Genomic DNA, 120,627 nt, shown 5'->3' with positions numbered 1-120,627 from the left:
GAACTCAATTTGGGAATTTTACTTCTAGGCAAAGATAATTCAGGGTCACTCCCAAATATAAAGATGAGCAGAATGAACAAATAAGCCTCCTCCTCACCTCCCCCAGCACCCCATCTCCATGCCGCCGCCCCCACTCCCACTTCCCCCAAGTAGCTTCCCAGTTTGTCATCCCGGGAATCTGGAATAAAGTTTGGGAAAGAGGTGTTCCCTTCAAATCCAGGCACGTGCTCAGAACTCCTGAGTCCTGTTAATAAGTCCTCCCTGTAACAGTGACCTCTCCGATACATGCCTGTGCCTGGCCCAGTGCAGCCCTGCCCCCCTGCGCTCCCTCACCTTTCCGAGCTCTCACTGTGGCTCTGAAATGGTTGGAAACTGGCTTCACTGTTTAGGATTCCAGGGACACTCAGGCTGTAGGCTTCTCTCCCTGGAAGGGCCTGCAGTTTAAACCCTTGTCCACCAGGTGGCGCAAAGCCTCTTGTGTTGGTGTTTGGGTCAGGAATCTGCAGAGTGTTCTGAGACAAAAGGCCTGCCTTCTCCTACCAAGATGTATGTAACTCTCCAACTCAGGCATGCTCTGTAAGGAGACATCCAGCCCCCGCTTGAACACTTCCAGTGATGGGGCGCTCACTACCTCTCAGGGCAGAGTTAGTAGCAGGAGGGAGGGTGGAACTGCAGGCACCAGAAAGCTACCTGTTCAAGGATGTCACTTCTCCTTTCCCAGCCAGCCGGACAATGGTGTTTGCAATTCCTAGCTTCCCAGGCTCTTTCCTGGGAATAACTTAACTCCTTTTCTTATCACTTTATCTTTGAGTAGGTCACCAACTCGCTGAGCAGAGGCCCAGATGAGACCTGTGTGGGGCACATGCCTCCCTACCTTCGACCCATACCCTCAGCCGCTGATTAGGAATCAAAAGGACTGAGCTCCCTCAGTTCCCTGGTGACTTTAGTGAAGTCAAGCATCTGAGCCTAAGTTTCCATATCTGTAGAATAAGTAACAGCATTCTCTGCGCTACTGGCCGCATTTTGTGGAGAAACTTCAAATGAAATCATGTATTTACTTAACAACTATTTACTAAGTACCTACGATATACTACCCCATCATGGATCATAGTCTTGTCATGGTGAAGGGGCTTCATAACTCAGTGAAGCTATGAGCCATGCAGTGCAGGGCCACCCAAGACAGATGGGTCACAGTGAAGAGTTCTGACAAAATGTGGTCCACTGGAGAAGGGAGTGGCAAACCACTCCAGTATTCTTGCTGCTGGAACCCCATGAACAGCATGAAAAGGCAAAAAGATATGACACGCCCAGGGGAGATGAGCCCCGCAGGTCGGAGAATGTCCAATATACTACTAGAATGTCCAATATGCTAGAGCGGAGGGCTATTACTACAGATATTATTACAGCTCCAGAAAGAATGAAGCAGTTGGGACAAAGCAGGAGCGACGCCCAGCTGTGGATGTGTCCGGTGGTGAAAGCAAAGTCCGATGCTGGAAAGACAATACTGCGTATGACCCTGGAATGTGAGGTCCATGAATCAAGGTAAATTGGACATGATCAAGCAGGAGATGGCAAGATTGAATATCGACATCCTAGGGATCAGTGAACTAAGTAAAATGAAGTCGCTCAGTCGTGTCCGACTCTTTGCGACCCCGTGGACTGTAGCCCACCAGGCTCCTCTGTCCATGGGATTCTCCAGGCAAGAATATTGGAGTGGGTTGCCATTTCCTTCTCCAGGGGATCTTCCCGACCCAGGGATCGAACCCAGGTCTCCCACATTGCAGGCAGATGCTTTAACCTCTGAGCCACCATGGGTGAGAGTGGGTGAACTTAATTCAGATGACCATTATATCTACCACTGTGGGCAAGTATCCCTTAGGAGAAATGGAGTAGCCCTCAGCGTCAACAGGAGTCTGAAATGCAGTACTTGGGTGCAAGCTCAAAAATGACAGAATGATCCTGGTTCATTTCCAGGCAAACCATTCAACATCACAGTAACCCAAGTCTATGCCCCAGTCATTGATGCTGAAGAAGCTGAAGCTGATTGGTTCTATGAAGACTTACAACACCTTCTAGAACTAACACCAAAAAAAAAAAAAATAAGATGTCCTTTTCATCACAGGGATTAGAATGCAAAAGTAGGAAGTCATGAGATACCTAAAATAACAGGCAAGTTTGTCCTTGGAGTACAAAAGGAAGCAGGGCAAAGGCTAACAGTTTTGTCAAGAGAACATGCTGGTCACAGAAAACACCCTTTTCCAACAACCCAAGAGACGACTCTACATGTGGACATCACCAGATGGTCAGTACCAAAAGCAGACTGATTATATTCTTTGCAGTCAAAGATGGAGACACTCTATACAGTCAGCAAAAACAAGACCTGGAGCTGATCGTGGCTTATATCATGAGCTCTTTATTGCAAAATTCAGGCTTAAATTGAAGAAAGTAGGGAAAACCCCTAGGCCATTCAGGTATGACCTAAATCAAATCCCTTATGATTATACAATGGAAGTGATAAATAGATTCAAGGGACTAGATCTGATAGACAGAGTGCCTGAAGAACTATGGGCGGAGGTTCGAAACATTGTACAGGAGGCAGTGACCAAAATCATCCACAAGAAAAAGAAATGCAAGGAAGCAAAGTGGCTGTCTGAGGAAGAATAGCTGAGAAGAGAAGAATGAAAGGCAAGGGAGAAAGGGAAAGATATACCCAACTGACTACAGAATTCCTGAGAATAGTGAGGAGAGATAAGAAGGCCTTCTTAACTGAGCAATGCGAAGAAATACAGGAAAACAACAGAATGAGAAACACCAAAGATTTCTTCAAGAAAATTGGAGATATCAAGGGAATATTTCAAGTAAGGATGGGCATGAGAAATGGTATGGACCTAATAGAGGCAGAAGAGATTAAGAAGAGGTGGCAAGAATACACAGAAGAACTATACAAAAAAGTTAATGACCTGGATAACCATGATGATGTGGTCACTTACCTAGAGGTGGACGCCCTGGAATGTGAAGTCCAGTGGGCTTTTGGAAGAATTTCTATGAACAAAGCTAGTGGAGGTGACAGAATTCCAGCTGAGCTATTTAAAATCCTAAAAGATTTGCTAAAATTTGTTGTAAGATTTGTAAAGTAAATTTTCTAAATTTGTTGTAAAATCCTAAAAGCTTTGTAAAGATTCGTTGATGTTAAAATTCTGCACTCAATATGTCAGCAAATTTGGAAAATTCAGCAGTGGTTACAGGCCTGAAAGAGGTCAGTTTTCATTCAAATCTCAAAGAAGGGCAATGTCAAAGAATGTTCAAACTACCGTACAATTGTGCTCATTTCACATACTAGCAAGTTTATGCTCAAAATCCTTCAAGCTAGGCTTCAGCAGTACTTGAACCAAGAAATTCCAGATGTACAAGTTGGGTTTCAAAGAAGCAGAGGAACCAGAGATCAAATTGCCAACATTCACTGGATCATGGAGAAAGCAAGGGAGTTCCAGAAAAACATGTATTTCTGTTTCATTAACTATGCTTAAGCCTTTGTCTGTGTGGATCACAACAAACTGTGGAAAATTCTTAAAGACACCTTACCTATCTCCTGAGAAACTGGTATGTGGGTCAAGAAGCAACAGTTAAAACTGGACATGGAACAACTGACTGGTTCAAAACTGGGAAAGGAGTATGAGGAGGCTGTATACTGTCACCCTGCTTATTTAATTTATATGCAGAGTACATCATGTGAAATGCCAGACTAGGTGAATCACAAGCTAGAATCAAATTGCCAAGAGAAATATTAACAACCTCAGATATGAAGACGATACCACTCTAATGGCATAAAGTGAAGAGGAGCTAAAGAATCTCTTGATCAGGGTGAAAGAGGAGAGTGAAAAAGCTGGCTTACAACTCAACATTTAAAAAACTAAGATCATGGCATCCAGTCCCATCACTTCATAGCAAATAGGAAGGGAAAAAATGGAAGCAGTAACAAATTTTATTCTCTTGGGCTTCAAAATCATGGCAGATGGTAACTTATACTTGCTCCTTGGAAGAAAAGCTATGACAAACCTAGACAGCTATTAAAAAGCAGAGATATCACTTTGCTAACAAAAGTGTATATAGTCAAAGCTCTGGCTTTTCCAGTAGTTGTGTATGATGGACCATAAAGAGTTGGATCGTAAAGAAGGCTGAGCGCTGAAAAACTGATGCTTTCTAATTGTGGGGTTGGAGAAGGCTCTTGAGAGCCCCTTGAACTGAAAGGAGATCAAACTAGTCAATCCGAAAGGAAATCAACCCCGAATCTTCATTGGAAGGACTGTTGCTGAAGCTCCAATACTTTGACACCTTGATGCGCAGAGCTGACTTATTAGAACAAACCTTGATGCTGGGAAAGATCAAAGGCAGAAGGAGAAGGGGGCGGCAGAGGATGAGATGGTTGGATGGTATCACCGACTCAGTTCAGTTCAGTTCAGTTCAGTCACTCAGCTGTGTCCGACTCTTTGCGACCCCATGAATCGCAGCATGCCAGGCCTCCCTGTCCATCACTAACTCCCGGAGTTCACTCAGACTCACGTCCATCGAGTCCATGATGCCATCCAGCCATCTCATCCTCCGTCGTCCCCTTCTCCTCCTGCCCCCAATCCCTCCCAGCATCACAGTCTTTCCAATGAGTCAACTCTTCGCATGAAGTGGCCAAAGTACTGGAGTTTCAGCTTCAGCATCATTCCCTCCAAAGAAATCCCAGGGCTGATCTCCCTCAGAATGGACTGGTTGGATCTCCTTGCAGTCCAAGGGACTCTCAAGAGTCTTCTCCAACACCACAGTTCAAAAGCATCAGTTCTTCGGCGCTCAGCCTTCTTCACAGTCCAGCTCTCACATCCATACATGATCACCGACTCAACGGACATGAACTGGAGCAAACTCCAGGAGATAGTAGAGGACAGAGGAGCCTGGTGTGCTGCAGTCCACAGGGACGCAGAGAGTCGGACACAACTTAGCCACTGAACAACAACAATAACGATACCCGCAGCAGCAGCAGCAGGCATCATTTTAGAGACCAAGGAGTACGGTGGCAGCCAAGACAGACAGGCAAGCGGGAAGCACAGCATATGATGTCAGATGGTGATAAGCGATACGAAGGCGAACAGAGTCAGGTGAGAGTTTATAAAACTGGAGCCGCCAAAGGAATGAAACGCTTGCGAACGTAGAAGCACGTCATCATGGCCTGCATCAGCTTTCCCCTGTAGACTACCTGTCCCCCTTCTATCTGACCTGCGGTTCCCACCCAGGAAAGTCATGTCTGAGACAGACAGTGTTGTTAGTCTCTGTTACGTGCAACCAAGTGCGATCCTAATGGATATGAATTATGTAGACAGGAAACCAGGAGACGATCAACATGGCACAGAGCTCTCCTTTTTCTACCTCCCTCCTCTGCCCATGGCGGAGCCGTAAGATAAGATCAAAGAGATCATCAAATCTACTGAACAGACCTCAGCACTCCAGGTTAGGCCCATCTAAGCATGCCAGCTCAAGGAAGTCCTGTGTATTGTCCACAGTGATCTGGTTGGAAAGCCCCAGAGTTCTAAATACAGCCCTTGAAATCCCAGCAAGTCTGATCAGGAAGGGATTTCCCCTCTGTCAGATGATCGTCCACTTTAGCCAGTGACAGGCTCAGGTTCTGAACCCACGGCGTGGGATGAAGGTGTACATATCAGATTCCCGGGAAGTGAGCAGGCACAGGGAGGGAATCGCCAAGAGATTCTGAAGCAACTGACAAGGCACTTTTCTTCCCACCAGCCCTCAGGAGCATCAGAATCTGGCCCAGTTTAGGGATGGGGAAACTGAAATCCAAAATGTGGGGGGGAGCTTGAAGGTCTGGAATCTGGATTTCCTCCAGAACCCCCTCTCCAAGCTTTGGAATACACCATGTCAACTTGATCTCTCCACAGACTCTAAGGTGTTTTGGAATATTTCAAAAGTTATGTTTCCCTGGCTGAACAGTGAATAATTCACCAACCCAGGTCTCAATCGGTATCAGAAAGAGAAAAGGGACTTTGACAAAGCAGAAGATCTGAACTAACAGTGCAAGGCCCTCAAAGAAATAACAGAAACGGAAGCTTGGTGGTTCAACCACATCTGATTTTGAGCAAAATAATACAAATTATTTTATCCGACTCCATAGTGAGGAAGACATGCCCAGATGAAAACCCAGCTCCCCTTCAAAGGAAGCCAGGCCTGATGATTCTGCTCCTATTGTTTTTAGTTAAGGTAGCTACTATATCAGTTACACCCATAGTATATGAACTGAAATCTCAGTGGCTTAGCATGGCAAACATTTTGTTCTCTTTTTGACTATGTTTAGTTTTATTGAGATATAACTGACATACAACACAACAGAAGCTGAAGGTATACAGGATAATGGTCTGACTTACACATATCGTGAAATGATTATCACAATAGGTTCAGTGAATATCTGTCATCTCATATAGATACAAAATTATGAAGAGATAGAAAAAGACTTTTTCCCCTTGTGATGAGACTCAGCATTTACTCTCAACAGTTTCGCATATAACATGCAGCAGTGTTCATCATATTTATCGTGTTGTACATTAACACCCCTGGTACTTATTTATCTTTTAACTGCAAGTTAGCACCTTTTTACTACCGTCTTCCAATGCTTCCCCCACCCCCGACACACTGTGCCTCTGGTAACCAAAAATCTGATCTCTTTGTCTACAGCTTTGCTTGTCTGTTTCTGAAGTACAGCTGACCTACAACTGTATGTTAGCATAACACAGTCATTTGGTATTTCTGTACCTTTTGAAATGAGCATCAAGATAAGCCTATTTACCTTCTGTCACCATACAAAGATACTATGTAATTACTGACTATACTCCATGACTCATTTATTTGTAACTGGAAGTTTGTGCCTCTTAAATCCCCCTCACCTGTTTCTCTCCTCCCCCTAGCTCCCTCCCCCCGGCAGCCGCCTGCTTGTTCTCAGTTATCTGTGACTCTTAGTTTCTGCTTAGTTATGTTTGTTCATTTCTTTTGTTTTTTAGGTTCCACGTAAAAGTGAAATCATACAGTATTTGTCTTTTTCTGTCTGATTTGATCCACTTTTAGCATAATACCCTCTAGGTCCATCCATACTGTCACAAATGGCAAGATTCCATTCTTCTTTATGGCTGAGTAATATTCTGGTGTGTGGGGGGCATCACATCTTCTTTATAATCATCTGATGCTGGGCACTGCAGCTGATTCCTTATCATGGCTATGGTAAATAATGAATATCTTTCGCCATCCCCTTTCAGTCTGTTGTCTTTTAGATCTGAAGTGAATCTACTACAGGCAACATACTTATGAGTATTTTTTTGTTTCCATTCACCCACTCTATATGTCTTTTGATGGAAACATTTAGTCCGTTTACATAAGGTAACTATTACTAGGAACACATTTATTGTCATTTTAAAAACTGTATTGGGTTGTTTTTGTAGTTATTTTTTCTTCCTCTCTTCTTTTGTTCTCTTCCCTTGTGATCTGATGACTATCTTCAGTGTTACGTTTGGATTCCTTTCTCTTTTTTGCGTTGGTATCTATTATAGATTTTTGGTTTTTATAAATCTATAATAAATATATTCATTTATAATAAATAGTTTTTATAAATCTATTTTTGGTTCTATAAATCTATTATAGATTTTCCCATGAGGTTTATATATAACTATATACATAATTTTATGTATACACAGACAGGTTGTTTAGTCACTAAGTCATGTCCGACTCTTTGAGACTCCATGGACTGCAGCACACCAGGCTCCTCTGTCCTACACTATCTCTTGTAGTTTGCTTAAATTCATGTCCACTGAGTCAGTGACGCTATCTAACTATCTCATCATCTGCTACCTCTGGGAGTATCAGACCACCTTACCTGTCTCCTGAGAAACCTGTATGTGTGTCAAGAAGCAGCAGTTAGAACGGGACATGGAGCAACTGACTGGTTCAAAACTGGGAAAGGAGTATGACAAGGCTGTATACTGTCACCCTGCTTATTTAACTTCTATGCAGAGTACATCATGCGAAATGGGCTAGGTGAATCACAAGCTGGAATCAAGATTTTTGGGAGAAATATCAACAACCTCAGATGAAGATGATATACCACTCTAATGACAGAAAGTGAAGAGGAACTAAAGAACCTCTTGATGAGCGTGAAAGAGGAGAATGAAAAAGCTGGCTTGAAATTCAACATTCAAAAAACCAAGATCATGGCATCCAGTCCAACAGCAGACAGAAGTAGGAAAAGTGGAAGCAGTGACAGATTTTATTTTCTTGGGCTCCAAAATCACTGTGGACAGTGACTGCAGCCATGAAATTGAAAGACACTTGCTCCTTGGAAGAAAAGCTATGACAAACCTAGAGAGCATATTAAAAGCAGAGACATCACTTTGCTGACAAAGGTCCATATAGTCAAAGCTATGGTTTTTCCAGTAGTCATGTACAGATGTGAGAGTTGGACCATCAAGAAGGCTGAGTGCCAAAGAACTGATGCTTTTGAATTGTGGTGCTGGAGAAGACTCTTGAGAGTCCCCTGGACTTCAAGGAGATCAAACCAGTCAATCCTAAAGGAAATCAACTCTGAATATTTATTGGAAGGACTGATGCTGAAGTTCCAATACTCTGGCAGTATTGGAGGAGCTGACTCATTGGAAAAGACTTTGGTGCCAGGAAAAATTGAAGGCCAAAGGAGAAGGGGGCGGCAGAAGATACATATACACACAGGCACACAACCCTGAGTGATCCGTGACCTGCCATATACCTTCTAACTTCCTCTTATAGATTGAATTCCCCCAAATTCCTGTACTGAAGCCCTAACCTTCAGTACTTCAGAATATGACTATGTTTGGAGAGAGCGTCTTTAAAGAGGCAATTAGGTCAAAGGCCCTAATTACAGTGGGCCCTAATTCAGTCGGACTGGTGTCTTATAAAAAGTGGAGATTTAGGACAGTCAGAGAGACACCAGGGATACGTACACACACGGAGTAAAAACCATGGTAGGGAACAGTGAGAAGCCAGCTGTCAGGAATCAAGGAGGGAAGCCTCAGAACAAACCAACCCTGCTCACAGCTGCATCTTGGACTTCCAGCCTCCAGAACTGTGATAAACTAAATATCTGTTTAAGCTACCCAGTCTGCGGTACTCTGTTATGGCAGCCCTAGCAAACTAGTACCTGTTCTGTCCTTTAAGGCTTCTCTGTGTTATGGTTCAGTACCTTGATAAATTAACCTGTGATGACGTTTTAATTGAGGTGATGTATGCACTCAGCTGTTCAGTCATGTCCAAGTCTTTGTGATCTCATAGACTGCGGCCCACAAGGCTCCTCTGTCCATAGAATTTTCCAGGCAAGAATACTGGAGTGGGCTGCCATTTCCTACTCCAGGGGACTTTCCCAACCCAGGCAATGAACTCGTGTCTTCTTTGTCTCCTGCACTGGCAGGCAGATTCTTTACCACCTGGGAAGCCCCATGGAGGTGTTGGAGTCCCTCAAATTTCCCTCAATAACGTATCTAAACTTAAACACGAATCTTTAATGCCTAACCCCTAAAAGAGACTGGCAGTGAGGTAATATAGGTATTAGCTCAGCACCCCTCTTGCCATCTCCCTGCTAATAATTGATTTTGCCTCTGGGAGCAGCTCCCCTTCTATTCCATCATAGTCTCTTGATCCTGGCAATGGGGGAGAGCTCTGTGACCTCGGCAGATTCACTGAGAGAAGTTCCCTGACCACAGTGACTGTTTCAGAGATTGCACATGACCCAGGACAAGCCATCAGAGACCTTCCCTAGGATTTTTCTAATTGCGGTGGCAAGGAAGTTATCCTCAAGCTGGTGGTGCCCATGTCCTCTGCCATGAGGGGATGCCAGGGAAGCAGGAAGGTGATGTGGGTGCCAGCACGGACTGGTCTCTCACATCCAATTGGCAGGATTTCTGAGCTGTCCTAATCCCTGTGGGTCTCCCTTCAATTCTTTTACAAACTTAATAGCTTTCTAATAAGTCTCTCATTTAAAATGGTTTGAGCTGGTTCTGTCTTACGTAAATAAGAAGAATAGGACTATATTTTGAGGAGAAGGTGTACTTTCAGTCAAATGATTACTTGGAACCTTCCAAGTTCACACCCAAGCCTGCTACTTTTCTCTTTCCTAGAAGGTAAGGTTTTCAAGCAGAGAAGGGATGTTCTTTGTCTGGGATGAATCAGAGGGCATTATTGCACTGGAGTTCAAAAGATTTAACTGGGTGGCAAGAATATTCCCAGTAAAATCATTGATCCTGCTGTGTACAGAGTCCTCCTCTTTTCTCTTGAAAAGAAAATCAAAGTTGGAGGATCCCCACATCCTAATTTCAAAACTTACCACAAAGCTACAGTAATCAAAACAGTGTGGTCCTAGCATATGGATAGACATGTAGACCAATCAAATAGAATTGAGAGTCCTGGAAAAAAAAAAAAGAATGAAGGGTCCTGAAAGAAACCCACACATTTTCAATAAGGGTGTCAAGAGTATTCAATAGGGAAAGAATAATCTCTTCAGCAAATGATCCTGAGAGAACTGGATATCCACATGCAAAAGAAGGAAGTTGTACCTTTATCTCACATCATATATAAAAGCTAACTCAGAATGTATCAAAGACATAAATTTAAGAGCTAAAACCATAAAAGTCTTAGAAGAAAATTAGGAGTAAATTTTCATAACCATGGATTAAGCAATAGTTTCTTAAATATGACACTAAAAGCATAAGCAACAAAAAATTAGATAAATTAAACTTCATCAAAATTTAAAACTTTGGTGCTTCAAAGGATACTATCAAGAAACTAAAAAGATAACACAAAAATTGAAGAACACATTTCCACACTGTATACCTGACAAGGGACTTATATCCAGGATATATGAAGAATTCTTACAACCCAATAAAAAAAAAAGACAAATAACCCAATTCAAAACTGGGCAAAAGACTTGAATCGATGTTTCTCCAAAGAAGATGTACAAATGGTCAATAGCACATGAAAAGATTCTCAACATCACTAATCGTTAAGAATGTGATCAAACCACAGTGAGATACTATTTCACATGTACTAAAATGGCTGTAATAAAAAAGATGAACGGTAACAAGTGTCAGAGAGGATGCAGAGAAACTGAAATCCTCATATATTGCTGATATGCAGCTGCTATGAAAAACGGTTTGGCATTTTCTTAAGCTAAAGCAGATTTATGATATGCTCCAGGAATATTATTTTTGAGCACATAACCAAGAGAACTGAAAATTTATGGATATGTATATTCATACACAAATATTCACAGTAGCATTATTTGTAAAGCCAAAAAAAAAAAAAAAACAACCCAACCCAAAGAAACAAATAATGGAAGAATGGATAAACAAACATGGCAAATCCATACAATGGAATATTATTTGGCTATAACAGGAAGAAAGTTCTGATACACGCTGTAGCATGGATGAAGGTGGAAAACATTATGCTATGTAAGAGAAGTCAAATACAAAAGGTTTCCTATTGTATGATTCCATTCACTTTAAATGTCCAGCACTGGTAAATCCATAGAAATAGACGGCAGATTGGTGGCTGCCGGGGGCTGGAGGGAAGAGGGAGTGGGGAGTGACGATTAATGGCTATGGGACTTCTTTGAAGAGTGATGAAAATGTTCTGAGGAGCTGAATGTCTTCTTCTCGTGAATATTTGATTCTTATGGAATCAGCTGGTATTTATTTCATTCTTTGCAACTTTTCTGCCATTTTCAAATTTCTTTCGGGGGTGAGGTATCTGATTAAAGTGCTATTAGGAAAGTCATAATAAGCATGATTCACGGCTGCACTGCCCTTTGCCTACCCTTTTCTTCCTTGTATCTCACATGGCCCTGTCAAGTGTAAGTGTAATATTTGTGAGTTTTATCAGTCTGGGTTTAGCTGGAGGAAAACAGAAACTCCATCAGCTAATTTTAGCAGGAAAGGAAGCAGGGATTCACAAAGTCATTGAAAGGGTTGGAGGAGTAAGTTCCAGGTAGGACCTCCAGGAATGTTCCAGAACACCACCACCAGACAGCAACATGCTGGAATCTTGCTGCCACAAAGAACACAGCTTCTCTTTAACCCTGCTTTGTTCTAGCAGCATCTGCATCCACAGAAATTTGCCCTTATCTCACTTGCTCCTTCCAAGTCATGCGCCAGGGCATGTGAACTGTCAGATCTGAACTCAAACCGGAAACTCGAGCTGTTGTCTGGGAAACGTACTCCAGTTTTCCAGCCTATGAGGTAGACGAAGAGACCCTTGGAGGAGGTTGGGATACATGTGAATGGGGTCAATCCATCAGGACAATCAAGACCTTAACATTTAGGGACTTCCCTGGTGGTCTGGGGAGAAGGCAATGGCAACCCACTCCAGTACTCTTGCCTGGAAAATCCCATGGATGGAGGAGCCTGGTAGGCTGCAGTCCATGGGGGCGCGAAGAGTCGGACACGACTGAGCAACTTCACTTTCACTTTTCACTTTCATGCATTGGAGAAGCAAATGGCACCCCACTCCAGTGTTCTTGCCTGGAGAATCCCAGGGACGGGGGAGCCTGGTGGGCTGCCGTCTATGGGGTCGCACAGAGTCGGACACGACTGAAGCGACTTAGCAGCAGCAGCAGCAGCTGGTGGTCCAGTGGTTAAAAATCTGCCACAGGGCACATGGGTTTGATCCCTGGTTGGGGAACTAACATCCCAAAGGTCACAGGGCAACTAAGCCCGGGAACCACAACTACAAAGCTCATGAGCCACGAACTACAGAGAAGTCCACAGGCCGCAATGAGTATCTCCTGTGCTGCGATTAGGACCTGACGCAGCTAAATAAATATTTTTAAAAAGACCTTCACATTTACTAAAATTTAAATAAATTTAACATTTAATACATTAAATTATATTTAACATGGTTCAATACTTATTTGAGCTAAATAACTGATGATCCTTTTTGTATGTGTCTGTGTAAAATTTGTGTTTGTTTTGTGAAATGACTTTTTCCCATCTGTGGAGTCTAGAAATTGACCTCTAAAGCAGGTCCTTGGAATCTGGAGACGTGGTTTCCTTCGAGAACTCCTCATATCTGACTCTGAGTGCTTTGCATGGCTGATACTGAAGTGAATAACTGCTTTCTCTACAGGAAGTGAGACACTCCTGTGCATAATAGATGGGAAGCAAGAGCTTCCTTGGATTCTCTTGAGCATAATGAGCACTTCCTGGAGGAAACAATACAACTTGATAAATTGAATATTTTTTTCAATTAAAGAACCAGCTGCTCATGAATAAACTCAGAAGCCTAGAAGTATTTGAGAAGATGCTTAACTTCATTAATAATTGAATAGTTCAAATGAGAGTGGCTTATGGATTGACAGCAATGAACAGGCTCAGGGGTGTCAGGAGTGGGAAGAAGCAGCCATTCACAAACCACAGCTGGAGGTGTGAAGAAGTGCAAAGTTTTGGAAGAGAATTTGGTAGTCTACCAAAGTTTTAAATGTGTCTTCCTTGTAACCCAGCCATTCTATTTCTAAGGATATATCTTTCAGAAATATTCTCACATAGTACAAACATATATTTAAAGAGAGATTCTCTGAAGCACTGTGATATTGTCACAAAAGCTTAGGAAAAATCCAAGTGACCAGCAATGGGGTTTGGATAAATAAATACAGTGAAATACCAGGCAGCTAATGTAAAGACAAGTAGATTCGTAGGTAGTGACGTGAATGGATATGCGGACACTTCTGCAGGCGCAGGGCTGGGGGTCTTGTTCTTTTGTCAAATGGTGATGCTATCCTGGTCTATGAATATTTGGAACTGGTGAAACCCCGACTCAGAAAACATGGCACAGCAAGGCTTGGGTTGATTTTGTTATATAAGACAGTTTATAAAAACTGTATCAAGGAATTAAACTGAAAGCATGGGATATTTGCCAGTCTTTATGTCTTCCACTAAGTCATGAGAATTTTACTTACCTCTCAGCACCTCAAGTGAGAAAGGAAATGTTCAACTTGGATCTCCTTATTGTCAACCATCTTGGGTTAAAAGTTGAGGGAGTGTTACCTTGGGGAGGCAGGTGGGGACCCAGCTGTGGACAAGCTGATGTAAGCCCACCTCCTGGGAGATGGCCTCCTGGTCTCCTCCCCTCTCCCCTGCCTCCCTAAGTTGAGCTGGGAGTTCCAACTTTTGAAAGTTTCAAGGAGAAAAGTCATCCATAGAAGGCTGAGGAGCCAGTGTGGGTAAAATGCAATTTTCTTCATGTCACCTTGCATGGGAAATACAGGGACACTGCTGAACACCCCTCCAGAGTACTGACTGCTTCTTGGAGTTCTTAACATTTTCATATACTAAGTTTAAAAAAAAATTATCTGGGGTTTAGAAGGCAGAAAGGAGTCTTCTTTTCTCTTTTGCCAAAAACTCCTTTAAGACAGTTTATTTGTCTTTGTGTTTATTGTAGAACCACCACAAGAACATCTTAAAACAAAAAAGCAAGTTGTGGAACAGTATACGATGAACAGTAACAACAACAATAAACCATGGAAAACAGCAGATACTTTTTGCTATTAAAAGTACCCCATTCTGGAGAAGGAAATGGCAACCCTCTCCAGTATTTGTGCCCAGAAAATCTCATGGACAGGGGAGCCTGGTGGGCTACAGTCCATGAGGTTGCAAAAAAGTTGGACACAACTTAGCAACTAAACAACAAAATAATAAAATTGGTTCATTACTTGTAACAAATTAGTATTGCATCATATTAATGTGATACATTAATAGGGGAGACTGAGTGTGAGGTATATGGGAACTCCGTACTATCTTCCCAACTTCTCGGTAAATCTAAAACTTCTAAAAAAATTAAGTCTAGAAAAATTGAAAAAAAAAATCCAGGAAGAATATATTCAAAACAGTGACTGTCTCCCACATGTGGGGGTGTTATGGGGTCCTGGTATTTTAGGTCATACACAGATAAGTATTATTACACAGTGCAACAGCTCTGCTCCCAGCAAAGTTGGCCCAACAGGCTTGCCTCTCAGTATGGCTTTTGTTTTGATAAGACCTTCAAATTCTGTTCTGGATAGCTCCCCGGTGAGTGGAGTGACCTTCCTTATCAACTAAGAGTGCAGTCACCTGCTAATACTAAGGTCCACCTATTCCTTGAAACATAGCTCCTTCTCGGTTGGACCCTAGTACCTGAAATCCCACCATCTGATAACTCTCCCAGGGGAATTTCAGAAGCGTCAGAAGAGGCTGGCTCTCAAGTTTCACCTTGTGGGCAACCTCTGCAGGTGGAAACCTGGTCCTACCCCAGACTTCCATAGAAAGCCAGCGCTAAGAACAAAAGTCACTAAGGACAGAAAAACCTGTGAGTAATGCTTTAGGGATCAACCTTAGGCTCACTTTTTTCGATGTTGGTTTTGCATTTTTTATTTCAAGATGAACTATTTTCTCTTTCATTTCATTTTATTTGCTTATTTTTTAGAGTCCATGAAGGGAATACTTTGAAAGTAACAGGATGGTACTATCATCTGCCTGGCACGCACCCCTTCTACTGGACAGTCAGGCAAATAAAGTCAGTGCTCCTGAGGGCTTCCTCTAGGAGGAGGGGGAATCTCAGTGGGTGCGTGACTCAGAGCAGACAGACAGCTGAGTCGTGAACCTGGACTTGAGTCAGCTGGGTGGGGGTGTCCAGACCTGGAGACCTAGATTGCTGAATGACTGTGTGTGAGAGTCTGTACTAGTTCCCTGTAGCTACCATAACAAATTGCTACAAATCTAGAGGCTTAAAACAATAGAAATTTATTCTTGCACAGATCAGAGGTCCAAAATCAAGTTATCAACAGGGCTGGTTCCCGCTGGAGGTTCTGAGGGAGAACCCATTCCATGTCTTTCTCCTAGATTCCAATGGCAATCTTTGGCATCTCTTGGTTTACAGATGCTTCACGCCAATCTCAGCCTCCATCTTTACACGGCCATCTTCCCTCTGTGTCTCAAACAGCCTTTTGCTTTTCTCTTATAAGGACATCTGTCATTGGGTTTAGGGCCCACTCTCAATCCGGGATAATCTCATCCTGAGGTCCTTAACTACACCCCAGACTTTTCCCGATAAGGTCACATTTCATAGACTCCAGGGGTTTAGACTTGGACATAGCCTTTTGGGGGTCATCACTCAGCCCACTAAAGAAAGGAACACATTGAGGCGGAAGATAGCTGCTGCTCTCATTGCCCTTCAAGCTACTGCCATTATTCACGGCATGTTGCAAAACTCTCTTTGCCTAGTAATTTGCATAACCTCCTATCTGTAAAAGAGGTCCCAGCTCCTAGGGACTAAATTGCATTGTTTCAAACAGTTCAGACCTGGCAGGAAGATGGGTGTAATGAAGCCCATTTGCAGAGGATGCAGGGATGCTGAATGGAAGGAGAAATAGACGGGTATTTGCGGGTGGGTGGCCAGCTCCTGAGGAATAGGGCCTTCTTGAAACCCCTCTCCTCCCTTCTGCTTGTTGTCAGTCCCAGGCCCTTCTGCTGGTGGGGATCTCTCTCCTCAACAACCTCCCAAATGGGAAGATTTGATTTGGGGTTTATTCAGTGGCCAGAAAGCCAGAGCCACTGCTTGGCATTCTTTTGGGAGGGAGGTAGTGACAGAGAGGGCCTGGCCTGCAGCCAGAGTTTCTCTGTGAAACTGAAGCCCTGGGTGATATGTCTGAGGTGCCAAGTGAACAGGAAGGAAGCTTTCTGTGAGACACAGCAACCTGGAAGCTGTCACTGGGGGAGATACTCCAGGAATCCTCCCTTTGAACCCCCATTGATAAAGGGGCAGGCCATTTTCTCACTACTGCTGGTTTTTATGCCAACATTCCTTTATCGAATCATGTATACTACTGAAATGTAAAGAAATCACAAGAGTTTACAGGAAGATTGCCAAGACTAATGTTATTAATTCAACATGAGGCTTAATGTACTGAAACAATTCACCTTCATTATCAGCACAGAAACGTAAATCTTTGAAAAGCTAAATAAAAGTTCTACTTAACTTCAAATCCTGTTCCATGAACATCCTTAACAATCATTTGATATAATTTTAGGTGCTATACGAATAGCAAATAATTTAACAATAACTTTAACAAAACGATTTCATTTAACTAAATTAAAAGTATAAAATTCTGGTCATACTTTTTTTTTTAAGTCAGATGGTAAAAGCTATAAATTATTGAGTTCCCTGCCCCCTAAACATCTGGTGTAACCCTGTATACAATAAAAAAATGTAAGTATAAAATTTTATTGTTAAACTATTAATTGCATAAGGAAAAAATGTAGACCTCACCATAGCAAAGGTGACTACTAGCTTTGGTTACTATTAGATTCAACCACCATTCAGTCACTGAGTTTTCTGAGTACCCACAACAAGCCTGGCACTATTCTAGGCACTGGGAGACAATGAACAACAAAAATTAATAGTTTTTAATCATCATGGGACTTTCATTCTGCTGCGGGAAATGGACAAAAACAAACACAAAATAATAAGAACCATAAGTGTGGTAAATTCTAGTAAGGAGACAAACAAGACTTTGCCACAGATTAGTCCTTGAAAGCTGAACTGTGGCATTCTAAAACCTAAAAATAAAAAATTCATGAAGAGTTACATCAAGATGACATAGACTCTGGACCTTTGCTAACATATTAGAAAACTACAGACACTGCCAGCAGAGAGAGAGATCAATCTTTCACTGTCAAAGCTATGAATGGCATTACTCAGCAATATAGTAGCCTCATAAGATAATTAACCAGTTCCACAGTTAAAAAGTTTGTAAACACAATGTTAAAAAAAAATAAAATTAACAGGTGCTCAAGGAGATAGGACAACCAAATGTAAGGTGGTATCCTAAATGGAGGGACTCCTTGGTGGTCCAGTGGTTAAGACTCCATGCTGCCAGTGCAGGAGGCCCAGGTTCCATCCCTGGTTAGGGAACTATATCCCACATGCCACAACTAGGGACCAGGAATGCCACAACTAAGACCTTGTGCAGCCAAATAAATACATTTTTTAAAAAGAAGAGTAAAAAATATCCTGAACGGAATACTGAAACAGGAAAAAAAAAAAAAAAAAAAGGAAATCTGAATAGGCTACAGACTTTAGTTAATAATGTATCAAGATTGGTTCATTCATTGTAACAACTGTACCATCCTAATGTAAGATGTTAATAACAGGGGAAAGTGGGTGGGACGATCTGCATGATCTTAATTTTTTGTAAATTTAAAACTGTTCTAAACAAAATCAACTATACTTTTAAAAAACATATATAAGATGGCTTCAGGAATTATGGTGGAAGGAAGGGAAGTTAGTAAAAGACTTAAATTAAGAAATGATAAGTCATAAAACTCTGCAATGTGAATTAAAATATAACTCCAAAGGGACTTCCCTGGCAGTCCACTGGCTAAGACTCTGGACTCCCAGTGGAGGGGGCCCCAGTTCGATCCCTGGTCAGGGCACTAGATCCCACAAGCCACAACCACGAGTTCGCAGGCCACAACTAAAGATCCTGCATGTGACAGTGAAGATGGAAGGTCCCTTGTGCAGCAACTAAGACCCAGCAGAGCCAATAAATAGATATTAAAATACAACTCAAGAAATTCAAAGGAAATGCGCAGATACTTATCTCTATTCATTCCAAAATCTTTCTAGGACAGAGATCAATGGATTTTTTCATACAAACTAAATAGCTCTGCATCAAAACACAAGGCAGGCAATAATACCCTTGGAGTACACAAGTATTTTAGATCCCTATTTAATAACGACTAATAGACTATATTTTATGTATGGCACTGTCTTGAAATTGTCATACAATGCCTGGACAAGGATCAACTTCATAGATCTAACTACATTATTTCCTTTAAGAAACAAGTTTACTTGCTCTGTGTTTTCCAAGTCTCCTGTAAATGTATCACACTGTGATAATTTTTTTAAAAAAAAGCAAAATGAAACAAGCTTATATTTACTTCAGGGGAAAAAAGCAGAGGAGACCTAGTAAGGGGGCAGGGAGAAAAGATTATGTATGAAACGAGAAAAATGATTTCCCAGGTCTAACTGGAAGGAACAGCATAAGGCAGTACATACTTAAATCTGAGATAACGAAATGATGAATCTATTCCTTTTGTATTACTCCTAACCCCAAAAGAAATCCTACAAAACAAAGATGCCCCTTATTCTAAAGTCTTCTCTCACAGAAATCTTAAATATATAATTGTAAAATACTCAAGAAGAAATGGAATAATTAACATTTCCCCAGTAATTCTTGTTTGCACCACTCTGAGGAGAATCAGACACTGCTTCGTGCTGAGACAAGAAAAAGGAGAGGAAAGGTGTGAAAAATTCCAAGTAGGCCGAGGAATTACACTGCATCACGACTTCCCCTGTGGTCCAGTGGCTAAGACTGCACACCCAATGCAGCGAAGCTGGTTCAATCCCTGGTCAGGGAACTAGATCCCACATCCCTTGCCACAACTAAGACCCAGCGCAGCCAGGTAAGTAAAATAAAAATAAACATTTTTAAAAATTGCATCTGGCACAGACTGGGAAAAGCATCAACGTTGCCAAAAGAACTGTCAAGGATGCAAGTCAAGAGAAGGAAAGGAGGTTTTCCAACAGGCCACAGCCTAACCCAAGGGGTACAAATCGCCACCGCCCCCACCGCTCCCTCACTCCCCAACCACTCCATCTTCAAGTCGCCTCCAATCCAAATATACATCCTCCATGCTTGGTGGTTTTAGTCGCTAAGTCGTGTCCGACTCTGCATTGCAGGCAGATTCTTTACCGACTGAGCTACAAGGGAAGCCACATCCTCCATAACCCACACCAGCTCCACATCGAGGGGGAAACAACCCCAAGTAGCACCCAGGACCTCCACTTCCCTCCTTCCACAAGATTCGCACGTCTGGGGGCCAAGGCTCTGGGGAAAGCAGAGCCCAGACCGCAGCCTCCCTGAAGGACGACGAGGCCGGATCCGGAGGGGGGCTTCCCGGGTGGGCCTCACGGAGCTGACCAGCCGGGATAAGAGCCAGGAGCTGGCTGGGGTTCGAGCAGGGAGCGGGGGTGAGTGAGCCCACGTGCCCCGAAGGGGCGCTCAGGCGGCGGGGCCGGGCGGGGAGAGGGCCGGGTGGCGGGAGAGGAGCCGGCGGAGCCGGGGACGCGAGGTCGAAACCCGCCCGCGGCCGCGGCGAAGAGGAAGCGGCGGCCGAGAGGGGTGGGTGAACGCGGGCGGCGGCTGGGGGTGGGGCCCGGCGCGCGGAAGCCGCGCCCTCACGGCTCTGCGCCCCCGCGAACGCCGCCCGGAGTCTCCTCAGCGGCGCCCGGAGGCCTCCGCCCGCGGACGGGAGGGGCCGGCGGGGCTGCCGCCGCCTCAGCCCGCGAGGCGTCCGGCGCCGACGCCGCGCCCGCGCGCCGGCGGAGAGGCTCGCGGAAGGGCGGGCGCCGAGCTGCCGCGGCCCCTGCAGGCCCGGCGGCGGGCGAGGCTGAGGGCAGGGCTCCTTCCCAGGCCGGCAGCCCTCGGCGTCGTCCGGCACCGAGCGGGGCCTGCGGCTAGGAAAGGAAGGAGGCAGCGGCTGGAAGCAGCCAGGGGCGTGCTCGGGGTCCCCGGGCTGGAATCGCTGCCTCCTCAGCGTCCGGTCGCGAGACGGCGGTGTGGGCGGCGGGGCCTGAGCGAAGCCTCGGCTGCGGCCGCCAAGTGCGCCCCGCGAAGCGGGCGTCTGGTTATTATTTCTGTTCTTACAAAGTCTTTCATCCAAATTTAGTTATCTACCTTTTTTTTTTAAGTTCTTTTGTTTGCTTTTTTTTTTTTTTAAGTGGAATTATTATACGTAATGCTTTAATGCGTCTGGAAAATATTTTAAATTACAGTATAAAATGTAGACCTAAAACGATCCTCTGATTTCCGGCCAGTTTCTCCAACATCATTTACTACATCATCTATCCCTCTTCTTTTTGGTTTGTGAGCTTGCTTTCTCAATAAATTTGTATGTTATTTTGTATGGCTTCAGAGCTTATTTTTTTCTTGACTGATTTGCCCATTAATTCTTCTGGATGCAGCCTGACTTACTTCTTTGTTTATAATACATTTACTGTCTAGCAGAGAAAACATCCCCTCCTCATCTTAATTATTTTTCTTTTCCAAAAATTTGTAAACTCACTTGCACATTTTCCAGTGATATATAGCTAGGGAAATTTTTGTCAGTTTTAAAATTCTGTGTCAATTTCTTTTGAATTTTAACTGGATAGATGATGGATTATGAATTAACAGAGTTGAAATTTTTTCATGGATGTTTCTAAATTTTCTCACATCTTTTGTGTCATTTATGGATCTCATGCATTTCTTCTTGGGGGTAACTAGAATATTTAAAAATTGCTGTCATGGCTAGGATGTTTTCTGCTATCATATCTTCTAATTGGTTATATAGAAATACAGTAAATAGAAAAATGACTTTTTTGTGAACATTTATTTGGCACAGACTCTTGTGTTATTCTGAGTTTTTAGTAGGTTCCAATTTTCTGGCTGTATAATTATATTTTTACAAGTGATAACAATATTGCCTTCCTATATCTATCTATATCTGTATCATCCATATTTATAAAGGATTTCAATATAAAATGAATGAAAACATGAAATGCAGAATCTCACACATGTGCCCTCAGAATAACAACTTCAGAACAGAGAGACTGGGACTTCCTGGTGGTCCAGTGGTTAAGAATCCACCTTGCTTTGCAGAGGACTCAGGTTTGATCCCTGTTTGGGGAGCTAAGTTCTCACATGCTGTGGAGCAACTAAGCCCACATGGCAACTGCTGAGGCCACACCACAACTAGAGAGTCAATGTGCCCCAAGGAAAGATCCTGTCTGAACTTAAATATTTTTTTTAAAAAAAGAAAAGAGAAATCGATTTCCATTAAATGTCTGATTTACAGGAGACTGAGACATCTTACCAGTGAACATTTGTCAAGAATCTCTCCCCGTTCTCAAGCCAATGAGCTTACTGCTTAGTCTCTGGCTGGACTTCCCCATGTTTGCACTCCTTGCCCATAAATAGACTCCTTCCCAAACCGTCAAATAATTCAGGCTACAGCACGCATTTCCCAAATTGCAATTCCTCTGCTACTCTCAAATCTAAAATTTCTGGTAATTTGAGATTGCCTCAGTTTACCTCCTTATTTAGGTTGACATTGAATGGTGTCAGAAGTGGGATCCAAGGGAGAGCACCTCAGGAGGGATAGTGACTCTCATCAGTGAGCAAGGTACCTGTGCTGAGCCCTTGTGCTCAGTGCTTCTTAGAGTCACTTCTTCTGGCTTGATGAGTCTGCTCTTGGATTTCAAGCTCCCTCCCTTAGGTCAAACTCTCCATATCTATTTAGGATTTGGATAAGGACAGATTGTCCTTCCAGTGAGTGATCTTTTAAATTTCTGAATTAGAATACACTTGGATTTTCCTGAGAGCAAACCAAAAACTAAAATTGGCAGACACAGATTGAACACCTAAATGCTGCCAGAGTGCTCGCCACTTGTATATGAGAGGCAACCATCCTCAAGGCACAAGACCCCTGTGTAAGAATAAAGTGGTCACAAGTGAGAAAATTTCCCAATAGGCCACTTACCACTCACAAGAAAATTCCATGTAACAAGGACACCGGGGCACAGGTTGGACAAAGAGGCAAAGCCTGTCTGCCAGAAAAAAGAAGTATCCCATGAAACGCACACTGTGAACAAAACTCAAGCCCCAGCCCTAAGCATATCCCTTTGGCTGTCTAGGACTTTGTGTGTTTGCTCTTGGAGAAAAACTCCAAAAATGGGATCCTAGTCATCTAAACGCTTTAAGGCTTTAAGGTTGGTTCCTCTTTAGGAACCCTAGCCAGTTTTATGTTTAAAAAATTACAGTGTCTCCACATGTGAATGGACTAATCTTACTGATGACAACCTAGAATTATACTGGCCATTATGAAGACTGTTCCAATTAGACAAGATCATTCAAGAGATGTGCTTGAAGGCAAGCGTTCCCAAATCAAATAGGATAGATACATATTATAGTTGGTATGCAGACGCCTCCAAAAACTTCAAAATTCCAAAATTTCAAAACTTCACTGAAAGACTCATTATGAAAGGCTAATAAAAAATTAAAGATATAAGAAATACCTATAACAAAAGACTATGAGACTGATGTAACGCCTACTGCTGCCCTCTGTCCTCCTTGACTTGGGTACTCATTCTACTAATTCTCATCTGAATTGCCTTTCCACTCTGAAGAGACTGAAAGTGAAAGTGAAGTCGCTCAGTTTTGTCTGACTCTTTGCGACCGCATGGACTGTAGCCCACCAGTCTTCTCCATCCATAGGGTTTTCCAGGCAAGAATACTGGAGTGGGTTGCCATTTCCTTCTCCAGGGGAATCTTCCCCACCCAGGGATCGAACGCAGGTCTCCCGCATTGCAGGCAGATGCTTTACCCTCTGGGCCACCAGGGAAACCCAAGAGACCTACTGTAAACAAAAATCCACTGAATCAGTTATGCACCCTCAAAGTATGGCCCCCACATGTGTCTGTCCCAGATTTGACAGGATTCTGAGGGGTTTTCTGATAAACTGCTACCAATTATTCCCTTAAATAGCCAAGGGGAAACTAAATTTAAGAGTAATGGAGGGAGTTCCCTGGTGGTCCAGTGGTTAAAACTCTGAGCATCCAATTCCAGGGGCATAAGTTCGGTCCCTGGTCGGGGAACTAAGAGCCCGTATGCTATGTGGCATGGCCATGAAAACTAACAAACAAAAGTAATGGAAAACCTTGCCAAATGTTGGTAAAGACCAGAATTACACTATATTTTAAACCCCACTCACTTTGGAGCCTACACACTGGATCCTGGGAAAACTGGCAGAGGCCAAGTGAAGGATCAGAATTCTTTTAGAGTCAACTCTTCTGAATCTGTCTATCGTAAGAAAGAGAAGAAAATAGAATTTCATGTTGTGCCTTCCTTTTGGAATCCAGATCCATTGGTTATTGATTTTTCTCTCCTGAGCTAGCTGTTACCTTTTTGTTTGTTTCATTTTGTGTCCTGAGAACTTGGCTTGGCAATCATCAGGTTGGGGATCCCAAAATATGGCCAGACAGAAATGTCTGTTGCACCCCATTTATGACTAGGTATGGCTAGTACTTTGGCCACCTCATGCGAAGAGTTGACTCACTTGAAAAGACTCTGATGCTGGGAGGGATTGGGGGCAGGAGGAGAAGGGGATGGCAGAGAATGAGATGGCTGGATGGCATCACTGACTCGATGGACGTCAGTCTGAGTGAACTCCGGGAGTTGGTGATGGACAGGGAGGCCTGGCGTGCTGCAGTTCATGGGGTCGCAAAGAGTCGGACACAACTGAGCGACTGAACTGAACTGATGGCTAGAGAGAGATGTGGATTCCACTGCATTTGCAGCTAGAATCCTTTTGCCAGCCCTCAGGAGAACCGTCTTTCATTTATGTGGTTATCTTTGGGGATGGCTCTGGATCCTGGGAAGACGATCCCTTCTGTGCTCTCTTTGGGGATGCCTGTATGTGTTTATGCCGTATATGTCTTTCTCCCCCTGAGGAATCCTGCTTACTGCTGAATGTGTATCTTTTTGCATGTATTCTTACAAAGCTGGCATTGTTGTCTTTCCAGTTTGTATTTTTAATTTACATAATGTTATTTGGTACGTCTCATTCTGTTTTTCCCTCCCCCCGCCCCAGCCCTGGTAAACACTAAATCTCTAGGATATTTCCATATTGCTATTGGTTGTTTCTAATGTGTAAATAATTCTCCAGGGTGTCCATCCACTACCTCTTATCTGTCCTCCAGTTTAGTTCAGTTCAGTTCAGTCGCTCAGTCGTGTCTGACTCTTTGCGACCCCATGAACTACAGCACGCCAGGCCTCCCTGTCCATCACCAATTCCTGGAGCCTACCAAAACTCATGTCCATTGACTCAGTGATGCCATCCAATTATCTCATCCTCTGTTGTCCCCTTCTCCTCCTGCCCTCAATCTTTCCCAGCATCAGGGTCTTTTCAAATGAGTCAGCTCTTCACATCAGGTGGCCAAAGTATTGCAGTTTCAGCTTCAACATCAGTCCTTCCAATGAACACCTAGGACAGATCTCCTTTAGGATGGACTGGTTGGATCTCCTTGCAGTCCAAGGGACTCTCAACAGTCTTCTCCAACACCACAGCTCAAAAGCATCAATTCTTCGGCATTCAGCTTTCTTTATAGTCCAACTCTCACATCCATACATGACTACTGGAAAAACACAGCCTTGACTAGATGGACCTTTGTTGCCTCTGCTTTTTAATATGCTGTCTAGGTTTGTCATAACTTTCCTTCCAAGGAGTAAGCGTCTTTTAATTTCATGGCTGCAGTCACCATCTGCAGTGATTTTGGAGCCCCAAAGATAAAGTCAGCCACTGTTTCCCCATCTATTTGCCATGAAGTGATGGGACTGGATGCCATGATCTTAGTTTTCTGAATGTTGAGCTTTAAGCCAACTTTTTCACTCTCCTCTTTCACTTTCATCAAGAGGCTCTTTAGTTCCTCTTCATTTTCTGCCATTAGGGTAGTGTTGTATGCTTATCTGAGGTTATTGATATTTCTCCCAGCAATCTTGATTCCAGCTTGTGCTTCACCGAGACTGGCATTTCGCATGGTGTACTTTGCATGTAAGTTAAATAAGCAGGGTGACGATATACAGCCTTGACGTAATCCTTTCCCAATTTTGAACCAGTCTGTTGTGTTCCATATCTTGCTCTAACTGTTGCTTCCTGACCTGCATACAGATTTCTCAGGAGGCAGGTCAGGTGGCCTGGTATTCCCATCTCTTTCAGAATTTTCTACAATTTGCTGTGATCCACACAGTCAAAAGCTCTGGCATAGTCAATAAAGCAGAAGTAGATATTTTTCTGGAACTCTCTTGCTTTTTCTATGATCCAACTGATGTTGGCAATTTGATCTCTGGTTCCTCTGCCTTTTCTAAAACCAGCTTGAACATCTGGAAGTTCTCGGTTCACATACTGTTGAAGCTTAGTTGGAGAATTTTGAGCATTACTTTGGTAGCGTGTGAGATGAGTACAATTGTGTGGTGTTTGAACATTCTTTGGCATTGCCTTTGGGATTGGAATGAAAACTGACCTTTTCCAGTCCTGTGGCCACTGCTGAATTTTCCAAATTTGCTAGCATATTGAATGCAGCACTTTCACAGTATCATCTTTTAGGATTTGAAATAGCTCAACTGTAATTCCATCACTTCCGCTAGCTTTGATCATAGCAATGCTTCCTAAGGCCCATTTGACTTTGCATTCCAGGATGTCTGGCTCTAGGTGTGTGATCACACCATCATGGTTATCTGGGTCATTAAGACCTTTTCTGTATAATTCTTCTGTGTATTCTTGCCACCTCTTCTTAATATCTTCCGCTTTTGTTAGGTCCATACCTTTTCTGTCCTTTATTGTGCCTATCTTTGCATGAAATGTTCCTTTGGTATCTCTAATTTTCTTGCAGAAATCTCTGTCTTTTCAATTCTATTGTTTTCCTCTATTTCTTTGCACTGATCCCTGAGGAAGGCTTTCTTATCTCTCCTTGCTATTCTTTGGAACTCTGCGTTCAGATGGACATATCTTTCCCTTTCTCCTTTGCCTTTTGCTTCTCTTCTTTTCTCAGCTATTTGTAAGGCCTCCTCAGACAACCATTCTGCCTTTTTGCATTTCTTTTTCTTGGGGATGGTTTTGATCACCGCCTCCTGTACAGTATTTCAAACTTCCATCCATAGTTTTTCAGGTGCTCTATCTATCATATCTAATCCCTTGAATCTATTTGTCACTTCCACTGTATAATCGTAAGGGATTGATTTAGGTCATACGTGAATGGTCTAGTGGTTTTCCCTACTTTCTTCAATTTGAGTCTAAATTTTGCAATTTTTGGTTCATGATCTGAGCCACAGTCAGCTCCTGGTCTTGTTTTTGATGACTGTATAGAGCTTCTCCATCTTAGGCTGCAAAGAATATAATCCATCTGATTTCATTGTTGACTATCTGGTGACGTCCATGTGTAGTGTAAAGTCATCTCTTGTGCTGCTGGAAGAGGGTGTTTGCTATGATCAGTGTGTTCTCTTGGCAAAACTCTGTTAGCCTTTGCCCTGCTTCATTTCGTGCTCCAAGGCCAAACTTGCCTGTTACTCCAGGTATCTCTTGACTTCCTACTTTTGCATTCCAGTCCCCTATGATGAAAAGGACATCTCTTTTGGGGGTTAGTTCTAGAAGGTCTTGTAGGTCATCATAGACCTGTTCGACTTCAGCTTCTTTGGCATTAGTGGTTGGGGCATAGACTCTTATTACTGTGATACTGAATGGTTTGCCTTGGAAATGAACAGAGATCATTCTGTCATTTTTGAGATTGCATCCAAGTACTGCATTTCGGACTCGTTTGTTGACCATGAGGGCTACTCCATTTCTTCTAAGGGATTCTTGCCCACAGTAGTAGATATAATGGTCATCTGAATTAAATTCACCCATTCCGGTCCATCTTAGTTCACCAATTCCTAAAATGTTGATGTTCACTCTTGCCATCTTCTGTTTGACCACTTCCAATACCTTGATTCAGGGACCTAACATTCCAGGTTCCTATGCAATATTGTTCTTTACAGCATCAGACTTTATTTCCATCATGTCACATCCACAACTGGGCATTGTTTTCACTTTGGCTCCATCTCTTCATTCTTTCTGGAGTTATTTCTATTTCTCCAGTCTTTTCCAGTAGCATTGGGCACCTATGAACCTGGGGAGTTCATCTTTCAGTGTCCTATCTTTTGCCTTTTCATACTGTTCATGGGGTTCTCAAGGCAAGAATACCAAAGTGGTTTGCCATTCCCTTCTCCAGTGGACTGCATTTTGTCAGAACTCTCCACCATGACCCGTCTTTCCTGGGTGGCCCCACACGGCGTGGCTCACGGTTTCATTGAGTGAGACAAGGCTATGATGTATGTGATCAGTTTGTGTAGTTTTCTGTGACTGTGGTTTTCATTCTGTCTGCCCTCTGATGGATAAGGATAAGAGGGTTGTGGAAGCTTCCTGATAGGAGAGACTAACTGTGAGGGGGATCTGAGTCTTGTTCTGATGGGCAGGCCCATGCTCAGTAAATCTTTAATCCAATCTTCTGTTGATGGGCAGGGCTGTGTTCCCTCCCTGTTGTCAGGCCTGAGGCCAAACTGTGGTAGGGGTAATGGACACCTCCTTCAAAAGGACTTATGCCTGCCCGTACTGTTGTATTCAGTGCCCCTGACCCCACAGCAGGCCACTGTCAAACCATGCCTCCGCTGGATACTCCTGGACACTCACAGGCAAGTCTGGCTCACTCTCTTGTGAGGACACTGCTCCTTTCTCGTGGGTCCTGGTGCAAGGTTTTGTTTGTGCCCTCTAAGAGTCTGTTTCCCCAGTCCTGTGGAAGTTCTGTAATCAAATCCCACTGGCCTCCAAAGTCAAATTCTCTGGGATCACCCTCTTATGCCCCACTTTTCCCTGCACCATTATTGCTCTGGGCTTCCCAGGTGGCGCTAGTGGTAAAAAAAAAAAACAAACCCACCTGCCAATGCAGGAGCCACAGGACCACAGATGTGATCCCTGGGTGGGGACGATCCCCTGGAGGAAGAAATGACACCCCACTCCAGTAGTCTTGCCTGGGTAACTTCCTGGACAGATGAGCCTGGCAGGCTACAGCCTATAGGGTTGCAAAGAGTTGGACAAGACTGAAGCAACTTAGCACGCATGTGCCATTGCTCTAAGTGATTCTGCTGCATCCCTGAGAGCAGCTTGGAAAACCCGAAGCACATGACCCTCAGTATTACCAGGGTCAGCAATCTATCATTTGTCACCTGTTTTTGTATGGCCTGAGAGCCTTTGAGAGTGGCTGTTACATTTTTCAGATGGTTGAAAAAAGTGTTTTTAAGAATAGTATTTCACAAGATGCTCAACATCACTCATTATTCAGTTCAGTTCAGTTGCTCAGTCGTGTCCGACTCTTTGTGACCCCATGAATCGCAGCACGCCAGGCCTCCCTGTCCATCACCAACTCCCAGAGTTCACTCAGACTCACGTCCATCAAGTCAGTGATGCCATCCAGTCATCTCATCCTCTGTCATCCCCTTCTCCTCCTGCCTCCAATCCCTCCCAGCGTCAGAGTCTTTTCCAATGAGTCAACTCTTCGCATGAGGTGGACAAAGTACTGGAGTTTCAGCTTTAGCATCATTCCTTCCAAAGAAATCCCAGGGCTGATCTCCTTCAGAATGGACTGGCTGGATCTCCTTGCAGTCCAAGGGACTCTCAAGAGTCTTCTCCAACACCACAGTTCAAAAGCATCAATTCTTCGGCGCTCAGCCTTCTTCACAGTCCAACTCTCACATCCATATATGACCACTGGAAAAACCATAGCCTTGACTAGATGGACCTTAGTTGACAAAGTAATGTCTCTGCTTTTGAATATGCTGTCTAGGTTGGTCATAACTTTTCTTCCAAGGAGTAAGCATCTTTTAATTTCATGGCTGCAGTCACCATCTGCAGTGATTTTGGAGCCCAAAAAAATAAAGTCTGACACTGTTTCCACTGTTTCCCCATCTATTTCCCATGAAGTGATGGGACCAGATGCCATGATCTTCGTTTTCTGAATGTTGAGCTTTAAGCCAAGTTTTTCACTTTCCACTTTCACTTTCATCAAGAGGCTTTTTAGTTCCTCTTCACTTTCTGCCATAAGGGTGGTGTCATCTGCATATCTGAGGTTATTGAGATTTCTCCCGGCAATCTTGATTCCAGCTTGTGCTTCTTCCAGTCCAGCGTTTCTCATGATGTACTCTGCATAGAAGTTAAATAAGCAGGGTGACAATATACAGCCTTGACGTACTCCTTTTCCTATTTGGAACCAGTCTGTTGTTCCATGTCCAGTTCTAACTGTTGCTTCCTGATCTGCATACAGATTTCTCAAGAGGCAGCTCAGGTGGTCTGGTATTCCTATTTCTTTCAGAATTTTCCAGTTTATTGTGATCCACACAGTCAAAGGCTTTGGCATAGTCAATAAAGCAGAAATGGATGTTTTTCTGGAACTCTCTTGCTTTTTCCATGATCCAGCGGATATTGGCTATTTGATCTCTGCTTCCTCTGCCTTTTCTAAAACCACTCATTATTAGAGAAATGCAAATCAAAACCACAATGAGCTATCATCCCACACCAGTTAGAATGGCTGTCATCAAAAGTCTACAAACAATAAATGCTGGAGAGGTTGTGGAGAAAACGGAACCCTCTTACACTGTTGGTGGAAATGCAAACTGGTACAGCCACTATGGAGAACAACGTGGAGATTCCTTGAAAAACTGGGAATAGAACTGTCATATGACCCAGCAATCCCACTACTGGGCATACACACCTAGGAAACCAGAATTGAAAGAGACACGTGTACCCCAGTGTTCATCGCAGCACCATTTACAATAGCTAGGACATGGAAGCAACCTAGATGTCCATCAGTAGATGAATCGATAAGGAAGTTGTGGTACATATATGCAATGGAATGTTACTCAGCTATAAAAAGAAATGCATTTGAGTCCATTCTAATGAGGTGGATGAAACTGGAGCCTATTATACAGAGTGAAGTAAGTCAGAAAGAGAAACATAAATACTGGATATTAACAAATATATATGGAATTTAGAAAGACAGTAATGACAATACTATATGCAGGGCAGCAAAAGAGACACAGATGTAAAGAACAGACTTTTGGACTCTGAGTGAGAAGGTGGGGGGGGGGATGCTTTGAAAGAATAACATTGAAACATGTGTATTACAATATATAAAATACATGACCAGTGCAAGTTCAATGCATGAAGCAAGGCACCCAGAGCCAGTGCTACGGGACAACCCAGAGGGATAGGGTGGGGAGGGAGGTGCATGGCAACCCACTCCAGGACTCTTGCCTGGAGAATTCCATGGACAGAGGGGTTGGCAGGCTACAGTCCATGGGGTCACAGAGAGCCAGACATGAATGAGTGACTAACACTTCCCCAGAATAGTTGGAGTAATCCTCCCACTCATCAGCCTATGAAATTACCCAGCCCATAAAATCTAACCACACCACATTTTGAGGCTGCACTCACCCTCTGTGATGGTCCACACTCCGTGGAGTGTTTCTCTCTGAATAAATCCACTTCCTACCTATCACTTTGTCTCTCACTGAATTCTTTCTGCAATGAGACATCAAGAACCCGAGTTTCATTAGGTCCTAAAGGTAGGTGTGTGATCTCAATTGGAAGACCGTGGGTTTTGGCTGGGTTTGAGTCCTAGCCATTTGGGTTAGAGTCTCAAACTGGGTTTTTGCTGGGTTCAAGCCCTGGCACGTGGGTTCAAGTCCCAGTCTGAGGTTAAAGTGTTTCAGTTCCATCCAAACAGAGGCCTACAAAGTGAGAAGGAATGGGCCATGTGAAGACGAATAAAGGCAGGTGGCAAGAAGAACATTCTGGGCAAAGAGAACAGCATGTCCATGGCCAGAGGGATCAGATCATGCTGTTGGAGGAACAAGATGTTTGCATTGTCATTTGCATGATAGGTTTGTGCGTGCTAAGTTGCTTCAGTCCTGTCTGACTCTTTGCCCGCCAGGCTCCTCTGTCCATGGAACACTCCAGGCAAGAATACTGGACTGGGTAGTCATTCCCTTCTCCAGGGGGGGCAGTCTTCCCAACCCAGGGATCAAACCTGGGTCTCCTGCATTACAGGCAGATTCTATACCACCAAGGAAGGCGTGATAGGTTTATTTGTAGTTACACCAATTTAGTTTTCACATGAATAACTGACTTAGTGATATTAGCAAGGAAGAGAGAAGGTCTTATCATTGATTGATTCACTTGTTCATTTATTTGGTCATTCAACAATTGATTGAGCACCTTTGTAGTGCTGGGGCTTCCAAGATGGTGCTAGTGGGAAAGAACCCACCTGCCAGGGCAGGTAGCCGTAAGAGACATGGGTTCAGTCCCTGTATGGGGAAGATCCCCTGGAGGAGAACATGGCAACCCACTCCATTATTCTTGCCTAGAGCATCCCATGGACAGAGGAGCCTGTCAGGCTGCAGTCCATAGGTTCCCACAGAGTTGGACACAACTGAAGCGACTTAGCTTGCACTCACGTAGTGCTGAGGATACAGAGAAAGACCTGAGGAGGACTCCACCCTAAAGATGCTCACAGTCTAGTGTGGAGAGCAGACAAAAAGGTAATTTCCACAGGTGTGAGGAGTGCCCATACTGCCATGTCAGGGAGGGCTCACTCCATTTCCAACCCCTCCTCTCTGGCCACCTCGTCTTTCTTCCAACTTCCCATGCAGCTGAAAGTGAAGGTGAAAGTCACTCAGTCAGGTCCGACTCTTTGCGCCCCCATGGACTGTATAGTCCATGGAATTTTCCAGGTCAGAATACTGGAGTGGGTAGCTGTTCCCTTCTCCAGGGGATCTTCCCAAGCCACGGCTTGAACCCAGGTCTCCTGCATTGCAGGTGGATTCTTTGCCATCTGAGCCACCGGGGAAGCCCGTGCAGCTAGGCGTGGGCAGAAAACTAGTTTTGGCCAATGAGACATAAAAGAGATCTGCTGAGAAGCGTCTGGGAAAACGCTTCAGATTAAAGGTGAAGCCACAAAGGACATGATAACTTTGCCCCTCTGGTCTGCCTTTGAATGGGATTGTGACGCTGGTGCAGTGGGGTCATGAGGTGATAAGCACCAGCACAGACCTGATCCCTATTGGTATCACGAAGTTGCTGCACCAAACCCAGAACTATAGCTACCTTCAGGGACTCCTGATTGGGTTAGATAATTACATATCATTATTGTGGAAGCCAGAGGTTCTCAGCTGAGGGTAGTGACATTCAGTGGCCCTTTGGCAATGTCTGGACATTTTTGGTTTTCACAACCAAAAGGAGTTACTTCTGGCAGCATCTAGTGAGTAGAGGCCAGGGATGCGGCTAAACATTTCACAATACACAGGACAGTCCACACAACAAATAATCATCTAAAATGCCAACAGAGTCAAGGTGAGAAATGCTGCCTTAAGCCACTGTTGACCAAGAGCTTTCTTCTTTGATACAGAGAGTTCAAGTGCCTGCCAGAGTCACAGAAGGGTGAGTTAAGAGCAGAGCAACGTCTACCTTAGTTCACAGGAAAGAGGAGTGCAGGCTTATTCCAGCTGGCTTCATTTATACTGTTTGGCTTGGAGCAAGTTCCATGAGAGAGCTGAGGACTTGAGTCCCTCAGGTGAGGCCCCACTGTGGGCTTCTCTAGATCTAACATTGCCTGTGCCCACGTGCCTGCATGTGCCCTGAGCTAAGTGCACACGTGAATTGCCTCCTCGAAGTTTCCCGGTGATTCTGAAAGGTCAGTATCACTTATTCCTGATGAAATAAATATTCATATTCTAAGGCAAGTCAAGGAAAATTTAAACACAAATAATTTTCTCTGCCCTTTGGCCACCTCTCTCCCCTCTACTGTACATTGTGCATCAACCAGGCCTCCCCATTGGCAGAAATACCTGTGAAACAGGAGGGCAGGGGCAGGGCACAACCTTTAAACGAATGACATAGCCAGAAAACAGAATGTAACTGACTAGAACCAAGTACGCCCAAGATGGTGGACACGTGGGCTTCCACTAGGTCTTGAGCCTCAGTATACTCTCATTGTAACACATCAGCGAGCTAAGTAACACACCCACAGGCACCACGACAGTTCCAAAAAGTGAAAAGTGAAGTCTCTCAGTCATGTCCAACTCTTCACGAACCCACGGACACCAGGCTCCTCCGTCCATGGGATTTTCTAGGCAAGAGTACTGGAGTGGGTTGCCATTTCCTTCTCCAGAGAACTTCCCGACCTAGGGATCAAACCCAGGTCTCCCACATTGTAGACAGACGCTTTCCGTCTGAGCCACCACTTGATCTTAGCCAAAAGGCCAAGATCCAAGGATGACCATAAAGGTCAAAAAGTGGGCAGTGGCCCAACTTCTGGAAATTCTCACCCCTTCCCCCATATAGTTGGAATATTCCTCCCACTCATTAGCCTGTGAAATTACCCACCCCTATAACAACTGACAACCCCATACTCTGGTGCCACTCCCGCCTTCCGGCATGGTCCACACTCTGTGGAGTGTTTTTCTGTCTAAACAAATCCGCTTTTACCTATCACTCTGTCTCATTGATGGAGAAGGCAATGGCACCCCACTCAAGTACTCTTGCCTGGAGAATCCCATGGACGGAGGTGCCTGGTGGGCTACAGTCCATGGGGTCGCTGAGGGTCAGACACGACTGAGCGACTTCACTTTCACTTTTCACTTTCATGCACTGGAGAAGGAAATGGCAACCCACTCCAGTGTTCTTGCCTGGAGAATCCCAGGGACGAGGGAGCCTGGTGGGAGTCGGACACGACTGAAGTGACTTAGCAGCAGCTGTCTCACTGAATTCCTTCTGCCGTGAGACATTGAGAACACGAGTTTCATTAAGTCCTGACACCAAGTGTGTGATCTCAGTGAAAAGACCATAGGTTCAAGTCCCAGTCTGAGTTACATGCTTTCACCTGCTCAGCCATAAAGAGCAACATTCTCCTAACACCAAGACAACTCCTTAAAAGATAACCTTCCTTTTTGATCTTATAAGGGGCCACCCTGACCCAAGACCTACCACTTGTTTTGTGTCACCCATCAATAATGCGTTATTAATGTACACCTGTGTTGGCTCAGATGGTAAAGAATCTGCCTACAATGTAGGAGACCTGGGTTCAATCCCTGAGTCAGGAAGATATCCTGGAGAAGGGAATAACTACCCACTCCAGTATTCTTGACTGGAGAATTCCATGGACAGAGGAGCTGGTGGGCTCCTGACTGGTGGGCTGTGGGGTCACAAAAGAGTCAGACATGACTGAGCAACTAACACTTACACTTTTCTGTCTCAAAAACTTACATAACTGTGCTTTGACCTGTAATGGGTGGAACAGTCCCCAGAGCTTTGCAAGAAGCTGTTCCCGGGTTATAATCCTCAGTTTGGTTTGAATAACATTTTCCATTTCTTTCTTAGAGTGACTGATTATTTTTTTTGTTTAAATTCCCATTGTACAGCTGTGAAAATTGAGGTTCGGAAGAACAATGGAGTGCCACGGTTAATGACATGTTCTGGAGACAGACTGATTTTAATCTGCCATTTAGCACTGTCCCTTAAGCATTTTATCATTTTGAGCATTCACTGTCCATATCTGCAAAATAACACTATATACTTTATAAACATTGTTATGGAGTAAAAATAAATAATCCATGTAAAAGCTCTTATTACAAGGCCTGACAGATGGTGAACATTTCACAGATGGCTGTTGTTCTTACTAGTCTCAATATGCCCTCTGGGGCCGAAAAGCTGGGCTGTAGAGCAAAGATCAAAGCCAGGTCATCATCATGACCACCTGAGTCAGCTACTTGCTGTGGAGACCTAGAAACAGATGAGGGAGAGGAGATTCTGGGAGCCACTGAGGGGAAAGAAAAAGTAACTGAGACAGGGAAGTGTAAATGGAGATTGAGATTTCACTGAGCACTTCAGGTGCAAGACCTAAATTCAGTCATTTTGCACAGGAACCCAAAGAATTGATATATGGTTATATATATATTTATATATATTAATATATATGTATCTGCATATATATATATATGCAGATATTTTGCAGATATTTCACAGCTGTACAGTATTGGCCGTGCTGAGCAGCTTGCAGGATCTTAGTCCCCTGACCATGGATCGAACCCAGGCCAGGGTGCCACAACAGGCAGCCAAGTCCAAATCGCTGGACCGCCAGGAAATCCCCCAAAAGATTAAGACCTTCTGACTGCAGGACTTTGGTCCTTGGTCCTTACCTGGCTTGAGAAAGAGTGAGGTCACAGTCTCTCAGGGACCTCTCATCGAGGAGAAAGAAGAAGACATCCCTCCAGGAAACTCCAGGGCTAGACTTTGCCCTGGTTGATTCCAGGCAGAGGGTGTGGCTCTGGGAAGGAGGGTATATTCATGTACTTGCTCTTTGCTCTTGGGAATCACCAAAGGTACATGCACAATATTTCCATAACGCAAATTCTCTTGCCAGGTTGGGGGCAGATTTGTGGGAACTGAGTTTCCAAACATAGACAGGTGTGAGTGTCTCTTGTGAAAATTCTTCTTCTTTTAAATACGTTGCTTAGAGCTGCCCTCCCAATAGTTCCTGAGACTGGAGCCCTCAGTCCTATCCGTCTCTCTTAGCATGTAATACCTGCATTTTCACTCAAGACGAAGTTTATCTTCTGTGTCTCCGTGTTGCACTCCCAGGCCACACAAGAGGGTAAATAGACTTTCTAAATAAACAAATATTCAGACTCTCAGAGGGCAAAAATAGCCACGTTGTGAATATATTACCATTTATTTATTTACTCATCTCATTGTTCTGGGGCATCTGAGTACTTTCAAGTTTTTGAGTCTTTGGCTATAACAAATAGTACTGATGAAGGAAATGGTAACCCACTCCAGTATTCTTGCCTGGAGAATCCCATGGACAGAGGAGCCTGGCAGGCTACCATCCAGAGGGTCACACAGAGTTGTGCATGACTGAAGCAACATAGCACACACACAGGGTAGGTTCAGCTCTCAGTTTAGTTATCATGGCTCATCTGGTCATTTAAATGGTCCAAGGGACTACTCGATAACAATTGATGAGACCCTTTATGTCCAGGTCCTAGGGAGAGCTTAATCTTAGCTGGGGAAGGAAGGACTTATGGAAGAGGTGGATCTTCAGCTGCGCTTTGTAAGCCTTGTTTATACCAGGAAAAGAATGAAAATTCCAGTGGAGAACCTAGTGGATTAAAGGTTTAAAGTTAGATACTAACATATATGTGTTCAATAGATAATATAGAAATAGTCACCCGAGCTGGTAGTCGAGGTTGGAAAAAAGTGACTTGTGAGGTTGCATAGACGGTGTGAATCTTAGCAACTCCGCTGTGTTGCGTTATAGACATTAACAAGGCTTTTTTAAGAAGTGATGACTTAGCTGTCATAGTTTGGTGTTTCTGTGCAGAGTGTTAGTTTAGTAGCAGTTTCAGACATCCTTTTGCCCATATTCATCAGTTAACTGTTGACTGTTATGTCCTTCCAGGAACTTTGGGTTTTGTCCATAGTGAACAGAGAGCTAGGGGCTCCTCTGGTGGCTCAGTGGTAAAAAAGTTCACCTGCAGTGCAGGAGACACAGGAAATGCAGGTTGGATCCCTGGGTCGGGAAGATCCCCTGGAGGAGGGCATGGCAACCCGCGCCAGTACTCTTGCCTGGAAAATCCCACGGACAGAGGAGCCTGGCGGGTTACAGTCCATAGGGCTGAAAAGAGTCGGACACGGCTGAAGCAACTGGACATGCACGCATGCGCGAACAGAGTTGAGGTTCATAGTAAGACTATCACACAGTGCATCCAGGAGTTATGAAACAGTTGATGAACCGAGTGCTAACTCCGTTGTGGGTCAAGGATCCTATCAGACCAGGGGAGGGCTCAGTGAGGACCAAGTTTGCATAGCCCTAACCTGAACGGCAAGTGGACCGTATATTGCTACAGCTGAGAGAACAGAGGTGCGGAGATGGAAGTGACCCTGGTGTGGTCACAGGCGGGTAAGAGTAGAAGATACACATAGAAAGGAAAAAGGAGAGAGAAACGTTCGGTTACTGAGTCCGGGTCACAGCAGCCTTGACAGCCAGGACCGAGTACAGGACAATATTAGTGACCCTGAGAACTGAACCAAAGACCGAAAGGCAGCACATATTTTCCCGTACATTTTGCTCTTTTATCACGGCTTTCTTAAATGGGCATCAAAAGACTTTTTTTTTTTTTAAATTTTTGACTGATTTTCTATAACTGTTGGGGTAGCTTTGTGATTTTATGAGGGGATCTGGTTCGGAAACTGACAAAATGAATAATTCCTTCTTGTGTCCTATTTCATTTTATTTGGTGTAATAAGTTAGTTTCATAAGACTGTTAATATCAGCTTATATTTAGATATATAATATAGATAGCCTGAAAGTATAGAAAAGGTATTTTTCATTTAGTTCATCACAAACTAACTGTACTTAGGGATACTTTGGTTTTGGATAGTTAAGCTACTTGTCTCGTCACTGTTGCCATAAGCTTAACCTAAGATGTTAAGTGCCATGAACCCCTTAGCAGTTAGTTGAGATCTCAGGCTGAGTTCTCAGAATACTGATTCAAAATGTCTAGTATAAGTAGGATTACAAAGGGAGCCAACTGTATAAAAATAGCTACAACAATATAGTTGTTAGTCACGTCCGGCTCTTTGCAACCCCACGGACCAGGCTTGTCACTCCATGGAACTCTCTAGGCAAGAAAACTAGAGTGGGTAGCCGTTCCTTTCTCCAGGAGATCTTCCCAACTGGGGTCTCCTGCATTACAGGCAGATTCGTTACTGTCTGAGCCACCAGGGAAGACACAATATTTAACAAGTTGAATGATATATTTACTTCTTTATCATATGATGAATGAGATAGAGGCAGTTTACAAGCCATCAAAATGAACGTAAGCAAGATACTGAGAGCCTAACATTCATAAAACAACATGAAAAGACATGATTTCTGTTAGTGATTAAATCACAGAAGTGTGGTTAAGTGTGGTTTGTTGCCTACAATAATAATTGAAGGACAAGCTAAATTTCATGACAATAAAGATAATTTTACCTGCCCCAGGTACAAAGGTCTGGGTTTAGGAACCTTTAATTTAGGGTAATTTGAAATGCTCAATGATACTGCTTTTCTCATTTTCTCCTTATTGCTTTCTCTTTAATCCTTAAAAATACAGTGAACAGTTCACATAAAACATGTTCATACTATTTTGGGTTGTGATGCTTGAGCAATATCCTTTATTTTAATAAATAGCTATGCAATTATCTATATTTACCTAAGTATGCTTTAGGAAATTATTAGTAGGTTTCATTATATTGCAAACATATGTAACAGAGTCCACAGTTAAGATTAAATTGGTAATCAGGTGTATTAATCTGGTTAATTATTGATGTTCTTTATTTAGGGTCCAATTAATTTAAAAATAATCTAATAATACAATTTTTACTAAATTGTATACTGAGATAGCAACCCACTCTAGTATTCTTGCCTGAAAAATTCCACAGACAGGGGAGCCTGGCGGGCTGCAGCCCACGGGGTTGTAAAGAGTAGGACACGACTGAGCAGGCACACACAGGTACTAAAACTCAAACTTGTTAAGCACGGATTTTTAACAAAGAAACAGTGCCCTGAAAATCCTGGTCAGATGGGAGAAGAAATTGACATACTTTTTAAAGTGCTGTAGTAATTTAAATGTCCTTCTTATGAGACCAAGTGTGCACCTGGTTCTAATATATGGGTGTTTAAAATTCTTGGCTTTCTTTTCAGTTTATAAATGAGAGGAAGATGTATTTGGTCAGTGTCATATGTACAGTCACTGTTACAATGCTGACTTTGGCTAGCAGTTAGGTCAGTTGAAACTTACATTTATTGTTACTTGATTTTGCTGAAATTTTAGAAGATTATCTTTCTCAAAACATATTCATTTGCTTGATGGAAGGATATATTTTGTTTTTTTTTCTCACCTTATTTAGAAATCATTAATTTTGGAATCAGATTCTTCATCTGCTAAAGAAGTGTGAATTTTTTCTTTTTTAAAAATTTGGCAGCATAGTTTGTATGTACTTGTTAAACCAAAAATCATTGTAATTATTTATTGACTTTTGCAGCCTTTTGAGCTTTCCTGGTGGCTCAGCAGTAAAGAATCCACCTGCCAATTCAGGAGACATGGATTCCATCTCTGGGTTGGGAGGATCTCCTGAAGAAGGACATGGCAACCCACTTCGGTATTCTTGTCTGGGAAATCGCATAGACAGAGGAGCCTCGCGGGCTACAGTCCATAGGTTCTTAAAGAGTCGGACACGACTGAGCAACTAAAAACAGCCAACAAAGGGCAGGTACGTGCACTGTACCCCACATCGCCCTCTGCCCCGTGCTTAAAAAACAAAAATTGTGATAAAATAGACAGAACATAAAATTGACCATAGTAACTATTTTTAAGTCTGTAGCTCAGTGGCATTAAACACATTCACATTGTTGTACAACCATCTGCATCATCAACCTCTAGAACTTTTTCATCTTCCCAACTTGATACTTTGTACCCCTGAAACACTAACTCCCCATTCTCCCCATTCTCTTCCACCTGCTTTTATAATTTTTTTTTTCTTGTTTGTGTCTCTTCCCAGCTGCATGTACACTCCGTGGACTGTAGCCCACCAGGCTCCTCTGTCCATGGGATTCTCCAGGCAAGAATACTGGAGTGGGTTGCCATGCCCTTCTCCAAGGGGATCTTCCCGACCCAGGGATCAAACCCAGGTCTCCTGCATCACAGGCAGATTCTTTACCATCTGAGCCACCAGAGAAGCCTGCAAGAGGGCCCGGAGGGGGTGCTGTCTTCAGAATAAAGACGAGTATGTATGATGCACCCAGGACCTGGAAAACATGCTTATCAAAAAGCTTTGTTAAATAAAAACATGGGATATAATTTAACCCTTGTTTGAAATCTGGGCTGGTTCTTGGACTAATAAATTCTCTAAATTCAGTGTTGAGCCAGTAGCCAGGCAAAGTTGGGTCTAAAACCTCTTTGCTGATGGAGTAGATAAAGCATTAACTCTGCTCCACTAATAAAATATTGACTCTTTGTTAAGTACTTACCAGGGACTAGGTACTCAATACACAGAAAGGACTTAGAAAAGTACCTGTTGTTGTTGTTCAATCACCCAGTCATGTCCAACTCTTTGAGACCCCATGGACTACAGCTCAATATATTTTCTTTTTTCTTTATGAGAAGTATCACATTTGGCTCTGCAATCATCCTCTAAGGTGGTTATTCAGTTCTGAGTGAGAAATAAATTCAGAGATGTTGTGTCCCCTGCCAGAGGTCACAGAGCTGGCAGATGGTTCCAGGTCTGGGTGATTCCAAAGCTCAGTGCATTCAGCATTTACTCCGCAACGCTTCCCCATGTCAATTAACCAAAACAGGATTTCTGACACATTTTCCTTTCGTTTGAATAAAACTAGTTTTTCTTTTCTGAGTACAAGCATGTATAAGTTCTTTTTTAAAAAAAAATTCAAGCATGGGAATTCCCTGGGAGTCCAGCGGTGAGGACTTGTTGCTTTCACCATGGAGGCCTGGGTTCAATCCCTGGTTGGGGAACTAAGATCCCACAAGCCACAAGGCATGGCCAAGGCATAAAATAATTTAAAAATAAAATACAAATTTTAAAAATTAAAACATTCAGGCACTACAGAGAATGAAACTGTTAATTAAGACTTCTTAGAATGTTCTGTCAAGACTCACAGTGACCCTACCAAGGGTAGCAGGATTTGGAAAGCACGTTCCTCATCAACTCCTCCTTCCATGTTTTGTCTCCAAGTCAGGGATTTTATGTTACATTCAGTGACCTTTCTTTCTTTATCATCCCCTCCTCGGTGGCCTCTGGAGAGAGCCGAGGAGGGCGTGCAGATGCTGAATCTATCTCCTTCTGTCTCCCCATTTGTATTTCCCATAAGAAATTCTTGTTTTCCATTCTATGCACTGGCCTTCCTCCAGCCAGGCCTAAGTTTGTTTTTCTGAGCATTGGTTTCATCCTGGGTGTAATAAGGAAGTTGTCGAGCGAAACTGTGTTTTTCCGGAGTAGCTGCGGTAAGCCTGCTATCTCTGGGGGAGCAGGAAGCAGCCCTTGGGATAGGATGGGCAGGTGGCGGGAGCGGGGGCCCGGATTGGCTGTCCATGAGCTCACCCCTGGCCAGCATGATATATATGGTTCTGACCAAAGCATCTTCTGAGACAGCCTGGAAACCGGCAGCATCTTCTCCCTGGGAGAGCTGGGACTACTACACCTCACTGGATACACCTTTCAGCAGACAGGGAGTGGTGCCCAGACGTTGTGGGAAGTACCTGATGCAGAGACCCTTGATTGGGATCTCCCGATCAAAAGTGTTCTGGGACAGGAGCGACTTCCATGCTCTGAAGCTGATTGAATGATACTCTCCTTAGACGACTGGAGTAGTAGGTGGGTATCTTGGGGTCTGGAAAGGAGGGTAAACCCCGAGTCCAGTCCCAGCACTGCTTCTAGCTTGCTGATCTCTTCATCTCTAGAAAAGTACAAAGTTCAATGACATGATTTCAGCCAGGTGTCATGCAAGGAGCTGGGAACTCACCTGGATTTAGAAGCTCTGAACTCAAGTCTCAGCCCTGCTGCTTACTAGCTTAGCAGTCCTGAGCAGGGAACTTCACTTCCCTGGGCCTCAGTTTCTTCATCTGTAGGATGGGGGCAGCATTACATACCTCTCCTGCTCATTTCCCTGTTGGATGTTGTGGAGGTCAAGTGATAGCTTGATGTGAAGGTACGTAGTAAAGAGAAACTTTGCATAAATGGAGGTGTCATTACCGATGGCTGGACTAAGGTTTTATCACTTTAGTTTCTTGGAAGCTAGTCCAAGGCAGGGAGATCTTATGAAAAGGGTTCTGGGGGCCTGCTGCTCCAACAGAGGTTTTAGGGGCGATTATAACATTGCGTGGCCTTTGGTCTGTGGTCGTGGATAGAGGACAAGATGGGGTGAGAATGGGATGGGGGTACCTGCGCAAACTCTAGTGCTGGATGGAGGGGTGCTGTGGTCGTTTTTGAGTTCTCCTGCTCTGTGTTGATGACCCTACTGCCCACACAATCTGCCTCACTGCTGTCTAGGGGTCTGAAGGTCCACTGTTAGGGAGTTCATTGTTTTCGGTTTCAAAAGATCCTTAAAAGATGCAAATCCCAACCTTTTGGAAAATAGGTACCAGGTGATGTGTGTTTGATGGTGACAATCAGATTGGGCAGATGGTCCAAGTCTAGCTCTTGACACTGAGCTGCAGGTCGGCTCTGGCAGAGCTGACCCAACTTTCCAGCCCCAGGCTCAGATGCCTCTTTAATCCAAAGTGAAGTGAAGGCACTCAGTCGTGTCTGACTCTTTGCAACCCCATAGACTGCAGCCTGCCAGGCTCCTCTGTCCATGGGATTTTCTAGGCAATAGTACTGGAGTGGATTGCCATTTCCTTCTCCGGGGGATCTTCCCAACCCAGGGCTCGAACCCGGGTCTCCCGCATTGTAGACAGAGGCTTTACCATCTGAGCACCAGGGAAGTCGAAGCTTCATGCAAAACCCCACTGGGCTCTGCTGTGGTCAGGCCGTGGCTGCAGCCCTTCATCCCTGCCCAGCCTCACATTTTAAGGTGGACAAGGACCAGCTGGAGAGTTCTCAGGGATGGATATCCAGGCAGGAGAGGGTTCCAGAAGCAATGAGATATGAGAACACATCTAGAGACCTGGGCCGTCGGGTGATGGGCTAGCTGGAGGGACTCGGGGTGAGGCAGCCTCTCCTCAGGGCGTGAGGGCCTGCCACTAGCCAGGTCAGCTCTGAGGAGTGTGCATGTGCCAAGTCCCTTCAGTTGCATCCAACTTTTTGTGACTCTATGGACTGTGTAGCCCACCAGGATCCTTGGTCCATGGGATTCTCCAGGCAAGAATACTGGAGTGGGTTGCCATGCCCTCCTCTAGGGGATCTTCCTGACCCAGGAATCGAACCTGCATCTCTTATGTCTCCTGCAGTGACGGGCGGGGGGTGGGGGGGTGGTTCTTTACCGCTAGCACCACCTGAGGAACCCCCTGTTTAAGGAGGACTGTCCTTAATTCCCGCGGGCTGACAGTGGGACTATCTGCTTTGAACGGTGCTGAGCCCCCATTGCAGGAAGTGCTCCAACAGGGGGTACGAGTGTATGAAGGCATCCTACACTCCTCAGGTCTCTCCCAATTCTAGGACCCTCCTAGGGACCCCACGAAGGAGAAGGAATACCTGAATTGTTCCCACTTAACACTTGGGAGGCGGGTGTGAGAGCAGGACGGGTCCAGTGTTGAGGGAAGAGATGACCACCTTGTCCCCCACTTCAGTCCTCCCAGAGGGTGTGGGCTCTGGGTGTGGACCAGTCATCTTGAGAGCCCAAATGGAAGACTTTGACCTCAAACAGGCACTGACCTTTGGCGTTCGGAGTGGCCATGGGCTCACTTGTGCTGATGAGAAGGAAACATGAGCTGAGAGTCAGCCCTTGATTCTCCTACTCACTGACTGGCTTCCAGCCAAGAGTCTGTGAGCCCCACCCTGTGTCTACAATCTTTGCCTCTGGGACAGAAATGTTAATACCTGGGCGCACGTGAGTGTGTGACTCCAGGCATACAAGTCACAGCAGGCACGTGTGTGGACGTGGTTATCAGTGTCAGCATGAAATAGCAGATTTGGTTACCCCTAGTGTGTGTGTGTGTATGAGTGTGTTTATGGGAGGCCACTGAGTGCTGGAAAAAGAATTTAAAATCCAGAGAAGTGGATTCAAACCCCATCTCCCCCTGCTTCTGGACTGTGAGACTGTGGGGAAATCTCTTAATTGTCAGAGCCTCAACCTTCCACTGCCAGCCTGGCTCATTGCCAGGCTGGGGCCAAGTTGAATTGAGAGCTTGTGGATGGAGGATGTGCTGGGTGCCCTGTGGCTGGTAAGCTGATTGTGTTTGCATATTTGTTCCAGAAACACTGAGAGCCTCCCAGGCAGTGTGGACACAACAGAAACCAGACAGGCTCGGGCCCTTTTTCTGGAACTTGGATCGAGACAGGGAGGGCAGAGGGCAGACGGATACCCGGGGAATGAGGCCCTGTATTTATACTTGGGGGCCCGGGAGGGAAACTTTAGGGTGTTATGAGTTCTCGTAGGTTGAGGGTACGAGAGCATGTGTTGGGGTCACACGAGTGTCTTAGCCTGTCTGGGCTGCCGTCACAAACTCTCGTAGACTGGGTGGCTTAGAGGCAGCAGGGATTTGTTTCTCACGGTTCTGGAGGCTGAAGTCCAAGACTCAGGCGCCCACAGGTTCGGTGTCTGGTGAGGGCTTCCTGGTTCCGAGACCGGGTCTCTCTGTGTGCTCACACGGTGAGGGAGCACTCTGGGGTCTCTTGTATAAGGGCATTAGTCTTTTTCATTCGGGCTCTGCTCAAATGACTTAATTACCCCAGAGGTCCCCACTTGTACTACCGTCCCACTGGGGATTACGTTTCAACATATGAATCTGAGCGGGACGCAAACCTCGTCTATAGCAATGAGAGTCTGTGGATATGACCCTGGGTCCACACTACGCTCCCTCGGAGTGGCCGGCTGTTCGTTGTATCTATTGTTTGCAGTCCAGGAGTGGAGAAGGGGAGCAGCTAAACTCCCTCTAGGAAGCGGTGATAGAGCTGCTGCCGAGGAGCTTGGCAGGTGCGTGAATTAGAGAATGATGTGTAGCTGAGGTCAGCGTGTAATTGAGAAAATAACCCCAAACGCCAGCACGCTTGTGAACAGTTGGCCAGTTTCCCAATTGGCCAAGGTCCGCTCTGGGCACTTTCTCTGGTGTTTCGCTGCTGTTGTTTTTAAATACGTCATCGGTGCATGTCAGAAGTCCTGCGATCGGCAGATCATTGGGATGTTATGGGTATTTCTGAGCAGACTAAGACTTTGCTCTGAAATCCACTTTCTGTCAAGGCAATCAACAAGTTTACGAGAGCAGCTGGGTTTTCGCGCAGCCAAGGTCTGCGGCTGTCTCAGGGTTACCATCTGGAGGCAAGACCAGGACGGGGTAGAATTCCCCGATCGGCAGGCAGAACTTAGATAATGTCCCAGGCAAAGCAGGGATACAGGACAACAAAAAAAAAAGAAAAAAAGAGGAAGGAAAAAGAAAGATTTGCTTTGATGAATTCTGGATAGGCAGAATTTTATAATTAGAAAGTCTGGAAAGATTTAATTTCAGCACACACAGAATCTGTGTGTGTGTGTATGTGTGGTGTGGGTAGTGTGTGTGTGTGTGTGTGTGTGTGTGTGTGTGTGTCGAGGGGGTGGTTAATATTAAAACACAATCTTCTCAGGCAGGGCTCTGAGACTTTAAAAGTCTGAGGATACATCTGCCCCACAGATCTTCCAGGTGCCTCCTTGGAGGAGCGTAGGCTTTTTTTTAAAAAATGTTTATTTCTTTATCTGGCTACACCCTGGAGTTTCTCCTCCCTGGGGAACACTCTTGGAATGCCAAGGTCATGCTCTCCGCCCCCTCCCCCGCCCCCCACCTTGCCCTACCCCTGGGGCTTCTGCAGCTGCTCCTCCTCTCCGCCTCCCTCCCCTTCCTCTGGGATCGGGGGCGCTGTTGTTTCAGGAAAGCAGGGGCCAAATCTAGGCAGTTTTCTTGAAAAAACTGCACGAAGGAAAACCACTGTCAAGTGGAATTGTCTTGATGCTCTGATTAGAAGTAGCAGAGTGTCCTTTGAATGCGGTAGGAGGACACTGCCACCATCAGCAATGGGGGAAACCGTTTCCATAGCAATGACAGGTTTTTTCCCTAATAACAGCGTCTCTTTTCTCTTTCGTTGGAGGAAGATGTCAGGCCCTCTGTGTGGGGAACCCCCTCGAGCCAAGTTAGTGCAGGAAGCAAAGGGGCTGGTTTGATGGTTCTGTTACTGAGCAGCTTCTCTGCCAACCTCATCCAATTTGCCCAATCACAGGCACATACAGCGCAAGCAGAGAGCACCCTGACATCATTCAGTGAATATCTCTTTTTTTCCCCTCCTTTTTCTTTTTGGCCAGAAGCATGTGGGATCTCAGCTTCCCCACTAGGGATGAAACCCAGATGTAGCCTCGGCAGTGAAAGCGAATCCTAATCCCTGGACTGCCAGGGAAGTCCCTCAAGGAATATTTCTGGCTCAGCTAACTTTGATCTTAACATCAAATAGAACTTTGACCTCAACTTATCTTCTCTTTAAACCATGTGCTGCTAAAGAGAGAGAGTAGGGACTTCCCTGGCGGTCCAGTGGTTAAGACTCCGCCTTTCCAGTCCTGGGGGTGGAAGGTTCGATCCCTGGTAGAAGAACTAAGATCTCGCATGCCACAGGGTACAGGCAAAAAAAAAAACACTAACAATAAAGTTTAAAATAACTAACTAAATAGTGAGAGTAGCTATCAGGGGAACAGAGCATCATTGCCCTCACTGCGTGCACCCTACCCCCCGCCCACATGAGCGCTCCAGCCGCATTTCATTCCCTGGCACCGAGCAACCTTCCTGGCACATAGCGGGTGCCTGTTAAAGCTTTGCCGAAAGAAATTAATGAGAAGAAAGCAAAATATTTTCTTCTATGATTTCTCTTCTTATCCCACTTAATGCCACATCTTGGAGGCATAACTGTAAGGCAGCTTCTGAGGCTTTCAAGAACATTAGACAACTTTCAGATAAAATAACATTGCTAAAAGTTTTCATGTAACTCTATTGCTTCTTTAAGGAACCTTGAGCAACAAATAAATCCATACAAACTGCCTGTTTCCTCACCTCATTTCCTCCAAGACTCCAAGCATGTGGATGCCTTGCCGGGTGGAACCCACTGGCTTCTGGCCATCCTCCCTACCCTTCCTCCTGAAACTCATGTTTGAAGGAAGAAAGGCATCCTTAACTGTTAACTCTCACCTTCAAATCTCTCTGTATTTCCCTGCGCCTTTTCTTCCCTCTCTTTATGTATCTTCCTCACATTCACAAGGATCCCTGCACATCTGAAATAGCAATTACAGCTTCTCATTTTTGTCTCTAAGCTGGACATAGTAACAGAATCCATTTTAAAGTAATGAATCAGTTGGTAAACACAGAAGATATAATGTAGATACATTAATACTTAATACACTAATAATAGTAAATGCATGATGAAGCTGTATTGCAAATTAGAGTAGGCAACCCATAAATCTAAATTCCATAGGAATCTCTGGGAACTCAGGACTGAGATTCCAAACCATATTTCCTTTTTCTCTTAACTTTCACCAAAGGGCAAAGGGTTTCTGAACAACTTCAGAAAAATTGGAAAGCCTCAGGAGTTTCAGATTAAAGACACACAAATCAAGTGTACTGCCCACACCCCAGCCTGGTTAAAATGCTGCCCAGAAAGAGGAGGTTGTTTTTTCTTTTCCATGAGTAGTTGCTTCATTTTGGAAGGAGAACGGAAGGGTCCCGGCTGCTTTAAGATGGAACGGGTCCGAATTCATTTATTGTATGTTAACTACACACTCTTAGGTATTGTTCAGTTTACTAAACGCTCATTATACATTTATTCCTTTGTTTAATAAGTACTTACTGTGTGCCAGTGATGTGCGGCATCTTCGTAGATACTCAGGAAACAAGACCCAGCAAAACAGACAAGGGGAGAGGCAGAGAGGCTCAGGCAACAAACCGCTAAACATGCGAAGAAATCTTGCCAATAGGAGGGCCCCTTTGGGTAGGTAGAGCTTTTCTGGTAGCTCAGACAGTAACAAATCTGTCTGCAATGAAGGAGACCCGGGTTTGATCCCTGGGTTGGGAAGATCCTCTGGAGAAGAGAATGGCATTTCAATATTCTTGCCTGGGAAATCCCATGGACAGAAGAGCCTGGTGGGCTACGGTCCATGGAGTTATGAAGAGTTGGACACAACTGAGTGACTGAACACACACACACACACACACACACACACACCAGTGGTTAGGACATGGCACTTTCAATGCTGAGGGCATAGGTTCAATCCCTGGTCAGGGAACTAAGATCACCAAACTCAGTTTCGGTGGACTACAATCCATGTGTTGGCAGGGTGGTCCTCCTGGAGGTTCTAGGGGTCCAGCTGTGAGATCTGGGGCATGACCTCCTGTGGATCGGTTTCCTCCTCTGGGACATGGGACAAGGATACCCATCCCTCCCAGGGATGCCGAGGAATTTAAACAAGACAATGGCTTTGAGAGCTGATAGTACTCACATGATGGGTAGGTTGGATGGGCACATGGGTCAGCACCAGTAGCCCACCTCACAACCTCCAAGGCCTCTTCTAAGGGAGCTGTCTGTTTCAGTTGTAGTGCAATGGAGCCTCCAAGGGGCCCGAGGAAGCCTCTGTCGTGGAGGAGAGCCAAGTCTCTGGACAGGCTGCAGAACGCCCAGAAGGATTCAGAGTCGTGGGACTGCCAGGGCCCTTCCCTGCCCACCGGCCCCTTCAGGGAAGGTCTTTGTCGGACGGCCAGTGATGGGACCAGATGTCTCAAGAGTCGAGTTCAGTCTGTGGAGGCTCAGGACCCCACAGCTGCTGCCCCCAGCCCAGAGGAGACCAAGGACCTTCTCAGTGAGCAGAGGCCTCAGCAGGACGCCAAGAAGGACAAGGCCCAGCGGCAGGCCCCGCAGGGGTGGCTGAGGTTTGTGGTGAACTTATTCTTCAGGATGAGCCCTGAGGAGCCCAAGGAAAAGACCAACAAGAAGGCAAAAGGGAAGGAGGGCCCCCCTGAGCCCGCAGAACCCCCCGAGAGCCTGGGCGAGCCAGCTCCCAGGAAGAAGGCCCACAGCAAGAAGGCCAGCCGCAAGAAAAACAGTCAAAGGCAACACGGTGTGGAGGAGGCCAGGGGGACCCGAGACCAGGAGGCTGAGAGCCAAGAGGCCAAGGCGGCTGAGGCCTCATGCGGCGAGGGGGCTAACCTGGGCCCAGCAGCCAGGGGTGAGCAGACTCTGCCTGTTTCTATGGTGACCCCACCCCAACCCCTACCCCAAGGGCTGGGGTGCTCTGAGCTGCTTCCTCAAACCTCTCAACAGAAAGGGACTCGGAAGGTAGGGCCACCATCAGGAACAGCATCACTTCTTAGAGGTAGAGCCTCACGGGGGCTGAGAACTGGAGGAGAAACCCCAGTTCCACCACTCACCGGCTGGGTGACCTGGGGCTGGAGGCTTGCCTCACTGAGCCTCAGTTCTATTTTCCCTTTCATTGATACAACAGAGACTATAACAGGCAGCCGTAGTCCAGAGCTGGCATACAGCAAGGGCTTCATAAGTGGCAGATGCTATTATTGTTAAGTACTCAGGGTTGAGGAGCACAGCCAGGGAGAAATATGAGGGCAGAGGGGAAGCTGAGCAGGAAGCTCTATCCCCCAACATTAATCTATGTGTGAGGCCTGGGGTAGGTGACAGGGAAGTAGAAACAGCTGGCTGCTGGTTCTAGACTTGATTCCACCAAGTTTGGGATAAGTTTGCTGTGTGACCTTGAGCAAGTTGCTATCCCTCTCTGATATCTCTTTGATTCTCACTTGTAAAATGAGTGAGCTGGTCCCTAAGGGGCCTTCCATTTCTGATGTTTCGTGTCCTAGAGTTGAATGTCCCATAGGCAGCTGGAGGAAGATGGAAATTTGCCCTACAGGACTCAAAACTCACCATGTTTTTCATGGGGAGAAGAGATCCAAGGAAGATCCAGGATACTTGGGGGTGGGGGAGTGGAGAAAGATGTCTGGACTGAGGCAGCCGCTTTTCAAATGGAAACCTTGGAGGGTTTCTGATTTTTTTGGTTAAGCCTAGAGCTGGCTCCAGCAGTGCCTGGCCTGCTGTGAATTCCATGCACTGCGTTGATTAACAAAGTCAGAAGAATCTCACTGACACCCACACGCAGTCCCACACATTTGGTTTCATCTTTATTATAGGTGGAGAAGTCTCTGATCTCCACCAGTTCTTGCTCCTCGAAGGTCAGGGTGCTGGAGTCTGGAAAGTTTCTTTCCAAGCTGTAGGTCACCAGCAGGAAGAGAAGCCCAGAAAGCTCGATATTTCTGTTAGCAAACAAAATGGATTGCTCCAGGCGACTGCTTGGACCTTGGATGTTTAGACCTCACAAAATGCCTGTGCTGACCTTGGCTCTTCTGGTGCCTCTGGTCCATTTAAGTTAGAGTTTCACAGAAGGGAGTCTCAGGAATTAGACTGGCCTCTGGAAAATGCTTCTGCCTTATGTGTTGATGAGCATGGGAACTTTTTAAGTCATTTAAAATTTATAGAAGGAATATATACACACACATATATATATAAACACCCACATACATATACATAAATATTTAAATGTATAAAAGAGTGGAAAGAATAGTTCTGTGCACATTCACATACTTAAAATTGTTAATAGTCAGCCATCCTTGCTTCATTGTTGCTGAACCCCTGTAAGTAAAGTGATGCTTCATCCTTAAATACTTAGACACACATCTGCAAGAAATAAGGACAGTCTCATACACTACCCCAGTCTTGTTGTTGCCCTTAATAAAATCCATAAGGCTGTATGAATCTAAGTTCCTACCAAGAAGGGGCATATTTTAAAAGATATGAAAATAGAGGCGCTATGCATCTGTGAAGGAGTAGCTAAGAGGCATTTAATTGGTTATTTTGCAGGAAATTTGCAGCATGATTGTTCTCTCACGTGAGAGGGAGATGGCTGGTAGACTGAGTCAAGGAACAAAAGCCTAACAGGGTTTATAAATGAGAGGCAAGGGGTAAGAACATCTGCAGACAGTCTGGGAAGAGGGAATCTAGTCTGCATCTTCTTTTGTGTAAACTGATCAGCTGGCAACTAGCGGAGGCCACTCTGGGCACACTGTCTTTGGGTAGGTCGACTGGAATATCAAAAGAAAACCATTTACATCGTTTGGGCTTCTGTGTAAAGACTTGGCAGTGTGGTTGGGCACCAGCGTGGCAGGCTATCTGTGTCCTGCCTGCTGAAGTGCCTCTGTCCACCTCAGATGGGCTGGCGTGCCATCATTTCCCTGGCTGAAATTTTGTAGGTCGAATCATCTCTAACCTTGTAAGGTATTTCCAAACGCAGTCTCCTTTGATGGCCTGACAGCCTCCTGAGGGATCCAGGATGGGACTTATGATTCACATTTCACAGAGGAAGTGACAAAGGCCCAGAGAGGTTAAGAGACTTACCCAAGGTCACACAGCCTGGGTCACAAACTCAAAGTAGATGTTTACAGATCTGCAAAGTTCAAAGGATATTGTGGGGTACAAGTTGAATGCCTGAAGGACTGACTCAAAATTTCTGCATAAAATTGCATGCTTTGGCCTAGTACCCTTCACCTGTGGATCTTCCAACCCTTTCTTAGAAGGACCAGGCCCTGGGATGTGTGCTTCCCCATCCCCAATCTGTGGCCTAAAGGAGCTGTTTTAAAAGGACCCTCACTTAATCCAGAAGTCCCAAGTTGGTCTCAGAAGGCCAAGGCAGTCATTAAAAAGAGTCCTCTCTGCGCCTACAAAGATTAACCTGGTGTATTGGTTTTCTTCCAGAGGATATCATCATCGAGAAGATAGTGCAGCTGCTCCAGAAAGTGGGAGACGAGTGGGAGGAAGAGGTGAGGCGCGAACCGTCCACGCCGATGCCCACGGGCACACTGCCCTCCCTTCTCCTTGCTCAGACCCTACCTGTCCTTCCAGGCCTTGCTGCTCCCTTGCTCCGGCCTCTGTCACCAGCCGTGCCTGGGGCCACCCTGAAGCCCTTGGGTGCTCCTCAGCTGCTTCCTGGGGAGCTTTCCCCTCTCCTGGGGGTCAGGGGCCTGACTCAGTTTCTCTCTCATCTCTCCCACAGCAGCATCAAGCCCTTCAGTCTGTGGCGACCCCACGAAACCCAGCACCAGTCGTCAAGAAGAAATCCCAAGAGAAAATGTCCAGCCTTAAGAGAGCGTTCTCTTTTAAGAAATTTGGCTCGGAGGAACCCAAGAGAGCAGGGGCCACCCATGTTTCCAGCCCAGGGTCCCGGCAGCCCAAGAGGCCCAACTTTCTGCCCCTGTGTGTAGGCGGCCATCGGCCCTCCAGCTCCAGCCTCCCCGGTGAGCAGGCTCACGGTTACCATAGCAACACTGCCTCTCACGCTGGAACCTTCCCCATGGCTTAAATTGGTCATGTGCAGAGCTGCCGTCCCAGTTCTGAATTTCACTCTGCCCTGAGCAGCGTGGGGAGGGCAAAAGGAATGCCAGAAGGTTACCTCCACACACCACACCTCATCGTCTAGGCAGCCCAGCTAAGCCCCTGGTGGAAACTGTGTTCAGAGAATTCCACCAACTATCGTGGTCTCTCTGCAGCCTCAGCTTCCACACCCTGGCAGCGGGTAGCACATGTAGGAAGGAACTGGAGCCTGGCAAGCAGGAGATCTGGGTGCTGGGCTGTATAATCCCTAACTCTGTGCCTCAAATCTCACCTGTAAAAATAAGACATTTTCTGGCTGTGTATCTGTTGGCCACCAGTCCTCATCTTAGGAAGTACATCTTATTATCTCCATTTCACAGATGAGGGAACTAGGGTTTCAGGAGGTAAAATCATGTTTGTGGTCACGGGGCCCATCTCGATGGAGCCAGAGTTACTGGGAGAGAGGGTCTTCCTGGTGTCAGGGAGGAGCAGCCTAGCAGGTCATCCTGGCCGGAGGAATTCACATTTTAAGAAGGAGGAAGCTATGTTTAACACCAAAGAGTGGATCCCTGGTGGTGGGATTTCAGGCCACAGGGGAGATGTTTTCATGTAGGAGGAGCCTGGCTGCGATGGGTCTAATTCGGGCCAGGGCATCAGGCATCTACTCTCCAGTTCGCAGGTGAAGCTGAGATGGTGGAGGGATGAGCTTCCAGGGGAAGGAGGAGGGGTGGCGGAGAAGCCCAGAACAGGGACAGCTATACGGGTGGACGTGCAAAGGGGCGAGGGAGCTTGGTCTTCAGTACAGCGCAGCCAGGGCCCTGCCCAGCAGCCCCCTGCCGCCCCCAAAAAGCCTCTGCACGCGCTAGCCTTGGAGCGCACCCTGAGTCTCCGCCGACTTCTATGCGTTAGTCAACACCCTCAGGCTGGTGAAACTCACCCACCGGTTCCTTTTGCTTTTTAGGTGTGGAAGAACCTGAAGTCCAAGAGGCTCTACCTACAGATGGTGGACATCCAAGTCTCTTTGAGCTTCGCACCCCAGCAGAAAGTGGGGGACGCGACGAGGACCTGCAGCAGGACAGAGCCGCAGAATTCAGTCAGTACCCACTCTTCTCTTCTCAGAGGCCCCTTGGAAAATGTCTGAGCTGAGCCCTCTACTTCCAGAAGAGAAACTGAACCAGAGACAGGCAGTGACCTGTCCTTTCCTGCCTCTGAGCACTGCGGGCTGGGGAGGCAGCTCGGGGTCCAGAACATAGGCCCTAAGCCAGACTGAACCTCAGCTGTAAAACCACAAAAGTAATAATGCCTTCTTTGGGGAGGCCGACACTAGGAGATGCAAGGAAAGCATTAGCCCATGGCAAGGGCTCCGTAGAAGGGACATCTTCAGAACCTGGATTTGAACCTGAGCTCTGACCTCTCCAGCTGAGTGATCTTGGACAAGCTCCTTCACCTCTGGTCTCAGTTTCCTCATCTATAAACTGGGGATAAGAATCGTACCCACTCCCTAGAGTTGCTGGAAGTTCTCAATGAATTAGTGGTGATGAAGCATTTAGAGGTGTACCTGGGAACTGCTAAAAAAATATCAGCTGCAGTTTATTGTGACTATTCGTGTGGTCATGTAGCCCAGCTTGAGAGCAGAGCCTCAGGAGAAATAAAGAGGATAGGAAGACGGGGAGAAGCCTTAGGAGAGAAGCTGAACCGGTGGTGGCTGCCACCTTTATCATTATTATTTTATCATTGGCAGAGCCAAGACTATAATCATGTAATCACTGTCCCTTCTGTGTGTCTGCAGATCCTCTCTCCCTACCTCTCCCATTCTGCCTTCTTTGCTTTTCACAGAGGCTGTGCCTTGAAGGAGAATTGAGAAGGGCCCCTGATCTACCTAGAAGTGGAGGAAGGAGCAGGGAGGGGGGATTTGGGACCAGACGGCCTTGAGACACCTTCCCCTGGAGGCAAGGGTCTCGGCTGTTTTCCTAAACATAGCAAGGCACATCTAGGCCCTTCCTCAGCAGTAAATGAATAAGTGAATATGTTCCCATGGTTTGAATAAGTGAATTAGTAGATGAATATGTTCTTGGGGCTTCCCTGGTAGCTCAGCTAGTAAAGAATTCGCCTGCAATTCAAGAGACCCCGGTTTGATTCCTGGGTCAGGAAGTTCCCCTGGAGAAGGGATAGTCGACCCACTCCAGTATTCTGGGGCTTCCCTGGTGGCTCAGATGGTAGAGAATGCATCTACAGTGTGGGAGACCCTGGGTTCAATCCCTGGGTTGGGAAGGTCCCCTGGAGGAGGGCATGGCAACCCACTCCAGTATTCTTGCCTAGAGAGTCCCCATGGACAGAGGAGCCTGGCGGGCTCTAGTCCATGGGGTCGCAGAGTCGGACACGACTGAGCGACTAAGCACCTGTTCCCACGAAACCAGCTCTGCCCTCAGGCCACCTCTGGGGAATCTGTGTCCCCACCATGGGTTGGGCCAGGAATGACCTCAAATGCAAGCTCATCAGCCCACCCTGGAGGCCTGTGAGAATCACCCAGGGAGCCACTGGGTCTTAGGAAATGAAGACTAACCACAGAAAAGCTTTTCTCAACACTTTAGGAAATGAAGACTAACCACAGAAAAGCTTTACTCAGCACTCAAGTGTGAGCAACCCCTTTGTTCTTTTTTTTTTAGAAGAATTCGTCCAGAAGGTCATTGCCCTACTCCAAGAAGCAGAGGAGCAGTGCAGAGACAAGGTGAGGAAGACGTTCCCCACATAGACCCTGACCTTCACTTTGGACACCGCCCCCCAGCCTGACACTCCCCTGCCCCTCCCCTAGTCCTACATCTTGCCAGAGCCTGGCTCCATCTCCCCTCCTTCCTGGAGCCTCCCCTAATCGCTGCAGGCTGTGCTTGTCTCCCCAGCTCTGAGCATCATCACCCTTCTGCCCTAACCACACCATCTGGCCCACAGTGGGTCTCTGTTTGTTTCTGGAGCTGCTGGTCTCAGCTGACTTGTAAAGTCAGGGGCCCTGACTCAGTTTCCCTTATCTCCCCTGCAGCAACTTCAAGTCCAGGAGCCGGAGGTGGCTGTAGAAAACTTGGCCCCAGCCTGCAGGAAGAAATGCCAAGAGAGAAAGTCAAACTTCAGAAAAGCCTTCTATAAAAAACACAGCTCCAAGGACCCCAAGAGAGCGGGGGCTGCAGGTGCTGCCAGCCCAGACTCCCGGCCACCCAAGAAGCCCAGCTTTCTGCCCCTGTGTGTCGGTGGCCATTGGCCCTCTGTCTCCAGCAACTCTGGTGAGCAGACCCGGGGTTGCCATGGCAACAGAGGCTGCCTCTGGCCCCGTGGCTTCCTCCAGGGCAGGGTTGGCCTGATGTGTGGTGTACCATTCAGTCTTGACTTTCACGCTGAGCAGAGTAGGGCGGTATGGGGGCTCAAGAGGAGAAAGGAGTTGGTTGATGCCAGGATTCACCCCCCACACTCTCCCCCACCCATCATAAACCCCTGAAAACATAGTATGACAGCATCGCCATACATAAATCAGAATCACCTGGAAAGGTGATAGAAAAAGAGAGACTCAGGTTTGATGAAGCAGGACATGTCCTGGGCCTCTGTTTCTTCACTGCACTAAGGTGTGAGGACCACTGGGGTACAACAATCCCCCCAACATTGGCAGAGTGCCCGCTGCATGCTGCGTTCACACATATTATCTCATTTAATCCCCCTCACAACTCTCCCAGCTGACAGATGGAGAAAGTGAGATTCAGACAGACTAAGGGACTCAGCAAAGGCTTGCCAAGTTAAAGGGGAAGGGGGCTCACTTGCTGAGACTTGTTGGCAGGCCTGCTTGCTTTCCTCCCAGATATAAGGAGGCAAGGGGGTAGGTGGAAGAGAGAATGCGATGCCTGGAGGGACAAAGAGCACTGTGAACTCCTCTGAGGCAGGTCCAGTGGGGCTGGGGGTTCCCTGAGGAGCCTGGGAAACCAGGACCCGTCTTAAGCCAGAGTCTTTGGACAGCTTCTTGTCAGAACCTGGGTTCAGTGACCTGCTGGTGGATTTGAGACAGGTGCAAACACATTCACACCAACTCCTCTTTGCCCTCAGATCCGGAGGATCTCGAATTCCAGGGGTCCCCACCCACAGAAGGGGAGCCAGTTGGAGCCCCAGAAGCACCCTTCCAGGCCAGAAGCCACAAGCCAGAAGTGGGACCTCAGCCGGATGGAGCAAATGAATCCAGTTAGTGTCACCCTGCTCTCTCCTGGGACAGCTGCCCCGGGGCTTCCCCTTTGCAGGGCTTTCACAGGCTGAACCCTAGTAGGGAACTGGGAAGGCAGCTTTACAAATATCCCAGGAGACTCTAGAAGGGCAGAGAGGACACAGGGTTGACCTTTGAACTGGGGCAGAGTTGCAGGCGGACAACCTTCTTCAGGTGGAGAATGCCTGTCCGCTCTGTGGGATGTACTTTCACCCCACCGCGTGCCACTGCTTTGCATGAATGTTTCCTGTAAAACTCCTAGCTTGCTCTGGATCTCATAACCATTGGCCTACTGCAAAGAAGCTCCAGTACACCAGGGGCACGGGGTCCAGGGGAAGGTAGCCTTTGCAGATTTCTGAGGTATAAAATTCCCACCTTGGCTGATTTCAAGTTGCCAACAGTGTATAACAAACGGGTCTCCAAATATTCTGAATATTCATAATTAAGTCTTGGTAAGAGCCGCCACCTGCACACCATTGTTTACAACCCAGGCTGATGGTGCAGGCTATTCTGCAGCCTAATAAGGTCTCAGTTTCCCCATCTGTCAAAACGGAGCTGAATGTGGCGGCAGGTGAGGCTCGGCAGGTCCAAGTGCCTTCTTTGTCTATAAAGCAAAACGAAACAAAACCCTCATGCTCCAGCTCTAGTTTAGGGGAAGATTTTCCTTGGTTCTTCATAACTAATCTGTGTGCTGTGTTTTAGAGGCAAAATACTTCTGGGATTGATGGATGGGTTATTGCAGAACTTGTCAACAGTCCCTCAATCCTTCTTTATTTTTCTTAGAGGAGCTGATCATCCAAGAGCTGGTGGCCCTTCTCCAAGAAGTGGATGGCCAGTTGGGAAAGCAGGTGAGGAGTGCTCAGTACCCCCAAGGACTGAACCCAAGTTCAGGCCCCATCTTTGCATCTGGGTGACCGTGGCCTGCCCCATAACTTCCGTGGGCCTCTGTTTTCTCTTTTCCAAAATGGGGGATAAATACCTACTTGCCAACTTTAGTGCTTATATAGAAAATGCCGGACACATAGCATAGGAGATCAATGTTAATTTAAAATAACGTAAAGCTCTGTGTCTCCACTTGCCAACCAGGACTTCCCCCTGTCCAAATCATCCTTGAAGTTCAGCTCAAGGAAGCCTCCTTCCCCAAGTCGCTCTGATCTCGTCCTCTATCTGCCCTTTACTCTGTCTTGGCACACGCTTCAGCAATTATAAGGCCTCTAATTCTTTCAAGCTTTTAGAGTTCCCTCTATTGCTAGATAGCTTGTAACATAAGGTTCCTCGCCTTTGAAAACCTCACAGTCTACTTGGAGAGACAAACACAGATCACATACAAAGAGGCAGGTCATAGATGAGTGATCAGTGTGGTGGTGCTGGTTTAGTCACTGAATCATGTCTGACTTTTGTGAACCGGTGGACTGCAGCCCACCAGGCTCCTCTGTCTATGGGATTATCCCAGCAAGAGTACTGGAGTGGGTTGCCATGCCCTCCTTCAGGGGATCTTCCCGACCCAGAGATCAAACCAGCATTGTAGGTGGGCTCCGGTATTGTAGGTGGTCTCCAGCATTGCAGGCAGATTCTTCACAGCTGAGCCTGTAGCCAGTGCTATTGGTACCTCCTCTGGCACCACAGATCACCTGGCCCAGCTCCCGACTGCCAGCACTTGCATCCTTTTGCCTGAAGACTGGCCTCTCCAGAGCCGTTTACACCCACACAATAGGCCAGCGTGACACTCTCCATCTTGCCAGGAGCAGCCCTCAATCATCGGCTGACATACTCCAGCTCCCTCCCCCCTTGGGGGGATAACTCTGAGGCTTCCAAATTGCCCCAAGGGGATCAGGCTCAGCTGCCAGCCTGAGGGGGCTGCTTCCCATTCTTGCCCCACTGTCTCCACTCCCCCATCCATGTCTGCCCGGATCACTCACCACAGAAGTGAGCTGCATTTGAGTCCTAGTCTTTGGATCTGCTTCTGGGGGAACCCAACCTAAGACATTTAGGTATTAGGAGGAGGAGGCTTAGGGCAGGAACTGAAATTCACCCAACATCCACTTTTCACAAAACATTAAACTATCTCATTAACCCCCTCCCCCCAACAATAGTGTGCTGGAGGAAGGTATTATTACCCCCATTTTACATGTGACAGAGGCTCAGAGAGGTCACACAGCTAGTGAGTGCTGTTTAAGCATCCATTATCTGAATCCAAAGACCTGCATTTTGTCTTTTGTTTTTTTTTCCCACTTTGTTGTGCTGCTTGGAGCTGTACCTTGCAGAGCAGATTCTGAGAGGCCAGGGAAGGTGGAGGAATTTAACAAGGCGTTCTGTCCCAGGGACAGGGAGGCGCCCAGCCTGACTGCGTGGGGTTGATGGAGGAGGGGTGCTGTGGGGAGGAGAGTACCTACCTGCAAGCCACACTGATGGCCTGCCTTCATTTCTGCCTCCAGATCAAGCGACACCCCAGCTTTAAGAAATTTTTCTACGAGCCCTCAGCCTCTTCCCTCAGAAAGCTGGTAGCCACGCTGCGCAACCAAGAGGCCCACACCACTGAGCCCAAGAGAACCTACCCATTTGTCTTTGGCTTGGGAAACCAGGGTCCTGGCAACAATTACCAAACCGCCCTCAGTCTCACAGGCCTACACTACAGGAGCCCCAGTTACAGCCAGTTCCCGAACGAGGAGGCCCAGCAGGTGAGAACCGGCCCCGTGGCACGAGGGGGGACGGACTCAGATCACAAGGACCTGCTTCGTGTCCTCTCCCCTCCCCTGCTTAGTTCAGGACTTCTGGGGTCCAGCTCAAATGCCACCTCCTTGTCCAGGCCTTCTGAGACAATGCTACACCACAGCGGTCTTCATCTTTCCCAGCCTCCCCGCCTTACCTGCTAGTAAGCTAATTAGCATCCTCTTTTATTTGGCTCTGGTCTCCAACAGGAGGGGTATTTTCATACTTCTTGATGTATGGAATACCTGACCGGCTCCTATCTTAGCTTCACCCTCTTGCTGTTTCATGGGTTGTGCTGCTTGGCTTGCCAATTGAGACGATCATAAAATTTAAAGAAAAAAGTACAGTAAGATTACATATCAAATAAGGGATGGTGAGGTAGTTGAGAAGGCTCCCTGGGGCTGTTGGGTTCTGAAAGGCTTCTCAGAGGACATTCTTCAAGGACCTTGCCTTGACTGATTATGAATAGCTTCTCTTCTGCCATCGCTCACTCTTTTGATTGGTTTCAGGCTTTCCCTAATAATCCTCCCTTCCCTGAGACTCTGGGATGGTCCCTGTAGAGAGAAAACTTATTACTGATCTTGTTTCAAATCTGAATTTTCTGGTGGACTCTAAGTTCTCCCCTCCCTTTTCAGATTCACTTAAGATGACCAGCTTACAAACATTCAACCACATCTAAAGTGCAGAAACTACTGAGTGGATTGTGATTTTAAAGCAATGAAACGTTCTATTGCTGTTGGACAAATAGGACCAGAACTTCCAGATCCAAATGGTTCCCTGGGGAACCAGACCTTTATTGCGATGATATCACTCTTACTCAAACTCTTTGTCTCCCCCTGGAATTAACTTTAGAAGCCATGTGATAAGTCTCTCAAGAAAGCAGGCTCTATTTCATGATACTTGTACCTCATCATTTCAGTGGCTTTCCTGGTGGGAAGCCCTTATGACCTTCGACCTCTCTTTTCTCAAACTCACTGTCTTCTGGAGACTAGGGACAATTTGCCCTCTAAGGTGGATTGACTTAGCAGCAGTAGCAGCAGCAAGGTGGATTAGGTAACACTGGATGGAGTGATCTGAGTTCTTTGTGGAAGATATTTTAGAGACATCAGTTCTGACATCCTCAGTAGCCCTAACACTGTATCTTCTGGTTTTGCTAGCCATTCATTTATTCACGCATCCATCCAATCAGTACATATTGAGAGCCTCCTATTAGCCTAGCTGTGTAAGATGCTCTGAGGGCCTGTGAAAGGTTCTAATGGAAAAAGACAGACTGTTTACTGATAATAAAAGTAAATATCAATTAAATGCCAAATTAGCACTAACTGTGGCCAATAAAGCAAGTTGGTTCTGGGAGCCTTCCAGGAGGTAGCAGACATTGATTTTGACCTTTGAGGATGGAGAGGCTGTCGATGGGGAGAAAAGACCAAGAGGACACTGCAGGCAGGAGGTCCTCTATGAGCAAAGACCCAGAGGTGGGAGCTAGTGGGTTAATGAGAAGGCTGTTGTTATCCGGGTGGGACCCATATGTAATTGGACTATGACTAAAATCTGTGTTCTTTTTCTCCTCCCAGAGCATCACAAGTTTTCAGATCCAGAGTCCAGATTGAAAGCTGTGCTTTGCACTCAAGTTCCCTTGAACTATGCAAACATTGGTAGCTTCAGCCAGGAAACCCTGAAAATGCTCCACGTTTTCCCAGTTCAGTGCTTCACAGACATGACTGAGGACGAGAGTGGACAGCCATTCTGTGTCCATGCACCATCGTGGGCTCATTGAGACAGAGAATGAACACGGTGTTCGTCTACAAAACTGGAGGCAAAGGCCATGGGGGAAAATGCACTGGACTGGGAATTAGGAGACCAGGACTCCACCTGCTGACCTACCTCCAAACTTGCTGCAAAACCCTGTACGAGTCCCACGTCCCTTCTCTCCAGACCTTGGATTCTGGGCTGGATTAGTGACCCATCAGACCCTTTCTGGTTGCATTATGCTAAAATATCTCTAAAGAGAGATAGCAAGTGCTTTCACTCTGTGGCTAAATATACCCACCCCACATAGCTGGAGGCAATCTTTAAGTACTGACCAAATGAATGAATGAATGGAACGCCTGAGATTCAGGCAATTCTGCCAGACATTCTCTGGGAGGCCTTGGTCCTCAACTGGAATTGTGAGACCAACGGTTCTCCTCTGAATTGGTAGGTAGAGAGGAAATGGGGGAGTTACCTCAGTAGGCGTTGGTCTAGAGCCTTGGACCAGGAATAAAGGCCTCTGCATTCTGGGGCCAACCTTAGGGCCTAGTACTGACTCATGTGCCCTTGTTTGCTTGTTTATCGTGCGTTTTCTTGGTTCACCAGGGCTAAAAATATGCCCATGCCATGTAGAAGAGCTGCTGATACCTTTTTTCAGATGTTAGTTTTTTAAATAAGTCTCTTGCTTCCCTGATAGCTCAGCTGGTAAAGAATCCGCCTGCAATGTGGGAGACCCCAGTTCAATTTCTGGGTTAGGAAGATCCCCTGGAGTAGGAATAGGCTACCCACTCCAGTATTCACGGGCTTTCCTTGTGACTCAGTTGGTAAAGAACCCGCTGGCAATGCGGAAGACCTGGGTTCAGTCCCTGGGTTGGGAAGATCCCCTGGAGAAGGGAAAGGCTCCACACTCCAGTGTTCTGGCCTGGAGAATTCCAGGGACTGGATAGTCCGTGGGGTTGCAAAGAGTCAGACATGACTGAACAACTTTGACTGACTTTAGTTTTAAAAATACATCTATGCTTAATCTCTGACCTGAACATCCACATGCACGTAACAGATGTGCAGCTACAGGTCTCACACAATCTATTCGGCTTGCCGACAGTACTTAGTGCCCACATGGATCTGTAGAACCTCCCGGGAACCCTGCAACCTCTAGATGGGGCCGCAGCAGGGTGGGGACAGCTGGTCTCTCTTAGGATCCTCTCAGCCCTCTGTCCTGTAATTCTACAGCTGAGAAATGAAGCTGATGCCTTTCAGCTCTGCCATCTCATGTTTTGCTTATTTAGTCGCTAAGTCATGTCTGACTCTTTGCGACCCCGTGGACTGTAGCCTGCCAGGCTCCTCTGTCCATGGGTTTCTCCAGGCAAGAACACTGGAGTGGGTTACCGTTTCCTCCTCCAGGGGATCTTCCTGACCCAGAGATCAAACTTGCGTCTCCTCCCTTGGCAGGCAAATTCTTTACCACTGAGCCACTTGGGAAATCCAAATAATCCATGCAATGATATCTAAAAGTAAATTTGGAAATTGAATGGGGTTCAATCATGGGGATTTGCCAAAAGTCACTAAGAAAATCAACACAAAGAGTTCTGAAATTACATAGTGCTGTGTCTATATAAGTTGCTATTCTTATGATAGCTACAGTCTGGGTAGTTTTCAGGAAATGGGGGAGGGCTTCAAGCTAGATTGCCAGGGATGGTTGAATGAGTGTGCACTGCTCAATAGACCAAACTGCAGGAGACATTGACTTCTGAGACATTGTGGATTTATAGACTTATGATGATGATTTTCCAGCTGATGGCAGAAAAGTATCTTGAGAAATGGGCTTTTTGTTTTTGCACCAAGGCAAAGTTTTGTCTTCTACACAGCACAACAGTTCCAACACATGTCTCTTATCTGCATGAATGCCTGACAGGGCTATGAACGCAGCCCTCTAACACTGCCTAGAGCACGTGGCCATCGGGGAGAGGGTGTTAAAACCTGGATGGCCAACCCATCCTTGTTATCCTTGGTGGACACTGTCTTGCTGTTGTGATGAGCCCCATAGGGTAGAGCTGAGGAGGGGGAGACTTGGGCACTTAGCAGGGACTGGCCTCAAACTTGAGGCAAAGTTTTAGATTCTGAAAGTCATTTAGTGTTATTGCTGCTCCCAAGAAGTGGAGGAGGTTTATTTATTTTATGGATTCATTTTAGGCAGTGTTCAGGAACACAGCACTAAAATGTGAAAGATCGGAATCAGTTTTGAGAAGAGGGTCAGGCACCTTCTGTACAGAGTTTCTTATTTGGAATGATGTTCTTTAAGTTATGTATTTGGTATGAGTTTTTGATGCTGGCATCTGAGTCTCATTTTTGTACTGTGTTATTTGAGCAAATAAAGAAAGTGATTTGCACAGAAGTCTGACTTGCATTGGATTATTCACCACGGAGGCAAGATGGAGCCACTTGCCACGTCTAGGCTAGTCCAGAGCCTGCAAGGTTGTGGGGGTCTGCCTCCTTTTTCCTGCCTGGGAGCCCTGTCCAGATGCTATTCAGGTGTCTCATCCTTGTGGTACCAACTTGCTGAGGCAGTGGGGAAAAAAAAAAGTGCCCTGTCTTGAGCATCGGGTGACCTGGATTTTAATCCAGCTGCCTTCAGGCCGATGACCTTGGAGACAAGATACTTGCCTTCCAGACCTGCCATTCTACAACTGCGATTCTTCCGGTGGCAGGGAGCTGTATGTCCAGGGAAGTCTGGGCCAGTCCTAACGCTGCTTCATCTGCCCTGTTGATTCCTAAACTCTGGTACCCAAACTCGGTCACTCAAACCAGGAAAAAAATGGACAGAATACAGCGCCTGGTTTTTGGTCCAGAAAATGTGGTCTCCATTGAAAGTCATCTAAAGCCTCCTTTCCCCTGTCTCAGATAACACGTGAGTTCTTCCAGCGGCAACCTGAGGAAAGGGAACGTGTATGCATAGCTGGTCTTCTTTCAAAAGTTAAGCCTCCTTTCCCCAGCTCTTGAAGGTGGGCCTTAATGCTCTGAGAAGGGCAGGAGACAGCCGCACTATCGTTGTCTCACGGACAAGGACGCTGGGGCTGGGAGTGCTCCAGGCCACACAGCCAGCTGCTCACAGAGCCGCCAAGGACGCTGCTCTGAGAGCCACTGCAGCGCCTGCCCTCCCGCAGCCAACATTTATCTTTGTGTCCAGTCTAGTGCCAGCTCTGCGGAATCCACAGAGGCAAGACACGACCCCTGCTCTCGGGACACTCACAGCCCTCACTGGCTGCGGTGCCAGTCTTGCGCCAAGAGGAATACAGGACTGTGGGACATGGTGTGAGAGTGGGGTTCCCTCCACTCACCTTGGAGGCCTCAAGAGCACTGAGGCGCAAGGGAGACCCTGCTGCTTTGAAAGGCTTTTGAAAGGTGGGCAAGTGACAACAGGACGTAATGACCTAACCTCTTAGTGTCCTGACAAGTCAGGAGGCTAACTGGGTGGGTCAGAGATACAGGTGGGAATTCTCTGGTCGTGCAGTGGTTAGGACTCCAACTTCACTGCCAAGGGCGCAGGTTCAATCTCTGGTCAGGGAACTAAGATCCTGTGCAATCTGGGTGGCAAGAAAAAAAAAAAAAAAAACAAGAAAAAACCAACTCCACAAAAAAACAAACCCAGAGATAATGGGGTAAGGGGGTCAGCAGAGAACTGGCTGAGTTTGGGTGTTAGCTGGGCTGCAGGAGGTACTGCGCTATGGGCGTCACTAAGATACGCTTGTTTGGAAAACTAGTAAGTGTTCTGGCCTTGGCACCAGTGACACCTTCTGATTTCAAAACACAACCCATTCCTGTGGCTGTTTTTTCTTTTTCCAAGGCATAAAAAGGAGAGAGGAACTATTAAGGCTGCCAAAATTAGCAAAGAAAAATATGGGTGGCCCAGTTAAATCTGAACCTCAGATAGACAACAAATAATTGCAATGCTGGGGATACCCTTACACGAGGTAATTACTCATTGTTTATCTGAAATTAAAATTTAACAAGGAGTCCTGTATCTTTTTTTTTTTTTTTTCTCTAGCCACCCTGGAATTCAGGCAAGAACAATTCTCTAACTACCTTAGAGCATCTGGGCTCAAATACAGGCTTTGAGTTAGAGCAATAGTTAATATTATATTCAGTTCTCCTTTTCACACTAGGGAATAAGCATTCCTGAGTTGTGCAAGATTGGAACCCTCCCTCCCTGGCTCACGTGTCCCAGGGCCTCTGGGCACACAGTTACTTGCAAACAGCAAGACCTTCTTAGGGAAAGGCCTGAAGGCAGCAGGGCCACTCCACCTGACTCCTGGGGCTCTTCTCTTGACTGGCGGAGCCACAGAACTGAGCAAGGCAGCAGATGCTAGAACACCTGAGGTTTGGTTCTTCTCAGGCCTCTCAAAGGTACTTTGATTCCTCCAGGTAGATCCGTCTGAAGAGGATGGATGTAGACTCTTGTTCCCTCACATGGTCCTGTTCAGTGTAGGGTCCACCCGCCTGCATGCCATAGCCTCCCACCCACCTGGGCTTAAATTTGCATGCGTCCTTCTCAGGGGCCACAGTGCAGGGCTTTCTTCCACCTAGTCTTCTAGGATTTGCATTCTAGGATTTGTTGAGCAAATGCATCTGAGGCCTGTGAACAGCCTGTTTTTCCTTACTGGGTCTGGCTGGAGCCAGAGGTTATCCACAAGCAGTGAGTTAATTTTATTTTACTTTATTTTTCTGGACAGGCTGCAAAAATTGAAGTTAAAGACCTCTTTCTTGTGGATCGTTTTCACTCAGGTGTGAACAGCAGACAGAGTCTGCCCTCTGGGCTGGGAAAGGGGAAGGGAGGGCACACACGGCCTCCCATCCCCTCTGTCAGCACAGCAGGACTGGGGGAAGGCCGGGCCGCCCGCTCCCCCAGCTGCACCAGTAATCCCCGGGGTAAAACCTGGTTAGCGCCTCCAGGGGATTCCCATGAGTGGCCGAGATGGAGTCTGCTGGTTCCAGGTCAAGCCTTTTGTGTATTGTGTGAACAAAAAACAAACAGCAGATGTGGTCTCTTGACACTGCAGGAAACAGGAAAGGGTGTCCATGGCTCAGCTCTGCCTGACCCCCGACAGTTTTGCCCCATGGATGACCTCCTGGGAGAGGACGAGGGTCTCCAAGAAGCAAACTCAGGCTGGCTTGGGAGGAGGACTCAGAGCCCAGCTGCCTGGGAGGAGGCTGTGCTGCCCACTCTTACTGTCTGTTCTGACGTCCATCTGTCTGTCCAGAGCAGAGTAGCGGAAGGACCAGAGGGAAGCTGGGAGGATGTTTAGACCGGAAGGCTCTTGCCTGGGGGAAGCAGGATCCTTTACCCCAACAGGCTTGGTAGTGGGTGGGACCCCAGTCCTTGCAAGGCCTGGGGTGAAAGGAGGGCGTCTGAGAACAGTGAGGAGAAGGTTCAGCCTCGCGAGCGTCAGGTTCTCTCCCGTTTCAGCTCAAGTTTCCTCTCTCGGCTCACAGTTTCCTAGAAAAAGGACACAAATTCATCATCGCCAAGTCCCAAATCTAGTACTTCCCTCCCCTTATATCCACCGAGACCACTGCTCACACCTTCATATGCTTTGGGCATCCTGAGCAAATAGCCACACTGATATGTGGAAATAGGAAATCTCAATTTGTATCAAAAGCCAGTTCAAGAGTTTACTTTGTTATACAAGTGGTCTTCTGCAAAAGCAGAGTTCCATTTGCAAAGCAGGAGTTGGTGAAAGCGCATTTGCCATATTTTTTGACTTACAAAGTCTGGTTAATATTTGGTTTTTCAGGAAGAGGTGGAGTGGTCTCCAGTATGCTGAGCACAGTTGTGTGGACTGCATACTGCACAAGCATGTGCTGCCAGTACAAAAGGGCAGGCACGTCACAGACATGTTTATGCGGCCATTCATGCAGTTTTCAAGCAGACGGTCATCAATTGCTCAAAAAAAATCAGCACATTACAACAACTTTCCAGCAGGTGGCAGTCACGTTCTCAAGGAAAGGGTGCTCTTTTCTTGGTGCACAAGGCTTTCTACAGGCTAGTGTTGGCCTTGACCCTGACCAGGAAGAGGCAGGTGGGGGCAGAAAGAAAGATGGGCTGACGGGGCTCAGAGGTCACCACAGCGTCCTGGCACAGGACCGGCAGTGTCTGGCCCCCAGGGACACCCTGGGGCGTTCCACACCTCAGGGCAGCTGTATTCCTGGATGCGGCTGGGATGAGGCTTGTAGGCGACCCAGACTGTCTCGGAGGTGGAGATCAGAGAGAAGTCAAGTGGACAGGGGGCAGACCTGGATGTGAGAAGCCGAGGAAGCACATGTGAGAGGCAATGAGGCCAGAAGGGGGAACTGGGAATCCTGATTTTCAAGCCCTCTTCCACTTGCTGTGTGACCCTGAGCCAGTCACTTGCCCTCTCTGGGCAGGGAGACACCTGCAGAACTCATCTTGGAGAAATGCTGGGATGTGGGTTTGGGGTACTCGTGGATAATTTTCAAATCTGACTGTGTCATTCTGTTGTTTAAATCCTCTCATGACTGCCCAGCTACACAGACGAAGTTCAGCCTCTTTAGCGTGGCACCCAAGCCAGACTGACCTACCCCTTGCCATGTGTCCGAGTGGCTCTCCAGGCCTCTCCCTGCCCAAATGGAGGAGCTACACTAGACCCTGTGACTTCTGACTCTCACTCCAGTGCTCCTTCTACCCTGGAGGCTGGGTCCTGGCAACAGACGCTCTGGATTCAGATCTTGGCTCTGCCATCTACCAACTGTGTAACTTTGGGCTTGTCACTTAACCTGTCTGTGCCACAGTGCTTGGAATATAATAACTACGATGTACGTTTTAGCCATTATTAAATTCACCTATTACAAATTTTTCATTGGATTATCATTGATTTCCAAGGTTGTATAAATTTACCTTTGAATAGGGGGAGGTTCCATAGTAACTCAAAGGAAAGGTTCTCTAATAGCGGAAATTTGGGGAGTCTGACAGACTTGGTCTGTGGTTAAGAACCTGCTTGCTTGTGCACGGGACACAGGTTTGATCCCTGGCCTGGGAAGATCCCACATCCTGCAGAGCAGCGAAGTCGGTGCACTGCAAGAACCAAGCCCAAGCTCTAGAGCTCATGAGCCGCAACAACTGAAGTCTGAGTGCCTTGAGCCCATGTTCCACACGAGAAGCCACCACAGTGAGAAGCCCCGGCATTGCAACTAGAGAGTTCCCCCGCTTGCTGCAAGTAGAGAAAGCCCACACACAGCAACAAAGACCCAGTACAGTCAAAAGTAAATAAACATTAAAAAAAAAAGAAGGGTGTGAGTAACAATCAGCAAGCCGGATCTCCTCCTTTTCCATCTGCAGCCTGTAGGCAGTATTTCAGTTTCTCAATCTGTCTTTCTACTTTGAGGCCAGTTATACACCCTGAGTCAGATGACCACTGAACTTTTACTAGAGGAGAGATAAGGCCAGCAGAGGAAAGCCAGGCTGATACATGTATCTAGCCATGCTCCAGGAGAAGAGCAGATCTGGCATTACTGCTGGTCCTGAATAAAAGGGACAGGGACAGACTTGACCCCAAGCTGTAAGCCTACGCATAGCTATCGTAGCCAATTCACAGACCTATGAAAGAGAAAAGTAAAATGTTTGTTCTGTATTCCACTGAGATCTTGGCTGGGGTGGTGCAGGAGAGAGTGCTGTTTGTTATACAGCATTATCAAAGCAGCAATAACTGACTAATACAACCCATGCCAGAGTATAGATTGAACATTTGATTTAAAACATACACAGACACAGACACACCCAGAGTAATACATAGAACATCTATCCTGAGCTTTTATTCTAGACTCTTTCCTCTACCAGGAGACCAGGAGTTTCCCCAGGACTAGCCAGTGGATGTGGCAGTGTCTCCTGTGACTGTAGTTTCGGAACAGGTCTTTTCTCTTGCTGGATCACTTCTATTTTTCTATGCCTTATATATATATATTTTCCCCCCTCCCCCTGTCCCCTAACCTTGTCTTTGCAACTCAAAGCAATAAATCTGCAAGGAATTGCTTAAGATCAGTTGGTATATTGCCTCCCAGTAGTTTCATTAACTTGTTCTATAAAGGAACACTGCACGCAGGATGTGTGACTCACTGACAACAAGGTTTCCCACAGCTTATGAAAATCGTTTTGTTTGTTTTTATCACATCCTGCTTCTTTGTACAACACCTTGATTCCTAGAAGTTTATCAACCAAGGTAGCTCTGGTTGAAGTGCACGGTTCCCACTCTTCTGAGCACGGCAAGAGGTGTGGCTCTGGAGTCAGGGAGCCAAGTCTGGACCTGGATCCCAGAGAGCACCCCAGCTGCAGGGAAGCTCCGCACACCCAAGGCAGACCTTCTTACATCCTCATGACCACACCTGACCCTGAGCTCCTAGAGATAGACTGAAAGGTCAGGGAAGTGTTTAGGCTGGAGACCAAGGAACAGAGTTTCTAATTCCAGGCTGCATTGATCCCACCCATAAGTTCCAGAAACCAGCAACTTCCCTATGAGTCCTACACCCTCGCTGTGCACTCAGTTGCTCAGTCACGTCCAACTCTTTTGCAGTCTCATGGACTGTAATCCACCAGGCTCCTCTGTCCATGGAATTTTCCAGGCAAGAATACTGGAGTGGGTTGCCATTTCCTTCTCCAGGGGATCTTCCCAACCCAAGGATTAAACCCATGTAAATCAAACTTTAGGGTAAATCTTCAAAGTTGGGGATCAAGTTGAATTTATTGTGCTTTTATTCAGCCACACCATGAGGCATGCAGGAGCTTAGTTCCCTGACTAGGGATTGAACCTGTGCCCCCTGCATTGAGAGCACAGAGTTAGGGACCACCAGAGAAGTCCCTTATACTGCCATGGCAAACATTTTTGGCCGTATCAGCCAATATCTTATTTTTTTTTTTTTTTTGCAGAGCTTCCCTGACAAGGGATTGAACCCATGGCCCCTGCTGTGGGACTGAGGAGTCGTAACCACTGGACTACCAAGGAAGTCCCTGAATTCATCTTTGATCTCCCCAGAACCTGGAAGAGTGCTTGGCATTTGTGCTGTGCTTAGTTGCTCCGCTGTGTCTGACTCTTTGTGACCCCATGGCATTTAGCAGATGCTCAGTAAAGTTTGACTAATTAAGCCAAAACAACCTAATAGAGTCAAGAGCAATTAGAAGCAGGCCTACACTGGTCAGGACTTTTAGCTGTAGGTTGGCAAGAGTTAGGAACGCTACATGGTGAGTCACACGAGCACCCACTGGTTGGGTTTTTAAGAACAGTTCTTTTTTACCCCCCTCTGGGATAAGGAATGGGCTTTCTAGGTGGTGCTAGTGGTAAAGAACCTGTCTGCCAAAGTAAGAGATAGAGGAGACATAGGTTTGATTCTTGGCTTGGAAACATCCCCTGGAGAAGGGCATGGCAACCCACTCTGGTATTCTTGCCTAGAGAACTCCATGGACAGAGGAGTCTGGGCAGGCTAGAGTCCATAGGATCACAAAGAGTCAGACACGACTGAAGTGACTTTAGCACGGGACAAGGAATAGCAACTTTATTCCGGAAGATAGCAGATGGACTAGCGTCCCAAAGAACCATCTTCTTTAAGTAGAGTTCTATTCAGAAGCTAAGAAGAAGCTAGTTAACTTCTAGGAGTTATAACCATAATATCTATTAATTATTGACTGCTCTTACACATCTTGCACTCTGCGAAGCAAGTTACACAGTTGACCTAAACCCTCACAACAGCCTTACAAGTTGGTATTAGCCCTATTTTACAGATCAGGAGATAGAGGCTCAGAAAGACCAAGAGTCCTAAGCAGGCTCCCTGGGTAAGACTGTGGCTGAGCCAGGGATTTTATGCTGGGTGCATCCAACTCCGAAGCCCAGCTTCTCATTCTGATCCTTACTGACCTCCCTTGTGCTAAGTCGCTTCAGTTGTGTCCAACTCTTTGCGACCTCATGGACTGTAGCCTGCCAGGCTGCTCTGTCCATGGGATTCTCCAGGCAAGAGTACTGGAGTGGGTTGCCGTGCCCTCCTCCAGAGGATCCTCCCGACCCGGGGATCCAATCCAAGTCTCTTCTGTCTCCTGCATTAGCAGGGAGGGTTGTTACCACTAGCACCACCTGTAAGACCCTAAGGATCCATAAGTTAGGGGATAAACTCAAGAATATCTGCCTTTTTTCCCCTGCCCTCCCTACCCTGCTCTCATCTTCAGAGCTACATCCCTTATTAAAAAACTCAAGAAGAGTCGATTTCAGAATGTCTTCTTGACTCTGTTCCTCGTAAGTGTCCCCAGTAATCTTAGACCCTTTATAAACTTTATGAACTTATAAATAAGCCACTGTGCTTTAAAAATTATATTGCAAATAATTTAGTTCATTTACTCTAGTTCCTCTTTCAGAATATGAACTTCATGACATCTAGTCTCTCCCTGTTTTTCTCACTACACCCCCATGTTCAAGTTCCAGGAATGATTCAAAGTGACCCCCCTCACTACCCCTATAATCTTCCTGAAGACCGTTCCCTTCCTGTGGAATTAGAAACATTAACCAGGCTCACTGCACTTTGCTGCCTGTTGTCTTGGCTCGTGGATGTCTTAAGTAGCCTTTTCTGGTGCCACTTGTCTTTTGCTTGCTCTTCTTGAATACCTTGCTCACCCAGTTGGACTCTTCAGCAGGGCTCTCCCTGGACAAAGAGATGACGTGATGGTTGGTTAATGACAGGGCTCCACTCCATCTCAGAAGGGAGACAGACACACCAATATTATGATTCTCAACCCTGGCTGAACTTTTGCTTTGTAATCAATGAATGTTTATCTAAGGAACATCATACCCACTAGTCAAATGAAACTCAAACTGTTATAGTTACACATCAATGCAATAAAGTAAGCGATCATGTGAATAAAACGTATAATTTACGTCCAAGCACAAAATTATGTATGTAAACTTTTTCCAAAAATTTTATAATTAAAACTGTACTTAATGTGAGAAGCAGGTATGTTTTAATATCCTGGGTATGATATTGAGTGAGAATATAAAAAATAAAAGTGCCTTGGGCCCTTTTCTCTGTGGCCATAGGAAAACTCAGCCACTGCCAGAGCTACCCCAAGGAGGGGAGGGATGAGGTTGGTGAACAGCAACACCCTGATTTACTCTCTGATCTCCTGCTGGTGCCTTCCACCGGCCAACCCCACTGGCATTCGGTCAGCAAGGGAGTCTGGGTATTGTGATTCCCAGAGAGGTTAAAAAAAAAAAGCTTCCCCGGCCGTCTCGTAATAGCTGCAAGGGTAACAACAGAGCACACGTTACGCAACCCAGACGGTTGATGTGCATTATGAAAGCAGATTTTCTGGAGACAATCTGCAACATAGCAGTATTAGCCCCGTTCTTATGCTATTAGAAAATAAGTTGGATTAAGGGAGATTTGGGGTAGAGTCCCCTTAATTATACTGTGCAGGACCCACCCAAGGCTAGGGTGCAGCAGGCCTGCCAGCTCTCTTGACCTGAGACATCCCCGAGAATCAGGTGTGAGGAAGCGTGCACACTCCCCCACCGCACCCAGAGGACGTACACCCCCCCAGTGCACAGAGCAGGGACTGGGGGATGACGCTGTCGGCAGGAACAGACTCATGTCCCCGTGTCCCCCCACTGAAGGAAAGAAAAGGGAGGCGGTGGTCTGTAATCACATCCAGAAGAGGATCCCCAGGCAGCTAAAGTGATGGAAAGTATTATTTAGCTGGGCCCCCTCCCCGACCGAAGGAAAGAAACTGTCCCCAGTCAAGGAGACACTCACACTGCGTGAGGTTTGCTGGCGGTTTCCTTCACATTAGCCAGAGGCACGGTGCTTTTCGAATTTGAAGAGGCAAAGGGAGCTACAGCCAAAAATAAAAATATAGAAGACGTGAGTGAGATGGGGACGGGGAGGAGGAGTACTTAAGTCATTTCTGAAATAACAATAAGAAGAAAGTGAGAATGTTTGGAAACTCTTTTTCTTAAATTCTCATATTTGGGACCAGAAACATATTTGGGGACTTGACTGAGATCCAGGGCGGCAGCGGCATCTGCGGGAAGGCCTGAAGCTAACCCTTGGCGTAATTCTCTCCTAAAAAGCAGCCAGTTGTATTAGGGAAAGTTTTCAAGAAAATCCCCCACAGGGGCCTGAACCTTCCATCATCTGCCTTCTGTGATGCTTTTTTTGTCTTCTTTACCGGAATAGGAAATACAAATCATTTCATGACCAGTATTCTTTTCAAAATTTTTTGGCCATGCTGCGGCCATGTGGGATCTTAGTTCCCTTGATCAGGGATCAAATCCACTCCCCACGCGTCGGAAGCGTGGAGTCAACCACTGGCCCACCAGGGAAATCTCGTTATGGCCACTATTCTTAAGTAAGCTCTTTGCATGTTTCCGACGAGTATGGGGATATAGAATACATGAATATTAAGGTGTAATTATGTAACACATGTAAATGATAATAATATGGAATAGATTAGCACGTTCGTCTATCTGAGGAACTTGGAGATCTTTCATCTGGGGACCTGCTGGCTGTCCCTCACTTGCCCAGATCTGTTTGTGGTTCCTTTGTTTATGGATTTTTCCCAGGACTTTCTGCAACACTCCCACCCCCAACAATAACATGGCAAAACAACAAATAACATGAACCCCTGAGGGCAGCATTCTGTCCAACTCCCCCTGATGGCCTCAGATGTCACCGCTGAGACCCAGCAGGGCTTCTCGACCGGAGAACTACTGACGCCACCAGCCAGGCTAGTCTTTGGTGTAAGGGTTGAGCACTGTAGGATGTTTAGCAGCATCCCCGGCTTCTCCCGACTACATTTCCCATCAGGTGGCAACCAAAAATGTCCCCGGGTGCTGCCGAATGTCTCCTGGGGTAATATTGCCTCTAGTGGAAAACCACTGGGCTATCTGTACTCTCTGCCCACCCCCGATACAAGTGAGGATTGCCAACTCCAGACCCATGATTATTCAGGCCCCTGAAGATGGCCGGCTTTAAGCACTGGTGTGATAACATAAAATAAATGCATTTTATTTAACTGGGAATAAGAGAGCAAGTGAAACACTTTGAACAACTTTCTGACTCCTAATGTTCTGGTATGTTTGTCTTGTGATTAAAAGAATCAAAGTGAACCTATTCTAAAAAAAAATAAAAAGGAAAGAAAGGAAGACAAGAAAAGAAAAAACAAAATAAAAGGCAAAGTGAACCTATTCCCAAAGAGAGAAAGAAAAAAAAGGAAAGAAAAGGAAAACAGAAAAGACAAAGTGAACTTACTCCAGAAAAGGAGGGGGTCACACCTGACCCGGGGCGGAATCACAAAGAAGGAAGCCTTGCCAACCTGTGCTCCTATTTATCATAATAACTATGAAAGCCCAGCCGATGGACCATGAAGACCCTACAGCCTGGCCTCATTCCATCACTTGGACCTTTCTCCCTTGGTCACCACCCAGACCATCTACAGTGGCCAAGCAGGTGTCCTCTTCACACCGAAGGTGCCTTGTACCTTCCTTCTCTGCACCCAGACCTCTAGAATAAACAAAATCTGAAATGTTCTTTCTACTTGGTCAGATCCCACAAACCACAGTTGTCAAAATCCTGCCCCTTTCAAATTACCCCTCACCTCTGAGAAGCATTCCTTATTTCCCCCAGAGAGAGGTGATCTTATTCTCTGTAAGTTCCCTCAACACTGTTTTTGTTGGTTACACAGTACTTAAGAATTTCTTTTTGTATTTTTGAAGTTAGCATCCATGCCCTTCCCTCTGTTGGAAGGGACATTTCCTGAGAGTGAGGAATTGAGAACAGTTCATCTTTGAAGCCCCCAGAGAGGTGCTTCTCAAACTACTTGTCCTGAAGAACCAATTTCTAAAAATCATACTTACAATCCATAATGGACTAGTACTTTGGTAAAATGCATTACAAAGGAACTAGTAGAAAATGATGAAACTCTTGGATGTCATGGCTCTATCTTATTGCTATAAACATTTCGAAACGCTTGCTCTCACTTTCTGCACTCATTTCATTGTACACAAGTAACAGATATTCAGAGACTGGCACTGGTCCACAGACTGCTCTGTGAGTACCACTGCCCTGGCACAGTGTCTTTCACAATAAAAATCTACTAGAATTGCAGTTCTCAAACATGAGAGGGCAAAAGAACTTGGAGGGCTGGTAAAAAATGCAGACAGCTGGATCCCACCCCTAGAACTGTTGATTTAGTAGGTATGCGGTAGGACCTGAGAGTTTTTATTTCTAACAAGTTCTCAGGTGAGGCTATTGCCGCTGGTTGGGGACCACACTTTGAGAATCACTAGACAGGAACTAGCGGTAAAGAACCTGCTTGCCAATGCAGGGGATATAAGAGACACAGGTTTGATCCCCGGGGCGGGAAGATCCCCTAGAGGAGGGAGTGGCAACCCATTCCAACATTCTGGCTGGGAGAATGCCATGGACAGAGGATCCTGGCAGGTTATGGTCCACAGGGTTGCTAAGAGTCGGACACGAATGAAGCGACGCACAAACTAAAGGAAAAAACAAAAAGTCAAGCACACTGCCCTCTCGCAGTGGCCCCTCCTCATAGCCAGTAGAGCCACTGACGCTAAGGGCTGACTAACCGGTGCACCCCTCTAAAGCAATGGCTATAGCTACCACATCATTACACACTTGCCAATGGGCTCCGGATGTGAGGCAGCTGGGAGAGGCCAGAAGGGTCCATACCTCGGGGCTCTTCTGGGCCCAGTTCCTCCACAGGTGGCTGTGCAGGTGATGCTGAAGAAGAATGTCGGGGCAACACCGGAGGTGGCCCCGCAGTGGAAGGTCGCAGGGGTGGCCTGGGGGACGCAGAGGCCTGGCGGGGTGGGGACTTGGGTGGTAATGCAGTCGGTTGTATCTGCTGTGATGGTGATACAGGGGACAGCCCAGGTGTTGAGCTGGGGAGTAAGGGCACAGCTGGGAGTGACACAGGTGGCAAGTCAGTTGGAGAACGTGATGGTGATGAGGCTGGTGGCGGTGCAGGTGACGAAGCAGGTGCCTCCACCGGCCAGTCACATGTGGATTCGGGCGCCTGCATGGGTGGGGACAGAGGTGCACTGCGGCCACCCCTCCCATCCCCTTTGGGAGCCCACTGTGTGTGAAGCTGTCTGGATTCTTCTGGACTGGCCGGCTCTCTTCGGAGGCTCGGTTGACAGCATTCAGGACACTGGTTGCCAAGAGCGAGTTCTATCTGGCAGTACACTTCTACCCGGGGGAAAATCACTCTCTTGGAAGGAGAATTAAGATAAGCAGCATCTAGGAAAAACAACAGCATGGGGTCACAGGTGGCATTTCTAACCCCTGACATCGGCATGGTGTTTGCAAAAAATGGTTTCCCAAATTATCCTCATCAACAGGATGAGTGCTTGTCACTGGTTTTGTTTTGCTTCTGCCATGTGTCTGGAGGGATCTCAGTTCCCTGACCAAGGACCGAACCCAGCCATGGTGGAGAAAGCCCAGAATTCTAACCCTAGACCATCAGCGAATTCCTGGATTAGTGCTTTTCAATAGCCTTTCTTTACTTACTTGAATTTATATTGAATGACTGGGTATTGATAGAAGGCTGGGGTAGATTTAAACATTGCTGGTAAGGATCCAGTTGAGAGATTGAGGTTGGAGAGAGAGGGGAATGATGAGAAATTGGAGAATTCCGAGACAGGAATGGGGTCTGAGCCCAGGAGGGTGGGTGAGCTCTAGACATATGCAAAGAAGGGTCAGTCTGTATATTTGGTGGCGCAAAGTCGAGAGAACTCCCCTCTGATGGCTTTGGTTTCCTCTGTGAAGTAGGAAGCCAGGTAGAATAGAAGACTGGAGGTCAGGAGCAGAAGGTTTGAGGTGGTAATTACAGAGGATGAGAGAGTTAGTTGACAAGAAAAATATAATGTGATTGCTTTCAGTGTAGAAATTCACAAGCCATTTTAAAAATTCAGATGAAAATGCAAAGGACCTAGAATAACAAACACAACTTTGAAAATGGAACAAAAGCTGGAGAACTAAGGCTACCAGGTTTCAAGATTTATTGTAAAGCTATAGTGACCAAGACAGGATGGTCCTGACATAAAGATGGGTAAATCCATCAGTGGAATCAACAGGAGGTCCAGAAATAGACCCATCACATACATAGACACCTGATTGTAGCCCAAGATGCAAAGTTCTTTCAATGGAGAAAGCGAAGTCTTTTCAACAGACAACACTGGAATAACATGATATCCATTCTTTATAAAGAACTTAGATTTATATCTTGTACCTTATAAAAAAATTAACTCAAGATAGGTCACAGACGTGAATGAAAGCCTAAAAAAATGAAAAGCCTCTGGAAGAATGGTGGGGAGTGAGAGAAATGGGGGAAGGGGTCAAAAGGTACAAACTTCCAGTTATAGAATAAATAAGTCACAGGTTGGAAGGTGCAGCCTGGTGCCTAGAGTTAGAAGTAACAATACTCTATCGAATATTTGAAAGTTGCTAAGAGAGTAGATCTTAAAAGTTCCCATCAAAAGAAAAAAAAAAGTTTTTTATAACTCTGTGTAGTGACGGAAGTAACTAGACTTTTTGTGAGGGTTGTTTTGTGACATACACAAACTTTTAACCATCATCTATACACCTTGGTGGCCCAGACAGTAAAGCGTCCGCCTGCAATGGGGGGGACCCGGGTTCAGTCCCTGGGCTGGGAAGATCCTTTGGAGAAGGAAATGGCAGCCCACTCCAGTACTCTTGCCTGGAAAATTCCAAGGACTGAGGAGCCTGGTAGGCTACAGTCCATGGGGTCGCAAAGAGTCAGACACAACTGAGTGACTTCACTTTCACTTTGTACACCTGACACTAATATAATGCTCTGTGTCAATTATATCTCTAAATATATTTCAATTAAAAAATAAAAAGGAAATATTGCTCTACTAGGAAAAAAAGAACCAAGTCTTTTGGTGCAAGCAGAGTGACTCTTTGGAGGACACATATCCTTTCTCACCTAATTATTAAAACACTGAATTTTTAATAAAATTGCAAAAATAGCTCTATTTAATTTGGGGGTCATTTTGTTTGTTTGTTTTGTTTTATAGACTGAACATTTCCTTTTCCCCAGACTCCTTCCAATCACTAATGTCTCTAAGAAATTAATTGCCTATACCTGTTTTTCTTACTGGTAAATGTTAATCTCCTTGTATACTGTAATTGCCTAAAATAATTGAACTGAGTTCACCATGACTCAGTTATTTGATTTTTAATAATAAAACCTTTGTATTTTAAAACATTAAAAATACTCTAGAAGAAAACAAAGGAGAAAGATTTTTGGTTAATCTTGACTGAAGCAAAGATTTCTTAGATAAAGACACCAAAAGCGTGATCCACAAAGGATAACAATTAATATGGACCCTACTGAAATAAGAAATTTCTCCTTTTCAGATGACACTCTTAAGGAGTTGGGTAGAGAAATCATGGACTGGGAGAAATTATTTGCAAATAGTATTTCTGAAAAAGGGCATTTATAGAGAACACATAAAAGCTCTTAATAAGAAAACAACCAATTCCATTTTGTAAATGGGCAAAGAGCCAATTGAAAGAGCTCCCAGTGGTCAAAACTGGAACAATTTGACTAACAAAATAAATAAAGTAGGACTGAATAATAACTCACAGTGAAAAATAAGTACTCGAGAGTCCATAGTGATATAAACAGATGATTGAATAGGTAAGTCAATGGGGAAGAAAGAGACAAATCTCTCATGCAGAATTCCCAATAATTTCAGTGGATACTTCGGCCCTTAAAGAAGTGGAAAACAGTCTACTCCTTCCATGGGGGCTTTGCATAGTGACTTCCTTCCGAAGAGCACAGTATGGAAAGGAGAAAGAGCAACTTTAGAGTGGAGACGCCAGAAATCCGACCCCAGCCAGGTGACCAGGGGCAGTGTCATCAGTGATGTCACGTAGGCAGCATGTATCCTTGATACAAGGTCACGGGAATGGCACTTCGCATCAGTTGTCTTCCTCCCTCAAATCCACAACCCCGGTCTAACCATGAGAAAAAACATCAAGCAAACCCCAACCGAGGGACATCCTACAAAATATCTGGCCTGTAGCTCATTCAAAGTGCTTCCCTGGTAGCTCAGCTGGTAAAGGATCTTTGCAATGCAGGAGACCCTGATTCAATTTCTGGGTCAGGAAGATCCGCTGGAGAAGGGATAGGCTACCCACTTCAGTATTCTTGGGCTTCCCTGGTGGCTCAGACAGTAAAGAATCCACCTGCCGTGAGGGAGACCTGGTTTCGAACCCTGGGTTGGGAAGATCCCCTGGAGGAAGGCATGGCAACCCACTCCAGTGTTCTTGGGTGGAGAATCCCCGTGGATGGAGGAGCCTGGTGGGCTACAGTCTGTGGGGTTGCAAAGTGTCAGACATGACTGAGCGACTAAGCACAGCACAGTTCAGTCCAGTCGCTCAGTCGAGTCCGACTCTGCAACCCCATGGACTGCAGCACGCCAGGCCTCCCTGTCCATCACCAACTCCCGGAGTTCACTCAGACCATGTCCACTGAGTCGGTGATGCCAGCCAACCGTCTCATCTTCTGCCATCCCCTTCTCCTCCTGCCTTCAATTTTTCCCAGCATCAGGGTCTCTTCAAATGAGTCAGTTCTTTGCATCAGGTGGCCAAAATACACCGGTCATTAAAATCAAGGAGAATCTGAGCAACTGTGACAGACAAGAGGAGCTTGAGGGGACAGAACAACTAGGCGTGACATGGGATCCCGGAGGGGATACTGGGTCCGAAAAAGGACGTGAGGTGAAAGCTGAGGAAATCTGAATACAGAATGGGCTTCAGTCAGTAACAGTTTATCAGTGTTGGCTCATTGATTATAAACAACATACCATAGTATGCGCTATGTACTATGCTATAGTATCTAACAAGTGTGAGACATAAAATACTAGGGAAACCTAGATGTGGGGTATATGGAAACTCTCTGTAGTGTTTTCACATTTTTCCTGTAAATCTAAAACAGTTCAAAAAAATAAAGCTTAACAAATAAAGGTCTAGGGGGAAATTGGGCAAAAGAGTGAACAGACACTTCACCAAAGAATATACTTGAACAACTAATTAGCAAATGAAAAGATGTTCAACATTATTAGTCATTAAGGAAATGCAGATTAAAATCACAATAAGATACCACAGCACACCTATTAGAATGGTTAATGTTAAAAAGACTGACCAGGGAACTTCCAGTGGCTGGGAATCCAGTGGCTCAGATTCCACACTCCCAATGCCGGGGGCCCAGGTTCAACCTGTGGTCAGGGAGCGAGAGCCCACATACCACAGCTGAGTTCAAATGCCATAACTAAGAGATTCCACATGCTGCAACTAAGATCCAGTGCAGCCAAATAAATATTTTTTTTTTTTTAAACACAAAAACTAAAAGAGATTGACCATACCAAGTGTTGGTGAGAACGTGGAGAAACTGGAATCCTCATACACCGCTGGGAATGTAAAATGATACAATCACTTTGGAAGGTAATTTGGCAACTTCTTAAAAAGTCAAACATACATTCTGGGTATGTGTCTCAGTCTATACATATCTAAAAGAATTGAAAACAGGATCTGGAAGAGATATCTGCACATCCATGTTCCTTGCCGTATTATTCCCAATAGTCAAGAGGTGCAAGCAACCCAAATGTCCACTGATAAATAAATAGATAAAGAAAACTTGGTCTATATTCACGGTCTATATTATCCAGCCTTAAGGAAAGAAATCTTGTCACATGCTACAACATGCCTGAATCTTGAGGACATTATACATGAAATAAACCAGTCACAAAAAGACAAATACTGTTACAATTCCACAGACATGAGGTATCTAAAGTATTCAAATGCATAGAAATAGAATGGTGGTTGTCAGGGCCTAGGGGAAGGGGGAAGTGGGGAGGTGGTTAATCAGGATAGACTTTTAGTTTTTCAAGATGGAAAAGTTCAGGAGATTGGTTGCACAACAATGTATGTTTAACACTATTGAATTGTACATTTATACCGGTTAAGATGATAAATTTTATGTGTGTTTTACTACTATTATATACATTATATTTTATATTGAAATACTATATATTATACATCTATTTGCATAAATACATTATATATTAAGCATACATCCACCATATGATCTGGTCATTCCACTCCTGTGTATTTACCCAAGAGAAATAAAAGCTTTTGTCCATACAGAAACTCAAGCGTGAAATGTACATGCGTTCATGCTAAGTCGCTTCAGTCACGTCTGACTCTTTGCAACCCTATGGACCATAGCCTGCCAGGCTTCTCTGTCCATGGGATTCTCTAGGCAAGAATACTGGAGTGGGTTGCTATGCCCTCCCCCAGGGGATCTTCCTGACCCAGGGATCAAACCCATGTCTCTTATATTCTCCCGTATTGGGAGGCAGGTTCTTTACCACTAGTGCTGCCTAGGAAACCCAGGAAATGTACATAGCAACTTTATTCATAACAGCCCCAATTTGGGTACAACCTCTATGCCCATTAAAGGGTGAATGCATAAATGAACTGTGGTATATTCACACAGTTGATTGGAATGCAAATGGGAATGAACTATTTATACCAAGCAATGACACAGATGAACCTCAGAATAATCATGCTGAGTGAAAAAAAGCAGACAAAAAAGAATTCATACTATAAGACTCTATCTATCAAAAAAAAATCTAAAAATGAAAATTGATGTATAATGACAGAGAGACATCAAGGTTTGCTTGAGGGTGGGGGAATGAAGGAAGGTGGGAGAGATCCCAAAAGGGCATGAGGAAACTGGAGGCTTGATGGATTGTTCCCAATCTCGACTGTGGTGCTGGTTTCACAGGTGTGTGTGTCTGTCTGTCTGTCTGTCTGTCTGTGTGAAAACCTATCCAATTGTGAGCAGGAGGAAGGGAGGCAGGAAGATCAGTCTGGCCAGGCATGCTTGGATGTGGGACAGATATTTCAAACGTGGCAACTTCTGAGCTCCAGTCTCACTCAGCACCCATGTCCACGCATCTGTGTAGGGAAGGCGGATTTTCAAGGATGCCAGCAAGCAGTGTCCTTTGTTTTGGCAAAAGGCGACTGGCAGGGGAGACCAAGGGTGGAGAGGGAGGCTCACCTGCTAGCAGAAATAATTAAGTCAATGTGAGCCTTTAGGAGAGGGGACACTGAGGATGCCAGGATGTGAGCTGAGGAGTTGAGGGTGACACCTTGCAGGTGTGGCTTCCTGCCGGAGCTGACCCCCTTTCAGAAAACAGGCAGGAGGCTGGAGCAGACTTCCGATTTCTGCTCCCAGATGGTAGGTGGGGATTAAGAGAGTGTAGCTCTGGGCACCAACCACAGTTTCTCAGGATATGTCAGTATTTCCTGCCTGCATCTGGTGCCAGGAGAAAACTCCAGGCCTATCAAACCCAAGAGGGTTTAGGTGCTGGAGCTGAAGCCTGCACTGAGAAAGCCACGCACACACTGGCAAATTGGAAGAGGAAGCCAAAACAGCTGGCAGCCAGCATGAGACATTTTCTCCCTTATGAGTTGTGTCTGTTCCTACTTGGAGTGATTCCAGCGCCATTGGGGAAAATCTGCCATCCTCCATATACTGTCCCCAGTTCAGGAGTGGATGGCTGCAATGCTGCTATTAGAGTTTCATCTTTGGGTTTAAGACCGCCATTCACACCGGTGAGAATGTCCCAACCAGCTAAGGGTGGAAGGGGGAAGGGTGAGAAGTCACTGGGTTCCTCCAGAGGGTGAAATACGGGGTTCCTGAGAAACAGGGGAGACAAGAGATGCTTAAAACTCCACTTTGTATCTCTCCCTGGGGCTTGCCCCGAGAGGGAGATGAAGGAAAATTCTAAGGGAGAGACAGGCATGGAGGCAGCCTGGTAGCCAGGCTGTAATCTGAGCCGTAGAGGGATTCCCTGCGGTAGGGAATTGGTGTCTGCTCCAAGATCCAAGAACCAAACAGGGGATCCCCAAGCCCCAAGTCCTCAGTATACACCGTCACTGAGGAAAGAATGCAGGGACTCCCCGGCTGGTGGTGGGAAGGAGCCTGGCCCTAGCCAGACCCTCCTGTTCCTGGGGCGCGGGAGGTGAGACCTCATCTCCACCACCACACACCCTCCAGGTGGTCCTCCTTTTGGATACTTGCGGTTCAGCTTCCCAGCTGTCCCCTGTGCAAATGTGGAGGATGGAGGAGTTGTCAGAGGACAGTCAGGATTAGGAGGTGCCTGTCTGCAGAGAGGTGAGAGGAGGGGCCTATATCTGAGGTCAGAGCAGGTAGTGGACTGGACTGACTGTGGCTAGGAGTGGAGATACGGTCCACCACCAGCCATCTTGTACAGATGAGAAACAGGCCCCAGGAGGTGAATTACTTACTCAAGGTCACACAGTTGGTGTGTCAAGAACCAGGATCTAAAGAAACCCTTCGTACAGATTAGGAACCAAGACTCAGAGAGGTGGAGTGATTTCCTGGAGCTCGCGCAGCTTGGGGGATGGGGGTTCTGGCCCAGGGCCACTCACTTCCAGAGCTCACATTCCCTGCATCCTGCTCCCCATCCTCCTAACTGGGAGAAAGGACCCAGGAGAAAGTAAATTCTGGACAAGGGAAGCTTGGGAAAGCAGGAGGCAATTTTGAAGGAAAAAAAATTTTTAATGCATATATCCTAGGGGGAAGAAAAACCACATTCAATCTTTTAATCTCACTCCTAAAACACATATTTTTTTAAACTACATACAGAAAAAGTTCACCATGATTCCACAGGGCCCTAGAGGTTCCTAGGCACAAAGTCTTGCTGTGTCCCGTATTTCTTTGATTATAGGAAACAGCCTTCATTCAGCCGCCTCAACCTTCCCTGAGTTCAAATGGGCAGGTTCAAGCAGTTGTTAATTAGGGAAGGGAGGGAATGGGAGACCAAGGAGAAACAGCCAAGAGCAGCCTAGGGGCAAGGTCATGTTTCCCATCAAAGGATACACACAAAAATATCTTTGAGATATTCTGCAGATATCTGCAGAACCATTAAACTTCAGCTTCTTTGGCATTAATGGTTGGGGCATAGATTTAAATGGTTTGCCTTGCTGAAGAAGCTGAAGTTGAACGGTTCTATGAAGATCTACAAGACCTTCTAGAACTAACACCAAAAAAAGATATCCTTTTCATCATAGGGGACTGGAATGCAAAAATAGGAAGTCAGGAGATACCTGGAGTAACAGGCAAGTTTGGCCTTGAAGCACAAAATGAAGCAGGGCAAAGGGCAATAGAGTTTTGCTAAGAGAACTCACTGGTCATAGAAACACCCTCTTCCAGCAACACAAGAGATGACTGTATACATGGATATCACCAGATGGTCAATACTGAAATCAGATTGATTATATTCTTTGTACCCAAAGATGGAGAATCTCTATACAGTCAGCAAAAACAAGACCAAGAGCTGACTGTGGCTCAGATCATGAACTCCTTACTGCAAAATTCAGACTTAAAATGAAGAAAATAGGGAAAAGCACTAGACCATTCAGGTGTGACCTAAATCAAATCCCTTACAATTATACAGTGGAAGTGAGAAATAGATTAAAGGGATTAGATTGGATAGACAGAGTGCCTGAAGAACAATAGATGGAAGTTCAAAACATTGCCCAGGAGGCGGTGATCAAAACTATCCCTGAGAAAAAGAAATGCAAAAAGGCAAAATGGTTGTCTGAGGAGACCTTACAAATAGTTGAGAAAAGAAGAGAAGTGAAAGGCAAAGGAGAAAAAAAGATATATCCATCTGAATGCAGAGTTCCAGAGAATAGCAAGGAGAAATAAGAAAGCCTTCCTCAGTTATCAGTGCAAAGAAATAGAGGAAAACAATAAAATGGGAAAGACTAGAGATCTCTTCAAAAAAATTAGAGCTACCAAAGGAAAATTTCACGCAAAGATGGGCACAATAAAGGACAGAAACGGTATGGACCTAACAAAAGCAGAAGATATTAAGAAGAGGTGGCAAAAATACACAGAACTATACAGAAAAGGTCTTAATGACCCAGATAACCACAATGGTGTGATCATTCACCTAGAGCCAGACATTCTGGAGTGCAAAGTCAAGTGGTCTTAGGAAGCATCACTACGAACAAAGTTAGTGGAGGTGATTGAATTCCAACTGAACTATTTCAAATCTGAAAAGATGAGGCTGTGAAAGTGCTGCACTCAATATGCCAGCAAATTTGGAAAATTCAGCAGTGGCCACAAGACTGGAAAAGGTCAGTTTTCATTCCAATCCCAAAGGCAATGCCAAAGAACGTTCAAACTACCACACAATTACACTCATCTCACACGCTAGCAAAGTAACACTCAAAATTCTCCAACCTAGGCTTCAACGGTACATGAACTGAGAAATTCCAGATGTTCACGCTGGATTTAGAAAAGGCAGAGGAACCAGAGATCAAATTGCCAACATCAGTTGGATCATAGAAAAAGCAAGAGAGTTCCAGAAAAACATCTATTTCTTCTTCATTGACTTATACTAAAGCCTTTGACTGTGTGGATCACACTAAACTGTGGGAAATTCTTAAAAAGATGGGAATACCAGACCTTACCTGCCTCCTGAGAAATCTGTATGCAGGTTAAGAAGCAACAGTTAGAACCATACATGGAGCAACAACTAGTTCCAAATTGGGAAAGGAGTACGTCAAGGCTGTATATTGTCACCCTTCTTATTTAACGTATATGCAGAGTACATCATGTGAATGCTGGGCTGGATGAAGCACATGCTGGAATCAAGATTTCTGGGGGGAATATCAATAACCTCAGATATACAGATGACACCACACTTATGGCAGAAAGCGAAGAACTAAAGAGCCTCTTGATGAAAGTGAAAGAGGAGAATGAAAAAGTTGGCTTAAAACTCAACATTCAAAAACTAAAATCATGGCATCCAGTCCCATCACTTCATGGCAAATAGATGTGGAAACAGTGACAGACTTTATTTTGGGGGGCTCCAAAATCTCTGCTTCCCTGGTGGCTCAAACGGTAAAGCGTCTGCCTACAATGCGGGAGACCTGGGTTCCATCCCTGGGTCGGGAAGATCTTCTGGAGAAAGAAATGGCAACTCACTCCAGTATTCTTGCCTGGAAAATCCCATGGATGGAGGAGCCTGGTCGGCTACAGTCCATGGGGTGGCAAAGAGTCGGACACGACTGAGTAAATTCACTCACTCACTCAAAATCTCTGCAGATGGTGACTGCAGCCATGAAACTAAAAGATACTTGTCCCTTGGAAGAAAAGCGATGACCAACCTAGACAGCATATTAAAAAGCAGAGACATTACTTTGCCAACAAAGGTCCAGCTAGTCAAAGCTGTGGTTTTTCCAGTAATCACATATGGATGTGAGAGTTGGACCATAAAGGAAGTTGAGTCCAAAGAATGGATGCTTTTGAACTGTGGTGTTGGAGAAGACTCTTGAGAGCCCCTTGGACTGCAAGGAGATCTAACCAGTCCATCCTAAAGGAAATCAGTCTTAAATATTCATTGGAAGGACTGATGCTGAAGCTGTAGCTCCTATACTTTGACCACCTGATGCAAAGAACTGACTCCTCGGAAAAGACCCTGATGCTGGGAAAGATTGAAGGCAGGAGAAAGGGATGACAGAAGAAGAGATGGTTGGATGGCATCATCGATTCGACGGACATGAGTTTGAGCAAGCTCCGGGAGCTGGTGATGGACAAGGAGGCCTGGTGTGCTACAGTCCATGAGGTCGCAAAGAGTCAGACACAGCTGAACAACTGAACTGAAGTGAACGTTTGGTAAACATCCTTTGATCCAGGAATCTTTTTTTTTTTTTTCTGGAAATATGCCCCATGGAATTAATTCTAGATATAGAAAAGCATTTTTCTTTCCTTTTAACAGAGACGTTTGCATGGAGTTAGAGTGTGTAATAGATGCCATTGAAATCAGACAATGCACAGAGGATACACAGGGATGGGACCATGCTTTCCAAACCAACATAGGGTGAGGGCTCTTCTCTCTCATTTGTTGATCAATATGTCACTCAAAGTCTCACACAAACATAAACTAGTTATATTTAGTTCTATATTAACACTACTGTTTCACTGGAAAGAGAATAAAATACAAGAAGATGTAATGATATGAAAATGGAATTCTCCAAGGAGATACAAGGTATATATTTCCTAGCTTTTACTTTTCTTTACTTATTTTTTAATATATTGACTTTTTAAAAGATTTATTTTTATGTGGACCATTTTTAAAGCCTTTATTGAATCTGTTACAATATCGCTTCTGTTTTATGTTTGTTTTTTGGGTCACGAGGCATGTGGTATCTTAGCTCCCTGACCAGGTATCTAACCCACAACCCCTGCTTTGGAAGGTGAAGTTTTAACAAGTGGACTGCTTGCAAAGTCCCAACCTAAGCATAGTTTTTAAATCCAGAAAATTTATCTGTACAAAAACTGTAGACACAGTCTGATCAGTAAGCCCCCTTTCCACTGAGACCATAATTTCTGGCCACAGCGGCCTGTCCTCGACAGTGAAGACAGCCGGGTTCTTGAACTCATTTCCGGCTCTCCTGCCTGAAGGGCACCTCCAGTTCACAAACTGGGGGAAACGCTCTTTACTCAGCTCTTCTACTTTCTGTCTTTGCCCTACCTACCGCCGCCCACCTACCTCCCCCCACCCCCGCCCCACTTCCTCCTGACCCCACATGGTACTCACTCAGCCTCCTCAAGTACGAAACAGCATCTTCGTACCCTCGGTAGTAGTAATTGTGGAGGACCTGCAAGGTGGAGCACCAGGAAATAAGTGAGGGTGCAGCAACGCAGAGCCTGGCGGCCCCCTGGCCCGAAGCAGCTGCTTCCACTGCTCTTCAGCTTCCCTGGATGGGCTTTTCAAAATGTACTCTTCCCTTGCTATCCACTGAGAAGTGGGGGGCAGTTCCTGACCATGTGTCCATAGTGATGCTGCATGAAGGTGTTAAACCATTCACAGCTGATCATCAGTGTCCCCTGGGCCGCAGAGCGTGAGAGGTCTCTAGTAGAACCAGAGAAGGTGCATTTGGACAGTGGGAAGAGCAGAACTAGGAGACGGGGCTCAAATCCCAGCACAGCCACTTATTGGCTTGCTGGCTGTCTGAATGTGACCTCTCACAGCCTCAGTTTCTTCACTTGTAAAATGGGAATAATAACTATGTATTACAGAGGATGCTGCCGGATTACCCGAGATATTGCCCATAACACCTTTTCTGTAAAGGGCCAAATAGTAAATATTTGGGGCTTTGCAGGTCACACATAGTTTATGTCATTTCTTTTTTTATTTTTATTTTTAACAATGCCTTAAAAATAGAAAGTCCATTCTTAGCTCACAAGCGATGGGCTGGATTTGGCTCCTGAGCCATAGTTTGCTGACCCCACACTGCATGTCAGAGTGTGAGAGTTCAGCCAACATTCCTATCAGCAGTTCTGACACAGTCAGGGGGAAAGAATCAAGGCTGGAAGCACCTTGGGCACTTGTTCATTCCTGGGTAGCAGCAAGGCCAGGATACAGGTTTACAAGGGGGTTTAAGGGACCAGTGAAGGGGGAAAACACAGATGGACTGAGTGGGGCCCCCCCGGCTCCCCCATCCCAGTCCTCCTCCCCACCCGACCACCCTCCCTGGCTCTCCTTGCGCCCACTCGCAGATCCCTGTGTCTCTCACCATCAGGTCTGGGGGGAACAGGGCATGGGTCATCCTGGCAATGTTCTCCAGGGAGAACTGGAAGGAGCAGTTGAACAGGCGGAAATCGTGGAAGATGGCGGGGCAGTCCCGCGGGCAGATGTCCTGCTGCCCGCTGAAGGTGGAGATGGTGATGGAGTCGGTCCAGAAGGAGCAGGGCTGCATGCCGGTGAAGCCCCCATCGATGTACCGCTGTGGGGCAGGGGGTGCCCATGAGAAATGCTCATCTGGGGTCAGAGGCCCTCTCCCTTACTCAGGTCATCGAAGAAATGGGTCTTGGGACTTAACTAATGGTCCAGAGGTTAAGACTCAGCCATCCCAAGTGAGAGGGGAGAGGTGTGGGGGCATGGGCATGGGTTTGATCCCTAGTCTGGGAACTAAGATCTCAAAGGTCACGTGGTAAGGCCAAAAAACCAAAGGAAATGGGTTCCTCGGGAGAAGCTCTGACACCGAGGCTCAGGGGCATCCATGCTCTGGGTAAAGTTGGCACAGTCACTGTTTGTCAAGTCCCTCAATGGCTGAGGGCAGGGCTGGGGAATGGAACCCATCCCCTGGGCCTTATGAGAAGGTGTACATGCGGTGAGTCTGAGAAGGTTGTGAGATATTCCCCCTCTAGGCTGCTGCAGGGCCCAGTTGCCTTCCTCTGTTGAGGTCAGACCTCCCCCCACAAACCCTTCAGAACCCTCCTCACCACCAAGTGTCCACCCTCAAGCCCCTTCCCCTCTTGGGGCTTCTATTCCCTCAACTATGAACAAAGGATCACAGACACAGAGGCTCCAACTCTCTGGGCGCCTGAGAATTACATGGATGACATGCAATAAGGGTCCATCTGCTAGCTGACTCTAGTCTCTGGATCTCATTTTCTCTAGATGTAAAATGAGGAGGAGATGCAGGTTAAATCCTCTTGCTCAGAGTGTGGTCTGTGGACCAGCAGCATCTGCATCAGCTGAAGCTGGTTAGAGGCGCAGTCTCACCCTGACTGCATTTTCCTACTGGGAAAATCTGGCAAACTTGTGGAGCCTTGACTTGCCAGGCTTAGTAATGGGTTGGTGGGTGCAGAGAGAAGCCCAACCCACTGGGGGAAAGGCCATCTTAAAGCCCCAGAAATCCATCTACATTGGGAATTCTGAGTAGGAAAACGCAAGGGCCTTTTCAATTCTTGTGGTCTTCCCACTGAATTCTGAGACCATCCCTCACAGATGCGGGTCACAGGGGCCCCCCTGGATCCCAGCTCGCCCCCTCCCACACTGAAGCACGTACCACGCCACGGTAAGTTGGAGGAATAAGGCCGCAGTACACAGGGACAAAGCAGCTGCAGTACAGGGCCTGTGGGGAGAGAACAGGGCTGACACACCCGAGGCCTGGGGGCTGCATGGGGAGGACGGACCTGCAGCCTCTGGGCCACCACTAGCCTGGCCCTCCTTACACCAAGGTGGAGGCCTTGCCCAGGGAAGTGGGGCCCCAAGTCAGTTACCCTGACTGGGTCCTTGGTAACCTCCTTGGTTCGTCTGGGCAGGGTGTCCCAGCTTTAAAGGGAGAGAGTGGCCTCAGTGATATCCAGGCTTCCTTCTGGCACCAAATTTCCATGAATCCAGTGGGATTCAACAACCATTGTTATGTATCTGGCCTGGGCCTTTGGAATCTGATCCTTTGGAATCAAAGGATATGCCCACCCTTGGGAATGTTCAAAGAGGGTGGTGACAGATGCTGTGATGGAGGTAGGCATGGGCAACGGGGCCCCAAAGAAGCACCCAACCCAGTGGGTGCGAGGCCGGCAGGTAATGAAGGAAAGCTCCCTGTCAGGAGTGACTGGAGTCTGATTGCGCAGGTGAAGTGGGGTGGGGAAGGGCATCCCAGGCAGAAGGAACAGCAGGCGCAAAGGCACAGAAGCCTGCTTTGTGTGACCTGCTCTGGCTGGTATGGGCAGGAGGGGGAAGTGGTGGAAGGGGACTGGGGACACAAAAGTCTTGAAGAACTGGGTGCTAATAAACCCAAGGGACATGAGGCGGCTGGAGGAAGTGTCCATGCCCACCGTCTATTCCTCCCTCTCACCGGGATCAAAGCCATGCCAGTGTGGGGAAGTGAGGATGGGTGGCAAGGGCCTTGCATTCAGAGGAGGGAAGGGGAGTGGAAATAAGTGTGGAGGGGCATGTGCTCAACCCCTTTGTCCTGAAAGAAAATTGGGGATATCCACAGCACTCTTCAACACTAACAATTCCTAACTAAAGTTTACATTAATGGGGGCTTCCCTGGTGCCTCAGTGGTAAAGAATCCACCTGCCAATATAGGAGAGATGTGTTCGATCCCTGGTTTCCAAAAAGGTCCTACATGCCTCGGAGCAACTAAGCCCGCACACCACAGCTACTGAGTCTGTGCTTTAGAGCCCAGAAGCAGCAACTACTGAAGCCTGAGCACCCTAGGGCCAGGGCTCAGCAGCAAGAGAAGCCCTCGCACCTCAACTAGAGAGTAGCCCCCACTCTCCGCATCTAGAGGAAAGCCCGCGCAGCAACAAAGACCCGCGCAGCCAATAAGTAAGTAAATAAAATTATTTTTAAAATTATATTAATGAGCTTAGAAAAGTGCACTATCAGAGCCCCCTTTCCATTTCGTGATAATGCAGTCCTTTTTATCAAGGACCAAAGGAAGAGAAAGGGCGAAGGGAGGCCGTTCCCACAAACTGGGAGTAATTCAGTGGGGAAACACTGCAGCCCAGGCCGACAGGAGCCACAGGACCTCTGTTGATAACACAGACGGGCCTCTGAGAAGCTGCAGGATCAAATCAGAGGGCAAGGCAGAGGCAAAACGAGCGGGACTCTGAGCGCTAAAACGTGGGATGGTGACCAAGTCTGATTCGTTTTTGGCGTCTCTCTGTGTCCATCTCGTTTAACAGCGTGCCTGACACAGAAAGGCGGTTGGAAGGAGGGCGAAGGGAGGGAAAAACTTGGGAAGCAGAAAACAGAAGGAAGTGAGGCAGACAGGTAGACCGTCCCAGAGGCCTGTCAAAAAACCAAGACCAGCCTCTCCTTTTCGGCCCCAGCTCCCCGGCCCCGCTCTCATCCCCAGCCCCGCCCACCCAGGGCACGCCCACTAGGCCCTGCCCTTATTCCGAGCCCCGCCCACCCAGGCCCCGCCCGCACACCCAGCTCCCGCCCCGGTCCCGCCCTTATTCCCGGCCCTGCCCACTCCGGCCCCGCCCTCATTCCGAGCCCCTCCCTCCCGGCCCCGCCCTCACACAAGGCCCCGCCCCTATTCCCCGCCCCGCCCCATAAGGCCCCGCCCCCACACCCAACTCCCGCCCCCTTGCCTCAATGAGCTCTTCCTTGGACTTATACTCTGAAACCACCACACTCTCTCCATCCGTGAACCTGGTGAGGGCCACGTGGAGCTTCCCGGTGGTGACCTTGTAGGAGTCCTCAGGCAGGACCCGGTATAGAAACTGCCTCATCATCTGCACCATCTTACAGGACGGCGATAAGGGACCCAAGAAGGACTTCTTCACCTCGGCCACACCCACATTGAGGACTCGAAGGTATTCATCTGCGGAGGAAGCAGAGAGGAGCGGGTTCTCAGCAGCCCTTATGGCATAAAGAGGTCAGGGACAATTATGCCATCTCATCCTGCATCCAATAAATAGAAAAACCTGTAATTCTGACACAGGAGAGGTCTCAGGCATCAACCTGTCATTCTGCACGTGAGGAAAGCGAGGCACAGAGGAATGAAATCACTGGCTCCCGAGAGCCCATCGCTAGTCAGGCGTCCTGACTCCTTCAACTGAGGGCGAAGGACCACGTTTCTACTCCACCACCAGACTGCATTCTTTTGAGTCTTAGAGGATTTTTGCCCTCTATGAGAGTCCCATTAAGTGATATAGTTGAAAGGCTTCACTCAGTGACACCCTGGACCGCATGCTTAGTGCCTGCTGCGTCTATGGGCAGGAGGGGGTGCTAACCTTGAGGCAGGGGAGTCACAGGGAGGGTAAACTTTGTCTTGAAGCCATTGCATCATCTGCCTTTTATGGCCCCTGGCTCAGGCCTGAGAGGGAGAAGGCCCTGAAATGCGCACACAAGGCTGTGTTGCAGGGGTTCCCAGGAGGGCGAGCAAGGTGAACCTTCTGCCTGCTTCTGAGAGGGGCACAGCTTGGGCACATAAGAGCCTACACATGCCAGATTGCGGGGTGGGGGGCGCTCAGAGGTCAGATGTGTTGTCCAGGGGGTGGCAGAGGAAGGTGTGCCCTGCCCTGCCCCCCGCCACCCCCAGAATTCCACCAGGGAAATTAGAGTTGTGCACTGAATAAGAAGTGCTGTCACAGCAGTAATACTGTGAGGTAGGTAGTTCTGGCCTCATTTTACCAATCAGGAGACTGAGGCTCGGAGAGCTAACATAAGTTGCCCAAGGGCAACCATCTGGTAAGTGAACAAAGTGGGATTTTAACCTAGAGTGTGTGACCCAGGAACTCATCTCCTTCACTACATTAAGCTAAAAGCTTTCAGAACTGGGCCTGTACCTGCTTCTTGCCAATTGCTGCTAATTTTTATCTTGTGCAAACCTGCTGGGAAAATCAGGAATGGAAACAGATCTGAAAAGGACTGCTAATTTTTACAGCAAACATTTAATTGTAAAACAACCTATACTGGGACTTCCCTGGTGGCCCAGTAGTTAAGAATCTGCCTGCCAATGTAGGGGACAGGAATTTGCTCCCTGGTCCAGGAACTAAGGTCCCACATGCCGCAGGGCAACTAAGTCCATGAGCCACAACTCTGAGTTTGTGTGCAGCACGTGCTGAAGTCTGCCTGCCCCAGAGCGGGCACGCTGCAGCCAGAGAGCAGCCCCACTTGCAGCAACTACAGAAAGCCTGTGAGTAGCAACAAACAGCCCATACACCACAATGGAGACCCAGCACAGCCAAAAATAAAGAAATTAATTAATTGAGTGTTTCTTTTAAAGCAAAACCCAAAACATCCTATACAAAAGAACTTTCTTACAATTAGCATCATGTATCAATGGCTACTTGGAAAGCTGTGCAGTCGTAAGCTCCTGCCACTTTAGGTCATCAAGCAGAGGTAGGACAAGTACCTCAGCCAAAGAACTCATCAAAGGGATTCCTGCATGGGTGGTAAGGACCAAGATTCTTTCCAACTTCTGGGAATCTCATGGCCGCCTGACAGTAAATCTGAGAAGCTATCACAGGGGACATGACTATCCTATTTACAAACAGAGCATCTGAGGCACAGAAAGGTTAAGTGATTTGTCCAAGGTCATACACAGCGATTTGGGGACAAACCAAAGCTAGGGGTGCTCTACTCCTCTCACATTTTTACCATTCACAGATTATTCCTCATTAATCCTGGAAGCAGGTAAGATAAGGAGCTTCCGTTTCACTTTACAGATGTAGAAACTGAGGCAGAGAAAAGCGAAGAGTACTGCCTGAGGTCAGACAACCAGGCAGTGTTTCTTCTGACTCCAGACCCCACCTCCTTTCTCTGGGTGTTGGACTGATCCCAGAGGCTGAGCCAGCCTGGGTTGCCATGGTGACGGCCTTTTCTCTCCAGCATTCAGAATCACAGCTGCCTGGATGTAGTTGGGGCTGACCCGATCAACGCAACATCTTAGCCATCACCCCCTTATAGGGGAGGATCCTTCTGGCGAGCTGGGAAGGCTCCGCAATTTTACCAAGATTAGCCTTCACCAAGTACCAATTTGTACAGACTGTTTTCCCTTGGGGGCAGGGAGCGGCCGCAGCCAACCCACCAGTAGGTTATGAGGCAACCAAGCATTTTGATATTAAGGTGTTATTGGGTCACTTGAGTTCTTGCCCATAAGACCAATCAGGTTGGAGAGTCAAGTTAGGGTGGGGACTCGGTTTTTGGCAATTCTTAAAGAGCAGCTTGAAGTGGCCTCATAGGGTTGGTGGCCTTTCTCACAAGCCTCAGAGTCAGGAGTACCTAGCTCAGCCTCCCCCCCCCCCCCCCCGCCCCAACTCCTGGACGCCTAGCAGGAGGTGCTCACTAGGACTGCTGGAAGGAAATTTGTTTTCACTCCACAGGAAATACATATTCATTGTGGAAAAAAGAAAAATTTTTTTAATGCAGATGAGCAAAAGGAAAGTAAAATTAATGTCTTGGAATTCCTCCACCCAGAGGTTAACATTTGGTTTGTGTCTTCCTAGACTATTTTATATACTTATTCTTACTTACAAGAATACTTACATAGAGTCATACTACACACACTGTTTTGTAACTTGCTTTTTTAACCTAATCATGTCTTTCCACATCAGTAAGAACCCATTTATAACCTAATTCATGAGCATCATGGACAGCTATTTGTAAAGATATATCATTATTTATTGAGCAGGTCCCCAAGACGGGTTGCCTTCTTAGTTTCCTTGCTTTTTCTAAACAATTTTGCAGTGAATCATCTCTTGCTAAATTCTTTGCCATGTCCTTAATTATTGTCGTCAGGATAAATTCCTATACATGGGAATACTAGGTCAAAGGCATGCATATTAGTCTTGTAATACTTAAATCATTGCTTTGGTATATTATCCATTTACAGTCAACTCTCAGTTGTATATGGATGGTGGTGGTTGACAGGGACAGGGCAGTGGCCAAGATAACATAGATATCTCCTATATACTTACATATGAAAAACGGTGCTATCTGGAAATTAGGAGGGTAGCCAGGTTGAAAGGTGGCAAGAGGTTGTCTGATTTCTCCCACTCAGGTGCCCAGTTTAATATTTTTTCCTACTGCTCACTAGGATGGCATCCCAAAGCGTGCAGAGTTATCTCTGTCTCACCTTGCTTCTCTTCAGGTCTCACTCTCTGCATCTCTCTCTCTCTGTCTTCTCAGAGAAAAACACCTAATCTTCTGGTTAAACTAGTCTCTACTGGTAGAAAATCAAGTGTTAAGCATAGCGATTGCTGGGTGCTGCAAGGAGGGATAAATTTAGCTGGCTTCTTTATGCATCTCTGTTCTTTCTAGCACCTTCTCCCATTTAAAGGCCTCCTTCCAAGCTGCAGACTGCTGGGCTCTGAAACATAGTGTCCCATAAGGACCACAGCAAGATGGATTTAAAAGCAGCTCTGTGGGAAACTCAAGGTGGGCTGCTGCCACCCCCAGCCCACACCCGCCACAACCACTTCTGTTCCTTCCCACCTCCTTTCCCACCTTTGTCTTTACTCTAACTGTGGGTCTGTCTCCGAAATCAAGGAGACTCTCTGAGGGCTGGTCTCTGTGGTCCTTCCCTCTCCATGACCTCTCACTGCACTTTGCCCATGGAAGACCCTTCAGAGACTTTGCTCTACGCTGGGAACTCCTCAAGGAAGGGATGGGCCACACTCATCTACACACACCAAGCCTCCCACAATACTTGGTGGGTGCTCGGTGTTTGTTCAGAACATGAACAAAGGAAAATAAAAAGCAAACAGAGCAAGCAATGGAAATGCTTACAGGGAAGAGTTACTTGACTTAATTAGCCAATAAAAATTGGAAGGCAAGATCATCGCAGATGGATAACAGTCATATTGATAAGTATGGCCAATTCACCAGGTTTTATGAGTGTATTGTACCAAAATCTTCAGTTGAAAAATAAATAAGATCCTGGAATTGGGAGGTTTTGAAGAGCATTTGGAAACCACTCCAAGACTTAGCCACTCGGAGACTCTTTTCTGTGACCAGATCCAGTTCTTAAAAAGAGGTTAGGCTTTGGAGCCAGGGAGATTTGGTTCAAATTCCAGCTTTGCCACACACTACCTGGGTCACCTTGGCAAGTCAAATAACTTCTTCTAGCCTCAATTTTTTCACCTATAAAATGGGTATAATAATAATTATATACCTTACTGGGTTGTTATGAGGAAGATCTTTTTTTTTTTAATTCTTTTTAAGAAGACAGTTTTTTTTTTTAAAGAGCCTGCACATAGTAAGTGCTCAATACTGATTATGCTGGTAATTCCCCATGTGACCGTGGACAGTGTTTCTTGACGTCTCTGGCTTTCAGCTTTCTCACCTGAACATGGGACAATGATTCCAACCCACATCTTCATCAAGGTGCACTCAGGCTCACTTAGGGGTTCAAGAGAGCAAAGGTACAGGCACTGTGGAGATGCGAGGATGTACCCAGTTTCAGGGCACGCTGAGGGGATGGGTTGGGTGTAATGTAGTTTGGGCACAGTTGGCAGCAGCACTCCTTCCCCTGTCAACTTGGGGGACCCTACAGATTTAGTAGGGAAAAGGGGGTTTTAGTAAAATCACTGAAGAGGAAAGAAAGAATTAGATGCATGTTTATCTTATTTATTTGCTTAAGTGCCTAATGTTTCTCCCTTCATGTGGGCAATGATGGTCTCCACATCGTTCATCCCTTTGTCCCATAGTGCATGGAACATGGTAGGCACGTAATAAACACAGATGCATCCATGAATAATGAATATATGAGTAAACCCAGAATTCAAGGGAGGAGGCTCAAAGAAACAGCTATTTAAGGTGACCCAGAGTATAAAAACAGAAGGCTTCTCTTCCCCTCCTTCACATAGCCTTCATGCTGAGTGTTAAATCCTAGAAAGATGGGCACTTGGCAGCTGACAATTTAAACTGCTGGGGATCCCATTCACAGGGTGCCCGAATTAACTCGGCTGTGCGGGATGAATTTGTGGTGGAGGATGGGACTAGAGGCCCCAGCCTCCCGAGGACTGGTAGCCTAGCAACAACTTCCAACTCAGCCAATCACCGTGAGGCTCCCTGCAGCTGCGGGAGCGGTGGGCAAGGGTGTGGGGGTGGGGGGTTGAAGTAGGGGGCGCAGCAGCCCCCTCCCTCCACCCCAGGAGGCACTGGCGAGCAGGCTCGTATTCCCAGGAAAGCCATGCAATTCCCCGAGTCCCTGAGTGGAGACCCTGGGAGCCTACTGCTTTTACCTGATCCCTAATTGTAGGCTGAATTATAGGCTGTATTTCCCTGTGGGTATATCTTGATTGCCCGACTCCACTGTAATAATTATTATTTGTATTATCTTAGCAACAGTCGTTTACCCAAGCAGGTTTTCACACTATAATCTCAGTTTATCCTCACAGAGACAGCAAGCCCCCTGGGGCGAGGGGGGCGGGGCTTGGGGTGGGGAGGGATGTGGGGGAGACAGGTTTATTCTCCATCTTATATCTGTATCCTGCACTGCAGGGGCACTGATTGAAAAACAATTGGCCTGAAGCTGCAGAGAGTCACCACTGGAAGGTCCATGGAGACTCTGATTTTTCAGTCAAGAAGTCTTTGTTCAAAACGAATACGGGGAGGAAACCCACAAAAGAAGGGATACATGTATATGTATGGTTGTATACATGTATATGTATGGTTATATGTATGGCTGATTCACTTTGCTGTACTGTAGAAATGAACATAACATGGTAAAGCAGCTATACTCCAATTAAAAATAAATAATGAGAAAAAAAGAAAAGAAATCTCAATATGTAAAACAACTAAAAACAGGGCTGTTCTGGGCTGGAGGCAAGTGGGGTCTCAGGCCCTGCCCAATCTCCCTAGCCCATCCTGGGAAGGAAGGTCCTGAAAGTGCAACCCTGAAACTCCTAAGGATCTAGGAGCTTAGGTCAAAAATGCTAAACCAGACTCATTCTCTCATTTTCTATAAGAAATCCAGCAGGACAAAGGTTGAGCTCAATACATATGGCTGAATGGCCGCTGGCTGGTGGGCTAAATGGAGAGATGAATAAAGAATGGATATATCCTAGGTCATACTGTCTATGTTAGCAGAAACTAGAACTAGAATCTATGAAAAAACTCACATTTTCATTCTCTGTTCTGAATGTATTATTGGCTTTAGGCAAGAGCAAAGCAACTCTGACCTAGTAAGCACTTAAATAAACAACTCCTCCCCCACCAAAAAAACCCCCACAATACTTCTTAAGGATAATGACAATTTTCCACACAGACCTTTTTTCTGACCCTAAGGGTTTACCAAAGAATTGGCATTAGGTTCAAATCATCCTATATCAGGTTGCCATGGAAACAGCAGTGCCTGCCACTGGTACATCACGTGGATTCCTACCAAGTTGCCTGTGGTGCTTTTTCCCGGGGCCTGGGGCCTCACACAGCCCCTGTGTGCTTCTTGCCCAGAATGCAGGCATGATCTCCACAAATTTCCACTGAAGGATCTACTGATTACCTCGAGATGGAACAGGCAAAGAGAATGTGTCCCAGCTCTATTCTTTCTGTTTTCTTTGGTGGATCCAGAAGTCTATCTGGAATTCTGCTCCGAGGTAGAAACAAATACTGCCCTCCTTCCAGGCTGTGGCCTGTCCTGCCTTACAGGCTCTCCCTTCACTACTGTGGGGACACTGGGATAACGCAAGAGTTGTGAACTAGTCACCCTCCAGGCTTTGTGTATGTGGGTATGGTCAAGGGACTTCCAGGGGAACCTCTGCTATAAAGAGAAAAGGTCATCTCAGAGCATCTTCTCATTTGAGATTTCCCCAAATTAGGCAGCCACTGCAGAGGAATGCCCATGCCTCCATCTTTCAGAACCATGATAATTGAAGTTCACTTCTGCTGACTGGCAGTATCCATTGCCCCAGCTGTCTAAGACTTCACTTAGTTGGGTCTGTGACCTACCTACATAGACTACCATTATGTTATGTGAGTTTTGAGGTTCTTAGGAAACTACAGGGTTCATTCAATCCCACTCTGCTGTTTATGGAGGAACCAGAGATCAAATTGCCAACATCTGTTGGGTCATAGAAAAAGCAAGGGGATTCCAGAAAAACATCTACTTCTGTTTCATTGACCATACCAAAGCCTTTGACTGTGTGGATCACAATAAACTGTGGAAAATTCTTAAAGAGATGGGAATACCAGACCACCTTACCTGCTTTCCTGAGAAACCTGCAAATCAAGAAGCAACAGTTAGAACTGGACATGGGACAATGGACCGGTTCAAAACTGGGGAAGGAGTATGCCAAGGCTGTATATTGTCACCCTGCTTATTTAACTAACATGCAGAGTACATCATACAAAATGCTGGGCTGGAAGAAGCACAAGCTGGAATCAAGATTTCTGGGAGAAATGTCAACAACCTCAGATATTCAGATGATACCACTCTAATAGCAGAAAGCAAAGAGGAACTAAACAGCCTCTTGATGAGAATGAAAGAGGAGAGTGATAAAGCTGACTTAAAACTCAACATTCAAAAAACAAAGATCATGGCAGCCAGTCCCATCACTTCATGGCAAATAGATGGGGAAAAAGTGGAAACAGTGACAGGTTTTATTTTCGTGGGCTCCAAATTCACTGCAGATGGTGACTGCAGCCACAAAATTAAAAGATGCTTGCTCCTTGGAAGAAAAGCTACGACAAACCTAGACAGTATATTAAAAAGCAGAGACATCTCTTAGCCGACCAACATCTGTATAGTCAAAGCTATGGTTTTTCCAGTAGTCACGTACGGATGTGAGAGTTGAACCATAAAAAAGGCTGACTGCCAAAGAATTGATGCTTTCAAACTGTGGTGCTGGAGAAGACTCTTGAGAGTTCCTTGGATTGTAAGGAGATCAAACCAGTCAATCCTAAAGGAAATCAACCCTGAATATTCATTGGAAGGACTGAAGCTGAAGCTCCAATACTTTGACCCCCCGATGAGAAGAGCTGTCTCATTGGTAAAGACCCTGATACTGGGGAAGATTGAGGGCAGAAGGAGAAGGGGACGACAGAAGATGAGATGGTTGGATGGCATCACTGACTCAATGGACATGAGTCTGAGCAAACTCAGGGAGATAGTGAAGGACAGGGGAGCCTGGCGTGCTGCAGTCCATGGGGTTGCAAAGAGTTAGACACGACTGAGTGACCGAACAACTGGCTACCATTCTTTGGTACCTCTTGGTGCCACGCCCTGTGCCAGGCTCTGAGACCTCCTAGTTTCATTTAATCTTCATGGCACCCCTTTGAGGTAGGTACTATGGTTATCTCCTCTTTAGATGAGGAAATAGAAGCTCAACCAGTAGCTTGGCTAAAGTCACACACTGGAAAGCAGAGCTAGGCCTTGAAGTCTTAAGGGCCCCAAAGCCAGTGTTCTTTCCAGCACAGCCACTGTCTCCACCAGGGACATGCCCTTCATCTCCAGAGCCTCCGGTTCCCACAGTGAGGCGGGAGGGTCGGGGTTGGGGTGGGGGTGTGTGGGGGTGGCTGGTTCCACAGAGGCTCTTGGGATCCGCTTTGTTAGGGTTTAGTTTAGGCATAGCTCCTAAGGGCTCAGTTATCCCTGGGAGACAGGAAGAGCAACAGAACTCAGATCACATCTTCAAACATATGCTCCCCTATCTGCAGACCCAGAGTCCTTTCTCAAGCCCGTCTCTTCTCTCATCAGTAAACAGAGTGCACAATCCCGCTTTTCTTCCCGATACACAGACTTCTATTTATTTACTGACTTTTTACTATCTCTGCAGACTTCACCCTAAAGCCCAGCTGAAGATCTGGGCCCCTTCCTGATCATCCCCGCTGTTAGCTGTCTCTCCCCCACTACTGTCTGCACCATTTATCTCGGGCTGCCTTGAGTAGCCCATCCTGTCTCTGTGGCTAGCACATTCCTTGAGGGCAGGACCTGTATCAAGAACACCCTCCTCCCCCATTATTGCCTAGCTCAGTGCTGAACACTTAGTAGGTATTCAAGAATGAAATGAAAGCACTATCTAATGTTCCCTTATTTCTGTTTTGCTCCTCCTTATATCCCCAGCCCTTAATTCAGTACCCGGCACACTCTGGGGACTTAATAAATGTGGAATAAGTCAATAATGAATGGTGAAGGCCTCCTCTGACGGTCCGGTGGATAAGAATCCACCTGCCAATGCAGGGGACATGCGTTCGGTCCCCGGTCCAGGGGTCCAGGAAGATTCCACGTGCTGTGGGGCAACTAAACCTGTGCTCCACAACTACTGAGCCGGCTTTATAGAGCTTGTGTGCTGCAACCACTGAAGCCTGCACCCAGAGCCCGTGTTCCACAACAAGAGAAGCCCCTGCAATGAGGACCCCTTGTACTGCAACCAGACAGCAGCCCCCACTGGCTGCAACTAGAGAGAACTGACACACACACCAATGAAGACCCAGGGAAGCCACAGATTAATCAACTTTAAAAAATCGTGAATGACGAAGAATGAATGAATGAACTTAAAGAGGCGATCAAAGAGTATCTTCTCTATTGGACTGTTGGGACTCTTCCCGACTGCTGGTCAGGAAGGCGGAATTCTTCAGTGACTCAGCCGGACTTGGGGTTTTGAGGGGGCAAACCACAGAGCAATTTGCTCTGTCAAGCCTGGTCCTAACTCTTGCCCCTACATCCATAGACACAGGAGCCTGAGCTGTGACTGAAGAGGAGATTCTTGTTTACGTGGTGATCTCAGGAGGATAGAGGTGGGTTACCCTCAGGACTGATGAGTCAATTCCCAATTCAAATGTGAGTCAAACCAGTCTAGGTATTTGTTGATCATTGGTCTGCCTCTTTTTCCCTGTAGAATTGGAAATAGAACTCAAACCAAATTTGATCCCAAAGAGAAGCAAAGAAAACATCGCTATTTTAATACTCTCTAAGTGAGTGGGTCTAAGAATGGATCCACCAAATGTAGTGTAGGATCCTGGATTGGATCCTGGGACAGAAAAAGGACATCAGTAGAAAAACTGGCGCAATCTATAGCTGATGGTAATGTTTCAACGTTAATGTCTGAGGGTTGGCAAATGGACTGTGGTTATATGAGAGGGTAACACTAGGTGAAGGATGGGGGCTTCCCAGGTGGTGCTAGTGGTAAAGAACCTGCCGGGCAATGCAGGAGGCACAGGAGATGCAGGCTTGGCCCCTGGGTTGGGAAAATCCCTTGGAGGAGGGCATGGCAACCCACTCTAGCATTCTTGACTGGAGAATCCCATGGACAGAGGAGCCTGGTGGGCTGCAGTCCCTAGGGTGGCAGAGCATTGGACGCGACTGAAGCGACTTGACGTGCACACGTGGGTGAAGGATATACGGAACTGTCTGTACTATCTTTGCAACTTTTCTGTGTATCTATCATTATTTCAGAATAACAAGTTTATCATTATTAAAGTAAAAAAAAAAAACGAACAAAGGTTGCCCAAGGCTGTTAGACACACAGTGCCTGCCACCGAGCAGGGGCTCAGTTAACATCTGCTAATATTGAGGGGACTGAATTAGTATAGGTCACCTGCGTGAGCTGCTTTCCAAATAGATGTTTCCACTGCATAATCAACACATTCAGAATTTTACCCAGTTTTCCATTCAGCTGTCTTCTACTTTAGTCCAAAGGCTTGTTTGGAGAAAATAATTTTTTGTCTATTTGGTTGGAGAAATTAAACATGTAAAATACAAATTACTTTCTATTCAGTGAATTGAAAGATACTAATTCCAACACGACAGGGGGAGTTACAACCACCTCCACCCAGTGATGTCATTTCTGTACATTTTACAAAAAGGTTTTTTGTGTTTTTTTTTTTGCATACATCATGTCATTTGATCTCACTTTCTTAACCAATGTGCAAATGATTGCTTAGCCCATGGAGTTTGGTAGGAGAGCTGATGTGTTGCTTGCAAAGCAACTTCTGAAATCATTAGAGAAGATAAAAAATATAGGAATGAGGAGAGTCCCAGTCTTGGCTCATTGTGGTAGCTAATCTCTCTGAACACCTTTTTCCCACTTTGTAAAATGGGTATAAATATAGGACGGTGAGAAGATAAAAGTAAATGATTCATGCAAAGCTTTAGGCATAATACCTGGCACATTCCAAGGGCCTGATAAATAGTATTATTACTGTGAGTCAGAGCAGAGTTCATGTTACAGAAAACACTGCCATCTCAGGCAGATAAAGAACTCTGGGGATGATTTTTGATGAGGACATTTTGATTCTGAAAAGTGCACCCAGCAGCCAGGGCTGAACTTCAGGTTGTTTCTGGGCAACAATACGCACATACTCACACTCACTGGCAAGAGGGGGAAAGAGTGGTTTAAAGAACTTTGGAGAGGCTTCTAATTCCACTAATAGAGCCCTGAGCTGAACAGAAAACTCTCCAGCTTTAGTAACAACATTGTCTTCATCATCAGTGACCACAACAGAACTGTGGTTGACTTCACAAGTTAGAAAGAAAACAGAAATGAAAAAGGAACTGAAAGCCAGTGCCGGGTGAGAGAAAGCTGTTGCTGTGATTATTGGACCAGAAACTGGCAGCGACAGGGCCCTTGGTTCTGGGCTGTGTGAGGGTCCGTTGAACCAAGACCTTGCTTAAAGCCAGGGCCATCCAACAGCTGCTGGGTCAGTGAAACAGGACAATGGCTTGCCTCTGTGTAGGGCTCTCAGTGAAACAATACAAAGTCTCCCATAAACATGCAAAGCCCCCAAGCCGGCATTACCTGTGGCTTAGAGCTTGAATTGACACAACCTACAGGGTAATCACCATAAACACTGGTCCTGAGTTGCTGATCACCCTGGGCGCCCGGCCAGGGCCAAGGCAAACCAGCTCAGACAGTCAGTCCTTCCACTGCCACACAGAATTCCCGTAGAAAAACCAAGTCCTTGTGCAGATGAGTTCACAACTAAAGTATTAAAAAATATTAACCAGACCAGGTTGGAGTCCAGGTCTCTGTTTTAATAAATTTAACAACCTCTCTAGGGTGTTCTTTTAGTTCAGTTTGAAAACTGCCGCATGACCTCTGCTTTTCCATTTCAAGATCGTTTTCTTTTCCCTCGTTCATCCATTCATTCAACATTCATTCATCAAAGACTTATTTTGTGATGACCGTTTGCCCAGGACATTCAGGATTTCTTTTGTCTCTCATCATAACATCCTAGGAATGTGATCCCACCCCCAGGTTCCAGATGGGAAAACGAAGGAAGCAGCAGGTCACTGGTGGGCTGAGTCTAGCCCCTCATTCCTGGGAGCTGCGTTCTCCACCAGCCCTGCCGTGTCTTGTCCCTTGACTGAACCACAGAGACAGGCCCTTGGGTGAGCGAGGAAAGAAGTCTCCAGAGCCAAGCTTCTCACAGAGGCGCTGCGGTCCCCTCGGCACCTGCCTCTGAGGCCCCCGCAGGGCCACTAACAGGGCCACACCTGAGTCACCTGCCAAATGCCAATACCTTCAGCCGCCCACGGCTCCAGGGCCTCAGGAGGGGTGGCGGGGGCTGCCCGAGGTGGCGGCGACCAGGCACGGGAGGCACACTGAAACACCCGTCTCCACTGCAGGAGTCAAGCCGGGTCCTGCTGTGCCCAGGCGTGTGGGGAGGGGCCCCAGCTACTCCCCTGGGCCTCCCAGGGGCTCTGCAGGGTCCTTTTAGAACCCATATCCTGTCCGGAAGGAACCCATTCCTTCCCAACAATGCAAGCCCGTCTGTTGCACCTGCGAATCTCGCAGCCTGAAAGACTCCTCTCTCAGAAAACAAAGCTCTCCCTCCCTTCCTTCGAGAGGCCTCCCTGCCCAGCCCACCTGACACCGCACCCTCTGATCACTCACCACACCCTTCGCTGGCTTTATTTTCTCCTTTGAGCATGCCTGTTGGTGTTTTTCTATGTTGAGTTATTTACGGCTCGATTTCACCGGGGGAGTGCCAGCTTCATGAGGGCAGAGAGCTGTTTTGTTTGAGGCTGGATCCCTAGGGCCTAGGATGAGAGACAGGGCAAATGGCCTGTCTTATCATCGTACGTTCAGCCAGAAACTGGTCCTCAACTTTTTTGTCTGCACATTAAGTAGGTTAGACAAGAACAGTGACTTTCAAACTTAAAAAAGAAAAAATCATTGGAGATTAGATTGAAAATCATCAGGGGAAAAAAAAATCACTGGAACACTCTCTTGAAGTGAAATTTTATGAAGAATGGAAAATAGCAGGGTTGTACTCATTGAAGCTGGGGGAAGGCCACTGGGCGGGGGGCGGGGGGCGGGGGGTGGGGGGGGGCTTCAGTGCGTATCCTCTCCCTGCTCTTTTCTTCCTAGCCCCACCTCGGCCCCCCGCCCCAGAGTCCTGGGGTTCCTTAGAACACAGTTTGGAAATCACTAGCCTGAGTGAGGTCCACCTTCAATCAGTCACTTCCACTTCCAAAGTATAAATACAATCATCCATAAAGTTGAGGAGTTGGAGTTGCTGACCTTCCTTCTATGGCATTCTGGTATTATAAGTCATATTAGGTAAACCCCAAAGTAGAAATTGCTGACACATTCAGTGTCACGCCTGCCAAAGGCTGGCAACTGTCAGGAGTCTATCAAGCAGTACTTGCTGGACCAGTAGTTTGTGGGAGCCACGGGGCCAATAAGACCTCAGATTGCTCAACCAATCTAGTTGATGGGATGAGACACAACGTCTGAAACAAGACAGGATACCATCAAGTGGACAGATTCTATGGGTGAACTTGAGATCCCAGAAAGAGATCCAGTGGGGTAAAATGGGAGGGTGTATCAGGAAGAGGTGTTTTCTCTGGATAGGACACCAGAAAGTCTAGGCAGGGGACACAGAAGGACTGGGGGGGCACTCACATGCCAGCTGCCAGGAGGGCAGCCTGCTGATGGTTCAGTGCTGAGCCCCTCCTCAGCCCACACACTGGACTTGACCTGGTGTTTATGAAATCCAGACCTTGGTCCCAGGAAGGACAGACTTTTTCCATCATCATCATCATATATCTCAGATATCAAATTATAACTACTATGAGAATGGCTGCTAGTTGTCCCCAGTATCCATTCTCCCCTTCTTCCTTAGTAGTTGAGCCTTCGATTTTTAGCTGGACACATGGCATTCCAGAATAGAGTCCACATTTCCCAGGCTCCCTTGCAGTCAGGTGTGGTCATGAAAATGACTTCTGATCCGTGGGATGTGAGGTGACATGGTGTGTGTCATCTTCGAGGCCTGCCCTCAGAGGGAAGAGATGTGCCCCCCTTCCCCTCTGGAACTAGCTGGGATGCAGACGTGGTGAGGAGCCCTCTCGGACTGTGAGCAACACGGTGGAAGGAACCTGGCTCCTAACCTGGAGCCACCACACCAGCCTTGGGGGGCCGGGGTGCAAAGACCACAAGAGCGAGCAATGCTCTTGTGTTTTGTTGAAGCTCTGCGTCTCCAACCAGTGCAACTGCTGTGTCAGTCCGAGTTTGCAAAGCTCATTCCCAGGGACCACTGCTGATCCCGGAGCAAGCTGTGGGGAGGGATAGGCAAGCATATTCCCTCCCACTGCTCAGTAGCTGAGCTGAGTCTCAGGGTGGCCTGGCCAAGGTCACTTGCTGCTGAGTGGATTGCTGGGACCAGAGGAAAGAGAAGGTGGACAGAGTTCGGACTTTGGGTTCAGACTAGCTCTAGTTTGAAGCCTACCTCCCTGCTGCCTAAACCCTGTTCTGAAAAACCATGTGAAAATAAGGTGAGTGGCAAACTAGACTCACAATGTGACTGCAGAGGCTTTTGTTCTCAGAATCCAGAGAGCCTGCTTCCTAGACAAGTGCTCTTTCCCACGGGGATTCCCATCTCTGAGACAAGCGCCCTCCGAGAGCCAGCTGTGGGAGCACCAAGGGATGAACGGGAGTGAGGAGACTCTCAGAGGGGTGATGTCTGCGGTGGGACTTGGAGGATGGGGAGACGGGACACAGGGAGAAAAGAAAGGGGCCGGCACCCGTGGGAGAGGGGACAGCTTGAGCAAAGGAACGGAGGCAGGACACATCCCGAGACTGCTATGCACTCGAAGAGGAGAACTCTCAATTCCAACCCTCAGCCTCAGCTCCCTCCTTTTAATATTTTACTTAGTGGTTTCGGTGTTTAGTGGGTTGTCACCGTGAGAAGGCAGTGGAAGAGATCTTGGAAAATAATTACTTCTAGAGGACAAAACAGAGTCACCTGATGAGCTCAGCTAAAAGGCAGCTAAAAGTCCCCTGCCCCTGTCCCCCACCCAGCAGGGGAACAGCCACTGAGGCTGGTACCCACCCAGCACCATTCTGTGCCAGGAGACCAACCAGCCTCACTCCCCTTGGGCTTCTCAGACTCACAGTCCTTATCTGGAGAGATACTTGTTGTGAAATGTTCCTGCAGAAAACAAAGCCTAGGGAGGCTACATGCAACTTCTATGCAGATTCAAAATTGTTTCAAAATGATATTAAAAGAAACAGAACAAAGCAGGGTTGGGAATATGCAGATGAAGCCCCATTGGTAAATACTGATAAGTGTTGAAGTTAGATGATGGGTGGGTTCTTGAGGGTGCATTATATTATTCTCTCCAAGACACTTGAAAATTTTCCACTTAAAAAGGTTATTTAAGAGCTTCTCTGGTGGCTCAGTGGTAAAGAATCTGCCTGCCAATGCAGGAGACACAAGTTTGATCCCCAGGCCAGGAGGATCTCACATGCGACTGAGCAACTAAGCCTGTGTGTCACAACAACTGGGCCTGTGCTCTAGAGCTTGGGAGCCACAGCTACTGAGCGCCTGTGCTGCAACTAGTAAACTCTGAGATTTAGAAGCTGAGGAGCTAGTTTAGTTGGTTGAGTAGAAGTGTAGTTCTCTGTGCTCCGCAACAAGAGAAACCACCGCAATGAGAAGCCCACGCACCGCAGTTAGAGAGTAGCCCCCGCTCGCCACAACTAGAGAAAAGCCAGGCAGCAACGAAGACCCAGCACAGCCAGGAATAAATAAATAAATAAATAAATATATATATATATATATATATTATTTTATTGAAGTACTTCCCTGGCAGTTCAGTGGTTAAGACCCACGCTCCCAGTGCAAGGGGCATGGGTTTGATCCCTGGTTGAGGAACTAACCACATGCCAAGCAGTGTGGCCCAAAAAGAAAGTATTTGAAAGTTTAAGAAATGCACATGAATGTTCATAATGACATCATTTATAATAGCTCAAACTAAAAGCAACCCAAACATTCCCCAACAAATGGATTTTAAAAATGTGTTATATCCACGTAAGGACATATTATTCAACGATAAAAAGGAGTGAAATACTGACATGTGCTATAAGGGATGAGTTTAGAAAACCCTACACTAAGTGAGAGAAGCCAGACACAAAAGGACACATATTGTATTGTATAGACTCTATGTATATTAAACGTCCAGAATAGGCAAATCTATAGAGACAAGAAGTAGGTTAGTGGCTTCCAGGTAATTGAATGGAGGAATTGAGAGGTAACAGCTAAGGGATTTGGCGTTTCTTTGGCAGATAATTAAAATGTTGTATGATTGATAGTGATGTTGGAGATACAACTGTAAATATACAAAAAGCCATAGAAAAAGAGAAACAGCCGGTAGAGGCTCCGAGCCATGAGTTCTCATAGGCTTCGATGTGAGCTCGGGCAAAGGGTGAGGTATGGACCAGCCCCTGAAACAAGGTCTGTCTGCCTCGTTTACGGCTCACCCAGAGGAATTCACAGAATCTAGCCCAGTCTGAAGCCTCTGGAGCAACACCGTTTTTCTCTATTCTGGAAAAATCCATGCCCCATTAATAAATATGGAATTTTGTTAGTCCTCAAACGCCTGACCCATTTCCACTGCCCGGTTTTAGTTTTGCCAAGTGCACTGGGGCTTAACTGAGGCTGCACACCAGGATCACCTGGGAGTTGAATAAACACTGGTGCCGGCTTCCGCCCCAAGAGATCCTCATTTAATTAGTGTTGGGGAGAAGCCTGGGCAGTGGATGTTTTCAAAGCTCCCAGGTGATTCAGACGTGCAAGATTGAGAATCACTGACTAAGTGAAGAATTTTTTAATGAGTAGGAAAAAATATCAAAAGTATAGCATGGAGTATGGTGAGTATTCGGTCATGAAACTTCTCTTTTAGATTTATGTTCACACTGGGTCACAATATGAAAAGTACTTCTTACTGTAACTTTCAGCCTAGGAGTTTGGAAACCCCAGTTTGACGGGTCCTGTCAGTCACCGAGCTAAATGAAGGGGACCCACCAGCAGCAATCAGGTGCCCCCCAGCCTCTGCGTGGGCCTCTCCAAGGACAGATTCTCCCCTGCTTCCAAATAGCCCTTTCCCACCTTGGACAACTCTTGCTGAGTCAAAAGCTGCCTTTCTGAAACTCTCACATCAAACCCTGACACCAGAGGACTGAGGTCTTTACCACCCCCTGAAGGCATGCTCTGTTGTCAAGCAGAGTCCGGCTAGAAGCTGAGGGTCCTGCCCAACCTGTCTCTACATGTCAGATTTCTATTCGTCTTTCAAGCCCCTGGACTTCCCTGATGGCTCAGACGGTAAAGCGTCTGCCTATAATGCGGGAGACTGGGTTCAATCCCTGGGTTAGGAAGATCTCCTAGAGGAGGAAATGGCAACCCTCTTCAGTATTCTTGCCTGGAAAATCCCATGGACCGAGGAGCCTGGTAGGCTACAGTCCACGGGGTCGAAAAGAGTCAGACATGACTGAGCAACTTCACTTTACTTTTCAAGCCTTATCTCGAATGCCCCTTCCATGAGGTCCTCCACTATGGGATCAGTTTCCTCTCTTCCTCTGCACTCTTCTGCCTTTTAATTTTCTAAAATACAGTTGGAACTTATTATACTATAACTAGTTGGTTACTGCCTTTGAGTTTGAATAAACTGTAAGCTCCTTGAGGGCATGGGTAGAGCTTCATCTTGCGCTATATCTCTGTGTCTTCTGCAGGGCCCAGTATATGCTCCATACACAATCATTGGTTGAATGAATGAACAATTGGCTTACCATGAAGTTTTTATAGGGAGGAACGTACCAAGTAGCAGCTTAAGTGGGGACGGGATTTTAAGTTCACCAAATCCTCATTCTTTAACAAGAAAAAAAATGCATAACTTTGGCATTTGAGCTAGTGCTTGAAAGGTAAGTTGAAATTTGACAGGGAGAGACAGGTCGAGGAGTAGTTTCTAGCCTCCAGTTGGAAATCCTGAATCCCCCCCACTGGTTGTCAGGGAAACCATCTCTCCTCAGATGGGTAAATGAATGAACCTTCATTCTCTAATGCAGTTCTAATGAAAACCAGGCTCTTGTGTTAAGTGTTTTGCAAACATTTTCAGGTGCCCCCAAATTGCCCCTAATGCAGAACTAGGCTCATGTTAGCAGAAGATGGACCCACTGCTGTCTCCGCTTCCAATGAACAAAACACAGTCTGAAGACGGAAAAGCCCAGACTGGGAACAAGAGGACAGGGGTCGGCCTGGAGGAGAGAGGCTGGGGGGCGTGTGTTGAAGTAGTCTTTTTAAAAGAGACGAGCCTGTTGTTTGTATGCAGATAGTACGATTAGTTACACATAAAGTATAGGATAATCTACCAAGGAACTTTTAGAAATATTTGAGGATGTTCATGAGGTTGCCCAAGACAATATCAACAAACAAAATCCATCAACATTACTTTATATCAGCAATAATCAATTAGATTAGAAAATGCTGTAGAAAAAGGATCTTGTTTCCTATAGCAACAAAAGCTATTAAATCTCGTAAAAGACACAAAAAATCTTTTCTGAAGGACAAAGAAGATCAGAAGAAATAGAGAGATGGGTAGGCTATTAATATATTATAAATGAGAAGCTATAATTTCAATCAAAATCCTAATAGAGCTCTTTCACATGGGGGAAAAGGGGGTCAAGAATAAGAGTCAAGGGATTTCCCTGGTGGTAGTGGATAGGAATCTGTCTGCCAACGCAGGGGACACGGTTTTGATCCCTGGTCTAGGAAGATTCCACGTGCCACGGAACAACTAAGCCTGTGCACCACACACTGAGCCCAAGCACTGCACCGTCCGGAAGCCCGGACGCCTGGAGCCCACGCTCCACAGCAAGAGAAGCCACCGCAATGAGAAGTCTGCAGACCACACCTAGAGAGTACCCCCTGCTCACTGCACTGGAGGGAAAGCAAAGACCTAGGGCAACAGCAACAAAAACAGCCAAAAGGAGTAAGAGAGTCAGTAGTTGAAGAAGAAATTTAAAAAAGGAGAGGGCTGCCATATACACTATATCCCTTATTATAAGACTATCATAGTCAAAATACTGTGGTATAGTGCAGAAATAGACAAATTCACCAATAGAAGAGAAGAGAGACTCCAGGGATTACAGGAACTTGAATAAGTCAGAGGCAGCATCGCAAACAAGTGTGGAAAGAGTTGCCTATAAACAGTGTCGGGTATTTGGCTACCGCAATCAAAATCTTCTATTTCTACCTCAAAAGAGCTACAAAATAAATTTCAGATGGATGAACTTAAATATGAAAGAGCAAAATTTCCAAACTCTTGAATGAAAATACAGAAATAATCATCTTTAAAGTAAAGATATTAAAAAACACAAATTATAGGCAGAAAAGATTTGATATCCCTGACTGCATCAAAATTGGAATTTTCTGAGTAACAAAAGACATTGTCAGATAAAAAGGCAAGCTATGGAATGAGATGAGATAGCTACAATGTCCATAACTGACAAATGATTCATGTACAGCCTATATAAAGAACACCTACATGTTGAAGAGAAAAAGATTACCAGGAAAGGGTTATGAGCAGGTAAGTTACAGAAGAGGAAACACAGTGGGGATTTCCCTGGTGGTCCAGTGGCTAAGATTCTATGCTCCCAGTTCAGGGTCCTGGGTTTGATCCCTGGGCAGTGAACTAGATCCCACACGTCACAACTAAAGGTCTCCCATGAACTAAGACCCAGCACAGCCAAGTAAAACATTTTGGTTTTTTTAAGAGAAAACACAAGTGGTAGATAGATACATAGAGATGCTTAACAGCACTAGTAATCAGGGTGTGCAGATTAAATAAGCAAAATAGAATGAGATATAACATCACACTCATCTGATTGACTTAAAACTCTTCAGTCTTGGAGTTCACTGGTGGCCTACTAGTTAGGATTCTGCACTTCCACTGCCGTCTCCCAGGTTTAATCCCTAATCAGGGAACTGAGATCCTGCCAGCCACCTGGCCTGACCAAAAAAATTAAAAAACTCTGCAACCTGATAGTCCCAAGGGTTGATGATGACACTGTGGGGAAATCAGGAGCTGCTAGTGGTTAAATATATGGATGTGAGAGCTGGACTATAAAGAAGGCTGAGCTCAGAAGAACTGATGCTTTTGAACTGTGGTGTTGGAGAAGACTCTTGAGAGTCCCTTGGCCTGCAAGGAGATCCAACCAGTCCATCCTAAAGGAAATCAGTCCTGGGTGTTCATTGGAAGGACTGATGTTGCAGCTGAAGCTCCAGTACTTTGGCCACCTTATACGAAGAGCTGACTCATTTGAAAAGACCCTGATGTTGGAAAAGATTGAGGGCAGGAGGAGAAGGGGACGACAGAGGATGGGCTGGTTGGATGGCATCACTGACTCAATGGACATGAGTTTGGCTAAACTCTGGGAGTTGATGATGGTCAGGGAGGCCTGGCGTGCTGCGGTTCGTGGGGCCGCAAAGAGTCAGACATGACTGAGCGACTGAACTGAACTGAACTGAATTGAGTGGTTAATTTGGTACAACCGCTTTGGCGCATAATTTAGCCCTAGTCCGGTAAAGTTCATGTGATATGTATCCTAGGGAAACATTCCATGTGGACCTGAGAGACTCAAACAAGGATGCTCATTGCAGTGTTGTTTATAACAACAAAAACTTGGCCATGTCCATCAACAGAATGGCTAAATGAATCACGATACAGTTTTAATGGAATAGACACAGAAAGAGGTGAAGAGGATTAAAGGAAATCAGGAGACCCAGTCCTGGTACTTGCTCTGCTTCTAACTGATGACAGGATGGGACAAGTCACGTGTCCCTCTTCGCTGAGTGCTCTCCCCAGACGTTCTCATGGCTCACTCCCTCCCCTCCTTCAGGGCTTTGTGCAAATTCCACCTACTCAGAGAGGCTTCCCTGACCCTGGTGTCCATACAACCAGTATCCATGCCCCCTGACACTGCGTTGTCAAGAAGCAGAGTGGCGGGATTTCCCTAGTGGTCCAGTGACTAAGACTCTGAGCTCCCAAAGCAGGGGGCCTGGGTTCGATTCCTGGTCGGGGAACTAGATCCCATGACTAACTATCCCTCATGCCACAGCAAAGATCGTGAGTGCCACAACTAAGACCTTGGTGCAGTCAAGTAAATAGATATTTATTAAAAAAAAAAAAAAAAAAGGCAGCAGCAGCAGCAGCAAAGTGGCTTAAAGGTCAGGCTAGGTTAAAACACCAGCTTTACCAACTACTGTTTGCATGACCTTAGGCAAGCGATTTAAGCTTTACGTGACTCAGTTTCCTCCTCTGCAAAATGGAGATAATAGTAGTTTTCAACTCAGAGGGTTGCTGTGAGGACTGAATGAGTTAATACACCAAAGAGAACAGCGCCTGATTCGGGGGAGGGCTGGTTAGTAGTAAATTGCACGGCAGTTAAAATGAATGAAGTACACTTGAGTGACGGTGGCTCAATCTCATAAACACGCTGCTGGATGAAAAGAGCACAGCCCTCTCCCTTCCCTGAACTTCCCTCCCAGTCACAAGCATGTGGCCAGCACGCAGACCAGCCCTCAGTCACACCACCGTCAGGGGTCCTTCTCATGAGTCTGAGTCCCTGTCCGCTGGCATCCACGTCCCTCACAGCCTGGCCAAGTCAGTTTTCAGTTCAGTTCAGTTCAGTTCAGTTCAGTCGTGTCCGACTCTGCGCCCCCGGGGACTGCAGCACGCCAGGCCTCCCTGTCCATCACCAACTCCCAGAGTTTACTCAAACTCATGTCTATTGAGTCAGTGATGCCATCCAACCATCTGGGCAGGGTTTATTGACTGAACTGGATTAATTCTGAAAGTTCTCAAATGCCTGAAGACAGAGACACCACTGACCCTTCTGGCTGGTGTGTTTTAAGAAGTTGAACTAAAGACATGAGGAAGTGGGGGCGATGGAATGGGTGAGTGACCCGAGTACCTGGAAAGAGAGAGAAATCCCAGGAAAGGGAGTGTCTCCAAGGGAAGGGAGTCTGTGACTCCAAGACCAGGGAGTAGGGGAACCTCACCCCTTTCTGAAGGCCTGTCCTAGGGTCCACTGGGTAACTGAAGGATGAACTGCTACATTCACAGAGGACTTGTCATTAAAAAGAAAAAAAGATCTAGAAGGATCCCAGCAGAGTCCTTCCACAGGCTCTAGGAGGGGAAGTGGGATTGGGGGCAAGTGGGGAGGCGAGTGAAGGCTTCTTTTCCCTTTATACTCTAAATACTTTTGCATTGTTTGAATTGAGAAAGAAGTGATTACTTGTGAATTATGAGAAAAGAAAATTTTAATCTTGCACGGAAGGGGTACTCAGGGAATGGGTATTACAATTATTCTTTAAAACAGAGAGAAAGACATCTCACCCACCACAGATCCGCAGGCAGGAAGGGGCCCTGCTCGCTCCCCTCCTCACTCTGCAGCCGGCCCCTCATCCCTGGCCCTTCCTCCAACCTGTACCCTAAAGTGGATGTCCTCACTGCTCTCACCGCCCAGCCCCTTGCCCCGAACAACAGCCTCCTACTGCTCTCCCTGTTTCTTCTCCCCCCCTTTTTATTGCTCTTTCAACTTTATTTTTTTATATTTATTTATTTTTAATTGTCAACTTTATTATTTTTTGTACTTACTTATTTTTAATGGGTTGATGATTGCTTTACAATATTGGTTTGATTTGTATCATATATCGACATGAATTAACCATCAGTGTACATATGCCCCCTCCCTCTTGAATCTCCTTCCTTCCTCCCACCCATTCCCACCCCTCTAGGTTGTTACAGAGCCCCAGTTTGAGTTCCCTGAGTCAGAGTCTCTTGGACTGCAAGGAGATCCAACCAGTCCATCCTAAAGGAACTCAGTCCTGAATATTCATTGGAAGGACTGATACTGAAGCTGAAACTCCAATACTCTGGCCACCTGATGCGAAGAGCTGACTCATTTGAAAAGACCCTGATGATGGGAAAGATTGAGGGCAGGAGGAGAAGGGGACGACAGAGGATGAGATGATTGGGTGGCATTACGGACTCAATGGAGATGAGTTTGGGTAAACTCCGGGAGTTGGTGATGGACAGGGAGGCCTGGCGTGCTGTGGTCCATGGGGTCGCAAAGAGTTGGACACGACTGAGCGGCTGAACTGAACTGAACTGAACTGAGTCGTACAGCAAATTCCCACTGGCTGTCTATTTACATGTGTTAGTGTATGTGGCTCCACGCTACTCTCCCCTTCATTTCACCTCCCCTCGCCTCCCCCAGCATTGCTCTCCTTGTTTCTGCCCTCCCTGGTCCGTCTCACTCTGCACAGCCCGGCAGTTGACACATACCAACTCGTTCACTCACTCAGGCGATTAACCCTCTAACGTAACCTGAGAATCTCAGCTGGACAGAGTAGAAACTGCGGCACAGAGCATCCAGCCGCATGCCCCAGGCCCACACCATGAAGCACCAGCGTGGGGACTCAAACACTGGGGGACTGGGCCACCTGTCCCCTTTGCCTCCTTCCTTCCTCCCCACTCCCCAGGAGTGAAATCTGTTCTCCCCACTACAAGGTCCATGTGACCTGGCCCTTGCCTGCCCCTCTAGCTTCACCCTCCACCCCCCTCCTCACTCCCCAATGCCGCGGGCTCCCCGGCTGGTCCTGTACCCAGAACAGTCTTTCCTTCCCAATCATCAAATGGCTTGCTCTCTCGCTTCACTCAGATTTCTGCTTGAATGTCACCTCCTCCAAAAGGGCCCCCCGACCACCGTTTCTCAAACAGTCCTCACTTTATTCTCTGACCCTTCCCTGCTGCGATTTTATTCATAGTTCTTATCACTTCCTGATCTGACGTTAGGAGACTACTTGTTTGGAGGCTTATCGTGTGTCTCCACTCTCTCTAGAATTTCTGTTCCGTGGGGGCAGGGACTTTGTCCCCAGTGCCCGGATCATAGGCTCACATAGAATGGTAGTGCAGCGAATGAATAAATGCTCCCCGCCCCCGCTCCCCAGGTGAGGCAGCCCACGTGGATCAGCCTGCTCTGGGACCGGGTCTGGGCCTACCGTGTGGGCTGCTCGGAACGGTCCACTCCCCTTTCACGGGATGGTGCTCCTGCCTGTCCGTGTGTCGCCCCATCCTTCCCCCCAGGCCTCCTGGACAAGTGGGGCAGCAGGCAAAGTGAGGCCTCCCAGATTCCTTCCCAGTTTCCCCCTGCCAACCCCTCTGTCCATCCCTCCAAGCCCAGGGCTTTCACTCCCAGCCTCTTGGAAGCTGGTCTGACGAATCCACCTCCACCAAGATGTCAATTTGTCCTTCCCAGGATATTTGCATTTTTAAATGAGGCCAGGCTGGAGCAGCTCTTCGCCCAGTGTATGCCTCTGTCATGGTGTAACTCCCAAGATGGGATGTTTCAGAGAGATACAACCTTTCCCTCTCCCAGAGCCCGGGAGACAGTGTCAGGTCAGGGTGCTGAGGGAGAGGGAGACAGAGCTCCGAGCTCAGCCAGTGGGTCAGAGACTGGGACCCAGCAAACCCTGACCGCAAATGCTATCCCACTCCACCTACATCTTCCCTTCCCACCACCCAGACGACCTGGCTTTGTTCCCCAAAGCATCCCCAAGCAACCCTCAGGCTCTGCTTTGTGGAACCCCTCCAGAGGATCCCCAGGGAACCCAGAACAAAAGCCTTACCCATTTCGATCCCACAGATGGCCAAGGCTGCCACCACCGCACCTGCCGACGTCCCAGCGAAGCGATGGGCTGTTTCCAGCATCCGGGGGGCCAGGTCCCGAAGGGCGTCCACCGCCCCAGCCTGGTAGAAGGAGAGGAACCCGCTGCCCGAGAAGGAGATGGAATGAGGGGTGTCAGGGTCCCCCTTGAACACCTGTTCTTCCATCTCCTCAACCTGGGACCTCCCAGGGAAGGGAGGAAACTCTCAGCGCCGATGTGCCTGAAGGCCAGCCACTCTGCTGTTGAAACTTGCGGCCAAGCTTCCCTGCCAGCCCGGAGCCTGGAATGTGGCTGTCGCTCCCCGGGCGGCAGCTGGGACACCCACAGTGGCTCAGGCAGCAGCTGCCTGGGCCTGTTGAGCTCGGTCAGGAGGCAGCCCCAAAGCCTGGTAAAGGCCCCCGCGGGCAGCGTCCTGGCCCAGTGAGCGCCCTCCTCTGCACTTGCCTGGTACCCCTTGGATCGCAGGTGGCCGCCACGCAGGGCCGGGCCCAGGAAGAGGTGCCGCTCAGCCCTGAGTCCCAAAGGGTTCACTCATCGGGTTGCTAAACCTCCACGGATGGGTATGGGATGGCGCCTCCCTCCCCCGCACGCTGCAGCTGTAAAGGGAGTAAACGCTGGCCTCCCTCCAGGAGAGGGTATTCCTTTCCCACAGCGACAGGGCTGCCAAGCTGGCTCTGGTTTCTGAGGGAGACTCGGCTCACAGCACCCATGCCCCCACCGCAGCGCCCCTCCCTGGGATCCTGCTCCAGGCTCCGGGTGGCGTGTGTGAGGTGTGATACAATTATTTTTATTTGTTCTTGCGTAAGTGCCCCTCTGCTTACTCATCTGTTTATTCACGTGTTAGGACTGGCCACCGGTTAAATTGTAAGGGAAAAGAGTTTGGGCTCCAGGGCCCCCACCCCCCGCCTCTCCAGCTCTCACCTTCTCTCCTCTGCCCTTCGCCAACACACCAACTCTTAGCACTCTCTGTCCAAGCCTTGAATCTCTGTGCTGTGTCCTAAGTGTCCCGCAAGAAGTCAACCTGGAATCTCCATCATTCTGTGTTACAGCATCACACTGTATTCTCACTTTGAAATGAGAGGTTTGAAATGTCAGTATTCATGACATGTCATGTCATGGCGTCTCATGTTTGAGATGTCAGTAACCCCAAGGATGAACAGCTTGGGACCTCAGGTGTGGGGGCATCTGGGTCAGAGCAGAGAGATGATTTGGAGCCTAAGGGGAAAGGCACGTGGTGGGGGAACCAAGGGTAGCTCCAGGGAGCCCTGGTCGTGCCAGTCTGGAGCAGTGCAACATGCCCTGGCAAGGAGAGTCTTCCTCACTACCAGCAAATGTCACCGCCTAAGGATGTTGCAAGACAGCGAATTGGCCGGCGTCCCCCTTCTCTGTCCCCCCAGGGCACACAGAAGCTGGTCAGAATTGGAATAGAGACACAAAGTCTCCTGCCCAACGCTCAGTCCAGCTCCATACTCTGCTAGGATGTGATAGCCGCACTGAGCCCACCAGGGGAAGTGAAGTGAAATGAGGTGAAAATCACTCAGTCGTGTCCGACTCTTTGTGAGCCCATGGACTGTAACCTACCCGGCTCCTCTGTCCATGGAATTCTCCAAGCCTGAATCCTGGAGTGGGTAGCCATTCCCTTCTCCAGGGTATCTTCCCAACCTAGGGATCAAACCCAGGTCTCCCACACAGCAGGTGGATTCTTTACCATTTGAGCCATCAGGGAAGCCCAAACCCACTAGGGGACGTCCCGCCAACTCTGCTCACCTTCCTGATATAGTGGAACTTTGCACTGGGGAGCAGTGCCCAGGGTTCGGTCAGAAAGGGGTTTTCTGTCTTGGGTAGGTAGTTCCAGATATTCGAGAAGGGAACTCCTGACTAAATGTGTCTGCAACAGAGAAAACGCATGCGCACCTGTGTCTGTGCTTGTGTGTATGTGTGCAGACTCACACACACATACACAGATCTGAGGCCACCGACAGGCTGGGGTGAAGAGTAGGGTGAGGCTGCGTGGAGTCCAATCAGCTTTTGGCACATTGAGACCCTGCCTCCAGGAGATGGTAGGGAGTGGAAGCCCCGTCCCCTAACATCTACACTTGGGAACAAGATATGAGAATAACCAGAGAACGCACAAGGCAGTCTATAATTAAGTACCAAATTGTGGAGGGCTGAGACTCCTGCCAGAAAAGTTCAGAGATGAGAGTGAGCAGCATGGGCTGGAACCTTCAGAGAAGCTATGTGATAGAGTTGTGGGTTGGGGGTTTAAAGAAGCTAGCAGGAGGAGGGAAACTACTATGGCAAGAAGCAGTGTGCAGTCCTTACAGAGGGTGAAGGGGTGCGATGGCAAGCAGTTACACAGGATGGATTAGACAGATGTGGGTTGAAGCCCAGTTCTAATATTTATAGGCAGTGTGACATGTGGTAACCTCTCCCGGCCTCAGTTTTCCTCATCTGTAAAATGGGGACAATAATGCATATACTGTACAGGAGCTGTAAAACATAAGATACGGTTATAAAATGCCTGGCACATGGTGTGTCTCTTATTATCAAAGGGCAATAAGGGCCAAGGCTTCTAGAACAGGTGGAGCTGGGAGCCAAGGTGGAATAGAAAGATGCAGCCAACAGAAGGTGGGATGCACTTGCAATGTGTAGGAGGAGCTGGAAGAATTCTCGAGGG

General features: G+C 46.7%; 2 protein-coding genes across 6 annotated transcripts; one reads left to right on the top strand and one right to left on the bottom strand.

The window, feature by feature from the left end:
* Nucleotides 1-41,977: 41,977 nt before the first annotated feature.
* On the top strand, nt 41,978-63,997 carry BNIP5 (BCL2 interacting protein 5). Of its 2 annotated transcripts, none has more exons than XM_042237080.2 (11): nt 41,978-42,206; nt 49,085-49,716; nt 52,305-52,369; nt 52,606-52,843; nt 53,881-54,012; nt 55,586-55,647; nt 55,954-56,191; nt 57,000-57,131; nt 57,934-57,998; nt 59,586-59,828; nt 61,431-63,997. In XM_042237080.2, exons 1-11 carry the CDS (start codon nt 42,175-42,177, stop codon nt 61,464-61,466), a joined length of 1,875 nt encoding a protein of 624 aa, XP_042093014.1. In that variant the 5' UTR covers nt 41,978-42,174; the 3' UTR covers nt 61,467-63,997. The 2 variants fall into 2 exon arrangements, with proteins under 2 accessions (XP_042093014.1, XP_042093013.1); XM_042237079.2 differs by having other exon boundaries at nt 52,603-52,843.
* Nucleotides 63,998-66,300: 2,303 nt separating this feature from the next.
* Nucleotides 66,301-118,483, bottom strand: PNPLA1 (patatin like phospholipase domain containing 1). Of its 4 annotated transcripts, none has more exons than XM_042237077.2 (10): nt 117,912-118,483; nt 92,645-92,877; nt 90,601-90,666; nt 89,323-89,532; nt 88,344-88,404; nt 76,339-76,908; nt 73,402-73,480; nt 72,169-72,294; nt 67,788-67,893; nt 66,301-67,096 (listed from the first exon to the last, which is right to left on the bottom strand). In XM_042237077.2, exons 1-10 carry the CDS (start codon nt 118,114-118,116, stop codon nt 67,046-67,048), a joined length of 1,707 nt encoding a protein of 568 aa, XP_042093011.1. In that variant the 5' UTR covers nt 118,117-118,483; the 3' UTR covers nt 66,301-67,045. The 4 variants fall into 4 exon arrangements, with proteins under 4 accessions (XP_042093011.1, XP_042093012.1, XP_060259581.1 ...); XM_042237078.2 differs by lacking the exon at nt 117,912-118,483 and adding an exon at nt 105,836-106,044; XM_060403598.1 differs by lacking the exon at nt 117,912-118,483 and adding an exon at nt 105,462-105,565.
* Between the last annotated feature and the right edge of the window lie 2,144 nt (nt 118,484-120,627).

This window comes from Ovis aries, chromosome 20 (genome assembly GCF_016772045.2).
Source record: "Ovis aries strain OAR_USU_Benz2616 breed Rambouillet chromosome 20, ARS-UI_Ramb_v3.0, whole genome shotgun sequence".
In the NCBI taxonomy this organism is placed as follows: Eukaryota; Metazoa; Chordata; class Mammalia; order Artiodactyla; family Bovidae; genus Ovis; species Ovis aries.
The sequence above is the reverse complement of the archived record's forward strand: the minus strand, read 5'-3'. Positions and strand labels throughout refer to the sequence as shown.

What these genes read in the sequence shown, in the direction of transcription:
- PNPLA1 (XM_042237077.2), bottom strand. Translation starts at nt 118,116, where the DNA reads ATGGAAGAACAGGTGTTCAAGGGGGACCCTGACACCCCTCATTCCATC. An exon ending in TGTTCCCCCCAGACCTGATG is followed by an intron (nt 88,405 to 89,322) that starts GTGAGAGACACA and finishes TCCACCTTGCAG; the next exon opens with GTCCTCCACAATTACTACTA. An exon ending in AGGAATACAGCTGCCCTGAG is followed by an intron (nt 67,097 to 67,787) that starts GTGTGGAACGCC and finishes TCCTTTTTCTAG; the next exon opens with GAAACTGTGAGCCGAGAGAG.
- BNIP5 (XM_042237079.2), top strand. Translation starts at nt 42,175, where the DNA reads ATGATACTCTCCTTAGACGACTGGAGTAGTAG. An exon ending in GAGACGAGTGGGAGGAAGAG is followed by an intron (nt 52,370 to 52,602) that starts GTGAGGCGCGAA and finishes TCTCTCCCACAG; the next exon opens with CAGCATCAAGCCCTTCAGTC. An exon ending in GGATGGAGCAAATGAATCCA is followed by an intron (nt 57,132 to 57,933) that starts GTTAGTGTCACC and finishes TATTTTTCTTAG; the next exon opens with AGGAGCTGATCATCCAAGAG.